Source organism: Dromaius novaehollandiae, chromosome Z, assembly GCF_036370855.1.
Source record: "Dromaius novaehollandiae isolate bDroNov1 chromosome Z, bDroNov1.hap1, whole genome shotgun sequence".
Classification (NCBI taxonomy): Eukaryota; Metazoa; Chordata; class Aves; order Casuariiformes; family Dromaiidae; genus Dromaius; species Dromaius novaehollandiae.
Genome location: NC_088132.1, coordinates 56,394,023 through 56,538,201, shown reverse-complemented (window position 1 = coordinate 56,538,201; position 144,179 = coordinate 56,394,023). Strand labels below are relative to the sequence as shown.

General features: G+C 37.2%; 2 protein-coding genes across 5 annotated transcripts in view; both read right to left on the bottom strand.

Annotated features, from left to right (window-relative positions):
* Nucleotides 1-44,514, bottom strand: part of LOC112988720 (F-BAR domain only protein 2) — an 86,551-nt gene extending 42,037 nt beyond the window's left edge. For 2 of the 3 annotated variants that reach the window (XM_064501920.1, XM_064501922.1), the window contains exons 1-9: nucleotides 44,291-44,514; nucleotides 33,165-33,256; nucleotides 31,274-31,348; nucleotides 29,768-29,909; nucleotides 29,533-29,685; nucleotides 25,919-26,023; nucleotides 19,591-19,689; nucleotides 18,030-18,126; nucleotides 268-312 (exon numbers count right to left, since the gene is read on the bottom strand). In XM_064501920.1, coding sequence (XP_064357990.1) covers nucleotides 268-312; nucleotides 18,030-18,126; nucleotides 19,591-19,689; nucleotides 25,919-26,023; nucleotides 29,533-29,685; nucleotides 29,768-29,909; nucleotides 31,274-31,348; nucleotides 33,165-33,256; nucleotides 44,291-44,323 — 841 coding nt within the window. In that variant the 5' untranslated portion in view covers nucleotides 44,324-44,514. Of the gene's footprint in view, nucleotides 1-267; nucleotides 313-18,029; nucleotides 18,127-19,590; nucleotides 19,690-25,918; nucleotides 26,024-29,532; nucleotides 29,686-29,767; nucleotides 29,910-31,273; nucleotides 31,349-33,164; nucleotides 33,257-33,848; nucleotides 33,923-44,290 lie in introns of those variants that run through there. The other variant, XM_064501923.1, reaches the window with a different exon arrangement.
* Nucleotides 44,515-54,601: 10,087 nt separating this feature from the next.
* Nucleotides 54,602-134,930, bottom strand: LOC135324885 (transportin-1). 2 transcript variants are annotated; one of them, XM_064501929.1, is made up of 26 exons: nucleotides 134,761-134,930; nucleotides 117,085-117,280; nucleotides 116,785-116,898; nucleotides 112,849-112,924; nucleotides 98,479-98,628; nucleotides 93,263-93,369; nucleotides 92,054-92,187; nucleotides 89,581-89,662; nucleotides 88,724-88,846; nucleotides 85,026-85,144; nucleotides 82,715-82,775; nucleotides 81,889-82,057; nucleotides 78,932-79,084; nucleotides 77,542-77,767; nucleotides 74,936-75,107; nucleotides 72,958-73,044; nucleotides 72,089-72,196; nucleotides 71,723-71,881; nucleotides 71,553-71,640; nucleotides 70,406-70,504; nucleotides 70,063-70,158; nucleotides 67,019-67,094; nucleotides 66,115-66,214; nucleotides 64,610-64,684; nucleotides 61,675-61,817; nucleotides 54,602-60,048 (listed from the first exon to the last, which is right to left on the bottom strand). In XM_064501929.1, the coding sequence occupies exons 3-25, from the start codon at nucleotides 116,887-116,889 to the stop codon at nucleotides 61,710-61,712; spliced, it is 2,673 nt and encodes an 890-aa protein (XP_064357999.1). In that variant the 5' UTR covers nucleotides 116,890-116,898; nucleotides 117,085-117,280; nucleotides 134,761-134,930; the 3' UTR covers nucleotides 54,602-60,048; nucleotides 61,675-61,709. The 2 variants fall into 2 exon arrangements, with proteins under 2 accessions (XP_064357999.1, XP_064357998.1); XM_064501928.1 differs by lacking the exon at nucleotides 117,085-117,280.
* Between the last annotated feature and the right edge of the window lie 9,249 nt (nucleotides 134,931-144,179).

The window sequence follows — 144,179 nt, the reverse complement described above, 5'->3', positions numbered from 1 at the left end:
CCAAACTCTGCAACAAGAGGGTCTTAGCCAAGGTATATTTACAAAAACATTAAAATTTGCTGACAACCATGCATTAGATTAATAAAGTATTGTAAATCTTATTTCAGTAGAAGTTTAAACAGCACTAACTTCAAAGGAACAGTTGCTTCTTAGCCTGTCAGAATATTTCAAATTCATACAATTTCATGTGCTGAATAACATTCATTCCTCAGCTTCAGATTCTATCCACAGCACTTTTACACAAATAACTATACTACAACAACTTACCTTCAACTGCAGTAGATGTGTTACATTCCTCAAATTCAATAGGACCTTAAAGAAATTATAATGAAGGTAAACATTAGGTTAAATCTCAAATGAAGGTCAATCACTAAGATGTTTTAAATATTATCAATATTTCCTGAAAAGACTAGATAATCTAATTAAAAATTCAGATAACTGTGAAAACCATAACTGCCCTGTAAGTGGTCAGCTGGCAAAAACATACATGTACAGCAAATTATTAAATGTTTCCACACTTTCATAACAAAAAATTAAAATACCAGTGCATACTGTCTAAACACAATTTAATTTCCTGTTATTTCAACTTCACGAAGCATACCTAATTTGTTTCCTCTTCTCATTCAAAATTGCATCTATAATACAGTATCAGTATGAAGTTTTAGATTTATCTTCTTTTAAGGAAAGAAGAACCATGTAAAGAAAAACCAAAAAGGAAAAGAGCATAGCTACAGGTCTTATTTTGAAGTTAGGAAAAGAGCATAGCTACAGGTCTTATTCTGAAGTTCACACTTTTGCTAACTCTGTATTGTTAGTTCCTCTGTTTCTCCTCAGAGCCAATTATTTGGACAATTAAAAGTGATGCGCAGAATCTTATACACAGCAATAACAAAGATAAAAACTTTTAAAAAAAGTTAAGACTATAAACATGACAAAATAGCAGAGGACACTGTGTTAAGTGCAGTATCTAAATAAATTCATCACTGTGGTTTCCCATTATAGCTAACACAAGGTAAGAGTCAGCTGTCATTGCAAAGTCTTAACCCCCATTCCTCAATCTGGCCAGGTCTCAAATTTGTTTAGCCCCACAATGAGTCATTTTAGGGAGCTAAAGCTGCAGGGGAAAAAAAATAAATAAAAAACCCAGTGATTTTCCATGAGACCTTCTTCAGGGAGCTAAAATGCCAGACTCACAGGAGCACTTGTGCCGGTGCAAAGCAAGCGGAGGGAACCCGCAGTGAGGAGCCTCTCCTTCCACCCCCCACTAACAACCGGCCACTTGGCCACTGTTTGAAACAGGAGCTTGCTACACTACCTGTGTACTACACTGTGACATGGGGGTTATTACTTATCCTTAAGCAACCATTCTGAGGACATAAACACAAATTTATACACATTACAGTTAAGAGAGAAGAAGAAAAAAAAAAGTTCTCAATTTTATACTCTAAGGCAGCCAAACTCTCTTTTCGTCAGGCTTAAGCAACTACTTTGAGTGAAAGATTCGAATCTGGAAAATTTCAATCAACTGGAAGCAAAGCGATTGTGTAAACCTCAAATACAGAAATTACTTTCTTTCCTGCCCCAAACACATTTGCACATAAGTAATCTCTTTCTTTTAATTTTGAAATTATGATTATCATAGAACATCCACTATAAACACAAGAGCTGTACAACTCGCAGGGTGTTCTCACATAAAACAAAACCAAGTGTACTTGAAAGCATTTTCCAGTGTCTTCACTTATATTCTTTTCAAAATGAGGATGCCATAGTCTCCGTCTTAAAATAATTAACCTATAGAAACAGATCTTAACTATGAGAAATGCGGAGACTACAAGTTTCAGTTTCTTTTTATTACAGCATAACAAATCATCATGCTGTAATTAGAGATGCCACAATGAGGCTAAAAAACAATTTAGCTGTGAATTAGCATTGTAAATTATACACCTGGAATTAATTCATATTTAACTCATAGTTAAGTACCTCAAATAGTTATATTTACAATGTAACCCCTAAAATGCATATTTAACTATTGCAGCCTAAAATTATGTTTGATCTAGTATAAATACTGCATTCTGGTGGATTTTTCAAAATTGCAAATGAAAAAATTATACTTACATTAAAAAGACAACTAAGAAACTGACAATATAACTCCATGCTCATTAATGTTAAACAAATTGAATTATTTTCATCACAGTGTTACATAAAATCTACATGTACTTTCTGTGAAATTTTGCAGACATGTAATGAATTAATGTGCTCAAGCAAAATTTGTATTTATTGCAATTAAGACATTGAGTCTGCAAAATTTTCCCTGCTATTAAAAAAACCTGGGTGCTTGTAAAACCACCAGCAGGATGAGGTCTCAGGACTAGAAAACACTGATATCCTTAGAATAATTTTTCTGTAATTCCCTACGGGAAGTTTAGTGTTGATTCTCATCAAAATTTATCATAAAGTAATTGTTTGGCCTCCAAATAAAGCTCTTGGGAGCAGAATATCACTATTACTTTAACATTCAAATATTAGATAATTTCAAAAGTCAGTGCAATTCTCCAAAATGGCAAGACCAAATAAAAATTCCAAACAGTTCTCTCAGTTGGCTATATATTATAAATTCATCAACATTTTAGGCAGCCCTTCCAATTTCTTCCCCTTTGCTCTCCATTAAATTCATAGTAAAACAAAGTCAGTGTGCTCTACAAGTCAGCAAATCTGGTCATCTCACAAAACAAAAACACAACGGAAAAAAAAACCCAAAACATTGGAGAACTGCAGACATCTACATTCCAGCATTGATTTCATCAACATGTTGTTTTAGGTATTTAAACTCTATTGTTCGAAATATATTGAGCAAGAAATTCAGAAGACTACCATAAAACAGGGGCTGAAGGACACACCCATCACTTCTTTGGCAGTACACTTCAGACAATACATTTTTCATCACTTTGCTAATGATTCAACTACTTCTGTTTCTTGCTTCTATAAATATTCCCATTTGGCCAGGAAGAAACACAAAAGTCAAATCAACCACAAACACTCACCCCAAAACAAAAGCAGAAGGAAAAAAATGTAAACAACATAGAGATTTAAACTTATTTCTAGAGAAATGCAATATGCACGCTTTCTCAGAATACCACCTTTTTCTTCACCTTTCGCAGCTACTTAGAGTGATCCCCAGACTGAAGTGTTTTACACTCCTCACTGAAATATATAAATATTCAAGGTTCAGGTAAAACTCACAGTAATCCTTATTTCAGATCACTATCTAACTTTCACTTCTAACACAAGTGGAAAAAGATATTTCTTTACTAAGACATCAAGGTTTCTACATTTTGTCCATTACACTTGCCTAACGCTCGTCTCTGAAGGTGTTTTTTTACAGCATTGTAAGTTGTTTAGTTCAAGAGACAAATATCTATGCTAAGTACTGAATCACATCAAAATGCACAATGCATAAATTCATATGAAGATCAGGTTAGCACTTCCATTTGGATTTAAGACGAGCCTGCTTACTCTTCCTCACCAAATTTATCTCACTCTTAAAACAATGTAATCTTTTCTCATATGGATGACTATCAAACAAGCTGAAAATCTTGTAGTTAGTTATGAACTGTGAGAGATAGTAATGTGATGGAAGTTGTGCCACAGATGTCAGTAAGAAATCCCACTATTCAAAGAGATCTGTGTCAAGTTAACTTGGAAATTTTGAACACGTTCTTCCTAATGATAACTATTAGTTTATTTTATGCTCCCCCAAGACAGGCAGAGTTAATACAGAAGTCACTTCCCTTCCCGTTCACCCACTAACTGTTTTACTCTAAAAAAGATAAATAACAATCACGAAAACAGCATTTCTTTTAAAAAATTAGGTGAATCAGTTAATTTTCCAAAGCATGTTTCTATCCTAGCCTATTTTTTTCTAGTTAATTCAAATTTTTATACAGACCTTCATACTTTGGAATCTCAGAAGTTTAAGACACTAACAGCTGTCACTAGCGAATCCATGAAAACAAACGAATTTTATCATTTTCTTCCATTCCCCAAAGATAACTTTACTGTTTTTCTAAATTTGTCTTCAACCCCCTTACCTCCACTCAATACCACGTGTTGCATTATTTGCTTGTACTACCAAAGCAAAGGCAAATTCCCACATCCTGCCCTTTTGAGCAGAATAGGGTGAAATCTGTAGCAGTTCTAAACTTTTCCAGAGTGCTTTATCCTGCAGCTTCAGAACAGATCTCCCAACAGCTCTGTTTCCCATGCGCTTGCCATGAAGAGTATCACATTTTGCCTGAGGAGCAGCATTTTAAAACCAAAATAACATTTCACAAATAGATGTTTTATGTGGCACTCTATGGTGAACCAATTTAGAAAACAGGATTGCTTTGATGAGTTTTTGGTAGCCCGCATAATAGCTGGAGTTTCCTGCGGGCAGATGGCTTTGTGCCCAAGGAGGTAATAACATTGTAGTCCAGCCAGAAGTGTGTTCTGAGACCACATCATCTCCCGCCAGAACCAAATGCGGTCCCCTAGCCAGCCCACAGGCCTGAAGCACAGCTAGTGCTACGGAAGCACAGCATCCATGAGCAATCCAGAAGCATTCTTGAAAAGTTCCCCTGCACTGTCCACTGTACTTGTGCATCTGGAAATAAAAGTGTCTGCACTATCACTGCAAAAACATCTCCAAGTGCTTTCTCCTCTGAAGAAGCACAATAGCCATCTGCTTTATTCCTGCTTCCTCAATCATCAGATGATCTACTCAAAAACATCTAGCAGGTTGGCAGCATTACTGGAGACTGCCAGATACAGGTAACATACAGATGCATGTCCAAGCATTAGAACCCATGGGCTGGTATCCCAATATCACAATAACTTTCATAGCAGCTGCATGGACATTTTAATGTGTATGTATTATCTATTCACTATGAGGCAAAGGGGTTTTCTTAACAAGTCACAGACTCACCCAGTGACTAAAGTATAGACAAAGGGTTAACCCCAATGAGGATTTCAGTTCAAAAATCTAGAAGATTATTATCTCAACTGCACTGATAATTTTGTTTATAGAACCTAATGCTGCACAGGCTGACCTCTGAAATTTCTGAAGCGAGTACTGACCAGCACAGATTTACTATCCATCACAACATCCGAAGAAGAATCGTTTCACGTTTAAGATGTACTGCTGATAACAGGGACTGAAGTCATTCCTTGAAGTAGACATTCTTGCAGAAGTTGCTAAAGCCCTTGTGACATGGTAGTCCCAAGCACTGAAAAGGACCATCTAGATATTGCCACATTGCAATAATAATAATAATAATAATAATAATAATAATAATAGTAGTAGTAGTAATCTGCAGTACAACAGTCAGAGCATTGAGATTTCCTTTGTTCTTCCTCCCATAAAAAGACAAGAAAATGTGAATTCAGAAGGAAACTAGCATTCATATGAACATAAAATAAATTTTAAAAATGTAATAAAACTAAAGCAGAATTGTGAAAATCAAAAAATATACATTTTAAAACCTTTACCTGAGTAAGTAAAAACTGTCCAATCCTTGAAAAAGTCTCTGAATTAATATTCTGTCAGACTAAACATGGACAGTTTCAGATTCAAGATAATGTTTTTATAGTCTGCTTGCCTGTTTTTATATTGAACTATAAAATGGCATCTCAAATACCTGTATGTAAACTTGAAAGCAGTATATAATACTCTACACACACAGAATAGCAAAAATATGATGCAGTGCGTAAGTGAAAGTTAGCCTTTACAAGAAAAGGCAATAAGATCTAGATTTCTGTCACTGAAGGATACATATCCTACCTACTAGGATGTTAATGAGAATTTGGTTAAGTATTCTACAAAGGGAGAGGGTCTCAAAATCAGCAAGCTCCTCTAATTGTATATAAACATTTCCACCAAGCAACATCCTAAAACATTTTCCAAGACAAGTTGCTGTAGCTTACAGCATTCCACCAGCAGGGACAGATACAGATTATGGCAGAAAAGGCAAAGGGACGATGCTACAGACGCATGGAAACAGACAGCTGCTATCTGACTACATACCAAAGCAAACAATTCAGGAGTGGGTCATTTCTGAAGATTTTGAAACTGAGGCAACTTTAAATTGCTAGAATAGAAAAGCGGAAAAGTATTTTGAATAGACAACTCTGACTTTAATTAATCTAACCATTTCCAATAAATGGCACTGGCATAAGTTAAACAAGAGGGAGTCTGCAGCTCATGCGCTATCTCCTAGAATGTTCAGAAGATACACATACTGTTTTGTTGTTATAGGAGGTATGTGAACATGCAGACTTTTATGACACTAAAAGGCAAAGTGGGTGACTAACAATAAGGAGATACTGATCTTATTCAAAGATTAGTGAAAAAAGAATGTAAATATACTGATACAATGGTGCTGTTAAATATAAAACAGTATCCAGTAGATTATTAGCCCCTGTCTATGGAAGGAGTATTTTTAGAGGACACACAAAGAATGAAAAAAAGAGGGTTTATAAATAATGACCTTACACATGCTACTTAATTTACCTACAAAGTGACAGTAATTGTCTTGAAAACAGTCAAGTGCTTTGTCGATAACCTTAAAAACAGTTACAAAACCAACTTCTACAGTTTACTGTGAGGTAGAAACTCTGAAAACAATTTGAGCTAAGACCAAAAGAATAAAATCATTCGCACTTCTCTTAATAGAGGGCGGAAAAAAAAGGTTTATTTTTTGGATTTTTAAACAAAGAAGGAAGGCAAATGCAAAAATCCAGTTACTACTGCTAGGAAGGAAAACATAATATTATGTCATACTCTGAAAAGCAGCCCCCAGTAAGTATATCAATGAACTGGAAAATCCTGCCTAGCTAAAAAGGTAAACAAATCAAGAATTCAACAAATTAACATCAGACTACAATCTCTTTTACATTTGTATCTGATTTTAGAAACTGTCTTCTTTCTACTTTAAGGGGTGTATGTATGATAGACAAAGAAATGTTATCCTTCCCAAGCATATATTTTTATTAACTGTGTTTCACTTTCAGTAACTGGAAATACTCAGGCACTCAAGAAAAAAAGGCTGCCCATTCCCCCCACATCACAAGGAATCAGTTTACACGCACACACACGCACACATATAAACATTAACATATCTGTTTCAACCAAAAGCTATTAAAAAAAAAAAGTAAATATGTACTTGCAGTTACAAATAAGATAACAAACAATATTCTTGTTTTTAATAAAACAGAAGTTTTTCTCTTTGATAGTAAAACATGCATGAAAGGAGGACAATTTTTTTAAACTGCATATGCTTCACATGCTCCTTCAAATGGCAAAGCTTTGCGTGCCTGGCTCAGAGCCAGTTGACAGCTCAGCTGGATATCAATGCACATGCTGACCCCCCTTGCAGCGTGTCACTTCTGAATTGTTTCCGCAGTAGAAAGTTTATTCAACCTCTCTCTCAAATGCAGTGGACCGACCATCATTCTGCTATTTAATCATAGCAGAACAGCTTATTCTTCTGACAGCACTAAAGCCAGAGAGCAATTCCTAATGAACAGCTCGATACAAGTGGAATTTCGACTGTTTTAGCCTCAATTAATTCTGCTGTCATAACAAATGACTGCTCTTAGTGTTTAGATGTTAAGCTGCATCACAAAGGTCAATTTTGTGTGTACACAAACATATAAGCAATCTTTTTCTTGCTATCATATGATCTTGTTTCGTGTTTATCAAAAAATTTCAAATTTTCAAATTTAGAAACTAGGAAACCAAAATGCATTTTTTCAACATTAGTTCTTATAACAGCAACTTCTAATCTTTATTGCTTCTCCAACAAAGAAGAATATTTTTTCAAAAGATACAGAAAAAAACTTCTTCCAGAAAAATTCTTATTCCAGAATAAATTAAAAAAAAAAAAGCAAACCTCAAATCCAAGCATAGCTTTTTTGTGGGAATGTAGTATGAAAATGAATGGCTATTATCACCTTACAGATAAAAAACATGTATTTGCCATCTATTTATCATGCTAGTACCAGACTGCCTCAAGCAAATGTTAATTTATGGATTCAGTCAGCTCTACTTCACCACAAAGAAGATAAGGGAGAGGAAATAATACAAAATTAACCTGATAATGGGCCAATCTGAGGGAAAATATTAATACTGATAAAATTACATCCTTAAATCTAATTCTATAAAAACAACTTTTACATGGTTCTACTATAACAATCAGTGAATTTGACCGCTCTTTGTTACATCCTCATGCTTATATATCCAGCCTACCAGATACTTAAGACTTAACTGAATCCTTTTTTCAGTTCATGTTGAAAAATAATAACTACAGTATTGCGATAGTACCCCTCTTCTTTCAAAAAGAAAAAACAGGTGATAATGGTAGCATAAATAATTACAATTATCAGGAGCAATGTGCAGCACTTCAGAGAGAAGTCTTTTTTGGATGAAGAAATTAACATATAAGGAGATTGTACTTTGCCTGCATCCACTAAAGAAGTCATAAAATCTAACTCTGTTTTTGTTACTAAGCTTCCAGTCCTGCACTTAGCTGACTAGATAACGGAAACATCATTCATCTCAAGCTTCTTCAGGTACTGCAGAGCCAAGTGCCATGAATGCAGTAAGCACACTACTCTCTAGGGGCAGCACTTCCCTACGCTTGCAGAGCAACAACAAAGCAGGAAAGAATCATAACCTGAGTAGTTTGAATCTGAAGATTTAATTAATTATGATCTATTAGGATGTTTATCAGCAGCAAGGGGACAGCAGATTCATCTCTCTAAACTAAAAAGAAAAGGTGACAAGCATCTTCAGTTACAATGAAAATCATTTTTATTGCTCAGATCAGAAAATTTTCAACAAGACCTTTAACACATACACAAGGCGAAGTTTAAAAGACAGAGATCAAACTATCCTGCAACACATGACTATACAGCAAACGATGGAAGTTTCAGCAGTACTTTATGAAAGCACAAGATCTGTGAACAGCAAAATCAATGTAAATCAGGGCAGTCTGCAGAACACTATGCTCCTCGAGTCCCTCTCTCCACAGCACTCCCAGTCTCTTTCAGTGTTCCTCCTCCCTTTCTCTTCTTCTCCTGCTTTACACTTAAACTTCATCCTATATTTCCTTTGTGGCGGGATACACAACAGGATGGGAGACATAGCTGGTTTTAAACTGTCCAAAGGCTGAGTGGCTGGCCAATACACACATACGCACACAGACTCAGCTGTCTGCTGACTCTGAAAACTGCAGCTGCCTTTCCCTCAAATGGCAGGACTAATTTGTGTCCCTCTTCTCTACCTATTTCATTTTTTATAAAATCTTTGCAACCTTTACTTCTCCATCAAACTGGGTGTGCAAGTGGACAATTCATGTGAAATCTATCTGGGAAGGTGGGGGAAGGGAAGCACTAAGAAATGGCAGGACAACATAAACCTAGCCCATAAATAAAAGTATCTGTAACAGTTCTGCCTGACTGCATGATGTGTGACTCACCTGCTGAAGGCAGAACATGCAAGAATGCAGTGATAGAAGAAATACAAAGAGACATTCAGGTACTTCTTAAAGAATACTCGGTTAAGTTTTTGGAAAACTACATTATAAATACATTAAATTATATCTCTGTTTGGAAACACATCTTTCCAACAATCACATATTGCCACTGTAAACCAAGAAGGATATGGTTTCTTACTGAAGTCTTGAATAAAAACCATGAAATCTTAGGAGATTAAAACCTTCAAGGGGATCCATTCCCAAAAGAGAAACAAACAGACAAACAAACAAGCTAATACATTTTATGGTATCCAAAACACTTTTTTTCAGATAGACACAAAGTCTATCTATTTTAAATTTTCCTGCTTGGCAGCACTTTAAAAGTGCTTTCCTGTTTACCTGTACAGAGGAGTTCGTATGTGGGGAAAGGAAGAGAAGGAAACATGGTTAACTACCTCTCGCTCAACTACAAAACAGCAAGTATTGGTTAGCATATGACAGTTTTCAAACACGCATCGCCAATAAGCAATAAAAAGTCAAAATGAAATTCTTCCTGGCGTACTACTACTGCAGCTTTTTGCTGTACTTTCTTTCTGCAGCACAGAGTACATGCGAAGCTTCCTGGACAAAAAAGCTGAAACCATAGGAATAACAGTGAGTAAAATGTATGTTCTGCAGTTCTACAAAATCTCCCTCTCCTCCTCCATTTATGACCAAAGAGCTACCTAGAATCCAAGGCAATATACATTTGATCTTGAAATAAGTCCTGCCATTTAAAGACTTATACAAAACACACATAATATTAGTTTTTTTGACCCTTGCATTGGACTTTGAAAATGTCTAAACAGGACCAGGCAAATGTGTCAGTGGCTGTAAAAAGGATAAGTATACGGGACAAGATCCAGTTTTTCCCTTTTGTCTCATCTTCCTGAACCAAGCAAAGGCTATCAAAAATGATACAGAATGTAACTACACAGTCCTCTGAAGGATTGTAGCAGCTAGGACATGAAAACAGAGAGGCACTCTGAAACTAAATTCCCAAGGTTTAATGCTAGTAACAACTGTTTCAACCACATGTAGAGCCACCATCACTGTGTTATCATACACAGGGCAGCTGAAGAATTCACTATGTTCAATGCACCTAAATTCAATAAATCTGCAGACTGAACTTGGAAAAATTTTGGTTTAAAATGTAACAAGTTTTCCCAAAGAATATTTACAGTTTAAAACCAAAGGAATTTCTGAAATGCAGAAGGATATAAAGTCTTTCAGTAGTCAAAAATTCCTTTTACTGTTATGCTAAAAACCTCCCCCCTCCCAAAAGCCAAACAACTAGAAAAAAATTCTTCAAAACAAATCCATTTCAACATTAAATAAAAAATTTAAATGACAAATGCTATTAATAAAAATAAGAATTTGAAATTTCATTTTTATGTTTGAACATGGGCTTAGGGACAAAAAATATAAGTCTAAAAATCATTTAAGCCATCTCCAGATGGGAGAGTACTTGTCTTAAAGACACAGACCTGTAAGAAAGCATCAAGAAATTTTCATTCCAGGCATTTTTGTAATATTTAACACTTAATTTCTCACATAAATTAGCCCCACAGCAAAAGAAGAGGGAAAACGTCTGTGTAGCTAGCTCATTATGCTACTACTTAGACATTTCCTTCTTTTCCTGCCCTCATACTACTCAGGTAATAGGTCAAGGGGTACCCCACTGCACCTTCACTTGCCAAAAGGCTGAAAAAATCAATATCCATCATTTAAAATGGAATTACTGATGTGGAAGGCCACTGTATGCAGAAGGCCATCTAGCTGATCTATGACAATTAAGAACACAACAAAAAGATACTGAAGACAACGCTGATGAGATTCTGCACTTTGAGAACCATCATGGATGCACAAGGTCAAATTAAGTCCAGTGAGAATTAATTTTCAAATGCCAGAGTAGATATTCTTGTTCAAGCGAAGGGGAGAAAACAAACAACAAAGAGAATGACATACAGATCTGGTTTTACCCAGTGTTCAATTCATTGCAGAAATTGTCCAATGGTAGTTTGTCCTGGTATAAAGTACTACCATATTGCAGCATTACAGTCAATGAAATGGAGTTAATTAGAAGTGTACCTCGGTGCAGTACAACTTATTGACAAGTATAAGAATACTATATGCGCAGTTTAGAATTTATTTCAATTTTATTAGAAAGGTAGAACATACTACAAGATAGATGGTCTGGAGTTTAAGTTCTCTAGTTTAAAACAACATTTTTCCTTAAAAAGCTTTCACGTTAAAAGACTCAAGCTGTTGCTCTACTCTGACTCCAACACTGCAAGTCTACTAAGAAAGAACTACAGTACACATGCTTAAAAAATAAGTTTCTACATCTTTCCAGATGGCCTGCTATAGAGAATATTTCTCTGAATCCCTTGGGCACTGCCAGTGTTGATGAACTAAACGGCATTCCTCAGCTGGCCTTGCACACAGAACATTCACTAAGGGTGGAAATGGGCCTCGAGAAACTGAGACACTTCTGGCTATTTAAGCACCTATTCATAAGTGATGGCAGCATTAAAATATTCAAAATATTTATAGAAAATATAAAGAAAATTATAAGAACATAAAATACTTGTTTTGTTATACTTCCTTGAGGAAAAGAAGCTCAAAGATATCATGCAGAGCTGTTCGAAAATTAGTACTAACTGTTTTGGGTGTTTATTTCTAACTACATTGTTGCTGTTAAGCTTCTTAGAAAAGCATTTTCATAAACCTTATAAACTATTATGTTATCTAACTAACCCAAGGAAAAAACAAATGCCACACCCAGCTCTGTTTCAAGTCTTTCTCTTAAAGCACAGTTTATTATTGAAGCACATAAAAAGCTAGCAGCTTTAATCAAAGCAAGTTTCAATATTCTATGGCCCTTATTTTGTTTCTCAAGCCCGGGGAAAAGGACAAACTTGCTTCTAAAATTCCTTATGACTAATGCAATAGTTCTTAACCCTTTTGGTTTCTTTTATCCTGTTCAAATCATCTTGTAAGTTTATTCATTAGACAGAAGATACACCGTTTAACACAATACACTAATTTAAATAAGGACATTAACACAGAGTAAGCACAACTGTGAATTTATTGCATGCCAGTTACTTTTGCTATAGCTTCCCAGCAGTGGTGCAGCTCACTTCAGTGCTCTTGCATTCACTCTGGAAAAACACATAAGCAGTCCTCCAGAGGCATTCAGGACAGACTAAAATACTCATGTAAACACCTTGAGAATGCCTGATAGCATGCCATAAATTCACACCTGAGCTTTGTACTAACACCCCTAGCATATAAAATATTATCCTAATGAAATAAACAATAATTCAGTTGAATTAAATGAATGAAGAAATCAGCTGCATTAAAGCCTAGATAGAATTTGTTTTTTAAATGCTTACTGAACTGAATCTTTGCTGCTTTACGACTTTTGCTACAGGCAATGCTGGAAGCATTAACAAACTTGCAAATGAATCTAGATTAGATAAGTTTTGATTGCCACCCAAATGGTAAACATAATGTTTTATCAACAGTTTTAAGGCCTGTGAAAACTGGACATTGCTTTCAGCATGAATGCCGTGACTAAATAAACCACTATTTTGTAAGACCTGAAAATATAAACTCTGCTAGGACCCCAGAAACAGAGCTCCGACAGGTGCTCCCTCAGAACAAACAAGGATCACTAGCGCAGTGACAAAGATGCCAGGATGTATTTTTCTGGTATGACCTCTCTTGTGAGGCATTGAAGATTTTGACATTAGCTGTCCTAAGTCATAGATTAATTTCTCAACCCTAGAATACAAAATAGTCTTCCCAAGAGAAGAATTTCAGAATGATTAAAAAAAATGTTCTTCCTGAGTCAGTATCTCCATTTGACACTCATGACCTTAAACTTCCCATGACTGGAGTTACAGGTGCCTTGAGCCAATTTTTCTGCATGGGCAAATAAAGCAAATAGGTTTCAGTAGTCCCAAAAAGCCACAGACAAAACATTTATTTACCAGCACTGACGGTCAATTACTGATCAAATTACCAGTTACTGGTTTTGGCAGAGGGTGGAAAAGGAGACAATAAATCTGTCCTATTCTGAATCCTGTGTGTTATCTGTGGAAGGATACAAGCATCTTGGCACCATTTGATTGAAAAGAACTTATACCCTTGTTCCTAGTATCTAAACAGACAAGGGGGGACAAAATGTTTTACTACACGCAAGAGCCAGTGATGGCTGATCAACGGCAATCATAAACACTGTCAACTACTTCTATTATCATTTAATCCAAGGAGCTGATGGGTTGCAGGCATTAATTTTACAATGCTCTAACGAACCCAAACAACTTCTTGCTCCTCCATAAAGTTCAAGTTTATTGGATGGAGAGTGAGAAGAGACAAGTAGTATTTTCATGGGCTTGCATCTTACTCTCTCATCTTGAATAATGTCTTTGTTTTCTCCTTCAGGACTCTCTCGACTCTATCCACAGTCCAAATTCTAGATGCTTCTACTGGAACAGCTAGAGGAGAACTTGCATGCAACTCATTCCTCTTTGTCAGATTTTCTCTGCCTACTTGCGTGATGAAGAAGGCAGAGTTGCAGTGCAAAACATGCTCTGGATGATTCTGATCGCAGAAGATGGATCCAGACAGCAGAAAACCAATGAAAAAGCCTCTTTTGTATATATAGTGAAAAGATGACCCACTGCCTCTCTTATGCTGAATATACACACAGTATATGTGTCATCTGCAGATAATTGTTTTATTGGAAACTTAAGGAGCCACCAAGGAATTTGGCTTTCCATTGTTGCCTGTATTACAATAAAGTTTTTGTTTTCCTGTTTTTATTTTTTTATTTTTCAAGAAAAGAAGCAAAAATAAGATCAACAATTTAATAAATTACTAACAACCACTAACAATGACATCAGAACAAATTCATTAAAACAAATCCTCTAGATCTGGCTTTTGTTCTTTTTTTAGAAAACAGAAATAATGCAGCACAGCTGAGGCTTATCATTTGGCCTTCATAGCTAGCTTCTGGGTAAACTGTAGTGGGCAAAAACTAATATAGGGACAAATGAGCACAGTTGATTCACACATGAGAGAAGAAAGCACAGTAACCCAGCAGCTAAAAATGGAACATCATTCATGACTAAACCACAGCTATATGGGTATTTGAGAATAGCATTAAATGCATGATATAATATCCTGCTGACTTCAGACAGAAGACCTTGGAAGAACGTGAGATTACAGTTCCTAGCAGTTTGTGCTTTATGCAGCATCAACTTTTCATACTGGAACAAAGGGGAAACCAAATTCTTCATGGATGATTAGAAGATTAAGTAAATAAAGCTAGAAGACATCAGTATGTCACTAATCTGGAATATTCATCATCTCTGCAATTGATTTTACATACATGCTGGGTGGAAGAAACAGACATTTTGCACTATACCATCAGTGAACATTCCAAGGAGCATGGAGCAGTAACTCAACACAAACAGAAAACTGATTCATCTGAAATATGTCAATATATATATGTGGCTAATTGGTTTGCCATCAACTCTGTAGCACCCTATCAGTGATAAAAACATCTTCCAGCTGATGGCATCAAACCTGTTAGCAGACCAAAAAGCAGGAAACATTTAATCTTTACAAACTGTTCTGAGAACATATTAAATTCTGACCTGATGCCTGACTTGAAGGTGTAACATACTAATAGATTAAAGGTAAAGGTATTATTCTTCCAATAATTATCTCAGGCCTTGCCATCTCTCTTTCCATTTTTCAAATCCATTTTTTACATTTGTGATTTTTTTAGTTAAAATTTAAAGATTTGCAATTGCATGTATGTTGCTATTCTTTATGCTGAATATAGCTGAGAAAATAACTGAATATAACTTCTTCACATACTGTATTAATATTAAAAAATTTAAAGACCGTATAAAGTAAATTTAGTAAGAATGAGCTGATAAAGCTAACTAGATAAGTAATTTAGGCAGCAGTTAGAAAAGAGCCATTGGAAAGAAGTCCATAAATGAATTTTTAAAACCTGCAAAGCATTAGTAGTTCAAAGTACTTTATTTGTACTAGAAAAACAGTGTGTTAAACTCTGAAAGCCCCTGTTTATTAGGGGTCTTCAGGTAACATATTAGCCACCAGAGGGAGACCATACAATCTTGTATAAAGGACAAAGAATACAAAGTATAAAGATACACAGAGAGAGGTTTTGAATATGCAGATGAGAGCTTAAGAGATGACAGCTGCCTATATCCAGAAAGCTTTGCTGTTAATTGTTCATAATCCACACAATAAAACAGCCCTCCTACAGTGCTTTCTCTCAAATTCATTCTCATTTTTACAGATGTAAATAAAAGTAAGTGAACTCTAGTTTAAAGTATTATAAATATAGCTAAAATGTACTCAAACTAAAATATACTTTGTTGTGCATTATTCTTCAGTTTATTAATTTGTTCTCCAAATTCAGTACTTCAGAATGCCACCCACCAACTTATTTAGTATTTTAGCCCACAAATAATATGGTAGGAAAAAAGGCTCTAGGAAGCTGAAGGAAGAATGTCTGTATAGTCCTGGGGATTTTTAAAGAATTATCTTCAAAAAGATTCAAGACTGGAATTTTAAGCAACGGTGATGGCCATGAGATATTTTTTCTACTTTCCCTATAGCAAATCAGCTATACTTTATCATTTTTACACACTGAATACTTTTAAGATTTAACTGAGAAGCCTCTTCCGTCTCCATCCTAATGAGTTAATTCACATCTCAGAAAGTCTTCTAGCGTGTTTGCTTCATGAGTTAGAATAACTTGCTATTAAGAACAGTTGTCAACTGCAGAATAGTATTTTTTTAATGAAAAAAAGGCACTCTCCCACACTGCATGTTTTTGCTTCATTCTTAGAGGACGAGTATCTCACTCTGCCTTCTAATTCTTTGTAATTGTCAAAGCTGTAGATCTGATTTTTAAGTTAATAAAGTGAATACAACAAAAGTGGCAACAAAAATTAACATCACAGTGTTTTTATCTCTTATTTTTGAATCTTCACAACTTCTTGTGAATTCATACTCTTTTGCTGCAGAATTTGTCCATATTTTCCCTCAGCACCATGACTACTTTACACTGTTTATATATATACAGTAATGTTACTCCAGAGAAAAATATTCAAAGAGCATACATTTCCACACTAAAAATGGAGTCTTTCCTTAAAATTCTTTGCAGTAGTTTTTAAAATCCTTTGCAACAGTTGTAGGACTGAAGAAATTAAATTTGGTATAAGAAAAGTTTTAATTTGACCCCAGAGAATACAAATGGGATTTGATAAACTCTGTGAAGTAGCAAACAAGCACACAGCCAAGACATCTTGGCATTAGCTAGTCAAAAAGGTGTGAATATTGAATTTTCATGTCTGCTCTATCTTTGGTCCAACTGAGCTTGAATCCCTGAAGCTCATGCTTTTTCCTTCTTACTCGTCATTGAAAAATTGCAAAATTTACAGGAAACATTTAAAAATAGCTTCATACACAATCTTACCTCAGCCCACTCGTGCATCGGCATTATCAGATCACAGAGAGAATAAAAACAATGCCAGATTAAAGAACCTAACAGAGGCATAATAAGATACCCACGAACCTTATTTAACAATTTAGTATTAAGGCTCAAGATCTACCTTGTTATGTTATCCTTGCTCTGAACAACCTATGAGCTTCTGTATTAGAAGGCAGAGATGCTAGGCAGGACTCCCAACTTTAAAAGAAAAGTGATACTGCCTAATTCTTGTAATCGCATACCTAAGTGACCATATACTCATGTCCAAATATTGAAGTGAATCATGTATTTTTCCTGTAATGATAGACACACATACTATTAGATTCTCTTTTTATGACAATCCAGGAAAGTCTTATACACCACACCAACAAGTAGTACTTTCAGAAAGTACTGTAAATTTACTTCTTAGTAAAGAGAAAACAAATAATCTACATATAATCTATTAAAATGCATGATTTTGTATATTAACCAAATAAACTCATATAACTGTTACAACAGTTCTGTAAGCAGCTTTATAGCCATCTGTTCTGAATATATCCATAAACTTCTTCAATAAAATTTGGAGATAAGTTTTATGTATAAGCACATAGCAGAGTAAGCCTGTGAAAGGAACTTAAGTGTGTTCACATATTTCACTGATGAACTAAGCAATACTACAGTTTAAGAGTTTCTTTGAAGGTCTATATACAGGGATTCAGCTCTATAAATTACTATACTTAATGAACACACAAACTACATATATAGAGTAAATTATGTGTTGTTAAATTTTTATGAATCATTTGATATCAAATCTAACAAATGGGAACTTCAGCTTGTAAATATATCGCAAATGTAACACACACAAACAAACAGGGTTTGACCTTGTATTAGGAGTGGAAATTGACACAGTTTTAAAATTAACATTTCCTGTTCTTTTATGTTTAATCTCTTACCAGGTCGTTCTTTGCCAGTTCCTTTTGACTCAGCAAATTTCTGTATTAAACTCTCAACTGTAGTATTTGTCATGTTATTAATAAACTCTTCATGCACCTTAAAAAAAAGAAAAAGGAAGGTAAAACCAGCAACTAAAAGAATGTGATTAGCTTTAGAAAGTGGTTTTCTCTAGGGTTGATCTTCAAAATACTGCCCTCTAAAACATATTAAAGGGCCTACAGAAATCAACAGGCATTTTATCAAGAAAATCCCTTCATCACTTTAACGTTAATAAGTGTGTACACCAGGACAGATACAAAGGAGGAATGAAATAATATATCTTGATGGTTGGTCTAGGATTTACTTCTATTTCTTCTGTCCAAACCACATTTGTATATACAGTTTTCTGAACTTCTAATAGCATGTCCCACTACAATGTTAGAAAGACAGGCAGTCTCTTAAGCCAGCATCAGTAAGGGCGTGAACATTTACCACTGCATTATCACAGTTCACACCTGCTTGAGTAAAAGCATTAGTGTTGTAATGTTTTTGATCTGGCAAAGAAGAAAACATATGCTATTACTAAAAAGTCTTTCCAATAGTGCAGTATAGATATGCTTTAGAAATAAACAGCATGACCCTTGTGATCATCACACACTAACAGAAAACCTCAAAATTAAGTGAGGAGCACAGCGACTCAAATTTTAAGTGTTCACAAATGAAACTACATTTCAATACATCAAAAAATTAAGGACTATTTATAAGGATTATTACTTAAAAAAAAAAAAAACTGCATCTGAAGAGACAATACTCTAAAAGCTTTTTTTAATACTGTTCCTGAAGATCTTTTCTTCACAAAAAACGAAGTGTATTAAAAATTCTGAAACTTTTCAGACTGACCTGATTTTAAGTTTGGTTAAAGAAAAACACAAGTATCCCAGTTGTGTGTGAAATGAGTGCTAAATTAATACCTAGAGAACAGACTTGCAAATAAACTAAAAATTCTTTAAACTGTCAAAACATTATTTTCTGTTTAACACAAAGTTTAACGATTACTCAACCATACTTACTCAGTAAAATTTGTGATATTAAACTTATAAATGTAACAGGGAGCAGTAAAAATTTCAGCTCATGTTGAATTTAGATATTGAAAAAAATTTCCATTACAATGAACAAAATCAGATGATAATCCACTTAATAAGAATTTTCAGAAATTGGTTTGAATAGCAAAAGAGAATTAATACACACAAATAGCATATTAATAATGATGCTTGTAAGTAAAAGATTAAAATGGAAGTTTAGCAGATATTGAAAGCTCCTTCAAATATCTTATAAACAAGTTCAGTACTCATATAATGTTTGATATTTGTAGTGAAAAGACGCAAAGCTGCTTGAAAATCTTGCTTGAATCCCTGGACCATTTCTATTTATCTCCTCCTACTCCCTCCCCCTTTAAAAAGTTACTATTATTTGAAAGATGTGATCTTGTAATTATCACCATACAGTAAGAAATGTTCCATTAAATAGCTCAGAAAAATACATATTATAGTCCAAATAAACAAATATTCATATAAAAATTACCTCTCCTATTTGTAAATGAATTTCTTTTATAGTATTTGACAACGATTCTATAATCTCTTTCATATGAAGAAGGTGTGTTTCTTCGATGTCTTGAAATTTCTGTAAACCAGATATAAGTAATTATTCATACTGAAAACAATCCTTGAAATATTAAATCTTAGATTTTAATTATTAAATATACTAAGCAAAAAATGCAATTACTTTTTCAGATCTTGGTCATGGTAAGAAGTGCTTAAGAAAGGAAGGTTTGGCATTCACAAAGTTACTAAATAAGGTACTTACAAACATAACATCCATTTCGAACTATTCAACTATTGCGGTTTTAAGGAATAATTCAAATTGTTGTGCTTAAAAATCATAAATATCAGCAAATAGTTAACTCAACACTTTAAAATAAGGATTTCTAATGCCTCACATACACAATGTTGTGCTACAGAACATTTTATTTCCAAGGAAAAGTGTTTCTGCTTGCTTGCAGCAGAGGATACTGTAAACAATGATAGCTGTATTTTTACCACTTGACTTACTCTTTAAACTTTTACCTATCTTGTTTTTTCTCCTTATACAAAATCTCACCTATTTGTTCCAAGAGAAAATAGGGATGAAGGGTGTTTAAAAATATCCTTTCCCCGTTACTGAAGATTTTCATCTCCTTTTCTCATCTAATCCCCTAAATCCTATTTGTAGATCTCCTTTGCACCTCCTCCTTAACACTTCCTCCTCCCACTCACAATGCACACATGCCTTCTCTTTTTCTAGTAACCTACATCATTTGCATCTTTAAACATGCTTCATCTGTTTGATCTTTAAACTTTCTGTAAATAGTCTTTGCAGTTACTGTCTGGAATTTGTCCTCCAGCTCCATCCTTCCCAGACTTCCATCTGACACCCATTTTAAAGTCAATTGCAAAGTCCCTGATGACTCCTTCCTAGACAAAGATCAGAACTAATACTCTCCTCACCCTCCTTAACAGTCAACCATAATTTTCCTGAAATCTTGCTCTATGTTTATTCCTGCTCTCTTCTAGTTTTCCTCCTACTTGAGCAAATGCCCTTCAAGTGTCCTTCAGAGCATCACTTAATCCTCTCTTCAATTTTTATAAGGTTCTCTGAGGATCTTCTCTCTACATTTCCCACCTCCTGGTACTCTGATCCACAAACACAAGAACAACTCCATACAAACAAGCCAAATGCCTCTATCTCATGCCTATCTCCTAAACTAAGTTGTTTCTTTTTTCTCGCCGTACTTATATGCCTCTCTAGCCATCAGTCAAGTAGATCAAAATTCTTCTCCAGCAGCCTTTTCTTGATTACAGAGCTTATGATCATCCTCATAATTTTGCAGCCTCTTCTCTGACCTTCCTGCTTTTACTAGTTGCCTGATTATATAAATTACATTATTTTGCTTTCGAAGCTATCTATGGTCCATCTCTATAAAATCTTTTCTCATTCACTATCAATGTGTCAACACCTGTATGCAAGTGACCTTCCAGATTGTTTGCATTACCTAATTTTTAAACTCAACGTGAACTTTTGAGATTATGCCAATGCTGCTTTATGTTTGATTCAAGCTCCATGTAAAAGTCTGCAAAACTGATGTACCATCCTCCTTCGAGCTCTGCTCTATAATGCATATCAAAATGGCTAAGCAACTGTCCATTCAGAGATTTTGTCTAATATGTCAGTTGATATTACCCCCCTACACCCCATTATTGCCTTATTTCTTGTTTTAAGCTTAATATTCAAAGTATTTGAAGCAGAAGCCATCTGGCCTCATCCAGTGCATAACACAAAAGAGTTCTGATCAAAGACTAAGGCTATCTAGGAACTATAATACAAACATTATTCATATCACAGATACAATCATTAAATGTATTGTTTATTTGCACATATGAACAGCATACTTAAGATTAAATTTTTGAAAGATCAGTCTACGTTGAAAAGATGTACTGAAATGAATCTTGATATTAATGACCCAACACAAATGCAAGTCACTTCCTAGCATTTTAAGCTACAATAAAAATGAAAAAATTGTCATCAACAGCATCCTTAGCTGTCCAACTCACTACACACAATTAAAGCAAGCATGCTAATTTTTTAAACACATCTTCCTGTAAGTTTTAAAATGTATACTGTGAAGAGTTCTTACTTTCTTCAACTTTTATTTAAGTGCAAACTGCTCAACAGCAAAGAATTCTAGTCAACTGTCCTCAATTCCAGTTAACACAGAAGACTTTCAAAGGATATTTTAAACACTTTCAGCTATTTGATCCTTTCCAGTGACTGACTGTACTATGCAATTGGAAAAAAAAGAGCTTCTAGCCAGGTGGGATAACTGACATAATGAGACATCATATTTTCCTAACAACTATATAACCACTGCGTAGAAGAACTATAGCTTTTCTCAGAAAATCTTTCAACATGAAGAATGTCATACCAATTTCTGAACAACAGAAAACGAACTATGCTTTTACACTTTATCAAACCAAAACATCCCATGTTTATTGCAGCGTAAGCTACGATTTTTGCAACCCAAGACTAGCCAGATCATGTTTAACAGTTCAACTTCTCAAGTTCATATATCACAAGTCACTTCCTTCTTGATAACTGCAAGCAAGATGGTCAATGACAAAAAAAGAAAAAAATAATGCAAAGAGGAGCTGAAGAGTTAAACTAAGAAAAGAGAACAGCTAAGTGAGGACAGTACTACATGCTTACTCAGAACATAGCCACAGCAGCTCAAGATGTCAGTGTCCTCAGAACAATTATATTTGAACAGCCTAAGATAGGTTTAAGTTCAGCCAACTGATTTTTCACTGAAACAGCTAAGAATGCTCATGTCCATTTATTCTGTTTTCAGAGCTACTAATTTCAAGTGAAATATACCCTAAATTAAGATCATCTACAGTATGTTTGATTTTAAAAGGGTGGGGGGAAGTGGGCTTTCACATTTTCATGAGTTTTGCTATTTTTCCTATGATATCATACATAAAGTAGCAATCCTTCCACCAAACTGTAAATGCAGCTACACCCTTATATTGCAAACAAGTCCCATAGATAGGACTTTCACTGGCATAATTCTAATTTTATTTTCCAATATGAGTAGCTGTGGAATATATTAAAGTCTCCAGCTGTCCATTAACTTGTTAAGTGAAAATACTAAATTTTAAAGTTAAAAGGTTGTTGCAGTTAAGGAACTAAGCACATAAGACAACTGTAGTCTGTAATGAGAGCGAGAGACAATTTTGTACCGTTTTTGTAAAAAACGCCTAAAAGTGTGGTCGGGTTTTCCCAGCTGTAACACATTTGGTATAGTAAAAAGATACTGTCTTTCTCTCTACATCTCAGTCAGGTTTATATACCTAATATCTAATACTTACCTAATAACACAAATAAGAAAACTGAGCAAAAAGCATCTTCATATTCTGTCTCTAAGTACAAAATAAGCTAAATCTCTTCTCATTCTTTTCTGGTAGTGGATTGTTCAGATGGATCTTTTTTTAGCACACAATGAAAAGCCCAGCTAGTTTGCTTGCTGAAAGTCCTTGTATTTTCCTTCAGTAATTCATTGACAATGAAAACCATTTCAAATACTCTTCATGTTTATCTTACATCAGTTCTACACAAGAACTCCTTTTCACATTATTCACAGATTTCTTGCTCACTGGAGACAAGTTTACAGTGCAGTTTAGCAAGGCCAGTTTATTAAAGTTGTATTAGTTAAACATTTTCTTATTGTTTCAGAGGGCAATAAATCAACTGCTACAAAGAGCCTCTTTCTTGCAGTGCAGGGAACAGACAGCAGACAGCTTTTGTGAGACTAAAAGATTAGAGCAACCTGACTGAACTTGTGCTGAAATGGATCAGGAGCATTTACAGGATCTATTTCAATAGGCATTTGGTAACTTCCAGAACAAGCAAAATAACAAACAGGGCAAGAACTTAAATTATTGTAGCTAAATCCGTAAGAGCACAGCTAGATATGATCTGAAAAAAACATCAAAACAGTTCAGTATTTTTCTGGTTCTACTTTATTTCTTAGTATTAAAAGTGGGGGCCTGCAGCAAAAGTCAGGCTGCACTGCAATTTATACATACTACACAGTGATGCAGTTTCCGGAATGTTTATTGAGCAATTACAACAGTTATGCTATCAGGAACACTATAAAACAGTTAACATACTGGATAACAGCAGTATGTGTTCACATCTCAGTGTGCTTCCACCTATTCTTACCAAGGAAGCTTTCCAGGAGGACTGTTACACTTCAGTGGTAGAGATTCTTTTGCTAACATAGTATTATGCTTGTTTCCATCAATTAAGATTTTAAACTAGTACATTCAAATATTTTTAGTTATTTAAAAATACAGTCTAGTCTCAAAATTCTCAGATGATCACAACCACACATACCAGCACCAACGCCTATCAAATTGGCTAGGATAACCAATCCGCAAATATTTCAGGTTACACACGATCCTAAGGAAACAGATATAAATGTATAATGTTGACACCTATTCAAGTGAGTACAGGACACAATGTCACATACTTTAAGCCAGCACTAATGCTTAAAGATGCAAGTCCCCACCCTTGGCTCCACATTGCTGCTTCCTTTGTGTCACCATAAATGCTTGCATGACCTCTTAATAAACCAGACCCAGGAACTGCTCTGGGTTAAATGCCAACTTTTCTTACTACATTGGGTTTATCTGGATTAGTTCTCCAGTGCAGCTCCTCATACTTGACAAAGACAGAGGCATGGCAGGAGGTCAACTGCTGGTTTTGACATTAATACTGACTTAAAATATATATTGAAAAAAACAGTCTCACACATCAGAGATGAGAGACAGAAGTACAACAAACCATATAACCTAGCCCACCATGGTACCTATGAACTTTTCTTGGTGAATTTTTCTCTACAAAGCCTTCCTATTCCAGGGAAGAACTGCAATCAGCATTGTCTTACCCAAAGAAGGCACAGTTACATACTCCACACACACACACAAGCATTTAAAATGACAAATATTTTTAAAACGAGAGAAAAATAATGTATTTAACCAAATTTAACTCAAACGGAAAATAGAAGCATAGGGGGTATAACTCTTCCAACCAGAACCTAGTCAGAATACTGGAAAAAAGATGCCTATTGACACCCTTTCATTAAAGGGTTTACAAGACTCCTAATATAAGTCATTTAAAGCAAGAATTCTGCAGTAGTATCCTTGAGCTCTTTTTTGGCACAAATGCCTGGGGTGGGGGTTTGGTATGTGATACATTTGGTATCCTTTCTGTAACAGCTGTGTTGAAGGTCTATTCAGAGATGAACTAGATCTAGTTCTAGTGAGATTCTGGAAGTAGGAAAGCAGTTTATAGTTTAGGACAGGGTGGCTTTTCACGTCAGCCTACACAATCCCCATGCTGTAAAATCTTCATTCTCACAGAGTTATGAAAAACTGTATTACTAAAGTAGAAGTGGAAAAGTGTTACAAATATGACTGAATACCCCTAAAAGTTTTTCCATAACTAAAAATAATCCTTTGAAACTAAGGAATAACATAAAGAATTTTCAACTAAAAAGAAAATTCTCATCTTGTAAAAGCTTTATTACAAAGAAATAGATACAAATAAATATGCCAAGCAGTCCTCAACTAAATCATTACCACTAAAAAGAAAAAAAGGATGTATTTTACTTTTTTAAAATCTTGAAAGTAAAAAAAAGCTTGCTATTAACGAATTTGGGGAAAAAAAGCTTTAAAATATACAGTGAAGCAGCATATAAAATCATACAGAGAACATGACATCCTCTGGAATACAGATTAAAACATCTTAAAAAAGGGGGGGGGGAATGCACAGAAATCTGAACAGATATAAGGACTTTTGACCACCTCAAATAAACCTTGGGAAGGTGCTTTAACAAGCTGTTACTGAAGCATTTGCTGGAATAATGATGAAAAACCAGAATGGATCCCAATACTAAAACTCCTACCTGAATTCTGCCCCACTTCCAATCCACATGATTTCCCACATTATCACAACACATCTACAATACTTCCAGAAGTTCATTTTGCTTTCTTCCTAAAAATTTCTTCAAAAAGACTTTCTAGAGTGCTAATACTTAAATGGATTATATAGTGACACCATCATTACAATGTATGTGGTCAGTGTTTGCCTTTCAAGCCCCTACTACTTTTGACACTGTAGTTCACATCAGTTTTCAAAGGACATTCTATCTTGAAGTCATTTTCCAAAAGCTTTGATTTCAGATCAAATCTGAATGAGACAATGAAATCTACTGATCTATTTTAAAAGCCAATTCATTTAATATAACACTTACCCGTGCAGTTTCTGTCATTTTCTGTTCAAAATCAGATTTAACCGCAGCGTATTTCTCCACATATAGTTTATAGGTATCTGTAGCTTTTTTCAATTTAACTGCTGCCTATAGAAATTTTAAAAAATGTCAAATATTACACATCCAGTCAGTTCCAATGCTTTTAAAGTCATTAGTCATTAAGCGTATGATGACTTATATAAAAAAAATTCAGGTACATATAAAAACAGTGAAAGGTCGTAACAAAATTTCACAAGCAAATAACTCAGATTCAAGCCTTTAGAGGCATCTATGCAAAGCTGTACATAAACCATATAACCATTTTAAAAGATAACAAAGTTATGCATAATAAGTAGTTATCCCATTTGAATCCCTACTGCTTTTCAGCAATGACTAATTTATAAAGTACTTCTTTTGATATCAACATTTTAAAATTTGCAGCACTGAAGTTAACCAATTAGCTCTTTTGTCAAAGATGCAGAAAAAACAGGAAGAAAGCAGGGCTGCAATACAGTGCAAACAGAACACTAGTACAATTTGAAAAGAGTCAACAGTAAAAAAAGGGGCACAGTTTTTTTTCTTTCGAAGGGAAAGAAGAAAAATAAGGAAAAAGACATTCAAGGAAAAAGCACAGGGCTTACATCAATGGAAACTAAGAGAAGATATTTAAACAAAAGGTTATGAAGAACACACTGATGGGCAGATTTTTGCAGCTCAGACTTGTTTACAATGGTCCTTCTTGGCTTTATAATTTATTAATCTGTTTCATTATTCGTTGCCATTAAACCAAAATTATCTTTTTGTGGGCTTAACATTCTTAAAAGACAAAAAGAAATACCAGGAGAATTCCAAAATTATATCAAAAGCAAAACTGAATTAAGTGATTATTTTTAGTAAAGAAAATTATTTTCAAAGTTTATAGCATGATACACAGGACATGAAGTTTTTGGAATCTTTGATAATATTGCTATCTCATCTTCAAGTTAAAAATCAATTAAAATATATCTTATTTCTCTTGAACATCAGCTTTTTATGGCTTCTTTGCTCAACATGCCTAGTTTATCTCCTTCAAATTTCCCATCAGTTAAAATTGAAAAATATTTCTGAATTGTTAAAGATATCACTAAAGATAGTTGTACAGTATATATTTTCTATTTGTTCTATTTCTAAATAGCTCTCCTCCCTTCTTTCAAATGAATACCATCAGTCCCATAGTAAAAATGGCAATTACTTCTCATTTGCAATGAGTAAATTATTACTTGGAAAGCTGAACACTATGACTTTCAAAGAAATGAAAATAAAGATGCCCTCTGGAAAGAGGTAGTTTTATTTTGGGTTTTAAAGAGAAAAATAACTGAAAATCATGAATAATAGTACAGTGTTAACACACATTCAGGTAGGAAAACAGCAACCAGGATTTCAAAGGAAGAAAAATCGAAGCTGCAGTTCCACAAGCATTTTTCCAGTTACAGAGACAGCTTAAGCAGACCTTGCTCACATAGTCCTCTAAATCCAGCACAACAGCAGCAACTTGGAAATACTACACTATATAAAGAATGTGTATATGGATCTTTCAGGCATTAAGGATGGCATGACAGGATGTATCAAACATCAATTACTTCCCCTCAACTTTACTTCATTATTCTCCCCCACACAGGGGAATTCCCAGGAAGAAAACAGCCCTATCTTGTTTCCCAAATACCACTTACTATACCAAAAGTACAAAATGCTTTATAAATGCTTAGTTTCAAAAAAAGTGAAGGCTGATTTGCAGTAGGATGATTCCAAATTTAATCATCGAAAAGAAAGGAAATGCAAAGTTACAAGACTTATTTTAAAATCAGATTTTTTGTGAAGCATTAAGTAACTGAAACCATGTATGCAGGGGATTTTGACACAAAACTGAAACAACCTCTGCCTCTTGTAACCATGTCTAACTACGAGCAGAATCATCAGTGTATGTGTTGAAGAGCATTTATGGAAAGCGACTATTCAGCAAGATAGACAAAATGGTCAAACATGAACGCTACATGATTAACCAATAATCTCTTCTGAAAACAGGATGTGTGTATTCTCACATGTAGCAATTGCTAGAACTCTATTTAGCAGACTTACATTAACTGAAAGCATGAGGATCAGTCAACACTTTTTTGGCAAGTCATTATAAATAGAGAAGTTGACATGCCAGGGAACAACAGGAAATTATTACACAAGTTAACATCAGCTTTCAGCTGCAGTTAGTTTAATGAAATGACATATCTCACTATAAGATTCCTCCTCAGATTCTTCAGTAAAGTACTCCAAATATTTGACCTTACAATAAGCTCTTAGCAGGCATTTGCAACTTTATCATGTTATTCCATGATTTGTGATAAAGTAGCTGTCCTGTGATTTTGATAAAAATGTTTTTCATGTTCTGCTAAAAGTAACAAACCTATTCTCTGCCAAAGAAAAATATTAATAAATACAATCTTTGCTACCAGCTTTCTGAAATGACAAGCGTGAATTTGAATAAAGACGTAACGGGAAAGAATGGGTTGGCCACAGCCAACACCCTCCATTAGAAACATTATTTTTGAAGCATTAGCTGAGCATTCAACTATGGCCTAATTGTTCTGACAAAAAAAGTGTTGAGGGAATATGCACAAAATAGTAGATAAAAGCCTTCACGTATGCCATCCTATGGTGCTTCCTCTTTCTTCCTTCAGTAGGTAGACAGTCTAGACTGAACATTTTTTGTTTTGTGCTGGACAAGGAATTACAATATTGTATCTTAAAAGCCTTCCGTAAATTCAACCTCTCCTACTGAAAAGTTTTAATCTTTTTACAAGAATTCTGAATAGTCTACCAGGAAATAACCTGTCATCCTACACATTTCTGATTCATTCCTAGAACCCAGCACTGACTGTCAGTTGAGACAGAAGGTAGGAAAAAAGCTAGGTTTAAATTAAAGACAAAACAATTAGAACAAGCTTTTGATATGAGTGAAAAGATGATAACTGACTCTCCTATCCACTTATCCAACATGGCAGTAAAAAAGGCACTGAACCGTTCTAACAAAGGCAGAATCCCAGATAGATCAGATAAATCGAACAGAAATAGGCAGAGGTATCAAGTGTTAAAAAGATAAGGCACAGTCAGAGACAGGGAAACATGACCACTTTTCTCTACTACTTGTGTTTCTTGAATGGATCAAACTTGCCCAATGAACCAAGGACAATACTAAATACAACAGCAGGATACTCATCCTTTGGGATTTTGGTGCATGTAATTGGAACCTCTTAAATTAGCACAGAAAGGAACATTAACTTGTTTTTCTTCTCAATGGAACACACTTCAAATACTCCTATAATTAGCTACTTTGTCTCAGCTGAAGGGACAAAACAAAACTTCCTACTCCTTAATTCAAATACAAGGGCATTGAGCGTTTGCATATTTACCTACAGAAAATTTATCCAGAAACGTAATAGATGCTGAAACACTTACACACTATATCTGTAAAAGTCAAACAGAATTATTGCATGATGCAGGTGATTAAAAAAAAACCCCACCTTAAACAAAACAAACCAAAAAAATCAAAAACTCCCTTGTAATCTAAACAAAACAAACAAAACTACCTTATCAACCTCTCTCTGTGTTGCACCTTCCTTTTTCAATCGTTCTTGTTCGACACACTTTGTGTTGTAGTTTTCCTTTGACTTCTGTAAGGCCTGAGTGATACTTTGAATACTTTGCACTGCTTCCAATGTTCCTGAAACTTCTTCTTTAGTCTGTTAAATATCACACATTTGTCAAAAATAAACCATTTTAATGTTAATAAGTGACTGAACATGCATATGAAGAATTAATAACCTTTTTATAAGCTTTGATTTGTTCATCTCCATACTTGTGAACTTCTTTTATTAGCTCTTGTAATCTTCGTACAAGATCCAAGTGACAGCTTGCTAGTTTTTCTGTTGAGGTTTTGAAAACATCCCAAACAGGTGCAAATGTCCTAGAGGAAAAAAATATATATTTAACGCTGATCTGGATTTTCTCCCTTTGATCAGCTACAATTTTTTAATAGTGCTATAGTATCAGCAATACACTTACGGAAGTTCAGCTCTGTTCCTAAAACTGAAACAAACAAAATAGCCCCAAACTGCTATAACTTACATTAAATACGCTCCAACTGTACTTGGAATAGCATCTACTAAGTTTTCAGTGCGTGCTGTTTTTCACTCATTAGTCATGTAGAGTCAATACAAGTGAAACACGGAAGTTCACTCAATCTTCTCTATTTTCAATACACATGAACGGCAAGTGCTATTCCTAAAGATGATGCAAGATCAGCTCAAAAAACAATCTAAAAAGCTTTTAACATGGAAAAATACTTCCATGTATATACTTGAATAGCACAAAAATTGTTTGACTAGTTGATTTTCCAGTGGTTTTAAATCATCACAGCAGTAAGATGCAGAAAAAATATTGGCAAAGATGGTCTCTTTCTAAAAATGATTTACTGATTAACAGAGATTAACCATATGGTAAAGGACAGTGGGGTCAGGTCATGCCTCAAATCCAATCTTCTATACTGAACAGACTACTTCAGCTATCCTACAGATACGCTCCTACCACAGTTTCTTGACCAATGCTGCTGAAAAATCAATACCATGAATAGCCTTTAAAGTACTGATGTTCAAGCTGACATGCAGATAATGAACTTTTGAAGAGAAGCAACAACTGGTATCAAACTATCTGCTGATGAAAGCTCTCCACATTTCCAGCTGGGATTATCACAAATAAAAAAAATAAAATCTTCAGCATCATCTAAGAAGTCTGAGCTGTTGGCATTATCTTTCTAATGAAAAAACATCCATTAATCATTCTATTTTTTAAATTCACACCCTATCTATAATATTTTAATTAAACTATGGAATAGGTCTGTTACTGAAAAGTCTCATTCTTAAGACTTCTGAGGACAGTATTAACACTTGAAAAAATAGAAATAACGGAAATAAATTTACTGCCACATTTGCAGACTGTATGTTCTCTCCTCGCAGGCTTGGGCACACAGAATAGAAAGTCATGTTCTTTATCATGTCTGAAATGAACTCCACTTTAACCACGGAGGAACATAAAGTTCCTCCATGTTTTTTTTAACCAGGAGTAAAGAGCTGTACTGTCCTTTCTTTTCTTTTTCCTTTTTTTTTTTTTTTTTGCTCATAGTTGCATGGTAACTTAAGAACCAATGCTTTTAAAGTGGCAAAGTTATGGTACCCACTGATCCCTCCACATCATCAATAAAACAGTCAGAATCAAACTTGATTCCTAACACTTATGTAATTCATTATTTCACTTTTATACACACTTACTTACCCAAGCTGTGTGTAATTGCTTGCTGATTTGGCTAGTTTTGTCATTGACCTTGAATATGCCTCCTCTATTGTAGCCCTGTCAATGAAAGCAATTAAAAGCATAATCAATGTAGTTTTGAAGACAGATGAATATGCATTCTAAAAGTGCAGAGCATAGGACTTTTACTTTAGTTGAAAACAGCTACATATTAACAACTCCTCAAAAGGTATATGCAAAAGCACATAAGGATGTTAAAAATCTGACTGAAAACACTATGGCAGAATATTGCTTGGAAATATAAATAAATAAAATCCAAGAACTCAAGATTTGCATAAGATGATTCCTCTCTTCCCTATTGTTTTCCCTCTATCTTTAACAGTCCTTAGCAACAATTAGTACAAAGTGACATAATGATCACCTGCCTAACACTGTCTAAATACTACAGATTTAGAGAGCAACAACATCAAATATATTTGTAACAAAAACATTGAAATAAAAAGCTGAACACTTACTGAGCAAGCACATTTGTTCACATCACATAAAATGGGATTTTGTCTTCCCTTTTTGTAGATCTAGGTTGCGGGGGCATTAGTATTGTATTTTTTAATGTATTCTGACGTTTGAGTTTGGAAAACACTATAGTCCAGCATTCTGTTGTTTGTATTTATTTTTAAAGAAGGTTCTCTCTGTACATACATTTCTCTTGGATGACCTTTTCCCTAAAGTTTAATTACACTTTCCTGAATTCAAAACCACATGTTTATTTGTCTTTTGGAGGGTCAAAATCGAAGGGTCACCATAGATTTCCTTATTAGAGCCTGTGTTGGGGCAACTGCCACAGATAACAGACACACACAATGTATCGGACCAGTGACTCCCTGCAAGTCCTTCCTCCACCACAAATGAGATGCATCTTCTTCCCCTCCTTTTACTAAGCTAACGATACATGCTATTTTAACTTTCCATCCTAAATCAATACTCAATATGTAGCGTCAGCTTAGATTTGGGATCATCCTGGGTTTCAGCAAACACTGTAATTGCCTATTCCTGAAATTGCAAAAGCTTGAAGTAATTTTCCTACCTGTAATACCTTTATTTGTGGGCATTAGGGGGAAAAAAAAGGGGGGGAGATTAAGAATTTACTTTTCTCTCAGTTTACCATGCCTACAATCACTTATTGTTCAGGCAGATGTCTTTATTTCTCCTTCACAGTAACACTTCTCAAGCACAAAGAATTTCCTTTCGAAAACAGGAAACAAAGTCGTAGTTGCCACCTGAAACTTTGACAGAGGAGCATGTATCTAAATCTACTAAACTTCCAACATAACAGAACAGTCAGTTTTCGGAGAAGGGGATTAAGCATGTTATTTTAAAATGTTTACCAAAGAAAGTTGTATAATACAATAACTCAATTACACTTCAAATCTCACTTACAAACAATTTATAAAGTTCTTCACCACGTGCAAATAACTTTCTCCCCTCTTAATCTAAAGGCATCATTTTTTAAGATTTTACTGGCAGCTGTTAATACTCTAATTCTATATCTCTGGTCAAAAACATTGAAAGACTGATATAATTTTTACTACTTCAGAAATTATTCTTTTTCTTCCAAACATGAAGAAAAACTGGGACCAATTTAAATAAACAGCGCAACACTTCATCTGACATTTCTAGCTTTCTACTTCTATTATTTAAATCAACCTTCAAATTAGAAGTTGGTCATTAATTGATCGTTACTAGTCACTATTAGCGAATGGAACAAGCCTAGATATTCTTGTAGGACATGAGATACTTTACACTGCTCTTTTTAATATATATATTTTGCATGTTACTGCAACACATAACAATAAACTTTTAAATAGACACCACAAACAGTATGTTAGAGCCAGGATTAACAAAGATAAATACTTACCTTTCTCTAATAAAGTCTGCTAATTCTTTTGTTGACAAATGTCCATGTTTCATGTTGTGATATAGGACGTCAAAGCCATTGTTCCTTTCCCCCTAAAGATTAATTAAACAAAAAGTAGAACCATCAAACACAACATGTTAAAGCAATTACAGAACAAAGTATAAAATGTATGCTTTTTAAAAAGTGATGAAGTTTCATGCTTCATGAACAGAATGGTTATTTCTAATTCCTCAACCTTTCTCCCACCCCCAATAGCTCTGTTAGTCCCTACAATCCTTTACGTAAAAACACTGAAACCAAAATTACCTCACTAGCCATTACTACCCTCTTTGTCAAACCTAACGGCAACTCTTCTGTTACATATTTCTAGACTATATTCAAAACCACTTCTTTTCTGGATTTCTTCAGCTCTTTTATTCTTTTACTCCCTTTCTTATTGAAAACATTTAACATTGCCATCCCCTTCCATTCTCTCATATCTTTCATTATTCCCAATAATGTGAAATTCAAATTTTGGGATCATCTGATATCCCACCTCCCCAATTCTTCACACTTCACAGATCTTCTATTTTTTGTAAAATTGGTAAAACCACTAATCTCTTCCTTTCCACAGGTAACTTTGTTTGTTCTTAAATTGGGTTTTAAAACTTAAAATACTTTCCCAATCAGTAAGGCAAATCTCACCATTAAAACTGCGACACTGTCCTGAACAACGGTTAATAAGCTCGGCCAGCTTATCACTTTGGCACCATGTTGCACTTCCCGCAGAAAGGAGAAAGCAGCAACGGGGATTAAAGGAAGGCAAGTCAAGGCATGGCATAACAGCACTGCTACTACAGGAGAGAGTTTTTCTGTTGATCTTTCCATTTCCCTCCTCCCTTACAAAATCTTCAGATCCATAATGCCACTGCTACAAACAACACAGTGGTACTGCTCTCAGGAAAACTGCGCATATGTTCAGAGTGGAACGGAAGGAAAGATGGGAAGTAGGATCCTGGACTTCTCACAATGGCAGCTCTACATTTCCAGTGAGAGGAGCCTGAGGATATGGTCATACATCCCGCCAATCATTTCTGTCCCTGTTGTTCTGAAACTACTTGTTTAGGCAGCCACAAGGTACACATGATCAGGGAACTTCTACAGCTGAAAAATAAAGCTGGCAAATAAAGTTCAGTGATCCAGATCACTATGAGGACACAAACAGCTGTCTTGCTACAACAGAAGAGGTGGGGGCAGAAAGCTTGGGGCAGGCAGCAATCTGCCAACCTAAGTAAGTGGAAGCAGCTACAGGTGAATGAAAGAACGTGGCAGCAGCCACAGTAGTAGCCCCACTTAGGTCAAACATGAAGAACATTAGGTAATACAGCAATCTTACCATTAAGAAGCTCCCTTAAAGGATACCACATAAACACACAAACAAATTAACAAATAACAGAGGAACGAAGGCAATTGGATTCAGATTGCTATCCAGAATTATTAGCTTTATTTGTTCCAAGCATTAAAAAAAAAACTATAAAATGAATGTTCCTAAGGTTGCAGTAAGTTGTAATCTGAGAAAGTTCATTAAAATGCAGATCAGTTTAGCATAACTGCAATTACAGAAAGGTCTGTGAAAAATACTAGCAGAGCTAAACTGAGTATACTAAAATACAGCAAAGAGATATCTACAGAATATGGATTTTACAAGTTTGACAAAAAAGGATAAGAACACAAACTTATTTTTGTTATGTAGTCTTACTATTTCAAGTACTAGTCTAACTGTAAAAGTTCAATAAGCTGTTTGGAGCAATTAATGATACCAAATACAGTGGTCTACAAACAAGTTTTTAAATACTCTGCACGTGGGGAATACAACAAAGAACTAATAACTAACAAATTATGTTTGAGAAAGCCATATCTATTTTTATTACAAGTAAGATCTCTGCAAAAAGAAAACAACACCCTTTCTGTGATATCTAACTACCTTTCTTCACAGTTTGAGACACATAATAATTTTCATTACTAGTGCAGTAATAGGTGCCTTATTAACTCTCTGTATTTACTCTATACAAACCCTGATGAATGTTACCACATTACTGAAATGCCAGAATGACTCTATAAGACCTCACTGATATTTTCAATTATGATATAAAACTAAATTCTTCTTTAACCACTCTGAAAGTTATTATTGCACCCAAATCTAGAGCTGAACATTTGCCAGTAAGTGTTAAGCATTTCTTCCAGAAAAATTAATAAAATGCTCCTTTATGAACTGTCCTCTCTTTCCCTGGCTTTAATGTGTTTCTTCTACCTAAGCCAATACATTGCACACAATGTGCTGAATGCAGACTGCTTACAAACTTTTAAAGTGACTTTTCATAATGGGGTAGCTTTTAATCTTTTCTATACTGGAGCTCCATAAATTTCCTGCCTGTTTAGAAATACAGGAAGGGTAGCATAGCCATGACCCAGTGTCTGGCTGCAGTCTTCCTGAGGACTGATAATCCATCACAAACCTAACTTTGTATAGCTTTACAAAATGGCACGATGCAGAACAACCAACTCCCATCATCATCTTGTTCCCTAACTGTAAGTGAAATTTACTGCAAAGATACTAATTTTTCCACTTAAGTGAAGTTTTCTAGTCAGCTCTACTCACTGTCGACCTCATGTCAACAGCAGAAAGCACAGCAGAGAAACAGAACAGATATTTTCCAAATTAAAAAAATCCCCTGAAAGCCACATCTTTTATACATTATCAATAGTTATTAATCCAAAAAATTGTGTGAAAGATACATTAAGGTTTAAACAAAGCAGCAAGACTCCCAGAACTGAGAGTCTATGTCGTTTAAATTTGGCACAGCTATAAAACCTGTTTTCACTTAGAATGCCAAGTGTCAGACTATCGTACCAATATCAGGCTCCACCTATAAATACACACATCTAGACTTCAAAACTGCACATTAACCGTTCAATTATTTACAGGTTACTTGATCAAGAGTTCTGATAATTAACCTGATGACAATTCTATAAATTATGCATTTTCCAGTTGTCTCTGGAGATATATACCTAACTACGTCAAATACGGTATGATATCTCACTGCAGAGAACAGACATTTTTTGCATAGGAAAAGTTATGCAGTCCATCCACAACCACTTTATTTAGTAGTTATTTTTATGAAGACTAACTCAAATATTCATATACTGATCAGAATTAAGGTTTTGTATTTAGGATAAAGACAGATATATGCTGTGGCTAAGCAGAAACAAGGTGGCTGAATTTAAGAAAAAAATACATATACTCTGTATGCATACATATGGAAAAAAGCCTGCTCTTTTTTTTGGCTGTTTTTCCTCAGCATCCCCCCAATATGTTGTGCAAAATTCTGTAGATGGAAGCTGTATGTCAAAATAATTTTTCTTCGTTAAGTGTTTTTATCCCCTAATTCCTGATGCCAACAGCAATAGCTGGGGTAACTGACAGTCCAGTACTAGCCTACTTAAAAATAAATAAATGCAGCAGACAGCTGAGGGAACTGAGACCTTCCACTCCCATTCAGAAGCAATTACCATTGACTGCTATGATAGAAAGCCAGAGAAGTCAGATGCAGATTTCTCTAGCAGTTGCCTAGATCTTGGAGAAATGAGAACCCCTTTCATCATGGATAATATCCTATGAGGTTATATGCAATGTATTTCCAGATCAGTTTGAAAGACCATTCTGCGAATATCATTTTGAGGGTAAAATGTCATGTTGAGGATGACACTATCATAACTTTGCAAAAAACAACTGTAAAACTGTGTATGAGAATGTACAATTTAAGCGGTTCCCTCTCCACGTAGTCTCCGTTTAATTACTCAGAATTCTATTAACAGTTTTCTCCTTTTTCCCTAGAACTAACAGAACTCCTTTCCAAAGATGGTGTTGTTGTTGAGGTCTACCATTCAGCAATTCATTTAAATAAGCCTACAATAAGACACTACTGACCACTCTGCGTACAAAATAAATTACAATCACAGAAAGTGAGGGCAGAGAGTCCTTCCATTTCCCTTCACCAAAAACTAACTGCTATGATTTTCTCATGGAAATGAAAGTAACCCGGTCAGCAACTGTCAAGGCAGGATTCAGTATTTCCATGACTTGTGCATAACAGGAAACAGATTACAGGAACTCCCTGTTTTGCTAAACTATTTTTATTAGACTTTAAAAATTTTTAAGAATAAGTTTTGTTTCTACATATAAAGGTAATTCTGAATGTAAAGCCTACATTTGGTATAGTAAACAGAAATTTGGGGGAATCTGTAGCACTATTTATTTCCTGTGTTTCTGATCAAGTTGTGTAAGGACAGGCTCTGTCTACTTTGGACTAAAACCTTTCAACATTAATGTGTATTAGCGCAAAAAGCTAATATTCTCTATATAACACCCTCTTTTTACCTAATGTAAACAAATGTTCCCTAATTACTATGGTTACTCTAAAGTCTCCATGACCGGTCAGATATTTACTGCTTATTTAGTCAGTGGGAGAAGAAAGGACGGCTGCAAACACTGTTTTGATAGCAAAACTTAGCAGGTGAGACATTAAAAGGCACATGTACTTAAAAGCCTTTTGATTTTGGTCAAGCTTTAGAAGACTGACCAGACAAGTTCAGATAAAGATAGTTTTTTCCTAACCAAGTTCAGCAAAGTAAGAAACATTCAACAATAGGCGAATTGCCATCATTTTAACCTATGCTTTACAACCCACGTTAGTAGTGGCTGAGTATGCATGATCATCCTTCACCACTATTCAGCCTTCCAAACATGATCACATCACCACATTACAGTGAAGGAATAGAACAGAATGAGAAAACTATACTTTTTATTATAAATCACTTAAGTCATAGCCTTTAATCCTTTTTTAAAATAGCCTCCCAAGCCCACAAATTATTCTCTAGGAAATGGGAAAGCAAGTACCAGAGCTGCAACATTCCGAAATACTGTTTCAACTTAATTACAAGGATTTTAACCATAAAAAGTTTAGGTCACTATCTAGCTCTCATTTTATGAGCATTTGAAGTAAACTAATCTCTAAAATTTAATTTTCAAATCCTAGGTTTGATGTACCATTATAGCCTTACTGAACAGGAGACTAATAAAAAAAATTGAAGTAGTAAGCAAAACAAAATTAATCTCCTAGGAGGTATGCATATTTTAATGAATTCTTGTTCTTATGGTTTCAGTCATTACTCCATTTATTAAAAACAACAATTCCATAAAGATCAGGAGAACCCCAGCCAGGCTGTCCTAAAATGGCTTTCTACATCTGTGTTGAAAGCACAACTATAAAGTAACCTTTTTATCCAAAATGGAGCCAGATTACCATTCAAATTACCCAAACTGCTCATTCATATTTCCCTATATTCCCCCAGAATGAATACACAGCATCTAATGGTTTGTCAAGCACAAACTAATTCTCAAACTTCTCGCTAGGTTTTAGGTCACACATAGCTATTGGTCGTACTAAAAACTCACTGGGTAATTTTGAAAATCTTTTCAAGGTGATAAAAATTGCTGAACCCAAAATATTAAATGTTGTCACTTGAGTTAAACAAATCAGATTTAGCCCCCGTTATTCATGTTTTCAACCTTACAACTGCATATGGCAAACATGACATATTAGTGAAATATGACCAAAAAAGAGCCCCTCGTGTTTGATGAATGCTAAACATTACATTTACACTAAAGGGAAAAGCCTAGAAGAGAATGAATACAGGCAATAAAGTTACTTGCTTCAAGAACAGAAAAATTCCTATCTTTTGCCTCTTGTTTAGCTCAGTTCCAGAGAAGCTGTCCTACAGCTAGTTTTATACTTAGAAGTACTGTCCACACTACAATGTCAGTTAGGGGTATGAAAAAAACCACACCTCTAATCAACATACTATGCATGCAAGAATCCTAATAAAGATAATCCTTCTAGCATAAAAGTCCTTTCAATAGCAAAACTTGGTCCGTTTCAAGAAAGTTCCAGAGCTGAACCAATGTCAACTAATAACTGCAGACAATCAATCCATTAATGGGGGGAGGGGAGGGCACAACTCCCCTTTCATTAGCAAGGCACAAGATTAAACACTCCACAACAAAATCAGGAGATTCTGAAAGTTAAAACAGCTAAGCAATACTTGGTTGTATTGCAAAACAATGTTTAACAGCAGTGTATTCTACAAAACATAAAATACAAGAGGCATACAGGGTATCTGTGACTAAATGACCTTTCTGTGAAAAAAATGACCAGAAGAATTGCATTCAAACCTAAAAAAGTTCAAATTAGGTATTTTCTGAAACTATATGCAGCTTTTCAACTGTAAGACTTGTTTAATACAGCTTACAAAATACCTTATTTAACTATTAACTTACAAATATTAATGTAACAGAACAATAGACTGCATGTTCCTATCTTGTTTAACCATTAATTTACAAGTGTTAGTGTAACAGAATGATAGATTGGGAGTTCATTCCTATACTTCTAAAATGAAAGTTACAAATATTAATAATAAAAATCCTCTTTACCTACATGCTTTGGAAGACATATACTATTCATTATGATTTACTCATTCGTACTGTTGACTTTTTTTCATTCACTCATAAAGGAGTAAAACTTTAATGAAATAAAGCAATAGAACGTCACCTAACCCCAAGTAAACTTAAAATAAAACTCATTTTAGATGCTCTGATAAATATTGCTGTCATGTTGTTTAAACTATTACTGCTTCCTACTGTTTAAAATGAGTTTATTTAATTTACCATGGACACTGTATATATGAAAATATTCTTCTGATAAATATTACGGTGTTATATTTTTCAAAGTTAGCTATCAGTAGTTAATTTTCAATTACATTGTCTCTGGAAGACCCATAGAAATTGAGAACATATAAAAATATAAAAAAGTAGTTGCCTGATGGCCCAGGCAACACAAATATCTTCTTCAGTTCGAAGTTTTAAGCAAGTCTAAAAAGGGACCCGACAATTTCAATTTCTTTCTTCCAGTTTCAATACGTTAAAGGTAGCTCCAGAGAAGCTCTATGCATATGGAGGAGGACATATATATTTTTTTCTGTAAATGTAGATAATTAAAAATATTTTCAGGACAAAGAGGGAAAGTTTCCAGCCATGTGAAATGCACAAGCACAGAGGGAGGAGACTCAACAAATATTGCACAACAGCTCTCCTGAAATTGAGCATCCAACTAAATGCCAAACAGACAAGTAGCCCTGCATAAACGTATGAATGAAAGTCCAGATGGAAGCATGACAAGTCTCTGTGTCAAGCATATTACATAAGCGCATAAGAGAATGTGGCTTATATTTATTAGAGTAAGTCTCTTCACAAAGTTGTTGGACTGTTAACTCTTGATACGGCCAGTTCTTACATGTTACAAAAGCTCCTGGAAAGAAAGCAATCTTCCTCACAACCATACTCTTAAAAGCTACAAGTGACATTAAGTAATTAAAAAATAAAGGGAACAGGTCAAAGCTAATTTAAACACAAATTTTTAGATCACAAAATTTCCAGAGTTAACACACACAGCATTAGGAAGAGACCAGTTTTCAGCTATACACAGAACTTCTAACAATTTTATCAAATTAATTTAAAAAAATAGGAAATATATATCAGCTTGGAAGTGACTTATTTTGGTTAACCTAATACAGTTTAATAAGTTTTCAATAACAACAGTATCACCTGCACTGTTCAACCAATCAGTTTAAAATCAAATTTACGTCAAAGCTTGTGCAATACTTCCTAAGCAGCGCTGAGAAAGCAGTAAGCCAATGATAATAAATGCTTTTTATTCTACTGTACCAGTATCAGTGTACTCAAAGTGACAAAACCTAATTACATATAATGGAAATAACTTATGAAAGTCTTCCCTTTAAATTACATCATTGCTTTGATATAGCACATACATAGCAGCAAGCACCCAATGTTTTATGACAACATCCTAATTAGGAGTTGGGAATGTTTGGCCATGTGACTTGAATGCCTGAAACTCAGTCATAAGAATCAAAGCCGAAGAATCAAAGCCATTTATAGTCTGTACTATTTGTTCATAATTTTTGATACCACAAAAACTGTATCCTACTGACTTTGAAAAGCGCTGCTCTAGAGCACTGAACTATATCATGTATTTGCAGACCCCTAAATTTTTCAAGTCACAGAAAGGCCTGTGTACTTCAACTTTACATGTCCTGAAAATAGCTTTGTTTATCTTTCAATGACCTCTTAGAAGCAGTTGACGGTTGACAGGTCCAAAACCATCTTAGAGAAAGCACATTTTTCTTACATTCCCTACAAAAATAACTGCAACTACTCAAATACTTTTGAAAGCAACACAGTGTGAAAATCTGCAATGATAAACTGCAAGGCTATTACTACAAAGAAACTAAGATTTGTTTGTTTACGTGAGAGTATTTTTTAGGAAGTTCTTAAAAGAGAACAGTGCGCAAGAAATAGATACACGTTTATGTCTGTATCACTCCGCTCTTCTTAAGAAATCAGACAAGCCCCTCCAGTTTCTGATCTCTTTTCCTACCAATTACAGAGTTATGGAATCAGTAAAGGATCTTCTAAAACAGAATGTCCGGAGCTCAATTTCCAATGCACAATTTCAGGGGAAAATTGATGAAAGCATATACACATATAACTAAATACTAATTATGCTGTGTAGATTCATTTTCACGTCAATACTTCATAGAGCCTAAGTACCCCATTTCATAGATGAGGAAACTGACATAAGAAAGCAGGAGGTTTTGCCCAGCGCTACCTAGAAGGCCAAGGCAAAAGTGAGAAACAGGACGCGATTCTTCTGAAGTTCTATGCAATACCACCTCTCCTTCTATTTATTGATTCCTTTTATTTTATTTTCTAGTCATTACACACATTCAGTGTATTTCCACAGCAAACTTCTAAGTTTTACCTTAATTCTGTCACCGTATTTCAAAGCATAAAAAGGGCTTTTATCCCATATCTTAAAAAGTACTACAATAACAACTCTGAACAATAACCCATTCTGAAAGGCTGACCAAAATGGACAAACCTAATGACTCAAAACGCACAAACCTGTATTTATGTCTGGTTCCCAGGACCTGTAGAAACTCATTGCTTTCAGACATAAAAACCATCATATTTAGACACTACAGTTATTCTTGGAAAATATTTGCCCACGTCAACAAGGAAGCAGCAATCCCCGTTCCTCTTTATTTTACTTCTAAACAAAAGAAAACCCTGTCCATGGTATTGCAGATGTTTCTTTGTTAAATTTTCAAGTTTCAGACCTTGTCTAGTGTCTTTGTCATAAATGCAACGCATGCAAGATGAGTATGCTTGTTTTCTTACTTTAAGGCATTTTTGGAGGTAGATGAACTGTGCTAACAGAAGAAAACCTCCTTCTCTCGGCACTCCTTGCTGAACCCACATTAGGAGTCTTGCCAACCTAGCTGTAAGGCAGAGACTTTGTAGAGCAATAAGGGAGAATGGGAGGGGGGTTTGAGTACATGTCTACTATCTCATATTTGCTGGTAGCATTTATGAAGACGCAGAGAGGGCAACAGAATGTATGGACATGGCCTTTACTGATGGACTACCTTTACTGATCTAACAGTATTACTGACTTACTACGAGCATAAAACATAGCTGACCACACAAACAGCTAAAAGAATATACCAAAGTTTTGTTAAACAACACATTTAAATTGAAAAATGTTTGATTTCACTTGAGATAACTGAATAAAAACTATTACTTTACTTTATTCCTAGTAGAAAATATTAACTTTTAGAATGAAAGTGTGAATTTTTATATTAAAATAATTTATTGTTTTACAACAGATAAAAAAGTCTTCACACTAGTTTAGTAACCCTCTCCAACAGAGAAGCTTCAAATTAAAGATTCGTATGAGATAGCAAATCTAATATTTTGTTTCACTGAATTTTAATATTCTGTCTAAAAGAAGAGTTAAAATAAAAAGTCAAAGCTAAATGTAAAGCTGTCAACAAAGGAAAAAAACAGGGTTGTGCTATGCTTTATTTTTAAGAATAATATATTGTATTTGTGAAATTACTTTCCTCTAAATACTGAGAATGTGCTGTTTATGTAGAAAAAGCAGACAGACCTAAAATATTTTCTCCTCTTCCTATTTCTGTCTTGTCAAATATTCACTTTTACATTTTCCTTGCTACTTGGTAGAGACGCATATTAAAAACTGAACAAACAGTAAAGCAGCAGAACTGTAAATTGCCTAATGATTACAAGAACACTTATTTTAATGTTTCATGCCAGATACATCTGCAATGAATTCAAGTTTTAATTCATGTGAGGCTGAATAAGAATTCAAATTCATATTTTAAGCTTTTCTCCATAGAAACGTATCTACTCATTTGAAAAATGTCTCTCTACCAAGACGGCTGACAAATTACGTTTCTAAGGCAGACTGGAAGGTCTGTTGTTTCTCTAGTCGGCTGTGCTCAGGCTGCACCTTCTGACACGCAGTCGGCAACGCGATTTCGGTACAGAGGGATCGAGTTCTGCGGCGCAGTTTTGCGCGTGCACGCTACAAACGCAGAACAGCACAGTCAGTGCTATTTCCCCCAAACAGCTGCATTGTTTGGGAAGCCTAAGGGAGAGAGGCCGGATTTCAGCCGAAGCCACGTTGAACGAGACCCCCCTAGCAAAGGGTCGCCGGTTCGCAGCCGGCACGTCCCTCGACACCGGCGCCCGGCCAGCCCTCCTACGCTGCCCGCCCGCGGACCCTCGCACAGCGGCGCCGGGCGAGGCGGCGGCACGGCGCGACGGTCCCCGCGCCCCGCCGCAGGCTGCGCCGCTGCCGGCCGAGCGGCCGCTCCGCTGGCGCCCCCGCTGCCCCCCCGAGAGCGGGCAGCTGCGGCGCGCGCAGGCACCGCGCGTCCCCCCGGCCCGCCGCCGCCAGCCGGGCCGCGCCCGGAGAAGGAGGTGGCCGTGGCCGCGGCCGCCGCCGCCGCGCGCCGTCCCCGCAGCAAGGCCCCAGCCCAGTCCCCGGGGGGCCTAAGGGTCGAGGCGGTTTCTGCGGAAAGACCCCGGCTGCCCCGCGCCCCGCTCCGCCCCGTCCCACCGCTGCCCCGTGCCACCCCGTCCCTACCCAGAAGCTCTCCGCGAAGTACGCCATCATCATCCCGCCGCCGCCCCAGCCCCCGGCGAGCGCGGCCCGGCCCCGACCGCCTCAGCCGCCGGAGGAAACAGGCGCCGCCGCGGCGCGCCGCCCTTCCCGTTACAGTGCCGCCGCCCCCTTCCACACGGCTTCGCCGCCCCCGGCCGCCGCGCCAGCGCGCATGCGCCGCGCCGCGGGCGGGCACCGCGGCCGCCGCTCCTGCGCAGGCGCCTAGCCTTCCCCCCGCCCGGGCGGAGGAGCGGCGCGCGCATGCCCGGAGCGCGGAGGGCCGGCGCCACACCTGGCGCGCGGCCGTTGGGCCCCTCACCTGGCCGGGGGCGGGGTCGGTTGCGGGCCCCGCGCCGCAGCCGTTGGTGTCGCGCCGCAGCCGCGCGTACCGGGCGGTGGGGTTCGGCGAACCCCGACGCGGGCACGGGCCCCTCCTCGGCAGCGCCGGGACCACGGCGGTGTGTTAGGGGCAACGGGGAGGGCAGGGAGTAAAGGCAGACATGAATTCAGCTCTGCCTTGCCGACAGCCCGAACTCGGGAATACACGCGGACAGAAGACTGCAGCGCAGCTTGGCTCTTTGCCCAAGGCCGCAGCTCCACAGCATGAGAACCCTTGTGGAACAACTGCATCCTATAATTTCTGTACACTCAATACATAAGGCCTTTGTGTAGTTTCTAGGTATTAAAAGAGTAACTACTGTAACTTCATCATACTGGGAGAAACCTCCTCTTCCGCATGTCTTCCCTGTTGCAAAAGCACTCTGAGTTGTGAAAGGAGCAGCCAGCGTAAGTTGGGGGGTAAAACGCTTCCCCAAAAGCACACACACACAAGCAGGTAATTGCAGTCCACAATGTCTTCACTTCTCAGAAGTGAAGGAACCCTAATAGAAATATACTTACAGAAGACAGCTTCAGGAGAAAACAATAAATATACTATTTCCTACTTTACTGGGTATTTCACTACCTCACACAGTTGTTGCAAAGGGGAAGGAAAAAGAAACCCCAACCACCTAACAGTTTAGGAATGCTAAAATTCAATATTGCACTACTTAAGTCCTCTAGATCCACATGAATCTAAAGGGCTTCAGGCAATTCACCTTGCCTACATATCTTGCCTCCTAGTCCAGAGACTCAAATGTGGCAGAAAGGCCTAAAGCAATGAGAATGTCCACGTTTACTACCTACCAACATTCATTAGGCATTTCTACTGAAACTATTCACAGCCCTGTAGCATAGCCTACATCCTTACACTCCTTTGTCACAGCTAACTATTAGCCAGACTACCTGCAGTCAAACAGTAAGCTTACTCAGGAGCCAACACAGCTGGAATAAGCTTCTCCCCGCAACATTGGACTATTGCACATTTGCAGAAAAATAAATAACTTCTGTATATTTAATAACAATGACTACCTTAAATACAGTTGGCATCAATAGTTCATCACTATTCCACAATTAGGACAGGAACAGGCAGACTCAAAAATCTTGAGTAAAATTCCTTCTAAAGAATTCAGTAAGCCACTGAAGATTGAATATACTGAATTCTAGAATACCTACATTTTTTGTCACATAGAACAGATTTATGCTCTTTTGAAGTAACTGCAACAATAACAAGCATCTTTCCAGCAAAGTAGCAGAAGATCTTTCAACACAGTTGATGCCTAGGTTCGTTGTAAGCTACTAGGCATTAAATTAAACTACTAGGCGTTAGGCACTAGGCTACTGTGTGTAGATTACCATCCCAAGTACTTACTTTCACAGGATTTGACAGTTTCAGTGACAGTCTCCTAATAAGTTTTGTTTCATCCATAATGCATTCTTACCAAGAGTCTACAGAGACTGTTTCAAGCCTTCTTTTTATTCAATAATAGGTGAGTTTCCAGCCCATTCTTTTCCTTCCTGGACATTATTAGCCAGTAGAGAGACTGTCGATTGTTGGACCAGAATACAGTAATGATTCACCAAATCTTCAGCTCTCGGTGTATGCCTGGAATGCTGCTTTTCAGTAAGAATATTTTAAGATTCTTCGGGGCAGACTCAGCACCACTGCTGTCTGAGACCCAGAAGAGTTCTGATTCTACCTTAATGAGAAGATTCATTGTCAACACAGCAGTTAGGTTTTCAGTATTGACTACAAACAGAAGACCAGATCTAAGCAATGATGTGGGGGCTACAGCTCTGGCAATCCTATGCAAACAAGCGGTAAATGCTTTATCCAAACTTCTATACCTATGATTTTGTCAGCATAAAGCTTTATCCAACCTACAAGGAGTAAGCAACTGATAACTGATGCTTGGTGGTCAAGGCACTCCCTTTGCTGTCAAAGAAACCCTACCAATTCTGGTGTGAAAACCTCCCCTCCCCATCCCCTGCCTGACAGCATGAAGGCCAAAGGACACCAGCATTAAGACGTTACATAGGGCATATAGCAAAACATTCAAGTCAGATCTTGTCATTTATCTCATCTTTAAAAGAGTACATATGAAAAAATCCCAACTGAGGACAGTCCCATTATACACACTTCTCCTTTGGAGACTGGACTAGGTAACAAAACCCTGGTTTACTTATTACCTTGCTTTATGTACTGCTGGATATTATGTAATGAGTATGACTGAAAAATTAGTCCACATGCTGTGGCAGTGCCATGTGAATATCCAGTCAGTTTAGTAAAGGTCCTCCTACAGTTTTTTAGATACTAGCAGGTATCAGGGCTCATTGATTGAGTGAAGTTAAAATTCAACATAAAGAAGCACATAGTGAGGAGGGATTCTATGTGCCATGTTGCCATATGCAGTGAGTTTATTAAGGTCCTTCTGTAAGATAAGAGACACTGCTCATACGAGCTGACACCCACATGAGATCTTGAGTTTGTAATAGCGACCAGCTAAATACAATAAAGGCAGTGATTGATGCTCAGTTATATTTCATACCCAAGTTTTTAGAAATATTAGGAAAAGAACAAAGAGCCTAATGAATCCAGTGCGTAAAACCTGTGTGCACCTCTACTGTGAATACTGTGCACATTATTGGTATCCCTTTATCCTCCTCTTCCAAAAAAAAAGAAAAAAGAAAAAAAAGAAAAATAAGATTCAGATAAAAAGGAAGAAAAATAATCCAAGATAAGGGACAGCTCCCATACAAAGAACCACCACATAGACTATAATTCTTCAGGCTATAAAAGAGATGACTGTAAAATACAATATAAAGAGATCTCATGAGCAGGAATAGAGAAGGTAAATTATACATAAATCTTAATAAAAGCGCAAGCAGGAAATTCATTCAAGCTGGAGGGGAAAACTAGACCCAGTTTCTAGGTTTCTATAGATATAGAAATCCATAATGTGTTATTAAATGCAAAGGCAACATCACTTACTCCAGAAGATCCTAATCTGCAAACTAGTGAAAAGTGAGAATATTCTGCAAACGTATAACCAATAGTACTTTCATCTGTTCCTGTCCCCTTCCCTTGGTGGTTGCCAAGGACAGGCTACTGGGTTAGGTAGACTCTTGGTTTGTCCCAGCACTGTTGTTCTTTTTTTCCTTATAGCGGGTCAACAGAGAGGAATATTATTTTGATAGCCACAACTACACAGTAAGTCCTGTATAATCAACAGACATTCCCACTGCATATTAATAGCACCTTTCATGCAAGAACCAAGTAATTTTCTGGACTACTAACTTTCTAGTAGAGAATGAAAAGACAATTCCTTTCCCATTTTTGCCATCTACATGAGTATAAGGTTAAAGAACCATAACAATACACCTTACAGTAAGTGTATGAAAACTGAAGAGACTTCTAATCAAGAATAGTTACGTTTCATGAATGCAATTCTCATTTTTGAAAAATGTCATCTGGCATTAATGTAGGTAATATGCATGTGAAAGGGAGTGTTTAGCTCAGAGTTCCTCTCTCTGAAAAGCATCCCCAATTCTGCAATTTGCTCTCCCCATCTCAGTTTACTCTCATCCACCCCCTACCATTTCCAGCTTCTAATTTTGTATAGGTTAATTAACACTAACTTATTTTTAACAATCAGTCCTTTTAAAGGGTGCAGATTATCTGAAATATGAAGTTATATACACTGAATTGTTAGTTAAGAGAACTTGTCGAACAGGAAACTAAAGATACAGTGTATATAGACTACAGACATTAATATGATGGAAAAAATAAAGGTCATAGATTGTTCTTTACCTATGGAAACTAAGTTAATTTGCCCTATGCCTAAAGCCATTCCATTTGAAAATGGATTATGGCCTTTAGGTAAAATGACTGCATACAATTGCAACACATTAATCTACAACTTGACACATGAATCTACAACTGAACGCACTAACATTTTAAGATAAAAAAGAATAAAGATAAAAAAGAATCCAAATAATCTGAATTATATTTGGTAATTACTATATTTATTCAATATCATAAAGAACTGTCAAATAGCCAGTAGACAGTTAAAAGTCCTTTATATATTAAGAATGGCTAAAAAACTGATTGAGATAAAATGCATAATCTAACACCGCAGTTTATTTTTTAAGGGAGCCTGAAGAAACAGATGGAGGTGGAGCTATTTTATCCTTCTCAAATATATACCAGGTTGAGGATATACCCTTTAATTGCATTTTCTTTACTGTCCTTGCTTAAAATATATAAATAAAATACTACACAAAAAATCTTGATAGGTTAACAGGAACTTATACTGCTAATTCAGGTAGAGATTCCATAAGATGATGAGCACCAGAGTGAGACATAAAAAGCCAGAGCTTGTGCTTACTGCTGTGATGGAGGACAAAATGTGGGAAAGTGGAAAAGGGGGAGTGGATTGCTAGGTACGTCTCTTTCAAGAGCTTTTTAACTTTGTTAAGTATTATCAGATTATGTTACAGAATGATTTCAAAAACACCAGGATGTTCTAGGCAAGCAGTTGTACCTGCAGACCCCAAAAGTTTAATAATTCACTTGCAGATGACCAACAGGCTTTCATGACTAAAGATTTACTGCAGACTCTTCTTTCTAGAAAAAATGTAATGAAATCCCATAGACAAAAGTTACAGCTAGAGAAAGGAGGCAGGAGGGAGAAGATCAGTCCAGGAGTAAGAGATTAAAAAGTTGGTGAATACAGCTAACTTGAAATAATATATTCAAACCATACTGGGAACCTTTTAAGGTCCTTTAAGGACAGGCTAGGCCTTTTGGAAAGACGCACTGAAGTTGGAATTATTGGCTGATGAGAAATCACTGGCAAGACTATGACCTATGTTACGCTTCTGGGTAGGATGGATATTTCTAACAGTCTGAATTTAAGATGAATGAAATGTGTTAAGGGAGAAAAAAAGAAAAAGAAAAAGCGACCAAACAGAAATATCTGTGTATGTGCACACACACAGTTATACCTAGCCACATTTATCACAGTAAGATAATAGCTGAATTTTTTTTAACCTTGTGTAATACCTTACCTAAGTTCTTTTGAAACTACTAATAATTCAGTACATTCTGTTGAAGCATTTACTTGTGAGTTTTAACTGCATTGTTTTCAATGTCCCTGGACTAATGTAGTCCATTAGGTTGCATCAGCACATTCCCTATATACCTAAATGCACACTTTTATTGAATAGATCTCGTCACCAAACTTAATCACAACCTGCTCATTACTTGAATTACTTAAATTATGAACCCAACAGCATTGTTTTGGAGTGAGTCACTTGGTGCTGATACTCCACCTTCATTAATCTTCTGCTCTGTTGCTGCCAGAAACACATTTCATCAAATCAACTTTAAAATCAAACCAAATGGAAGCACTAGAAAGTGTCAGATAACATTTAGTAACTACAAACTGCAATAGTTTAATGGGTGTAAATTTAATTTTGAATCTTTCCAGTCACACTTTAGCCCTGCATGAAGAACTCTGCATGATTAATATTATATTTAGGAAGTACATTACTACAGATGTCCTTAATTTCTCATCTATATGCTATGTAAGGTGGGGCAATAACATGATGAACTATTATGCTGAAATGCTGTCAAGTACAGATTCAATGGTTAGCTAAATTTACATTACTGACGTATTAAAATGTTTGATATTGAGTACATAACATTTTAGATATGTATCTGAAAATACATCCACGATCTTGAACCAGCTTGCTATTTGCACTCAATTGAAAAAATGTCAAATGAAAAAGTGATTTAAGTGTTTAAAGGATTTCAATTAAATTAAGAGCAAGAAACAAACGTCAAGTGTTTAGAAGATCAAGCTCTGATTGTATAACTTCACTTGAGTACTCAAGTACTCCATAGCACCTAGCACACAAGTTGTGATGACTAGATCCCATAGATCTTCTAATCCAGCCTGGACATAATACATAACAGAAATGGTAGCTTGTGGTAGAAAAGTCTAGAGTTACACTAGTATGATTGCATGGCATCTCAGAAAAGAATTCTTAATTCAGTTTAGCGGAATAAATAGTGCTCGAGTTTTTAATTAAACCAAATACAGCTTATTTTATTACTGCGCCAACAGAGAGCAAATATGAAGGCTCAGGAAAGAATTTTACAAAAGATGGTAATGAAGTAACCAAAATGAAAGAGATTAGTCTGGACAGGTTTTAGCTGTCTAGGTTAAAAAATAAAAATACCTAAATAAAAAAAAACACTTGAAATGCTTTAAGAGATGTAAGAGTGTTTGGACACAGGATGGCTGGACAGGTATTGAAGTAAGAGTACAGGTTAGAAATCTGAGCAATAGGATGGACAGGATAGGCAGTGAGTGAGCTGCATTTGGGAGGAAGTCATGCCATGTAAAAATAATTCTGACCTTTGATTCATCACGACATCCATAGATACACATACCCTGGTTTACTGTGTCAGCACTGAGAACAGCTGAAGACAAACTTCTAACCTGAAGAGTTAGAAGAAAGATGTGAACTTGATAGCATCCTTATCACTTTGATAAAAATCTTAAAGAGTTAAGTGCTGATGAAGATGAGCAGATACTTGTACTGGTAATGATTTAGAGGGCCTCCTCTACCTGTGCGTGTGTGCACGTGTGCACCCCCCCAAGTAATGTGCTGTTATTTCTGCTATCTTGAAGTTAGATGATCATTATTCCCATTTTTTTTTTTTTTTTTAGGAATAAAAGTAGACAAGAAATCTACAGTTCTTAATTAAGCAAACAAAGCCCTAAGCTGTTCCAGTAGGCAGTTATTTGCTTCTCTCTCCTGCAATTCTCCACGACCCCCTTCTAAACACCATCATTCTATGAACTGAGAAAGTCGCACAGCCGAGTGAGTGTTTGCCACAACCCAGACCTGTGGTCCAAGGTTCCAGCTACCCTCCATCTGGTTTTGGTCCAAGACAGAGAACAGCTTTGGTGTATAAAGCCTTCAATGAGGAGGAAGAGGATAAGCAAAACTAAATTAGCTACGTCTTCCTATGGAAGATTACTGGAGGAAGTGAGTGATCTCACTTATCTTGCTCATTCTTATGCTAAGGTATGTGAAGAATTAAGAGAAAACGGCCACTTGAATTCTTACTCTGTCATGAGATTTATCTGTTCTTCCAAAATTACTTTCAACACTAGAACAAAAAGATGCATATTTTTGCAGGCCTGGGATTATTTTGCACATGGCTCCAAAATGGTTATTTGAATGAGTTCATTTCAGAATCAAAAGATGAATAAGCAACAAAATGACCAGTGTGCTTTAGAGAAAAACAGGCAAGATGATTGAAATTTTGAGATATGATCCATTTAAAGAGAGGCAACAAAACACGGCTTGTGCCAAGATGCAGTTCTGAGAAGAAAGTACCACCTCCAAATTCAGTTGTAACAGTTTTTCTTTTTTTCTTTCTTTTCTTTTTTTTTTTTTAAGTTTCTCTTTTTCAGTTCTTTATTGTGTCATTTCACTATGTTTTGAGTTTTTAACTTACGGAACACTTCAGTTTTAAAGCAGTACTTTCCACACCACAGTCAAAAGAGCTCTCCTGAACCTGCAAGCTGTAGAATCCCCCAAACAAGTCAGCATGAATGTAAATCCAAGAGACAGTTCGAGAAAACTGCTGATTAAGTAGGTTATATACATAGGGCATTCCTTGACACTCATTTCAAGGTAAGACAACTGGCAGATTATATTGTTCCTCACTGGGTACAGTACCCTTATCAATCAGAGAAAGGAAGTTTTATCTGGCATTTGCATTAAATGCTGGGGGAGAGAAGGAAGAAGTAATGAAAAAAATAAATTGCTCCAGTGATAGTAATACTGCAATAGTTAAGCATCTAAATTAATCTGGATATCATAAACACAGGGGAAGACATTAAGTTCCCCTGTATGTGCAATTGTGAAAAATCTATGACTACCCATTTTGCCAAAGGGCAATAGAAGAAAAGAATGAGCAAGACAACTTTCAGCAAAACACTTTGCCCCTTTTTATTTCCATATTTTAAATAAAAATTAAGATTTGTCAAAAGTGATTTATACCTGAAGGTATGAAATAGAATGATACCTCAGTTTTCACTTTGTGATTCGAATGAAAGTCTGGCCAAAAATATTTGATACTGCAAAGAAAAAAGAAAATGAAAATCTGTATTATTCAAGACGGAATTCCTTATATGCTATCACTTATACATACATGCCTTAGTAAATGTGCAGCATAATTGCATCTTTGTATTTCTTAGAAGTAGACTGATGTGTGGAAAAACTTGATTTTAAGTCTGTTAGTACTCAACTAATATTCTGCTGTCTTTTGGGGTGTTTCCGTTGGTATATGTTGCTCATTTTATATAAAACAGTAGAAAATACCTCTGAAACAAATGCACTTTACATAAGCAGTACGTTTCATTATGAGTCATTCTGCAATAACAAAAGCTATCAACATCCATTCTGTGAGAATTTAACATACTAAATAACTGTTTTTCATGCACACAACATTCCTGTTGAAATCCTTTAATTCTCAGTTGAGTGCGTATCTTTAAATTGGATTTGAAAGAAACTTTTCTAAAGGAACAGCATGACATATGTTGAAAGTAAGGACAATCCTTTGCACTGCTGCAATCTGACCCCAAACCGAGCAATAAAATTCATTCCACTTATTCAAGATGCTAGTCCTTACTCTACCCATCCCTTGTCTGTACACACATGCAGTAATTAACCCCCAACTCAAAATTACAGGCCACAGCTGAACATCAGGCTTTGCGTCTATAGAGTCAGATATTCTCTACAAGTCTCCTACTGAGAGCAGAACGCTCCATCACCAGTCTTGTTCCCACAACAGGGGGGCGCAGGCAGGGCTATCTGAACAAAAACAAGAACACCCCCCCGCGCCCCCGCCCAGTCACGGAGACACTCAGGTCTTACAGCCAACAGGAACCAATCTCTATAATCAACCTGATCCCTGCAGATCCCCCCTACTGTTAACAGCTATTCCATGGCTTTCTCCTGTTTTTAGAGCCAGAAACCTAATTTATTTAAGCAGACTTTCAGCTGAACATGAAGCAATTAATTTCCACTATAAATTTTATTAAGTTTACTTAGCAATCATATAAAAGCACGATGATGCATGTTGCCAAATTCAATTGCTATACTATACAAGCAATCTTTACTAGACATATGTCATTGTCTAAATGTAATTGACCAACTGTTAAATACTGAAAGGGAACACAAAATGTTCAAACCAGCTACGTGGATTTTGTCCAGAGAGCTACCACTGTTAGTTTTATGCTTTCACATCACAGAACCCTATAGCAGCAAATTATCTAAGTGGAAAAATAAATCTTTAAATAGCTTGTATGAGCGCACTTCTATAAAAGCTATATAAATTAGATTAAGAACACCGCAATATTTCGTTCCAAGCCTTGATTAATTTTCCTTTATTTTTAATTTACTCATATTTTTATTCAGAGTATTGGTAATACAAGTACTGAGAATGATTCCCCCCGCCCCCCCAATTTGGTCACATTCAGCAAGCATCAGCTGTTTCAAACAAAATTACAGTCCATTACCATTTCTTGGTAATAAAGCAAAAAAGGTACCAGCATCACCCACAAACATTAATTTCAATTCAGGTAAACCTCTTATGCCTACATATATCTGTAAATGGCCCCAAGCAGCATGAAGCATCTAAACTGAATTAACATTAACTTATCCAAAGACCATTTTCTTTCAGGCAAAATGAAAATCCTCCTTGTTTAAAAATTCTAAGCAGGCTCCAGAACTTATGAACCAGAAGAGTGCACTACTGAGTCAGGCAAAACAAATAAACTGAACATGAAGCTTCCATCTTTCATTAAAAACTGCAGTGCAACATCTATATATATTTAAACAACTTTATTAACATAGTCAAGCAGTGATTAACATTCACATCTATTATGTCACATCATACAAATGTAAATACAAAATTACTACAGTACAATATATATTCTCTGCATGATCCAAAATATTTGGTGGCCCCAAAAACTCTTTAAAATTCAGCAGCTTATCAAAAATTAAAACCATATTCTATTTAAAATGAAGTTCTGTTAGCACATAGGCAGACTTCAAGAAATATCACTCAATTTAGTACAGTTTGAGAGGTTGCAGGAGGATATGTTTGAAGGAAACATTCCAACATTGTGGCAGATACAGAAACATCAGATTTAAAGCTTTCAAGCAAAACTCATACAACCTAAGTTGTCAGCAGAAAGATCCAGTCATTTCTCATTTTAAGCTATTTTATATACTGCATCCAATTTAAAATTTTAGAAGTGTTCAGTAAGTCAGACAATGCACAACGAATCTACCTATTTCTTCCCATGAAAAAAAGATAGTATTACATTGGAGAATTCAACAGCCAAAAAAAACCTGGTTACACCAATCTTTTTTCCCCAATCACTGTCCCCACATAAATCACCCAGGCCCTCTCAGTTTTGTTGCCCACCCAAAGCAAATAGATACCTAAGGTGAAAGTAGCGCAATAGAACCAGCTTATAGGAAAATGGTACTATACTGTAAGCGCTGAACTGAGATGTGGATTTGGCTTAAGTAGTATACTGTAACACCACACAGGGATTCATCTTTTATAGAGTCATTTTAATTTCCCTCACATAAATACATTCAAGTGAGAAAGTATCCTCATTATTTTAGCAGAACATACTCTGTAAGGCAAGCAAAAAGAGTACCCACCTCAGAGTTTCCCATTTAAAACTACCTAAAACTGGCTTGCTCCAACAATTAAGTGCAAAGAGCAAGCATCAGTGGCAGACAAAAAAAAAGTTTCTATTGGAGAATACCTAGTAGACTGATGGATGCAAGTCATCCTGGAGAATGCATAGGTGAGTGAAATATACAGCTACTGATCAAGCTTTATTTACTCAAAATGAGGTTACTGGAAATACACAATATATAACAAGTACGTATGCAAACTATATCAGTGTCTATCTGAGATAACTGCAAGATGTTTTGTAATTTACAGCAGTCATTTCACTGTAGAGCCTAACCTTTATCTAAGATAAAAGGTTACTCTTTAGACCCTACACAGAAGCTTTATGCATCTATCACCCTCATGAAAGAAACAGTATTGAAGCAATTAGTGTTAAGTTGCAACTTCTTTCCTTGATAAAATCTGAAACAAAAGATTTTCAAAACAACATTGCATTTAAAGCATTTCTTTTTAAAGTATTTCAGTTGTTTTTTGAATATGGATGCATTCTCCTCAAGGGAAGAACGATTTTGCACCTGTATCTATTAATACATTCAATATGAATAAAATAGGTGAAGCAAAAGTCATTATTGTCCCACAGTAGAAGGTTAATTTAGAGTAAGTTTTAAGACAGAGGAGCTGCCTAATATGAAATACATAAACTGATATAATTAAGACACATTTTTATAAGCATGTATTCTGAACAAAAAGGGTACAAGAGTATTCACCTGAGATAAAGCTAGTATTTGAATATTTTTTTTAAAATCTAAGTAGCAATGAGTTTCGCTTGAGGAAAGCCACTTAAAGTTCTAAAATATACATTTTACTATTATACAATATATGCAGTTTAAGTAGTTAAGATTGATGCTAACATAAAAGTCCTAACCAAAAAGAAAGAAAAAAAAAAATCACAGTGAGTATCAATATTGTTAGTTACAAAATTTATGCTACTTGGTAACTTCTAAAAATCATAATGGTTATAAATTTTAAACCCATTCTTCTAAAAGTGATCTCTTGAGTACAACCTTTAAGTAGCAATAAACTAAAGCGTAAGAATTAGCTTATTACAATTTTAATATATACACATTCACTGATTTAGAAAATAATCAAGCTTTGGAAAAAGCTTACAAAATTTATTATTTTTGCTTGCACTGGTTAAAATAATGAACTATTCTAACTTTTTTTCCCCTAAATGAAAAGAGCTGTTTCCTGAATGTGTAATGAAAGAAACTGTAGTATTGAATGTCACTTAAGACTAATTTAACTGCAATTTAGAACTGCCAAAAAGATGCATTTATAAGGATTTTACATACACTTTCTGTTACCAACTTAGGTTGATCAGCAGCTTTTGTTCACTCTCAGAATCCTTCAAAAAGGGAAACTCAAAACAGGAAAAAAGGCATATATAAAAAACAGTAAACACTGACCTCCTGAGGTTCCTACAACAAAAATATTCAAGTAGAAAATCTACACCATTACTTAGCAGCGGCTATTTCTGTAGTTTAGCACACTAACAGCACTTTATTCAGTGTGTAAGGAGCAAATGAAGTAAGCCGTGCTTTTAGCATGCCAAGAGGCAGAAACACTGGAATGTAACAAAGACAAACTCACAATTCTACCAGTATAAACATTCAGTCAACATTCAAGAACTGTCAAGACTACACCACAAGAATTAAGATGCTTTTTATATATCCCATGATGCAATAATTTGAATCACAACTGTTAATGCTGATTCAGAACTTTTCTTACCTCATGTTATATCCTAAATGGCTTCTGCAAATCTCTGCACTATTTTATGCATTAAGAATATGGTTTATTAGCTTTAAAATATACCATGAAAGAACTTATTGATATAAAAGACTGTTCTGTCAGTTCTGTTTATTTCTGCCTTAATCACTTTCCTTACTGTTATACCAGATCAGTTCACAAATACCTATTAAAAATATGTATGTACAAAAGTGGCATCGTAAGCTAATCTAAGATGAGGTGGAGTAGTTTTTATTCTTTTTGGCTAAAGGGACTTTCTGAAACTTTAAAGAGCTTAACTAAACTCAGATTCTAGCTGTAATGCTACAGTATTGTTTAGGTAGGTTTTCCGTTTTATGAATGTTTAATGTCACTTCCTTCTGCAACTCTTCCCTAATGCTTAAAGAAACTCAAAATTAAAATAAGTTCAGGTTTACGATAATATCCTACCTTGCTAAATTTTAAAGTTTTTTTTTCTTTCAGAATTTGGGTTTAAAGTGGTTTTAGTGACTAAAATGATTACTTACTTCAGAATCATTAGTTAAGATGGAATTTTATATTTGCTACCAAAGCAATATAATTTGAGAGTAAGTTATCTCATGCAATTTTGACCAAATTGAATAAATACTAGGTACTACCATTACTGAATGTACTTCATACAGTACATGTCCAAACTATTTTTAGGCATAGTCATTCAAATATGCAAAGCTAAAAAAAAAAAAAGGTGGTGGTGGTGGGAGAAACAGGTAAAACATGTGCATGCTATCATGCATAAAAAAACCCCAAAACTCTTTAAACAGCATTTATAAATTCACACTCACGCAGTTCAAACTTCAGTGCAATGGCTAAATCATTCAACACTCAAAGAAGAGAACCATGCAAAGAAGAGTAAGTTCTTAAAACAAAACAAAAAAATAAAATAAAAACAAACAAAAAACTGTTATCCAGTATCCATTCTGCAATGCAAAGGTGAGAAACTAAAACTATAAAAAGGCGGTTATGGCTTAATTTTGTTTTGCAGATTAATTATGCAGCACTTGAAAAATGGAAAGGTGTGGCTTCACCTCTGACCAGCAGAGTTAAAAATCTCTCCATTTTCCTTTATCATCATGGGATACTCTTTAGGCAATCTAAATTAATAAAGACTTGCCACTTTTAGATGGACACAAGATCAAGTGTACCAGTTAGGATTTCACATTCACAGTACATAAGAAAATACACATGGAAGGAAAAGTAAAGGGTTAACTTAACAAGGATTTATTCACAGGAATACATGTAAGTAGAGAAAAAAAACACAACAGAAAGCTAAACAAATGAAATGAAGAGGATCCAAACCAACTTTCACTCCGTAGCTTTAAACTTGCACCCTTGTGCATTTAACTACATCACAAAGGGCCACCAACATGCGCCGATACAGTGTAGATACCCTGCATTACATCCATTAACTTAAACATCTCTTTGAGATCATGCTTTGAACAAAAAGAAAGCATAGAAGGTAATATGTTGAGTGGGAATAAACACAAATATAGCAATCATGTCATCAACTTCTACAATTGTCTTACGTGCCAACTCACATTTATGCAGCCTTTAACGGGTCTTACCATGTAACTCATTTTTAGAGGTTCTGATAAAATCACTAGTATATAACCATGCAGAAAGCACATCACACTGACAGCACAGAGGCAAGTATTTTGCACAGCTATATCAGCTTTCCACATTGTGCAGGTTACACACAATACAATATCAATCTTATTCTTAACAGATCCTAAAAAGGTATTTCAAGGCCTAATTGTAAACTACAGTACTTTATATCTATATCCTTAATAAAAATAAAATCCACAGAATCTTAGAAAAGGAAATTTAAATGCAGGGCTATATTGAATTGGTAAACTGCAACACAAAACTGGCGCAACATAGGTAAATGTATACCAATTTCACTCTATGTGATGCAAGCATGCTACTTCCCCACTAATTTAATTTACTTCTGATCACTATGAGCCAGAATGCATGCCTGAACCTTAAACTGCACGTTAAGAATAATGCCTTACTCTAGAAATTAAATCTAATGAAGTACAATAATCAAATCATATCCACTACTTCAAATTTTTTAAATGTAAAAATTAAGATGTCAATCTTTCCTTTGAAGTGTCCCTCCCCTTACCCCAAAAATGAAAGGAGTGACTCATTTGGCAGCTTGCAGGTTTCTTCATTTTGTCAAAGGTAACCTTTATTAATTTACGATGGGGTTTCTGTATTGTACACTGCAAGTGCCTGCTCCTAATACAGACACAAGCTGCATTTTAACTGTACTAACTTCATTTGTGTAGTTCTTCATTAACATGCAAATACCTAGGAATCCCATCAAGCAGGATGAAATAATGTAGAAAACCCTTACTTAAAAAAAATAAAAGAAAAAAAGAAAGCCTTTTACTGTTTGTGACCCCCATTCTTAGGTTTCCTTTATTGTGCGCAAAGTAGTTTTCCTCTTTACGTATCCCTATGGTTCAATTATATGGTTCTTATTTTGGTACAATTCCCCACAATATTCCAGAATGTGCTGTTTTGTGAACAGATTTTTTTTTTTTTTTTTTTTTTTTTGCTTCTTCACATCCAGTGCAGAGTTGTAATAGGAGACAGATTTCCACCCACAAAGGCTCCAGATGTTAAAACATTTCCCAACATCGACTTAATACAGTGACGGCAACACCTCCCTCCCGCCCCTCCCAGTAGGGTTGGGATTGTACTGTATTCCCTACTGGTTTACCCTTCCCCCCAGTAAAGGGTAACATTTTCCCTGGGTGCAGAGGCTCCCTCATAGTCTCCCAGACTGAAGGACCTGTAAAATGAAGAGATAAAGGTATAGTTAAATCTTACTTCGAAACTCAGCCAACAGAACTGTGCATAGAAACCACCACCACCGAGCTCTTTGCTTAAGTAACAGAGGTCAATCTTCAAGTTAAAAATAAATTTGTGCCCAGATTTGTCCTTTTAAAGTTGTTTAGAAAAGATCACATTTATACAAAGTAAAATTATTATTCATGAGAAAACAATGCATGCTTTAAAGCTACACTAACAGTTCCACTGTTGTGGCTAGGCTTAGATTTACGACAAAAGCAGTTCTGTATATTTTAGTAAGTCCTCTATACTCTAACCCTGTTTGTCCAAAATTGTGAGATGGTTAAGACATCAAGAACAGATTATTATATGTATGCTTTCCTGACCCAATAATTTCACTTCCAGGCTGATTAAACAAGATAGTGATAGTGACTCCTCAGTACGAACTGGACAGGGATGAGGTTCCTCCTCATTAGGAGTAAAAAGAAACATCCCCCAAAACCCCTTATGTCAGAACTAAAACACCCTCATTCATAAATACATAAATGTTTGAAGTAAGTTTATTTTGATATTCGTTGTTCAGATCAAACATATAATTCAGACAGGGTATTTTATGTCACTGACTCTGTATATAATCTTAGGCTGACTTGTAAATAATTGTCCATTCAACAATAAACCAGAATTGCATGATTCAATCCCATAATTTCAATACAAAAAGTCTAGAGCAAATATCAAATTAATAAAGACAAATGAATAAACTTAATCCACCCTTATTTTTAGTATTATCACTATAAAAGATTATTTAGTATAATAATCTTTCTTAGCATCACACTACTTTATATGTGGGAACTTCTTTGTGCAGTGTGTAGGGACAGCATAAAAAAGCAAGAAGGTATGATGTATTATTCCAGAATGCACATCTACCATTCTTCGCTGAAGCTGTCATTCTCCATGACAACTGTAGAAGTTCCAAACTGGTGTATAAAGTGGGCCATTGCAATAATAAACTCATCAACCTCCCCAAAGCATCAGGCTCTACAGTCAGTAAAACTGAGGATTAGCAAAAAATCCTTTATTCAGCGCAGACATCACCTCATATGTGCCGAGGACTTCTCATAGCCAGAGTCTTAACAAACTTGCTTTCCCTATCCCAGGGAAGCATTCTGACATAGACCACCATCTACCATTTGTAAGACACAGAGTGAGCATGTCTTTCAAAGCCCCGTGTCTTCAACATGATGGTTTGAGGATCATATTCATCACTTTGCTCATTAAGCTCAAATAGGCACTTTGTTACAGCTATACTTCCAACTGTATCTTGATACACTACTGTGCATATAGTTCTCTCCCCCACGCTCTCAAAATTAAAAAAAACAAACAAAACAAACCAAAACAACCCTCCCCACACACACAGCCGGACAACTGCTATTGCTACAGCTACCACCATTCCAGTATGCTATCATCCCCCCCTTTTTTTTTTTCTTATAGGAAGGAAAGATATCTGATCCAGTGTATCCGAAAAAAATTTAACCTAGTCAATAATTTGATTAATCATGTTTCATATAATGCAAATAGAGAGGGAGCCTGTTTTACAACTCTGTTTAGTAAAGGTGTTTTGTGTGCTTACCTCTAATTATGGGACTGCAGCTACAGTGCATGAGGTTAAACTCCATAATAAGCTGCAAGGCGCTCTTTTAAGGGAAGAGGAAACTGGTCAGAGAAACGCCTCCAGTTTTCATCCCCAACTTGATTTTTAAATCCATGAAGAATCTATAAATGAGGTAGTGGGGAAGGAAGTCAAGACAATCATTAATTGCTGGATTGTACATCTGTCCATTTAAGTTCTCAAATTTAATATTTAAACAGCACTAAGAAACAAAGGGAATTTAGTAAAGTCTTACTTAAAAGCATGATAGCCTCTAGAATATAGCTACCCAAACAAATTAACAGAAAAACAATTATTTGTATTGGATATGGTCACTTACAGTCTAGAGTTAGGCTATTTAGGAATGCTAAACATTTTGTCAACTGGCACAGTTTATATGTTAAGATTATTCAGGAAGGAATTCAGGTCAGGATGGAAAGTAAGGCAGAACTATAGCCAGTATTTGCTAGAAATTGGCAGGCATTCCTACTGTCACAAATACAAAAGCATCCTATGGATAGCTATGTTTTTTCCCATGGAGCATGTACTCAAAAGGGAAGTCAAAAGTCTTCTATACACTGACAGAACAGGGACCCACAGCAGTCAAAAGCCAGTGTTAAAAACAACAAAAAAACCCCTACAAGTTTCAGTCTGAACCCTCCAATGTAACAAATTACCTAAAGTACCAAAGTTAAAGGATACTATCAAAAACGTATTTTTTGCTCTGAAAAAGCTGTTTAGAAGGCAAATATAAGAAAGAACAAGAGCAGATTACATGGCTGCTCTTCATAGAAAATAACACACAGAGGCCTAAGTTATGTTTTTTCTTTTTTAAATGCAAGGATACTGAATTGAGGAAGAGCCTGTCACAAAAACATCCTCAAAGAGGATGAGGTAATGTCAAAGTTAAAGCTTATGGTATCCAGTTCACCCTCAACACAATGTTCTTGAGCACAACTGCTTTTAAAGAGGAAATAATGACATGACAGGGTCACCTGTTGTTAACCACAGGCAGACCCACCTCTCCCCCAAGCAAAAGAGTCAGATTAGCCAGCTACTTAGAAACTAACAAAACCCAAGAACGCTCAGGTACCACAAAAAGCAACATACTATTTTAATAGTCTTTCAGGACAGTTTTAATAGGTGAGCTTCAGTTTGCTCATATAAGATACTTTGCTTTTATAAAAGGTTATAATAAAATTAAAATGCGTGTCAGATCTTAACACTGGCAGCAGAAGGCTTTTCTCTCTCTCAGCTTTAATGCTCCCAAATAAAAGAAACATTGGACCATCCACTAGCAAGAGAAAGATTTCAAGGTCTCCAAAAAAGTTTTTTTTTTTTTCCATTGTACCTAAAACACATATTACTGTTGGAAGGGCTTGAAAAAATACGTAACTGGAATAAAGTAATCATGTATTCAGATGGCATCAACACCCACTCAAGTGACTAAGTCACATGCCATCACTTGAAGAAAGGTCCAGCTCCTTTCTTGCATAGCAAACCAAAAACTAAGCAAAAAGGAATATACTGTCAAAAGCAAATACATCCTTTTATGCCAGGTGACCAAAGCCCATGGTGCTTAGTTTGAATGTATTAGATCCTACATGACCATCTTGGAAAGAATGTCAATGACTACTTGCTTCAGTAAGTTAAGCTCCTTTTCTCCTATGTTGAAGGATCAATACAGAAACATGTACTGAAACTGCTTGGTGCAACCAACATAGAGAATGCCCTGGAGTTTAAGACTGCAAGTATTTGTTGTTTTCTTCTACTGATACTTGAACGCTCAGAGTTGTGCATTTCCCAAATGAATGATTTTTCTTAGAAGCATCTCAGGTAACTGTCTAAAACGGTGAGATTTTTGTTTTTGCTCCTCAGCATGGCATTCAAAATTCCTAGCTTCTATTCTGATCTTCACATTCAGTATCGTTTGAATCATTTGAAAATGCAATACTGACCCATGATCCCAGGAAGTAATTAGAAACATACTCTGTTTTAGCTAAGAGGACTATCATTAAATTTTGACATACATACCTCAAAAACATTCCACTTTACACACAAGGGGAGTCACACTACTGAACAGTAGTAGCATCTGTCTATGAAACTGAGAAAATTGGCCTTTTTTTTTTTTTTTTTTTTTTTTTTTTTAAAAAAAAACACCTCAAGACTAACACAAAGACACAATATATCAGTTTCTGGATGGGTTGCTTCTGCTTCTTTGCTTTTTACACAAGGCAAATTCATCTTTTGCCTAAATTCTATTGACAGTTTGTCTAGAAACTTATTCTTGGCCTTGGTGTCCTTTTTTTTAAGCCTTGCTCTATTCAGTACTCATCTGAGAAGGATTCTGCAGAGGATTAAGCAATCCCAAAAGCTTATTTTTCAGCAGAAGCAAAATAACTAGATGAGGACAGTACTAAATATTTTTCAGTTGCAACTCTAGTTATTTTCCCCAAATAGTTATTTTTGTGGCAAAACAAACAAACAAACAAACAAAACCCAAACATGAACACGCACACCTAAAACACACCTACAACCAGACAGACCTCATTTTCTAAAAAAAAATTCATTTAAAAGTGTCTTATATGTAGTATAAAAAAATGCAGTTCTTTCAAATGCAGTCAAAAAGTAGTAGGCTGGACATTATGAAAAGTTTCTTGAGAGGGCAATTACCCTTTCAAATAAGATCCCATGCTTTCCAGTATTGTTAAAAAGAAAAGTTTGGAATAACCTCAGTGCATATAACAAAATAAAAAAACACTTTAGATTTTTATGTTGTTTTATCTGAAAGTTCAAGACTCTGCAAAGAAGCCACTATAAACACAAATACAGTAAATGGTAACAGTGGAAAGCAAGAAAGAAACAGAAGATCCAGAAGAGCCACAGTTACAATACACTCTTATACTAGAAACATTACCTTACAGAACATGTCCCGAAGATCATCTTTTGGGCTAATCCACGATGCAACAGCATCACAAAAAAAAATAAAGTCCTATAAGATTAAACAATCATATGGGTTAGAAACCTCAATTTATAGTTCTGAATGCAATGCTTGATGTTCTTTGTATGAACTACACAGGGTCTTTGACTGCAATTCACAACTACTTTTGTTTTATTTACTTTCTAGCCAGCTCAGGTAACAATGATAAATTATTGTATGCATAGGTGTAAGAAACAGTGTTTTAAGTTTTTGATTAAATAAAACAACAAGTTACAAAAAATTTCTCCTCTCCCAGGACACACTTGTCTAATTCTTAGTACACTGACCAAGTTCAAGAACCAATCATCTTATAACAAGCAACAAACTCAAAACTACATTAGCAACTCTTTCTCACATATTTCCAGTTAGAAAAAAAACTACTGCATTTCTTCAATGAGAGCCAGAAGTTTCTGGGACATGCAATGTTTAACATTCAGGTTCACAAGGCACCCCCAAATCCTTCACTCAGTTCATTGGCTGTCATGCATTACCTCCTACTACACTGTTAAAACAAGTCTTTAATTATTAAGTTGACAATATATATTTCTGGATAGGAACTGAGGATAACTACAGGGAAGGAGAGATGGGATAATGAAAAAGCCCTTAAGTTCCTCCTCCCCCTTAAGTTGTGAGAAAGAACAAGTGGACAGCAGAAGAGGGCAATGTTAAGTACAGAATTAGGCATTAGTAAAATGAACTGAAAAATTTCAAAACAAGATAAGGGCTCAACTCATGCATTTCAAGGAGAAAGATTCCAAGCAGGGGAAGGAAGGAAGACCTGTGTGTTTAAGACAATCAGCAACTTGCATCATATTCTCTGTAGGAAATCCTCATGATTTCCAAGAGGAAATCCACCTTCTTTTTTCTCTTAAAACATACTACATTGGTATAGCTTTACTTTGGAGTTGTGGAGACTAAGGAGCAAGTCATATTCTATTCCAGACATGCAATATTTATTTCAGAGAGATGCATCTTCCAAGGTCCAGTCTTCCCTATTCAAACTTTAAGAATTAAATTATTTTGTTCTGTTTCTTTTTTTAAAAAGCCCAGATTGTATCTGAAAAGTAGCATTTCATACATGAAATTTTGCCTAATATTTTCCTTACAGTTCAACACAAAAAATAAAAAAGGAACTAACAGAAATCTTAAAAAAAGTTATTTTAATCAAAGCTCATTACTTACACAATTTGAATGTAAGACTACTTCTCTTCTACTCTTTTCCCTTCCATAGATGATAATTACTGAAATAGAAATCCTGAGGTATCGCTATATGTATCACTAGCAATATAAACACTCCGGTCTCCTCGACCTCAAAAATAAAACTACATCACGTATTGCAGGGCATCAAGAGCAAGGTGGATTTTTTAATACTCCATTTACAGCTTTCACTAAATTTCACATGAGCAAAGAAAAAAAAATTAAGATCTATTCAAGTATCTTACTTGGACTACTCCGCTGGGGTTGACCGTTATCATGGTACATATCCCCCGGAAGGCTGAATCCTTTTCCTCATTGTCCCTTATGTTTCGCAGAGAAGTGCACCTAGTAAGTTGGAGAGCAGAGCTATTAACTGAGTGATAAAGTAATAGAATCAGCTAAGTCAGAACTAGATAACAGTATTTGATGGAATAAGTCACACCGATAAGATGATATGAAATGCTATTCTGAATGCTTAGAAGATAGAAGAATACTGTCGTGTACTGTGTTTACTATTATTATTTACATTAGGCATGATCTGCAGAATCTTGTTCTCCTGTTGTACTACATAGTTACAAAGTGTGACCTGCATTCCATTAAATACAAAAGAAACATGTATCTGAAATATTTATAGAAATTATCATTATTAGAAGCAGAACATATACTACTACCACAATATGAATTATGTCAGATACCACTTACAGAACAGTTATTTAACTTTTACAGCAGCAAGCAAACTATTTTATACATAACAAGTCTATAAACATATATACCTTACAGCAATTCAAGCCTCAGACTGAATTTTAAGTAAAGTAATGCACGGTTTAACTTTTACAGTATTTGCATGCATTGTATTATCATTCTGGTGGATTTTAAAATGCTCTTTCATAGTCAAGCTTTTTAACACAGCAAGCATGTGACAATCTTATCCCATGCATAAATTAGTCGTTAGCCACAACATAAAGAATACATGACGGTGCTACTAAAAACTCACAAACCTGATAGGACAAGATTAGTCACATGGTTGGCAATGATTAAGGATTGAGATTTTGTAACCAACTGAAAATATATCTAAAAGTGAGATAGAGAGAAGAAAGAAAGAGAGTGAAGAAAAATGAATTAAAAAAAAAAAGATTGAATAATACACACCAGGGTCTTATAAACTGCTGTAGCATGGGGGCCACCTCTTGAGGACAAACGTAACCAAGACGACCAATTGTTATTGCTAAGGTAACGCAATCACGGTTATACACCACCAAACGCCAACCAAGACATGAGCAAATGAGGGGGAAGGAGAAAAAATAAAGAAAAAACAACAAATAACTCAGAAACAGAAACCAACAGAATCTGTGTATGATAATAAACATAAGATTTCACCAGTGCTGTTTATTACCACCCCCTAAATAAGAGGCAGCAACATATATGGTATACTCTCCAGGGTAAAAAGAAAAATTAAAGAAGTAAATGAGAGAACACCAAAAACACAATTTCAAATCCAAAGGCTTTTTGATACAAGTAGTCATTCTGCCCTCTTTACAGTTAGCTCTTACATTAAATTTATCTACCATACACTTCTAAGTTTTTATTGAAACATACTGTTCTGGATACTCCTGATAAAAAGGAATTAAACATTTTCAGTCATAATATTATAGATCATAATTTTTTTTAAAAAAATTTGGATTTCAAGATTTCAGTTGGTTTACTATTATCAATACAACTATATTTAGAAACATGTTTACACTGAATACACTGTGGTCTACCTAAAAATACCAAATAAATGATGCCCTTCTCAGTAAGCACTAAATACTTATTTTCTTCATAATCTTGCAGTTTTTATTTTAAAGTGGTTGCTAACTCACAACAACTAATTGCGTAAAATAAATTTGTTATTCCCAATATTTCTATTGTTCACAAAAGGCTCCTTCATAGAAGTCACAGAAGAATCAGACTTCTGATACAAAGGCATTTAGACACATGAATAGCAAAACTGCTTCTCCGTATGATTATAGTTTGGGCCTTTGTTCCGAGGGACAGACAGAAGGAAATACCATCATACAAATGTGTTTTAATGGTGTTTGCTCAACTCACAAAAGATTAATCTTTAGAAAAAGGAGAGGGTGGGGAATAATGTATCAGGATTACTTGAAGCAAAATACACGAATACTACTAAAATCCAGCAGATTTATATGAAGCAGAGAAAGGAAACCTATGTTCAAGGGACATACTATGCAACACTCTAATTAAACAGGCATTTGTGAACAGTTTCATGAAACATGCAATAAAGCAGATGATGCTTTTTCCGAAAAAAGTTTGGTGTAGGATATACTAGCAGCTTGAAGCATACTCATTCCATGAAAGCTACAGCACACTGGTATTGTACTATTTTTTCTCTGATACTACTCATTTCAGTATTCAGCATCTAAAGTTTTCAGCAGATCTAACTTGTGAAACTGTCTTTTCTGTGAGATTGCTCTTAAGTATGTAATTCAAGCATTATGTTAATAATAAACAAGTTATTTGCAATTGAAGTACTATTTCTAAAAGAAGATACACTTGTAGGATTCATCCCTAAGTCCTCACGGCTACAGTCTGTAAAAGGAGGCATAATTGCTGTCAAAGCTGAAATTTTTGGCATGTACTCATTTTCTATGCAATTTTAGCTAACGTCATCTCATGTTTCCATAAAGAGAAGTGGCTTAATAGCTCATTACATAGCAGGCTAAAGTAGAAAACAGTAATATTCTAGCACATACCAGTGGCATGCAGCACAATATCCCACAACAAACTTATTATAAGTACACAACACAACATTTATTTGCAGTTATGCATCCACATTTAAAGTAACTATTAAGAGAATAAACAAAAAGTCAGTATTTGGATGCTTCCAAAAATTCTCTAATAGTGATGGAAGCAAGCATTTAAGTACTGGATGCCTATCAGTTATAGGTACTACACATCCATCAGTGGGGGGGAAAAACAAGGAGGGGGTGTAAATAAAAAAAAAAATATATATATATTTTATATTCCTATACTAGTCCATAGTCTAGTTCATAATGAGTAGGTATTTACTCCAAAATTATCTTTTTAAAAAGCAATACCTATAATATGCCAAACAACTAGCTAATTTTTCTTAAAGTTCACCTTCCATACTAGACTGGAGAAGTAGGGGAAAGAAGAGAAGGGGATAGGGAAACTGGAGCTTTTAAGTTCACAAAATACTGGAGGAAAATATGCACTGAAAATCTCTCTCCAATTTACCTCATGCTTAGCTCATAAAAATGCATCTGTAGCACTGAACTTGTATCATTTTTAATCATGTCAGGTTATAATGACTAAACTATTGTTTTCTCACATGATAATTAGTTATCAAATAGAAAAAAATTGGAAAGATTCTCTATTAATAAAATAGTAAAACAAAAACATATCAAATCATTAATAGAGTTTTCCTGTAGTATGGAAGGTGCTCTTCATACCAGAACATGCCCTCTAAAAATGCAAAAGAAACAAGCCTCAGAAATTTGGATTTAATAAGGCACTTATGAACTGCTCCCAATTTGAAAGTCAAAGTTGTTGGCCAGAACACAAACACACGTGCCATTGTTAGCCTTGTTTTTAGAAATTTGTAATCAAATGATCAGGTAATAGATATTGCACATAATTTTAGTTACATTGTGGTAATATTGCCATCACAGATCTAGATTTTATGCATGATATTATGAAATAATCTTTTAAACTAGTCTTTTTTGTAAATTAAAAGTTCATTTTTTGTTTTTATATGCTGATTACATTTGCTTCAAACTTTAGACATATATATACAGTACACATTATATGTAAGTACATGCATATATTAAAATCAGTGAAAAGGCCACTAAGTCTTAAAAGTGTTACTGCATACATTTGTCATATCAAATAAACAAAGTTGTAAGAAAATATTTAAACTTTAGATAATGATAAATATAATAAATGTTACAAGATGAGAAAGCAACAATTTTAAGAATCTAGATATATGATAGATGCTTTGCTGCAAAACTGAGACTTGTAAGACCTTCTGCAAAACAGATTACTTTTGTTTAGAAAAGCCGGATACATAGCAGTGAAACCAGTTCTGGTGCATTTTGTCTATGTATTTTTTTAAGCCAAAACAAACAAAAAACCTAATTCCCTTCACCATGAATGGTTCAGTTTTTGGGTACCTGTGTTCTCTAACAACGTCTTTGGCGTGTTGGGTCTGTTAATTATTTCTACAAGCTGGTGCAACACCATTGGAATATAAGGCTGCATCTCTATACCTAAAATAGCCAAAAATAAAGATTCAGAAGAAAATGACCTTTAGTATACATAATCTCAATAGATCCAGTACACTGAACTTTATATCAGGACAAGAATCTCAAATTTTAATTAAGTTTTAACATGAAATATCACTCTGGAAAAAACAAAACAAAAAAACAAAACAAAAAACAAAAAACCCCCAAACAAAACATGCCAAAAGTGAAAACATTCAAGAAAGTCTCTCAAAAGAAAAAAAAATAATCTTACCCATCTGGATGGAGATTTCTCCAATTGCCCACGTGGCATTGTTGCACACAGAAATGAATTCAGGGTTTAAGTTGGTTCCCAAAATGGGCATGAAATCAGCTAGAAAGAACAACATTTTAAAATCTCATCACACAATACAACCATCTTGCCCTAATATTGTAAGTTCACAATAAAACTTTTTTTTTTTAAAAAACATGTAAGCCTATTTAAATGGTTGGAAAGTGTTATGCACGAATTAACAAGAGCTATATTTCTGCTACGTAGTGGATTAACCTGGATTTTAGAATCTAAACAGATCAATACAAGTCTTTTCAAACTATGATTTGAAAGGTTCCTAGTAAGATTTTACCTTTATGTACATCTATAAATTTTTCTCCCTGTCTTTTGGGGATGGGAAGTGAGGGGGAGAGGGGTAGGGAAAGAAAAAAAAAATCAAATATAAGTACTTCTAGTTTTTGTAAGATAGTTGAACAGCCCTCAAAGCACGTAGAGAGCTACACATTCAGCTATGCTTGAAAATAAAGCCTAGAAGGCAATCGCCTCCTTGATTAAATGTACTCTAAGAAAATATTATTAATCACAAAGATAAGATTATGGTATTTGCCAAAATAAATTTTCAGTTTCCAGCCTATCCAAACACTCATTTGACAAGCTGAAGGCATCTCCAGGGCATTTGAGGGAAGAGACAACAAATATTTTAGAAGTTTGTAACTGATGCTACTTCCCTACCAAAAAGGAAAATTTCCCTCTAAGTTTTCTAATTTTAATATATATGTAATTATATAACACTAAATTAAAGTAGAACAATAGAATTTACAAACTGAAGAATTTAATCAAAGAAAGCAACTGTTCTAATTAAAGTCCAAGTCTATCTGTATTGCTTTATTCCAGCAAAACAGGCAGCTCATTGCATTATAAAAATCAAGCGACAAAACGAACCTCTTCACTGTCTATAAAAGGAAAAATACAGATCTTTAAACGCACAGTTTGAAGTAGAGAAGACTATACACTCCTGCTGATAAACGGTAATGAAAACTAACACCACTGTAACAAGGCCAGCTACAGAAGCTGGCTTAACAATGTCTAAGCCAACTTCTTACCAATTTGTAAAACAAGTCAATTGTTTTATATATAAAAAGAAACATACCGATGCAAGGCTTAACATGCTGAAAACACGCCTTTGTCAGATCACCTAACAATGCAAAAGAACTCTGTCGTACCTCAGGCATTTTATCCTACAGAAGAAAAAAAAAGATAATTCTAGTAGTGGTTTTCTCTTCAGAAAGAAAATTCTGGGATTAAACAGGTTCATCTCACCTGCATGCATTGATACATTAGTGTCAGGATATTGCTGCGAGCCACTAGCTGTTCAATGTTGCCTCCAAGTCCTTCAGCTAAACCACTAAGTAAATCAAGAGCCACAATCATGAAGTCTTTATCTGGAGCCTCATATTGGTCTGGCTGAGCATTGTGCAACTGCAACAAACAAGTACACATTTTCAAAACAAGTATTACATTATCTCAGAAGTACGCATGAAAGAAAAAAAGGTTTTCTGACTGCAGCTTCATTTAGACGTTCAACAGTTATACTATAAATCCCTTTACATAGCCGTAATATTACATACTTAATACATTGATTGAAGGAGATATTCTGAAATCCTAGGAATAGCAATAGAAAAATACCATGGCTTGTGCAAGGGTCTTCTGCACCAGATTTACACAACGCTGGTACACAGGTTCACAGTATGGAAGGAAGCCAGATTGCAAGGCAGTAGCAACTGAGGACAGGCACTGGAATAAATAAATAACAAAAAAGTTACAAGTTTGCCTCATGCCCCCAGTGCCTTTTACTGCAGGGATGAGGGGAGGAGGTGGGCAGTGTCAGCATTGTAAGTACCGTCATATCTAGCTGATTAAATAAAGACAATCTAGAAAATCAGTACTTATTAGCTGAGCCAGGTCAATCATCAGCTAACTGTGACTCTCTCCTAAATATGCCAGTTGATAAAATTTCTCCAGTAGTAGTATCTTCGTAGATGTGGCTGACAAAGTGCATATGAATACAGCTACTACAATATTCAGCCAACACTTACATTAAGCTGTAGCATCTTGTTCACATACAAGCCTTAAAGTTAGGTTATGAAACTACTTTTTCTAAAAGAGTTTTCTTCCTTCAGATTTGGAAAGTATAGCAATTTACATGGTCCAGTTCACACCTTTGGTTTGTTTGACAGAAGCTTTAATAGAGGAATGAGGGGGTGTGTGTGGGGGGGAAAGAGGTAAAAAAGAGAAGAAGGAACACTTTTCTTTGGGATTCTTTTTAAAGAAAAAAATACTCAAAAACAGCAGAAAAGAAATCTAAACTTTCCACTAAACCTAATGATACTTCTTTAGGCACAAGATCTTCTCACTACAATAAGATTTTCTCTGTTACGAAAAATGTCTAACACTGTCAACTTTTATAGTCACACTTCCTAGTAGGAGTTTCTTCAGTAATGCAAGTGTAACTCCTAAAAGAAATTGATAAAGGATATTCAATTTTTAACATTTACCTCTAATAAAGGGAAGAGATCTTTATCTTCATCCTTCAACATATTCCATTTCTGGATTAATGGAGGCATTAGCATCTGAATATATTCCTGTTTAGGATGAAAATGCATCAGCTGCTTAAACAATTTCAATATATTGGTTTTCTAGCCTTGAAATATACTAAATGTGGAATGAAGAACCACTTACACTTTTCTTTTGACAAAAAACAAAGCTGATGTAACATAATTCAATCATTGTTGTAATCTGTTTAAAAATCGATGGCTCTTCTGTCTACTGATAGAAGTTTAATCCTAGTATTTACAACCTAGGTCTTAAGATTTTCAACAAAACAGCAATATCAATCAAATTTGTTTCTAGTATTATAGTTGAGGTAGTAAGAAGTAGTGACTGATGGAACTCAGCTAAACGCTTTTACATAAAGGTAACCTTGTAAGTCTTAATTTCCTCATGCTATTGGTGAGCTCTACCATATAAAAAAAATTTGAAGATTGGTTCTGCCATCACAAGTGTTTATTTAATTATATGCAGAAATACATCAAATGCCTGTATGTGGGAATTATTTTTGTGAAGCAATACTCATGTAATAATTTCTAAATACAACAAAGTGGGAAAGACAATACTCCATTCTGTTCAACAACAGGTTTTTTGTTTTGTTTTTTTTTTTTTGGTAGAGGCACATAACCCTTTGCAGAGTGGATCTTTTCCTCCAGGTTTGATTTCAGTCTAGCAACTTTCAATGGCTCCCTGGTTTGTAAATCCACATGATCACCTCAGGGCATATGGAAAAATCTCTTCACTAGCAATACAATCTGGCTGTGCATTTGCCACCTGCTTTCCTCAGCCATGTCCTATTGCCCTCAAGCTACAATCCCATCCATGTTTGTCAAAATTCTTCCTTGAGCAACTAACCATCCATGGAGGCAGTCATTTCCCATCCTTCCAGAAGGACCCATTTCCACCAGTATGCAACAGCTTGATACAGAATGGGTATCTTCTCTGCCACCGCTCAGTCACAAGGACATTAAGCAGGGCATCCCTATAGTGCCTGTTGCTCCCAAGAAGGTATCCAAAGATCCAGCAGATGCTGCCAGCTAATGCTGTGCCCAAAGATAATGTTCTAAAGGTCTGAAGAAAGTCCCACTGCCAGCAGGAGCTCCCATTTATCTTCCTCGTGGTACTGTCAACTGTCAAGTTGGCCAAAGCCAGAGGGAGATTGAAGAAGAGGTCTTCTGATTGCATGAGGCCTTGGATAGGAAGTGAAATGCCATGGCAACAAACCAAATAGTTTTATTTTAGTGTGTCTGTCATGTGAAACATTACAGAGAGACAAAACAAATTCTAATAGCATAAGAAGATGCACGTAACATGTATGTATATTCTATTAATAAGCACACATGCTACAAAAAAACACATGCTACAAAAAACACATTATGTGCCTGTGTGTTACCTGTGCTGTGTCCAAAAGATTTTGTGTTTTTATATATTAAATGTATGTCTATTCCACCCTCTGATAAAGCAGTTTCAGGCAACAATGTGCTCCAATACATTAGAAAGAGACACACAGAGAGCAGCTTAGTTGTACTGAAAGCTGCTCCCCAAAAGAGACCGGTCATTAGAAATTCACATACACATTCCACCTACTTCTAAAAAGTTCTTTTTAGTATCTATACTGACATAGGTATCTCCTTTGACCTGAAAAGTGTTGAGACTGGAAAAAATCAAATTCAAAGCGCAATTCAAAAGCCACTACAAACACAGTGGTTTATTCAAAACAGGGATTGTTTGTGTAGTGGGCAAATTACAAGCAGTCTACATAAGCATTTTACATGTAAATATTTAGTATGATCAAAAATTATACAGAAAGATAAAGATTTCCATTTTGTAAAAAAGCAAAAAACCAAAAACAACAAACAAACAAAAAAGCTGAACCCATTTCTCAGCATACAATGAGCACTTCTACAGAACGTAAGGGATACTCACTGGTTTGTTTAGATGATGTCCTACAGAATCTGCCAGAGTTCCTATAGCATCATAAAGAATGAGCAGGTTTTTATGCTGGTATTTACTAAATGCGAAGACCAAAGTGTCAAGTATATAAGCAAGATAAGGAACAAGCTCTGTACAAGCCTCCTCTTCTAGAGTAGCAAAGGCACTGAGGGACAAAAAACAGGTCAGTCAGTACCTTGAAAACAAAACAAAAACAAACCAAGAAAACTCAACAACATCCCAACACAACACATTTCTGTTCAATACAAGTTGTATTTAGTCCTCAGACTCATCTGAGGTATGTTTTCAAACTGGTATTACTGAGATAACCCAGATCTATTTTGATGGAACACATAAGGACTCACTCGCGCTGCAATGAATAAAATTCAAAAATATTTTCGTAAAGCCATGCATACACAGGAAAAATCCCTAGAAGAGTTACTGTACAGGAAGTTACAATACATTAACTGAAACATTAGGAACCATAACACAAGCTGTTACATTTAATGTGCGCTGTAGCTGCACCTAAAAGCTCCAGTACCATTGTGCCAGATACCATGCCAACATCGGATAGCCTGTACCCTTTGGAGTTCACTACACAGAAAAACAGATAAAGACAGAGAAAACAGAAAGCAAAGGCAGTACATGAACAACTTTGTCCTGCCTTGATCAAAGCACACATCACAGAACCTTATCAGATTGTCTGTTAAATTTTTATGAACGATGGCACCAATAAATAAATAAAAAATCATATATACCATCTCAGAGAAATATTAAAATGAAAAAATCATGAGCTATTAAAGATTTACTCACCTGGCTTGTGTCAAAAAAACTATTATGAGCCTATCCTAGCACTAAAAATTTACGCATCACCCTATGAGGTGAACAACCCCTTGCTAGTGTGCTACCAAATACAGAAATGCCTTTTTCTTAGCATGATACAACTGTGAACGCTTTAAATGGCTAACAGCAGTGTCATCTATTATTTTGCTTTTTCAGAAAGACATAGAATGTGAGCAGGAGAACATACGTAAGTCAAAGAGCTTTTTGGGTATCCCCAATTAAAGGAGCAGTTTCTCAATAGCAAAGGAAATGACAGTTAGATATCTGAGATGATATAGAAGTTGGTGATGAAAATATGTAATACTCTATACTCAATTTTCAATATAGCAGGCATTAAAGATCTGTGTAGCTTTTCACTGTAGGGATGCATGTTTTTTTGCTCCTCTCCGAGAATGATCACCACATGTCCTTACAATTTATAAAGCTAGCAAGTATGTCTTGACTTATAACAGCTCCACATTTTCCTCAAAACAGAATTCCCCAGACTGTTTATTTTCTTCCTGCAGCAGTAATTTTAATGAAACTCTACTCTGAAGAAAGTATTTTAATGTATGCTATAAATCTAGCACTGGCTGAACTTAAAAACAAACAAAAAAAAATCAGTTGATTATTTTTGTATTTCCCTTGTTTCCTTCCTATTACTTCAGCAATTTCCACTGTCTATTGCGTATCCTTTGTAAGCACTCCATGAGGGTATTCAACAATTGCAACACAGCTGTTTTTAACTACATGTACATTTTAACCATGTTCTGTATGAGAGAAGTGTGGACAAAAGTTATTTTTAAAAAAAAGTTGTACTGAACTCTGATTCCTTGGATTAAAATCTGTAAAGCAAATATTCTTGTATCATCATGTTCTTGTTCATTCTGGAAGGAACAGGAGCTTATCACTTTGAGGAGACAGGTAGGAAGCGGCTGGAGTTAAAGCAGAACAAATTTGATAGCCAAATGTTTGACAAAGTTTAGAGACAAAAAGGGAAAAACCATATAATACACAAATCCTGCTTAATAAATTTAATTAAACTCGTTGTACCCATTCTCAGGCAAGGATACATCTACCAGTTTGTGCTTAGTACAAGAACTCTGATCTCAGCTTTGCCCTTATGCACCACTAAAACTAAAAAAGCACATTTTAAGCACACAATCAGATGCAGATCTAATACTGCTTTATGAAGAAACCTTATTGGCAAAACTGCTTCTTTTTTGAAGTATCAGTAGACAAGAGAGAAAGGGAATATTATCTCCCAGGATCTCCCTTTCAAGAGAAGAGGAGTCTCCCTTGCAAAGAATTTTAATGCAATTGTTTTGGTGATCCTGAGCCAGATATAAGCAACGTCAGTAACTGAATGATAGGATAGTTTTCCATTGTCACTGGTATTAACTCTGTACATACACATATAAAAGCCAGATGAATGGTGTCAGTGATGATGTCAATGAAACAAGTAATTTCAAATACTGAAAAAACAGGTGTCACATATAGATAACTTTCTTTTACTGCAATATATTCTTTTAGTTCAGTGATTAACATACTATGAAAACAAACTGGACAAGAGAAATGCAAATTAACTTTTTCATTTTATCAGAACTCAGAAGAATTTGTGAGTGCTCCACAAGAAGCTGAACTTACCCCTATTTAAAAGAAAAAAAAATATCAATTGCTAAAAATGGAGTGATGCTTTCATCAAAAAAGGCATTAAAACAGTGTCCCATGAAAATGCAGTGCCAAAAGTAGTGCTTTTTGTTCAAGCTTTGACTCACCTGCAGGCAGCTTCTTGTACTCTCTTGTTGCTATCCAGGATACGCTTTAGCAACTCAGTCATTAATGGCTTCAAGTATGTGTCTGGGGGTTGACTAACTACCCAGTGTGCATAGCGACTAAGAGTCCAGCATGTAATGGAGCGCACAAGAGCCTTTTTGTCAGAGAGGCACTGAATAAGGTGAGGGATCAGCTCAGGAAGATATGGAATCATACCCTGCATGCAGCCTGTAAGGAAAAGCACCATAGCTATTGCAGAACCACAATTAACAGAAGAAGTCCTCTATTAAGTTCTCTGCTTTCTAGAAAGGACATACTCTCATTCTCTATCATGCAGTAATACATTTCACAACATATTACATACGATCTACCTAAGTTATGTTAGCTCCTTACCATAAGCAATACTTAAAATCCCTAATCAAATTTATATACATCTCAATTATATTTCTACTTCAGTGCTTCTCCAAACTCCGAAAGTTCTTCTTTATTATCTGGAGCACAGCAAGTACATCCAAATAAATACATTTGTACAGCCTGGAAATCCTACCAAAAACATCAGTCCACTCAGAGTGACCAAAAAAGCCATATGAAAAGATTCAGCCTTGAAAGTAAACAGTCACTTCATTAAAAAAGATTCTTTAAGAAATTTAATTCTCTTCTTGTTTTCTCCTAGTTTCACACAAATATTGACCAGCAAAAAACCCTACATCTTTAAGATCAGCAAGGGCAGTAACAATAAATCCAGATTTGTCAAAAGTGCTAACTTTTACTTTGCTTGACTGGAAATCAAAAATCAACAAAAAAGTCTCTAGCAACAAAGAAAAAGTATGTTCAGTAGGCACTGTGGAAAAACAAAGATAATCCTGGCATAGCCTCCAGCATACTCCTTCAGTTTCCAAAATGCAGAGGTATGCTGGAAATACTGGCAACTCTTCCCCCTCCCCTTGAGCCTTTGAGTAAGTACAAAGAAATGGAAGAGATCCATCCACAAAAAATACTTCAGTACACTCAAGTCATAGGACTACCATCTTTTGCGTTCCTGACAGGCACTAAACGAAATTAAGACTTAAATTTATTCAGTGTCCCTTTTATGTCAAGCCAAGATAGTACTTTGTGACTGACCCATAAATATGTACTGCAGAGTTACAAAAGGGAAGGAATAAAGGAAACGAGCCAAGATATTCAGCCTCCCAAACATACGTAGCTTTGAAAATGAAAAATTAAAGCAATAACTGCAGTCACCAAGTAGCAGACATAGAGATTAATCAACACACTGAAACCATATCAGCTACGCACACATACCTGTTTGCATGAGTAAATTCACCTAGAATTCTAAAGCTGCTTTAGAACCAACCAAAAAATTCAGCAGCCTGATAGGCAATGTTACCTTACCTTCAGCAATTGCTCCAAGAACAAGGATACCAGATTCTTTGACTACCCATTCTGGATGGAAAAGCAATTCCTTCAAAAGGGGCAAGATGTGTGGCAGAAGTTCATCACGAAATACGTTGGCCAGGACATCTAGAGCAGCAGCAGAACATTTCCCTGAGGAGAATTAATGGAGTGTTAATCTCTGCATAGCATACAACCAGTTGTAGTCAGACAGTATAACCCTCATTTTAACTTCCAGCTGCCGGTGGAGTCTCCAGGTATGAGGAGGAAGAATACTTCTAAGTTATTACAAGACATGGTGATCCACTGTACTCTGATACATAGTTATGGCTCTTAAAGTCAGCTTTGCAGCACATACATAGCCACTAAAGATTTATACACTAGGGATATTAACACACAAAGATAGGAGACCCAACATTACATTGCAACATTACATACATTACATAATTTCAGGATGGAGTAACACTACTGAAAGTCTGTGACTTCAACGTAACATACTAACTAAAGAAACTAAGGGGAGAGGGATATGGCGTAAAAACATTAGCATTCGATTAAAAAAAAAGTTCTAGAGTGATCCACATCTCAAAGCAAAAGAAGCAAAATCATAAAGCTCTAGAGACTGCAAGGAATTTACTGGCCTCTGCACTAAGTTCTTATACCTTACTCCTATTTCCTGATATACCAATATAAGGAGGAAGAGATCACACATGAAAGTTTTTTTTAGAAGCTTTTAATCCTATACTTTTAGCAAATAAAAGCTCATTTAGAAAAAAAGATCAGCAACAACTTCAAAACATGATTGCTCTTGGAGCGTGATTTCAAAACATGAAATCCTTAACTCTGGTTCTCTGCTGTGGCATTGTCATGTTTAGAAAAGTAACGCTAAGCTTGTTTTACAAAGATTGCCTATATATGAGAATTTAAACTGCACTTCTGTGCTTATTGGGCTTTCACTTCCTTCTTAATCTGTCAGAAAGGATCCAACTGGAACAAAAGTATATACAAGATAGGTATCAGAGGTAATACACAAAAGTCCTAAACTCAACTCAAACCACTACTAAGCCCAAATAAAGGCATAGAAAAGTTTCACCTGGAAGGTAGCAACTACCGGAACAAATAATAAACACAAGACTTATTTACTCTGCTCCCAGAAACAGGGCACATTCAGTTCCCAGTTTCAGATAACCTAGATTCTCTCAAGCCTAGATGATATACGTCAATACAGATTTTCCCCTACCTTCCTCCTGCTCTTTCCCCTTCGGGCCATCATTCCTGGTCAACTTTAGCTTCCTCATCAAAACTCTGGACCATAAGTTGCCCTCTCCCAATTTCAAATATCTTTTTCAAAAAAATTATATTTAGTTCTGCCCTGTCTACAAACAACAGTGACAAGAACAGCTTTGCGAATCTATAACTATACTCTTTTCTAAATAAGAGATTTTACAAAAAGGAGTATATTTATGCTCATATTTTCTTCTAAAATAACAATAATAAAAAATTCAGATATGACTCAATGTTGTTTGATGCATAAGCTTCAAGCTATGTTCATCTGTCACAGAAATCTCAGGACTATGGAAAAGACAATTTTATGTGGACATTTGAATTCCTGAACTGAAAAGGCAGCTTCTTTCAGGAACAAACTTTTCTGTAAGACCCTTCCACCATACAGTGAAAAGGACAAAACAGTACAAGAACAAAATAAAGTGAATGGATTGAGAAGCTTGTGAATGAAAGCTGACACAGCCACCAAGATCAGGTGTTTCATTTCCACACCTTAAGAGTTCAATGAAGTAGCTCAAAATAATGTATGAAGCTGTTGACACAAAACCTATAAATTTTGATTTCCTACTTATATGAGAAAATCTAATTGTAGACTCTCTCGATTCAAAAAGAATGCATGTTTTATCAAATTAATCCACATCAACACACAACTTTCCAATACTCCCAAGATGTCAGACTTTCTCACTTTGTTAGCAAAGTCTTATGAATCACAACTGAGAAGCCAGCTCTTGGATTGACAATAACCTAGTTGAGAACTTGCTCTACCTTTTCAGTTGGTTAGCAGCAGACTCAACAAAAAGACAAAGTGGTAGTCACAGATCTATCTCACACAGAAACAGTCAAAACACAAATCCTTGACTGCTCTAGAATGAGGCTGCTTGATTGCAAAGTATATTTATGTCAGATTCATCAGAATCCCATCCATGATCTTTTATCACTGAGCTTAAAAATCAATCAGTGGCATTTTCTTTCCTTGTCACATGACCCATTGACCCTAAAGATCCCAGGATATATACAGATCATCAAAACTGCTTTTTGCTCAGTTCTCCTCTTTTCATAACTGAAGTTCTACGTTCTGCTCAGAAGCAAATTTCTCACATATAAAAAGAACTACTGGTAATTGCTGGTTGTGGTAGTAGTAGTATATTTGGGGGGGCGGGATATGAGGAGGGGGGAAAAAAAAGAAAAAAAGAAAGAAAAGGAAAAAAAAAGCCACACACTCACATAACACTTTTACAGGGAAGAGTAAAGTACAAGAAAGAATTACCAAGCTTCCTCAAGCTAAGAACAATGTGAAAGGGTTTTTTTTTCTTTCTTTCCTTTTTTTTTTTTTTGGAAGTAAGCATGGTTTATATTAGCTTATAGAATTAAAATTCTAAGCCAAAAGCCTCTGTTAAATTGCATCCAGTGGGTATTTGCAGCTCCATCTGCCATAGTCAACATAAGAAATAAGCTTACAGCTGGCTAGTTTTTGTCAGTGCAGTTACATAGGCAAAATGTGTTATGCATCTGAAAGACTTCCTGAAACACACCAATTATATCAGGAGATAGTTCTGTTTCTGTTCTAAACCAAAGCCTCAGTATTACTATACAAAAAAAATTCTCTTTTTACTGTAGTTACCATATTACACAAGTACCAAGTATTTTTAAACATTTTATACATTACTTTGACATACTTAAATTCCAGTCAGAAATAGTATCATCATCATCAAGTTCATCATCATCATCGTCATCATCTTCAATACCATCTTCTTCATGCTGCTGTGCCACCGTTCGTGAACGATGAAAACGAGGTCTTATGTCCTGTTCACTATCTGGAATTGCTTCATCTTCTTCAACATCCCCCTGTCATCAACATGTTTTAATCAGATAAACTAGTGCAACTATATTGCTCAAAGAAATTAAGAATATAGTGTAAAATTTAGTTCAAGATTTCATAAGCGTATTAAAGATTCACATGCCACTTGTACTGCCCAGCTAACTAAAAATGTCATTTTTCCTGCATTCTGCTATAGTATCTCCCAGGAAAATGAAGGGCAAATAGAAGGAAGAGAACTAAGTTCACACAAAAGTAGAAAGTATCTTTCTTGTTAAGAAATAATTCTTGATGAGAATGAATTGGGAGAAAGTTAGGGGAAAGAAGTTTTAGAGAAATTCTGGTAGGCGTCTATACTCCAAAATGTTGTTATAAAAAAGCCATGTCATTCAGTCCAGAAGGGCATCAGGACTAATTCTGAACATTCTTTTTAGGCTGCATTGTTGCAGCAGTTCATGGGTAAGTTTGAGGTGGGTAGGGATGACAACCAAGAAAGTCTGCAGATCCAGCTATTTTACAACAGACATAACAGTAGCATTTAGATTTGGAACAAAATACGGTGCCCTCAAAAGCTAACTCTCCGTGGAACAGGTGGTAGACCAGTTCTGTACTACCAGCTGAACCATTCCGAGTTACAGGTCACAAGCTGACCAGATTCTTACAGAGCAATAGAAATTGGTGCTCACCTTCAACAGAATAATATCTATCTCTGAGTATTTCATACCATTTACCAGCACAGGTATCAGCCTATAAGGAAATAATGATACATGTCAAAATAACACATAAATAAAACAAGCCCATTTTCAGTTACCGGGGCCATAATTTATTGTTGCCAAACAAAAACCCCAAATCAAGAAAACTTTAGCTTGCTCACAAAAGCTAGTACCTAAACCAAACTCCATTTATGAGGTGTATCGATATTTTGTAATCCAAAAAAATGCCAATTTCAAATTACAAACTTTCTAACTAGAGCTAGCCAGATAGCAGAACCAAGTTTTTACACTTTAAAAAATGGAATATTCTTCAATATGATAAATTTTGTCCAGAAGCACCTTTTGAAAATTAAGTCTAAAGCTTTTGAATAAGAATTTAAACTCTCACAATACACTTGGTAAATAAGTACCAAGGAGTAAACCTGTCCCAGCCATCCTTAGTTAGCTCTCAGCGGTAGCACTTATCACTTAACTTGTGGCCGAGGACCCTACCTCACTACTCTTACAGATGAAAGTCTACATTAAACCCCCTCCATCTTTTGTGGTTACTACTTAAGTTCTCAACATGGAAAAGATCTTGACTAATCCATCCTAGAACTTCATCTAGTTATTAAACTGGTTATGCCTATGGACTCCAACTACACAGAAATATAGGTGTCGATCCCTGTATGTTCTGCAACTGAAGAAAACACTTTCTGAAAGTACTCAAGTCAGCAACAATATTCACACATCCCAATGGCATGTTACCTGCAGAACTTTTAACAAAGGAAAAAGTAATATTCAAATTAACACCAATTAATTAGCATTTCTCCAGCATAAAGTATGCAGGAGCTATTCATTTTACAAGAGACTTTCTTGTAAAATAAACAAGAACATGATGTTATACACCCTACACATAATTTTTATTTTAAATTAAAGATGGGACAAGATTTGCTAAAAATCTAAGAGCATCATCGAGTATTGATGGACTTACATATAACTCCTCTGTCAAACAGGACTCAGCAACAAACAAGACATTGAAAGATCACATAAAAGGATGTGTAGTATTACTATGCTCCTACTATGTTTTTATAGCAATTTAAAAATTTCTTAAAAATTGAGTATGAAACTGATGTAATGTCAATGTCCATACCGTCCAGAAGAGGTTTAGTACTAGTCACCTCCCTTACAGCGAGAAGAGGGGTGGAATGAAGAACTGTGCTATCACTCTTTTGTCTTTCAAGCTACAAGTGGAGGAATTAAATGAAACTGTTCTAAAATTTAAAAATAATTTTTCATAACATTAGCTCTCCCGCTTTCAATTCCTGTTCCTTGACCGTTACAGTAGATGTTTTAATCTCAATTCTCTACTTTCTAATGGCTTTTGAAAACTGAAATTTTACTATCTTTTTTTATTGCTTCACATTTATAATGCTCATCTCTGCGGAAAAGCACGTTTCTATTCTCTCGAAATCTTGACTGAGAGAACAGAATCAGAGACATAACTGTCCCAATATATTTATAAAACTTTTCCTGCATATATCAAAAAAGAAAAGTCTACATTTTCTGGGAACACTGAAGAATTCATTTCTTATTGCAAGAAAAAAGTTACAGGCACCACTGCAGACATGTGGATATTTAGATCTCAAATGTGGGCTTTCATTCCTATTCAAATCAAGGATTTACATGATGACCTAAGACTTTATGTTTTCAGGTTTATTAGTCTTTTAAATTTCAGAAAGTTATCCTATCTGAAGTAGTAGAAATGAGTAAATGCTTTCTTGAAATTGCAGTGACGGCCGATATAAACATTGATTCTTAAACCTAAGTCATCGCACATCATTTTGTCTTGTTCTTTATAAAGATGGATATCCCTTGGCATGACTACACACACAGAAGTATTGCACAGAGATACCTCAAACAACATTTGTCAACACTGTACGTATACCACAGTACACCAGATATTAAACATAATGTCACATGGAGAAGTTAGTTTGAGCTTAAGAGCACATTAGTGTATCTTTTCCTCCCTTTGAGCTAGAGGCTGTTAGGCTTGAGATAAAGCACCACAGTGACACAGTTAGGTTGCTTCTGGGTTTAACTAGGTCTGAAATCCTCAGAAGTCTTTTCAATGAACTCTATTCCACAGCCATTTTTATTATGCAGGAGAGCTAACTATAGGAAAATTCTTCTAAGCATGCTGCAAACTAGATATTATTTTTATAAAAATATATAGGAAGAACTCAATTGCAGTTTAAAGACAATTATTTCAAAATGACTACAAGTTGTAATCATTAATACTTACTTAGTAAGATGCCGACATAATACATCTTTACAAATTGGCTGTTCAGCTAAAGTCAGCCAAAACTCACAAGCTTCCAAAGCCACGTTTTCATCTTGGTCCTGGGTTCTCTGAAGCATGTACTACACAATATAGAAAGAAATTTTTGTATAAGACAGGAGTTTTAAGTGCCCAGAAGAACATGCCAACATTGCAAAGTGTGTTTGCAAAAACTGAGCATGCCACCAATGTCATGCCACCAGTCATTTCATTTCTTGAGCAGGGCTGGGAGAGGAAGGACATAAGAGATACTTAAGGCTACAGTGGGAGTAGGCTTTTTGTTTCTTAATAATAGATGACTCGGATTCTAAAATGTCTTTATTACTTAAGTCAGAACCTTATTAGCAAGAAACTATAGACAGAGACCTGTGATTATAAACAGCAGTTTCCCATAGAAAAGCTCCCCTCACACACCCCTTCACCTTTGACTAAGGTACAACTACATACTTAATATGGATGGAAACATTTTGTTACTTCTAATATGTAAAACCAGCTTCTTTTCCCAATCTTGATGACCTGACAGGATGTAATTAAGTAGAACCCATAATAAAAAGACAGTCTCACATTTTACTAGCATGAAAAGTAATTCAGAGATCCTGCATCAAATCTTTAAGCTTGCTATTAAAATCCAATCCCCAATACGGACTACTTTAAACAAACAAACAAAAATCAAATACCTGCATAAACAAAGTCATTTATACTACTGCTACATCAATTTCTTACACACAGCTGTCAAAATAATCTAGGGAAGAAGCCTGCAGCTTCCAAAACAGTAACTTCTGCATTTGTCCATGCCACAACTCTTACTTCTGAAACAGCTGACTTTTCCATGAGCTTTCTAAAATGAGTGAAAGTCCATGAATCTATCTTTCCTCATATACAGATTTAATTAAAACTAAAGAAATCCTTTTTCAGTTGCTTCAGAATACCAGTTTATTCCCAAAATTGAATAGAATGGGATAACCATTGCATCCCTATGCATTTCAGGGACATAAAATTTGCCTTTCCTAAAGGCTAGCTATTGTGATCGAGAACCCAAAGTAAGAGAAATACTGTTTGGAGGTGTCAACAAACTGACTACAGCTCTGAAAAGCTGACAACCAGCACGCCCATTTCAAGTAAGGCTTCATTAATACAACTGAAATTAAGAGATTTGACATTTTCCCTCAAAGGGCTTGAAAATCCACCATTTTGTTATATTCACATATTGGTCAGGAAGACAAAAAACAGAACAACAAATTGTAATCTAATCAAAGGCATTCCTTACACTATAGTTTCCTCTGTAAATGTGCACTATTTGTATTACAGTCTATGCTTCATGAAGTTAGACAGTAACAGGTTAAGAAGGCTACTTACACTCAGTGGTACAAGATAGCCATATATACAGCCTAGAAACTATAGTAAGAACAGTGATCCTAATAACAAAATGAAATGTGGGAAGAGTATCTGAGAGCTTTTTTTAAAACTATCATACCAAATTTTAATAATGTTTAATGATAAGCTATAAAAGTTGTATTGACTTTAGCCAATGAAAATATATTGCTTCATAACAATAAATTACAAAATATAGGAAGATTATTTAGTACACAGTTTTGTGTGCTCCGTAACTAAAGTGTTGTGTTAGTCTTGTTAAATCAAACCATCAAGAATAGCAGGATACACAAAGCCTCAGGAACATATCTTTCTAAGCAGTAACAGACATCTTTATCTGAAGAAAGGAACAGAATGCACACAATCTTATGACTGCAGCAACAAGTGTGGTTGTGTTATAACTTCATGTCATCGACACACTGTTAATTCATTACAAGTCATCTCATTATGCATTGTATAATAAAAAGGTAGGACTTCTACTAAGAAAGATCTTAAGAGCCATGTATTTAGATAAATATGCTCTGTGAACATACAAGCGCAATCTAGTAATTGAAATCTGTTAGGCCTACTCTTGACATACCAAGTTTTCAGGCAAAAAGCAAAACAGAACGAAAACACCCCACACCACCTGAAACCAAAACAAGTCGAAACAAAAAAACACACCTATTTCTGGTCACCTGGAAGTGCATGGTCAAAACAAAACAACAACAAAAAAAAGAACAGCCAAAACACAAACTTAACCATTCCCTTATGCTCTGGAAACTTGGCATGAACATTAATACTAAATCTGTCTTCTTCAAAATTATGTTGTTCAAGATCTTCAGTCTTAGAATCACTACTGGATCATTAATATTCTTAACTACTTAAAAAAAAAGTCATTCTCCATATCTATAAAGAACATCACATGGATATAAGTTTCTCTTTGTAAGACTTCCTGCACTTTTTAAGAGCAGTCATCATCAGCAGTGTTGAACTTAAGAGGCACTCAAGCTTCAAAGGGGCAAAATAATGACTGGTGAATGCTGAGCAATAGCCACAGTTCTGGGATATCACATCTGCACATACCAAGGCATATATTGAACTGGGAAAAACAGCAACAGTACCTGGTAGTCCGAAAACCAAAAGAAGTCTGGACTTTCTGTTCTAGAACAGAAATTCACTATTACTATCTTATTCTAATTACAGAATATCAGATGTAATGAGCATACAGTCTTCAACCTTGTTCTGGTTGGTGAGATTTCTACCTGGAAAGTCTGGAAGTTCCTTACTGACCCTGGGAGAGTGAGAAGTTATCACTTGTTGACAGTATCATTCCCAAAACTTTATTCTCTAAAAGAAGACTCCTCAATCAAACAAAAAAGCCCAAGCACCAGCAATCACAGGGTCTCCTTGCTTGTCCTATGCTATATAAGGACCTGCCTTGGCAGGACTGATGCACTGAAACTCGAAAAACTAGGAAGATTATAGAGTGGGACAAGACGTTCAAGGGTCATCTAATTATATCTCTGACAGAAGTTTGTGTCCAAGAACAAAAAAATTAATGCTTTCTTCACAATGCCTGGACCTAGTCATCACGGGATTTGACACTGGTTCATACGAAATCTGCATGAGAAACATACTGATCTTAGCTATTCTTCCAGTCTGGTAAGTCACATAGGTACAGGCTACCTAGAAACTGGCATGTCAGCCAGTAAAGGTGGAAATTATTCATAGATCATATGCAGCTGAAGACGATGACCAGGAGCTGACTGGTCCTCTGGTAGGCAAGCCCAAACTAACCTAGAACGATAAATCAGCTATCTAATTACATTAACCTCTATAACTGAATGTAAAGGGAGGCAAATTCATTAGTAGCTCAAGACAGCATCACAGCTATATAACATAACATGCCTCTTCCTTGATGTGGCCAACACCTCTGGAAAAAAAAAATGTGTTGACAGCTTCAATGTGAAAGCTGTAGCTGTATCTTATCTGCTTATCTTATCTGTTTTTTAACATGGTCTTCTCACTTGTGGTCAGAAAATGCCTGGCTGCTCCACAGTATAACTGATCCTGGTGATTTCAGGATCAATCACCTTAATGAAGGCAAATGACTGTAGTATGCATTGCTGAACAAATGCCAAGTCAGCAAGTAGCTAAAAAGTCAGTTTCACAGCCTCAACCCCGAAGGCAAATGAAAAGTAGGCAAGTGTTAAGAGCAATATACATGTTCCAATGAAATGCTTTTTATTTGTTATTGTTTCTACAACTCCAGAAAGACTTTTGCATGCAATTTGAGAAACAAGACTCACTTCAACTATACTAATCATATGAGGAAGAAGGCGATCCATTCGAACTTCCAGCAACATTACCAGAGCACGGCAAACATTTTTGCGTACTTCAGGCTCCTCATCACCAGCCAATGCAAAAAGATTCTGTTGAAAAGTAATACTGGTTGAAAAGTCTCGATTTATCCAGTGCATCTTTTATTTAAATTTACATTATTAGAAAACTAAAGTATGCAAGTATGTACTTCTGTTCCCTTCCCACCCCTACACCTCATCAGAATACCATATTATTTCCTAAAGACACATAGCTGAGCAAATAACCTCCCAGAATCTCAACAACATTCATCGTACACATGATCAAAACATTAGACACTACTACAACAATATTATTTCCTGGATTTTTTGGGGTAACCTAAATGAAGGTCTAGAGCCAGAAAATTGCTTCAGTAATTAACAGCTGCAAGTCAGGTACAAAATACCACTTTTGTAATCCATATTCAATAGCAGTATTCAGAGAGACCCGTTATCTTAGATGGGCTCAGTGAGACAATCCCGGTACAGAATTCTGCATCACGGGTAAGTGACAGACCTCTGTCGCTGCTTTTACATCTTTATGGAACAAGAGGTTCCACTTATGAAAAGGAAGCATCTTTAGAACTACTACTTCCTGAGCTGGGAGAGCACTCAGACTGCTCAGCTCAGGGCACAAGCACACAGAAGAAACTTCAGTGCCATGGGGTTGATATGAAGATAGGGATGGGAAACCAGATGCGTGAGGAGGTTAGGTGTTGTAGAGCAGTATTCAAAGCTCTTGGCAAATCAGATCTGCAATTTAAAGGAAACAAACAAAACCCCCACATTAAACAAGAATGCACACCCACCTCAATAAAAGAATCTATGTGCAACATAAGAGCTTGAGTTCTGCTGATGATAAATTGATTGACACATGCAACAGCATGGGACCTAGAAATGAAACAGTTGATATATGTTATTTTTCATGTCTTAAACCCTTTTTCTTAGCTTTTCATAGGCACAAAAAACATTACAAAATAAAACATCACATTGATCAAATATTTTCTAAAAGAAAGAGTGAACAATCTGCACATCAACAGTACTTCCAAGCTCCACTACTAAACCACGCTTTAGGTTAAGTCATAAAAGAAAAGAAGAATCTAAACAGTTCAACAGTCCACTCAAAGTTAAAAAGGTAGAATTGCAAATGATTACGCCATTTTCCCCTCTCCACAGAGGCCACAGCCACATCAACCTCCTGAACTATGAGATCACATATATACATGATCAGGTGCTCACCAACATAAAATTTGAGGTGAGCAGATATACCACAGAATTTATACTAAGCATTTTGTCAGAAAGCTAGTGCTCTGCACTGAGCCTTGAGGGGTTATGGTTTGGGAGAGAATGAAAAATAGTTTGGAATTTCTTCCTCCATTTTGCATTATCCCCTCCCCCCCCCAACTGCCGCCATTTTGCAAGGGAAATTTCCCCAAATCTTGCATTTTCTGAGAGAAGGCAGATTTTAAGAAGTACCTGATACTCTAATATAGCCAATAAATATTTTAAAATAGATTATTAAATAAACCAAAAACGGAGCAGAATAACTATACCTGGAACATTTCATCAAAACTTTTCTAATGCCGTTCTTTTTGCGTGTATTACAATTATTGATAATCTCTGACATTAACAATTCCATACCAGGCAACATAGTGAAATTTTACCATGCCCTTTGTTGCCAAATAGCCAACTGTTTTTGCAATATTTTTAGTATTCAATAAGACCAGTATGCGGCAACAATACACAGTTACAGCTCAGAACACACACTTGCAGTAGGGTATGATTTTAAGTTGCAGAAATGTACTAAAAGGAAGCATCTTTTGTACTGTTCCACCTCATGCAAACTGACTTGGAGAGTAATTTTATTTCTTAATTCATGGCACTACAAGAAATGAAAATACTAAAAGACTAAAGTTATCCATTCTTGTCATGCAACTAACAGGTCTCTTCATTCTCAGAGATGAAATAGCCAAATTCTGGAAGTAAAAGCACAAGGCAAAGCTACCTTTCAAAGCCTTTGAAGATCCATTCACGTATTTTTATTAACTCTGAACTTCTGTTCTGTTCAGACATTTCTTGGAAGACAAAGCCTCAAAAAACATCTTTCAGAAGTTTTTTTGACAGATTTAAATATAAAACACTTTATAGACACTGCTAATATTCTTCATACTTCAGCCCCGACTACTGAAACCAGGCTGCAGGTCAGCATATGTCCTGCATAAAATTTGGAAACTGGCTTAAATTCTTAAACAAACAACAAAAAAAACCAGACAACCTCCCCTTCCCACACACACACCTTCCCCCTCGCAAAAAACTTGCATGTAGAACATGGTGAGGAAAACAAAAACGATAAACAAAATTTTTTCCTCTACCTCTCTCTCCACCAAGGAAGTATCAGTGTATCTTTCCCCAAGTGCCTTTCTTGCCTCATCTTTCCCAAGTGCCTTGTTGTACATTTTTCTCATTGTACAGATGCACATTTATTTTAAGTCAGTGAGTTTTCAATTCTTATTTTAATCCTAACATGAAACATTTCCAGCTATACTCCTCCTTTTAGTCCTCACTATCTACTACAGTTTGTAATGAGAATTCCATTCTTCAAGTTATAGATCATCTCTCAAGATATTTCCAAGCAGGGTTTCAAAAACACATTTTAGGATAAGAGCTACTGTTCTTGTTAATAAATATTAGCAAGAACAGGTTAATTCTGAAATCTTTTTTTCTATATCATATTTCTGTTACTTTGGACAGATCAATGTAGTATTAAAGTGAAAAGATGATGAATCCATTTAATATGATCCAGTTGAAAGATAAAGAGTTTCCTGAAGTTTTGGTGCAGTCAAAAAAAGCAGAAACTTTTCTCCGTGAGAACTCAGGAACTCATTATTAGCAAATTATTTTGGTCTCTTTCATTGCTGCAGTAATTACAAAATGAATGAGGTACACCAACAATTCTTTCTAATCAGAATATTAAGTTCTAACCACAACACTGAATTTTCTATGTTAACATGTAAAACGATAGAATAAACAGTTTCACTTGCAAAATCATAGACTGATTGTAGATCTGGAAGGAGGATAGACAGGTGAGAGTGATATCTATTAACTAAGCAGATAAGCACAGAAATTACTGGTGCATGGAACCTCAGAGCCTTCTCACATTTGCACATGCAAGATCACTCAAAAAAAAGATTAAGTGTAAATTACACAGTTCTAAAATATCAACCTTGCTGCTCATGTAAATAAAGTTTTAACATAGAACTGTAGTACAACATCTAAACCTACCTTATTTTTGGACTGCTATGCTTGAAGAACTGTAAGAATTTAGGAATCATGATATTGAGTGGTCGATCCAATACATCACTATCTAAAATTTCAGCAGAATCTTCACATATTTTCTGAAGAGCTCCAAATGCACCCTGTTTAAAAAACAAAAAAACCAAAAACCTGTTTATTCAGTTTCTGAAGAAAGCAAGGTATCAGGTTTCATATAGAATATGTAATTTTAGCACAACACCACAGTAAATGCAGCTAGTTAAACTAAAACATCTTTAGAGTCTTTTTATTTAAGTACTTTATACCTTCATCTGTAAGATCTCAAGCTGCGTGAGTGGGTAATCTATCAGTAAGTGGTAATTTTAATTTCAGCATTCAATGCTTATCTAGTCAGCTATACTTAAAAAGTGCCTAAAAGCTAGTTCGCATTTCAAAAATAAAGAAACACTCAGATGCAGAAATATCCAGTTTAATTTCATATATGATTGTGTATTCTTTAGTGACTTCTTACAGGACAAAACAGAACTCCAGACATAATGGTCAATTTGAGTTTTATTTTCAGGAGATTTTTTTTTTTAAAATAAGAAAACAGCACTAATACACTACGTAACAGCATTGTTCCTCGAACCATTCTCATATCTCTGTGGATTACTTTATACAAAATGCCTCACACAGCTTTTATGGAGATAGCACCAAGTAACCAAAGTGATGTGATTACAGGTAACGTTTGGTCAGACAAGACCTTTTTCTCCTCACAGTTTATGACAGATAAGTCGGAGTTTATTTTTCTTCATACACACTGAACAAAAAGGAGTTCATTCCATACTAGTCTAACATAGCAACTATGACAGATCATGCTTCCAAAGTAAGTTATCAGAGGAAAGAACAACTAACACTACTCAAAGAAAGAGAAAATTCAAGGTCAGGACTAGACATCAACTTGATGATGCTTAAAAGATTAGGAAACAGTGATAACTTCAGGTCACATTTCAACTGAGATGGTATGACTATCCATGTGCAGTCTTACTCTGCTTTTATGCAGAGTATACAAGTTAGTTTGAATGAACACTAAGAACATGGAATGAGGTAGAATAAGAAGTATCAAACTAGAGCCACTTGTTCTCTGAGGACATTACATATATATATTATTATCTGTAGAGAGAGACAAAATAGAAAATCATCATCTGAATTTGATTATTTCAAAATAAGTCTCCTTACCTCACAGGTATTGTAATCTTCAGAATCCAACAGGCTGCAAAGCTTTGGTAAGAGTTCAGGCCAATTCTGTAATTCCCCTTTTGAGGCAATAGTTGTTATCAGAATGCCTAAGTGATTTAGACATATGAAAGAAATGAGATCCTCATAATGTCGCAGGTTTTATACCAAGTTTTCTTATCTTTTCTCCTCTCAAAGAACTAAGTAGTTAAGAAGTGTGTTTTTCTGCTAAGAACTGGCAAGTATAAAAAGGAGGAAGTACATTTAATTATAAATACTACTGAAGGGCTCGGGAATCCAAAAGCTGGTTGTTCCTTCCTGCTACTACAAAGGGTTCAGACATGTCAGAAATTAAGCACAAAGTAATTCCAGTTAAATATATAATCATGTCCAAACACTACAAGACAGGTTAGGCTCTAAGTTGATTAAGTACTGTGCAAAGCTTGACCTCTAGTGAACACTGAGTATATACCTTATCTCTTGTTTATTATGATACAAAAAGGCACAGACACTGGAAGTGTTTCGTATCTGCAGTCATTCAGTAAACTTGTAACCCAGTAGCAATTTCTGTGTTCACAACCTCATCGTGTTTACACAAAACATTAAGGACATATTCTAAGACCAAGATACCTACTAAGAGCTTACATGCTATGGCAGGTCATCCAGTGATCAGCTGTACAGTTTGGCTGATCCAGATCCAGCTAATAGATTGGACTGTTCAATGAGTCACTAATTCCATTTCTGCACATATAGAAATCCCAGGGAACAGGGAAGGCAGATTATGAGCTAGTATTAGATTGGGTGAGCCCATTTTGCCTCAAGACAAAATGACACAGAAAGCATAATCCATAAACCACTACTGAATTACCTCTAATAGGTTTGAGGGTAGAAGAAATACTACAGCTAGCAACATCCCAAAAAAGTGAAAAGAAAAAGCTTTCCTGGTATCATAGAGCTAATCATCAGATATTCTTTCTATGGTATAAAAAACTTAAAATCCTTATTAAATACACAAGAACATTGAACAACATTATAGAGGAGAGGACATTCTAGGCAACACAAATGGTAACTCAAGAGACACTGGATCATGTTTCCTTTAATACTTTCTCCTTTGGAGAACTCCAGTCAGGAGAATCTCTCTGACCACATGAATTTGCCCTGAAGTTGCAGTTCAGACCATCTTGAGAAACGACTTTCCCCTGCTCCTTCATATTAAGGCAAAACATACATAGCTGTAAAGCTGGAGAGCCCCAAAAGTCAAAGGGCAAAGATGAAGACAGAGGTAAAAGTCGTTTTTACAGCACTGGAAGTTGTTTAGAGCCAGTTCTCTCCATAATCAAAACTGAACGTAGAGATTCCTAAATACCTATGGAGATCTGTAGAGTCTTAAAGACTGCCTTTCTTCTGAATAATATGGTTTCGTGAAGAGCATCAGATGCATTAGTAGAGAATATATATTTTACTGTTACTGGATCTTAGTGATCTGCATTTTCTTTAAACTAAACTTCACAAAAAGAACAAAATACATTAATGCTCTTGCCTCCTAGACCAACTACTTTAACTGCAGAATTGTCTCCCCAACTTAGGTCTGGCACAGGTTTGTAGAATTAACACAGATTCAGAAACAAACAGAAGACTGAAAATCCTGGTACTCCTCTGGACCAATACAGGAAAGAAGTCGTATTATAGGTCTTAAAGGGGTTGGCAGTTTTGGAAAGAAGCTGGTTGAAGGTATTTTCAAGGTTTTAGAAGTGTTTTCAGAAGGTAAAAAATGACAGGCTTTAAAGGTCAGTCTATATCTGTAATATGGGCAAGTTTTCACAGCTGAAGGAAAGGCTATCTGAAAACATAGCGTCTGTGTTACTTTATCTGAGTGTTCTTCAAAAAGGTTTATCCCAGACAGCAACAGGATAACCTTAGAGGAAATACTTCCAGGTGCCTAGGCAAGAAGCTACTTGAGGCCACAATCCTTTTGCAACAGAAACATTTGCTTCTACTGGACAAAGGCAGTTCAGGCTATGCAAGTCATCACAATCTTTTTGTAGAGGTCTGCAGAGAAGCCATTTAATGTTGTGCAAGGTTTTTTTTGTTTTTTGTTTTTGTTTTGTTTTGTTTTTTTTTTTTAAGCAGGAATGAAGAGAAACTTTTGTGGAAAAAAATCAGACTATTAAGAAGTTAGAGGCAATAGCTACAACATTTGAAGCTTTGTAAAAAGTTTAAGAGCAACGAGGGAATAAAACTAAGTTCTAGGCACTTATGTCCATATTAAAATCCACATGAATGCCTAATGAACGTCATCTCCTTTCAAAAGTCAAACATTTCCCACCAACCCTCTTTACTTGGCAAACAGGAAATAAGACAGATATTCACCTTTGTATCTCTATGATATTGAGAAACAGGAAAAAACAGAACAAGGACATTGAAAGAATAATCAAGGTAAAGGATTAATCAATTTAGTAGCTTCTCTCTGACTTTTTGACAGGTTTGGGCTACAGTTGACAGTTAAAACTTAAGTTTTTCTCTTTGAGCAAAGTACTAAGCTGCAAGGTTAGAAAGCTAAAACTGAAAGTCTATTTAAAAGAGTATTTAACTGCAAGGAACTTCAAATGAGCACCACAGAATTTCAATTTCACTTGACAATATGAAATCTAGCCTAAATACAGCAGTTGGGTTATTTGAGCAGTAAACATGTGAGAAAACAAACTCCAGAGGGATGTCAGAAACTGTTAAAACCAGAAGTGGAAATGTCAAGACAGGATCTTTTATGTCAATGTATTCCAATTACACGCCACCCCAGTTTACTACATCAACTCCACAATAAAGAATTGAGCATAAAGCAGTTATGCTTCAGTATTTTCCTAACAACAACAAACAGGACAGGGGGAGGTCTGGGGTTTTTGGGTGGTACTTTGCCTGTATAGGTCCTAAAACTGATTTCTAAACTCCTTAATTTTAAAAAGTGGAGCTTCCTGATAAAATTTCTCGTCATAGGACAACCATGAACTTTCGTTTTCCTTCTAACAGTGAAGCTCCTCAGTTTTACCACTCTTAAACACTCAAGCTATTTCCTCTGCTAGCCTGTAAGCAGAAGCTACACTACAGGTCTTGCCCAACTTAGGAACACTGGAAAACTTTAATGATAGTCACAGACATCTGCCAGATGGATGCAAGTATTTCCTTCTTAAGTCTGCATGCAAAGAGTATGGAAAATTTCTCAGTCTTTTGTTAATTTGAATCCCTATCTCAACAGTGGGACAAAGATCTTCAAAACATGTACCACACACCAGAGAAGTTCCACAGTTATCCATTGGGAGGTTAAAACTGGAAAAAGCTAAGTAAGGATATTAGAACATGTAGTTAAATTAATATTTGATCTTGAGTCACATTTCTAAAATTGACTCTATTTCCATGTTTTAGGTTTGTTCTCCTTAGTGAGGTCACTTCTGACAATGGGATTAATTAGCTTGCCTCCATCTTGGTCAAAAGGTATTAGTTTTTGTCTGGTTACCACCAGATGTCAGAGACCACGAAGGAGAACGGAGGTTGCGTTAAGTCTTCTCTGATGCTATTTTGATGCTGCAGTATTTTGCTCATTTTCCTCTAAGAACTCCAGAAATCTTATCTGCAGTTGGCCCTCTAAGTTTATGGTGCTCCAACAGCAGAAACCTGTATGCATCTCAAACAGCAGCTCTGACTAGCACATGCCAGCTCAGCCTTGGCAGGTAGTGACATATTTACACCTAGCTAGTATCAACAGACCAGTGGGTATTGGCCCAACCTCACTATTAAGACAGAATTTTAGAGAGATACAACATTTGATTACTTCACATAGGAGGGTACAAAGTAAAGGCACTAAATAGCAATGCTTAGGTAAGCATACAGTCCATCAGTTGATATGCATTTTCAGAGTTCCTACGTGCCCGAATATCCTCTGCAAAAATCACTTAAAGCTCAACAGTAATTGAACTACTAATCCACAAATATTTCCTGCTAGGAAAAAGCAAAGAGTAACTGCTCACCAAAGAAAAGTGCCTAAAACAGCAATCTAAATGGAGCTGAAAGGTATTCTTTAATCAGCTCCATCATACTCCACTGATAGCTCCTATGAGCAAACAAGTAAATATGACTCTTCTACACCTTGAAAGCATAGAAGTACCTTCACTTCAGACTTGTTTCTACTGTCATCAAGGAAATGGGATATCGATAAAATTCACAGTAAAGTGCTTTGAAATAAGTGACTGAGGAGAAAAAAAACTAAGATGGGCATTCTTCTGTAGCCCAGAGTCCATAACCTGAATTCTACAGGAGGAATCCTATAGAAAGAACAAAGGCTTCTAACGAAGCAGTAACTGGTAGCTTATTTTATATACTTGCTGAGCCAATGAGTCAGCTGATACGAGCTAAATTTCTTTCTGAACTGGTGCCCTTTTTTGTGTACTCAAAAGTAGGATTTATGTTTATTTTACTTTTTTCTTGTTTTTGGAGTGGATGAGGACAATTGTTACTATGAACGTATTTATAAAGAGAAACCACATTCTTGAAGTACAGGCATAAAAAAGCATCTCTACTTAGAAATAAACATAAAGCATACATACATATTTTGTTGAAGAGGTGCGCTAAAACAGTATTTAGGAAGTAAGAAATCCATCTAACAAAAGAAACTTCTAGCTGATGTTGTTCTCACCACACCTCATCTACTGTCTTCTGATAGAAGGCATTTAAAAACAGAAACTGTCATTATCTGAATTTGCGTGATGCATAATACAATAGTTTCCTGAAGGGGCGGGGGGGAGAGTGTGTGGCGGGGGGGGGCATACAAGGGGGAATCAGCTAACAGAAGTGTTTCATTGATGCAATTGGAGTGCTGAAATAGTTCTGCAGTCAGCTGCTTTAGTCCTGTTTTTAGATACAAAAATTGGCAGCAAGCTGAATTTTAGGAGATCCAAGTACACTAATTTTCAGCTAGATTCCAAGAGATATGAACTGAACTGTAAAAATCTTTATGCTTTAAGGGAAGAGGAAGCAAAAACAAGTGCAACTTTCGTATGTTCGCATTTAAAATCAGTATCTGCATCAAAACATGGAGAAGTTGTGGCAATTATTGGAAGCAAACAGTTTTAAGAGTTTCATAACTCTTTACCTTGCTAATATAGCTCTCACCTATAACTTATCAGTAACATTTTTCAGTATGTAGAAAACAGCAATAAGAGCAAACTCACCTACAGTAGCTCTAATTAAGGGGGAGGAATCACCAATGTTGTTCAGACATTCACTTTTAATGAAGTCAGTTACCCCATTTGGAAAGTTGTGAAAATGTGCTTTTACATTATTCTTCAAGATGAGACCACTCAAGGAACGCGTTGGTTCATCTGCAACAGAAAATAAGTTACATTCAGACTTCAATCAACTCACAGGATAAGGCATATATCCAGAACAGCACAAGAGCAAGGCTTATAGTGAGAGATATTAATCTTTATTTCCTTGTTTCTCCTTCCAACTACACTCAATAATTCACTGAACAAGCTTTATAGGCTCAGAATTCAATATTTCTACATATTCATAATTAGCATGTTAATACTTCCAATTCTACATTTTAAGATAAAGTTTTCTACAGATACAGGCCAGGACCAGCTTTACAGTCATAGGATATAGGAGACTCATGAAAGCAATTGGTAGGCAGAAGCCATTCTGATTATACTGACACTCTTGCTGTAGCACTGTTACTGTAAGAAATTGATGGCAACCCAGCTTTCCCCTCTTCAAGACCTAGAAATGAAGTAGGGACTATGCAGTTACTCCCCCTTCCCCTACTCCCACCAGAAATTCAGTGTTCAACTTTTCACAAAATACAAACAGGTATTGTACTCCCTTCGGATAGCAACTGTTTTACTAATCTATTAAATTAATAATTAAAGAAAAAAGGCTTTAAACAGTGTTAATAGGTGTTATGTGTGAACAATTGAGAAGAAAACCCCACCTACCAGAACTGACATAAACAGAGTAAGAATTTAAGTTTAGGCACTGTTTGAGTTCTCACTGAGCTCTGTTTGAGTTCTCACTGAGCTCTTTTTGCCTGTGTATCTTCCTCTAAATTACTGAGACAAGAGGAGGAAGGGAAAAAGCAAAGCAAAGATTGTTTTCCAGTTATACTAGAGCAGACTCATGTCCGGTTCTTCAAACTGAAAGAATGACTTAGTATTACCTCTAAAATATGCTGAAAGTCAGTTCTGGATGTTCTATATGCAAAGGACTAGTTTATAATACAGTAACATTTAAAATTACAATTTACAACAATATTAATTAGCTAACTAGCATTTGCTTCATATGCTAATTAGTACATTAGTTAATGTTTTTAATTTTTTTCATATGCAGCCCTGATTTGGGGGAAGAATAAGGTTGTTCAGTGAAGTTCCTTTGCCCCAGAACTTAAGAGTATATAAGCAGATCTATTCCAGACCTTTAAAACTGTTACTAACACCCCAGCAGCAATAAATAAGCAAAAGAGGAGCTACAACTTTCAAATATAGAATATTTTAAAACAAGTTACTGCATCACAGCAGTAGGACTCTCAGTACATCTGTAATTCCAGACTGACAGCTGTTAAGATACTTTATCATGTGACCTGTGCTAGTTTGAGTAGAAGCAGCTCTCTCCAGAAAAAGAGGGTGTTCTGTTTGGCTAATTGGAACTTAAAATTCATTTTAATCAACTGATTTTATTTAAGCTTCAAAACCAGAAAGCCTTCATGTATATTTTAATCTTGTCTTTAAGTTCATATTTTAGCTTTCCTAAAGAAGCGTTATTTTTTAAGCTCTATAACTATAAATGTATTGATTTACAAATGAACATAGTTTTTGCATAGAATTCAGTAACTTTAATCAGCAAGCCATGTAATGAAATAGCAAACCAGGAAGCCATGCTATGCATAAACATTTGAAACAATTCTGTAACTTCACCTACACTACAGGTTTTAAGTATACATCAATTTCTAAAAATGTAAGAGCTGTTTGACTTATACAGTACTGCCAATGATTTTCTAGGAGCATGGACAGGGAAGGAAAAATGGGCTTATTATTTTAAACCAAAGCAAAACAAAACAAAACAAAAAAATCAAACAGTGGATGAACGGACAAACTTTTCTCAACCACAAAACTTGGCTATGACATGTGACAAGTATTATTATTATTCCTTGGCAAGTCAAACCAAGTATTTTGGCCACTTTGTTTAAAGTTTTGAAAATATCATTAATAAAGGTCAGCAGGGAGAACACGACCTGAAGAAAGAGGTTCTCACTTGAACTCTTGATCAGTCTCAGATTTGACTGATACGCTCTTTGAACTGAAAGTCAAATCTCTGCATCTATCATTACACTATTTTAGTAAGTTGAACTCCGACTGCTTTAGGTAAGTGCAATCCAGTGGCAGGTGTGCACATCTTCAAGAAATCCAGTCCTCTATAAGTGAACACTAAGATTCAAAGTTGTGCCTATCTCTTGGCCAGAAAGGAAAGCAAAGGAGTCTTCCTTCAATTTCCACATGATTCGAAGCCCTTGCAAGCCACAATGAATGTGTCATCTTCAGCAATCATAGTTATACAAATAATATAACAGCTACTTGTCCTTTATAAGCCAGTAGTATCCTCTTAAGAGGGAATAAAGTCAGAGTTCCAACCAAAGGCAGATTAGAGAAGGCTACATTAGCCATGAACTATGGAGAGAAAATATTAAACAAACAACGCATTAAGAAAAAAAAGACTCATTCTTTAGAATGCCTAGCTATGATTACAGAAGAGAAGACAACAGCTTCAATGTAACCAAGCAGAGATACAGATACCAGGAAGTTTCCTGTGGCAGAAACCGGCAGATTAGCCAGCTGATTTGGGGGGGGGGGGGGGGGGGGGGACACAAAACAAGGCCACATTAAGGTGAAACTTCAAAACTACTTTTTTTTATGGACTGTCCTATGCAATGCAGCAGTAAGAAGCATCTTTAATTCATTCCTTTAGCCAAGATAAGAACAGGACTATTCTTCATAGGAAATGTTTATCCCGCAGATTGTAACAAGGATTCCAAGGGATTCATATTGAAGTCAGATCTTTGCCAAATGAAAAAATTCAAGAAATGAGGAAGAGATTAAAAACAAAAAGCAAAACCAGTTATCACAACACCAAGAGACAACAAGCGGATATCACTGAGAAACAGACTCAGTGCTAAACAAACATCAGCCATTTGAGCTATGGTTGCAGCCTAGGATCTGATGCTCAGGTATTTTTAAAACTACACCACAGTCTAAATTTTAGTTTGAGAAAAGTTCTTCTGATATATGACTGCACAAAGATATTTATGGAATCCAGGCTATTCAGCAACTTAACAGCTACGCTGCCAGGAGACAGTAATATAGGTCTGGATGGAGTTCTTCCTGTAACACTGAGATTACAGGCAGATGGCCTAAGAGCTGAATAAGACATTTCAGTGTTCATAGATTCTGTGACAAGTTCTGTCAGCCATATGCTTCAGACATCAAAAAAGATCACAGTCTTGCCTCCTTCCATCTCAGTCAACCTGGAAGTATAGAAAGTTGACGAGAACATACAGTACAAGGAAAAGAAGGAAAGTGAAGCAGACCTCTGGCATTTGATATCATCTCTGGTGCCAATTAAGCCCATCGACACAAGATTCCCCTCTCATGCCGCATCATTTCTATAATAAAACCATATCATACAAAGATCATTTGGTCCTCAGTAAGTTTTCAATTCTGCAACTGCCTAATAGCAGTTTCAGATTGTGATGGTTTATGGACAGAGCACACAGATGCATACCTACCATCTGTTTGGATGAAACACAGTTAACACATTACATAGATACCATTACTCATTTTAAGGCTACTGAAGTGCTTTTAAGCACTAGCATGTGTCCTCAAACAGCTATGCTCCTTCTGATCAGAGCTCACATGACTTAGGTTGCAAATGTGAAAGCAATGAGGTTTTTGCAGCTCACCTGGAGGTCTACCTAAGAACAAGTCTAGCACACAGAAAGTCTGATGTATAGTCTCTCACTGATGAGTCAAATGTCCACAGAAGCAGACACGAGTGCGGTGTTATAGTAGTGTCCTACCTGAGAGGACAAGATGTTACACAGGTAGGTATTACAGAGTGTTCATTACCCTCAACAGCAGAAGAATGGTGTTTCCTATTCATGAGACAAGATGCTATTGTCTGATGTGGCTGTGATAGCTCCTAGGAAGCAAGATCACCACCTCATTCCAGATTTTCAGAAAGCAGACTTGCTGTGAGACATTAGGATGATGCCAGAACAGTTTCAATGTGTTATCTTGTAGTACTGGGGGGAAACTGAATAGCCCACCACTTTCATTAAGTCAAATCTAGCCTTAAAAAGGGATGTCTGTTACCACTTCTCGCACCGGTCACATACAAGCAAGAATGCCTTTCATGTCAAATGGATTAGTACCCAGAAAAGACGACACACTTTTCAATACCACCTACACAACATTACACACAGTATTTTGGCCAGCTCTGGGCCTGAATATCTTTCCTGAAGGCAATCTGAACAACCATATAAAAGTGTATCTTGATCCCACAGTTGAGATATCTGATGCTAATAATAGACTTTAGCATCTGGCTAAGCACTACTCCTGTTTTTGCTAAGTATTTTAAAGTCCTTTCTCCTCCTTCTATAATGACATAATTCTCACTCTTCAGAACCATGTGAAGATTTCACTGAGCTCTGCCTTCTGCTCTCAAAAGATATTCAGGTGCAAAAACATCATGACAGAGTCGTAAGTACCAATAATGGCTGCAGTCTGCATTCAGCTCAGTTCAGGCAACCCTCCCTCTCTCTTCACAGCTTAGCCCTGCAGCTGTCTGGGCTGGTCTGCGCTATTCTTTCCTCATGAGGTTTCATCAGAAGTGGCACACATCGATTGTTCAAGCATGTACAGATTCAATAATGTACATTTCTACTTCAGTATCTCCAAGAAAATGTATTTACCTGACCAAAGGTAATTCTGTCTGGCAAGCCATAAGCTTCAAGACTTTTAAGTGTTCCAAGATGTTAAATGCTAAGTTTCCCCTCACTTCCCTCCCTTCACAAGGAAAGGAGACTGATGGAAGTCTTGCATAGAAATTGAATAGAGAATGAAGATGGATTTCAAATGACTTGAAAAAGGATAAAGTTCAGCAGGAGTCACACATCAAAGGTTCATGGATAGTCTCACTTTCACCAGTATCCTGAGTAGCAAAGGATCACTCATTTAGCTCCTCATAAGAACACTTGTATAGTCAAGTACTAGAAGAAAGATAAACTTCTAAGTAGTATAAAGGAGTATTAGAGTAAGAGCAGGTAGGTGCACTCTATTTTCTTATTGCAGATTGAGGCACAGTTATTTAGGAAGAGCTATTCCACTAGAGCCCAAATTCTACTCTGTTATTTGCCAGACCGCAACCGAAAATCTAGCATTACTAATTGAAAAATCTGGTAATAGAGTATAGAAAGACAAAATTTGTATTTTTGGTCAGCCAGTAAAAAGGAAATATACTGAGTATAGGCTTAGTAAATTATAGTGAGAAAGGGTCTTGTCTTGATGAACTAATTATGCAATAAAAGCACATACATGTGTCATTGCTTATGGCAGGTGAACTCTGAGTTGGACTGTTTATTGTTTTATAAGGACAAACGAAGGCCTCAGCATATAGGAGAAGCAGCCTTACTGGCAAGGAAGGTATCAGTTAGAGAACCAAAAGTAGCCTAGGTTTACAGCAAGACCTATACATGCAGGACAACACAAGTTTCTGTTAAGCTATACTATACGACATAGACATATGCCAAAACTTTCAATCCACGGCACCCTACACAGTTTTGGTGGGCATCCTGTATTTTGGGCTTCTCGATACTCACCAATCTGATGCAGCATTCTGAACTATTCAATCTGATAACAAGGCCTCACTCACCCAATTAATCCTTGTGTTCCAACAGCCATTTCAAAAGACATATTGTCATATAACATTCACCTTTGGCCTATTCAGATACTGACCAAACTTCTATATATCCAAAGTCACTTCTTCAGAGAGATTATTTGCCCTCACTTGCAATTCATTCATTGCCAAATACTGTCTAAGCAGCTTCCATTGGAAAGTTTGTCATTTAATTTCCCTATGCACCTAATTTAGGGCAAAGGTACTTGGGAAAAAGAAACAAAAAAAAAAAAACAAAACCAAAAACCACACAGACACAAGTACAGATCAAAGAGAGATGACACTACCTTTCAGATGTTCCCACACTGCAACAATATCCAGGGTTAATTATATAGTCTGGGATATTGCATCGAATCATACCATCATTACAGTGCATTGTGATTTCTTATTAAGGATTCTTCTGCTCTTGATAGTGGAATTCCAGCACTGATTTAATTGCAGGATCAGGAGGTGATACATAAAATGGCATTAGATAGGAAAAGAGCTGAGACAACCAGTTTGTGGGCATATGATAGAGAAGCTGAAAGCAGGAGTGAAACCAGAGGATTAGTTCTTTAAACCCTTTGTGTTCATGCAAGCTTGTAGAGATGTACAAATTTTTGCACATGGATTGATCAGTAGTCATGATTAATTATGCAAGATTGTGCATTCTATCCAAGCAATAATCTAATTATTGGTCAGCAGTTCACAGCCTTCCCACACTCTGCACAGATCAGTTTTATTTACAATATTTTTTATTTACAATACTTTCTTCAGAAGCTTGCTACTTATTATCCAATAAATATGCAACACTCAGCATCAACAGAACATTTCCAGCTTTATTTTAGTTTCTTACAGACATTTGCATACTTAGGAGGCAGTTGTGTCAGACTTTTTTCCATGACTCTCACAAGTCAATTGAGCACTGGTTAATTTCACACCAGCCACTACCTTTTGAGGTCCTTCATGTATTCAAGCACACACAATGTTTTGAAACATCTTCAGTTTTGCTTCTGACATGACAGTAGACTGTACAAGTTAAGTACTTTGTGCTTAAACTGAAGGTTAAAGTCCAGCATCAAACACAAACAAACAAAAAAGTAGGGACTCTTTCTGCTAGAAAAATTCATGAGGGTGTCTCTATTGTATTTCTATCTGCATCCTTATGCATTAGAACAGAAGAAAATAATAATCTTTTGCTTCTCAGATGACACTGCTCAGGCAGGATCATTAATCTTTGGTTTTACTTCTTTTAGGAGACAGTGAATTTCTCATTAAAGGATCAGAAATCTTCAAGAACAAGAGACACTAGTCAAGATTTTAATCACATTTTGTATTTGTATGCATTAAATCCACATCACTAGTTAAAATACATGCAGAATCACAGCTTCTTTCTAAAAAAGATCTAACAGCCAGGAACTGAAGTCAGCAGACAGAGCAGTTTTCCTTTAAAAAAAAGTTATGCCTTAACATTTTAAGTTGCCAACATCACAAGAGTAATGCAAAAACGAGCTATGCTCATAATCATTATATCACCTTCTGCCAGTGCATAAATACTACTTCCATCCAGTTCTTTTGGCTATCTAGAACGTTACATTCTAAGGAAAAGAGGATTAAAACACATGATGAAACAATGCCTGGCTCAAACACCTTGTAACTGTATTGAATCAAGGAGCCCTTGGTCGATAAAACTATTTAGAAATCACACTAGCAATGCCTTCCCTTTCACTAGCGGAACACCACACAGGGGTGTTTGATACTGGTCTTCTAGATACACTTACATTTACAAGAAAGGCAACAAAGTAAACATCACTGAATAGGACAGTTTGACTAAGCAAACATGCAAAGAAATTCTCCTTGCAGCAAGCTATATTCACATTCTGAGACATACTAAGGCAGGGCTTCAAAGCACCACCTAGACACCCTCCAACTTATTAAAAAGATAAAAAAACAGATATATTTATTGTGGGGCCAAAACAGGCCTTACACAAGACTACCTGAACCTCAGAAGGTGGCACAGCTAACAAGAATCAGAGTCTTGACAACAATAAGGATCGGGAAAAACCTGAGAACTTCTCTCCTTTAGGTCCACAAGCCATTTGAGGGAAAACAGATATTCCAAGATCCCCCTAAAATTACTTTGCATACAGTAAACAGCACCTTTGAAGAACCTAAGCCAATGTGAACAAACACCTGAGAGCACTAGGCTAGTAAGAAGGTACTACAGTCAATCTGTGTATCTGTTCTTTTCCAGTGCTTCCCTGTGGGGGCTTCAGGGATGTGGAAGAGACAATAGTGGAGACACCATACTCTCCGATTCTGGATGCTCAGAGAATAAGGAGTTCCAAGAAAGCATTCCTGAAGCACTGAATCACATTACACGATCCACTAGGTAACTTCAAAGTTTCTTTCAAGACTCTTAAAAAGAGTCAGCAGAGTTTCAAGACTATTACAAAAATAAAAAATTTTTAGAAAGTCGCTTCTTGCATATGGCATGTATGCTACAGAACTACATAGGAGAAGCATTTTCCTTAAATCCACATTACAATATCCCTACAAGGAAAGAAAAACAAAGAGATTAAGCATCATACAGACAAAACCAAGGAATCTTTATATGGCCTCAGATAAAATTAATATCTCATAATTTGGTTTCACGCTAAATATTTAAGGATCTCAATTACTTTATGCATTGATTACTGAAACTTAGTTGTGCTTAGCTTCTTTTTGTAAATCTTAATGCATCTGAATTTAACGGAAAAAGTATTTTGCTGTTGTTTAACTAGGACACTACATGTGCTATGCAGCATTTCAAAATGTAAGGACAGATTAGTCTGACTGGATTACGATTCAGAACTAAGATCAATCTAATTCACTCCTTGGCAGTTATTTTAGTCTATTTAATAATGGTATGGTTCCGGACAACAGTATGTTTGGGGAGGCAGGAGCCGCTGAACCACTTCTCTGGACTAAACCTGCTCATTGAAAACACCTCTGAGAAACTGGAAGCCAGGAAATCAGCACCTGACCTCACACAATGGTCTTTTTCTTGCTCAGCTTCAAGGATCTTTTAACACCAACATACTGAGAAAGGCCACAATAGAACACGCTTATGAAAAGTGTTGTCCAGATAACAGTTCAAATTTGAATCCCAATCCTCATTAGAAAACAATCTCCTCAAATCCACAGCATCACTTTCAGTCCTAGTAGTAGTTTATAAAAAGCCATTTCAAATTTTGCTTGCAGAGCTAGATGAATTGTTAATGGCATTATCACTCAGAAAATAAATCACCACCTGTGGTAGCTTTTACTGGGGTGGGGGAGGAGCTCAGGAAAAAAGCCATTCTTTATAGTAAAATTCCATGTCAAAGTAAGGCACTCTGAATGATTAAGTCATCTCATGAACAAGGTCAAGAGTTGCAGAAAGGCTTCAACTGATTCATAAAAATCCAAAGCATTTTGAAAATAAACTTGAAAGACCATCCTTAAAGGCTGTAATAAAGACTGTACTCAAGCAGCCTTCTCAGTCCCACCTCATTCACTTTCAGGCCAGAAGTTCGTCTCAAAGATTATTTTAAACACTAGGATATGATCTATCTACTAAGGTAGCACTCTACTCAGACCTATGACTAGAGTTCCCACATTAGGAAGGGGTAAAGAGTCTATTACTGACACATGATCCAACATCAGAATCACAAAGACTTTATGTAGCTGAAACAGTGTAGATGACTACGTGGGCTAGCAGACAGCTATAGTTATCAGGATCATCATGCATTTGTCTCAAATGTATGTTCCCATTCACCTAGGTCCCAGCAACAGCCCAGAAGCACTTCTAAAGGACAGGGGAGAAGGAACCAAATTCAGAGCTTTACAGAAACCACAAGCAAACTAATAATGTACTCTATCTCTTGTCTAAGCAAGATAAAACATAGATCTCAGAGAGGAAATAGACATTTTGGGAAGGAGGATGGACAGTCTGCATCTTAACTAGAACAGATCTCATTATCAGTAGTTGTGTTCTTTCCTCGCTATATAAAAGGGTGCTAAGCATTTCATACCCTATCTAACAAGTGGTAAGCTTCAATATCACTTCTGTTCTTGCAATTTTTATATAAAACCATCCACCAACATGAAGGCTGCATTAGGTCAAATGAATGCCGAACAGAATGCCACATTAATTCTGAAACCATATACAGACAGCTTCTTTTTCTGCTCTCTCACAGGTGTTAAGGCCTCATTCAGGAATGGATACAGGCATAAACATAACGTGAGTAGTGTACAGACATTATAAATTCACAATTTAGTTTCTCCTTAAAGTCGGTTAGAGAAATGCTACCAGGAGGCAACACAGTAATCTTTGCTGATGTAAATATGCAGTGTTATCTCAGATTACGCTGATGCTACCTCACAAAACAAAACATTATGGCACGATTATGACAGTCACCACACCCAATACTCCCTAACTGTCAAGCTGAAATACTAAAAATCAGCGTGCATTCTTAGTGAATGAGAGCAGCTAGCAGCTTTTGATAATTTAGCATAAGTCTGATCTACCTCTCATCCACAAAGCTCAGAATGCTGTGCAAGATAAAGCAAGGTATAATTTCAGGCTAAAACACAAAACAAAACACTCATAGGGCATTGACAGAATTGTCCTGCAAAAGGACACGAAGATAAGATTAAGAAGGAAACAATTTTTTATTTTTTAGAGGAAAATAAAATCCCTGAAACCTTAAGAAAATTCATTTACAGAAGGTATAAACCAAGCCAGGCTTAGAGTGTGAACTATCTGTTTTCTGAGACCTGGAAGTCCTACCTCTGACCTGCCTCATGCATCAGATGTCTGGAATGACTGTCACAACGTCCCTTAGCTAGAGGCTAAAACTGGCCCACATAAAACAGAAAGATGGCTGAAATTAAAACAACGTTTTCTCATCTTTTCCTTCAAGGGAACAGACTTAAGTATGGAAAATAGAACAAGGAAAGGAGGATTTAGATGCATGACTTGGAATAAAGAAGGTTGCTTCAGGCATATGAAGAAGCAATAGAAACAAAGATAATACTCCCCTACAACACTGGACTGCTTCTGTTTCAGTCAACCACATGTAAAAGAAAACAGTACGAAGAACAGCAGTTATATGCACACACTCCAGAAAATAACCAGTTAATGGCAGGGAGGCCTACAGGAGCCTGAGCTCAGCTCAGAGGATATTAGAGGGAACACAAACAACAAAAAAAAACCCCAACATTGCAATGCAATGCAATTACATTATCTGCCTGGTTTTATACCTGCCAATCCAAGATGGGACAGCTACAGTAATAGAGCATCTGAATAATATTTTCATTTACAGATAAATTAGTAAAACCAAACTTCTTTCACTCAGACATTTTCCAGTTAATCTGGACTCCACTTCTCCCAATGAAGGAAGGTTGCTGAGCACCATGCATCCTGGAATGCACCTTGTAGAGACCTACACCTCAACCTCTAATGAGCCAGGATCATATTTAAGTCCATCAGTTCACCTGTCTGACTTCCAGGACTGCATGCCATTTCATCGATATTTTTTATATTCTGAGATATTTATAATGTCCAGGTTTGCCCAGATTTGCAATGCTAACTTCACAGATGCACAGCAGTAAAAAATATAGAAGTACTTAGGGCTACGGCATGCATATGCTGTCACTGCAAACTTGGCCATATATTTCCACTAATGAAAAGGTAGCAAGGCAACATATGCTTCCAGGAAGATCCAAGCCTTTGACAGCTTAACAAGGCCCACAGAAAGTTAAACACACACACACACGGCAGCCCCACAATAGACTTAAAAACAGCAAGCAATAAGCATCTACATACAGGAGCCTGAAGAAGCTAGTATGGCGCAGGGAGCGGGGAGCTACGTTTTTTCCCAACTGAAAAAGGAATTCTTCTGACGCTAGAACTAAACAAATCCCCAAACTATGCACAAGATCTAGCTACATATCTTACAGGCGGGCCTCAGTGCAACAGCTAACTTCGCAGGAGAAGTTATTTGCTTGCAGAGGTAGAAGAGGCCCAAGATTCAGGTCAAAGATAATTTGGTACAACCTTTGCCACAGTAAAGTGAGGATATTTAAAACATTTTTTATTAAAGATTATAGAATGCCCACATTCGGGAGCTGTCACCCTCAGTGTATCTTTAAGCACAGGTATCTCAGCAGCAGCTGCAACAGTTGCAAAAGCTGAATCTAAGTTAGTCCCACCTGGTATCAAACTGAGCTCTCTTGCTCATGCACTAGCTATCAAAATACCTTCATTTCTTTTGAATAAGCTGCCTTCTCATTTCTCTTCATTCATGTCTTCTGAATAAGAGGTTGGAAGCTTAGTTCTGCAGCTCCTTCTGCTGGGATGGTATGACCGTAACACAAACATGAACTTCCAACAGCATGAACGTTAAGTCTCAGCTTGGCTCTGAAGTGTAGGTGCTTCAAGGTGCACGTTAGTTCTTTCCTCTAGCCAACAACCTTGGCAAGGCTGTGGGACAGGCTGCTAACACAGCCTTCTTCAGGAAGGGGAAGGAAAGAATATTTTCCCAGTTGCATTGAAGAGTTATCTATCTGACGAGTCCATCATGTTTTTTCCTGCTGGTCCAAAAGGGGATGCACAAAGGTCTCCTTGCCTTGCCCGGGCAGGACTAATGAGGGATGATTGACCAACTAACAGCCCTCAGGCATCCCTCATTAGTCCTGCCCAGGCAAGATAACAGGATACTCAGATCTTGGCAAGTACTATGAAAAAGACCAACACTGGACTCAACTCTGGCACCTTCAATATTCTGAAAGTTTCCTAAACTGGAAAGGTAAGAACAGCTGCTTTGGACAAAAGGTTATGACTGTGCAAACATTTCACTGATGCAGGACAAGAGCTTCTCTGAAGCAACAACTGCTTCTCAGCAGTCACACAAGTGACCTACCTGATGTACCAGTAAGGGATATCAGTACAGACTGATTCCAAATACCTACTTTTACAAATTAACTTCCTAGATCCCTAGCCCCCCAGAATTTAAAGTTTTTTTTTCCCAGATGTAGCAGCTCTAAAGCAACTATTTTGTAACCATTAATCTCTTTCACCCTTAATTCCATCCCAAACTGGTGTACATAATCATTAAGAAGGAAAAAAAGGCTATGGGATAACCTGAGACGATCTGTTGGAAAGCAATTCTTACACATACCCAGAACAACAAGTGGAGAACGGAATAAGAAGGTGAAATCAGCAAGCAAGCCAGTATTAAAAAAAATATGCTGAGGAAAAAAGCTGTGGAGCAACCTTCTCACCATATCCTTTGTACAAACTCCAGATCCCACTACCAGACTCAGGAGGTTTATTTTTGCTGTCAACAGTATAAAGCATGCGAACAATTAAAGAGTGACAGCACACTTAGGAAGCAGGTATTGGATAATTTAGATCTATGCTGGCATTTTGCTCAAAAATCCTGGCTGATTCAGTTTTTGAAGGCTCTCTCTCAAACTTCAGGTATGTCCCCAACGCCTTAAAGATTATCAAGGGACTTCCTATGTAGAATACCCCAAAACAGTGGGATATACTCCAGCCTTCAAAAATGAAAATACACTTCCCTCCTCCTCTCTCTTCCCTTCCTCCCAAAATAAGCTAACAGCAAAACCCAAAACACTAGTTCAAACAGAAGAGAAATGTTATTAGTGATGCTTTGAATGTTACAAGGCCACATGTAAGTCAAATCTAATTCAAAGTGAAAAAAGAAAGTATTTGAGAACTCAGAGAAGCACTAGGAGGCAGAAAACACAGTGGTAGCATGGCACCAAGGGGAAAAAAAAACAACAAAAAACAATCCAACATATTGACAAGCAAACATTAAAAAGCCAGAAGAGGTGCTAAAATAGATCCTAAAACAAATTTCTATAATTAGCAAAGACCTCACAAATCAGTAGCTGTATTACACTGCAGGGGAAGGGGGAAACCACGCTTTTACAAACCCTAATCACTACTAAGGAACTGTCCAAATTTACCAACTGGTACAAAGCACACGGTGTGCCACACAGTCTGTGCTAATGCCCATAAGAATAAGCCAACAGGAGGAGACAGTGGAGCTCCAACTGTATTTTACTAGAATTAAGACTTCAGAATGAAGATTTTGACAGACAGCATCTTCAGACCACTCCTATATGTGATCTGCAAAACATTCAACAGGCTGATAAAACAACATTTCAAGAACACTATCAAGATCATGATCATAACTGGATTGAGCAGCAAGTTTTACAATGTTTACATACATAATTAGAAGCTTATTTTTTACCTTACACCATCATTCACCTGAAGCGCAAAGTTACTCCACAATTTAACTATAGTCCAATGCAAGTGCGATGCTCCCACATTTCTGGGATGTTTAGAACAGAACCTACTGCAAGACCTTAAAACAACTTATTGATAACAGTAAGTTATTAGATCTTTTACCAGAAGGACACCTGAGAGAGTAAATAGGGTTCTATGGAGACTGTAGGATGACGGCAGCAATCAGCTCCCTATTTCTTTCAAACCAAGAAAACTCAATTCAAAGTCAAAAGAAAAATATCTAGAATTAAAAAAAAAAGTCAATACCTCAAGAACTTACCTTCAGACTTTAACTTTGTAAGAACAAAAATCAGGTAGTTGTTAAAATCAGGATACTGATTGAGTTGTTCTAGTTTCTGGAGAGGAAAAACCGTTAAGGAAAATTGAATCTTCACACACAGCACATAGAACCTTCTGGATATAACAACTATTAAATGGAGTTATATACTTTAACAATGTTATTTCAGATAGCTATGATTATAAGCCCACGATATACAGAATAAGAACTATTTGAAAATACTTCATGTAGTTTTAATACACAGGCAAAAAAACCCATTTCAGTTATGCTGAAATCTGAAAAAGAAAAAAAAAACCCAAACAAAAAACCCCAGGAATATAGACATTAACAGATGGTTAACAATATTTTAAGAGTAACAAAAAAAGAAAAAAGAAGGGGCGAGTTCTCTGTACTGTTTTGGATTTCAGTCCAAACCTAAGCAATCCAATGAGACAATCCTACAGAACAACCCCCCCCCCCAGGCATTTCAACTCCAAAACACAAGTACTTAAGATTTTGATAAGCTACTCACTTTCTTAGTATTACACATATACTTATTTATGATGCTAACTAGCTGCAGCCTCAGCTTTAAGAATTAATTTAATTGTAAATGGCCAGATACTTTGTATCACAAAATTTATGCTTGTCCACTGTCTCTTAAAAGAAAATTTAAAACAAAACTGTTTCTGTATACATGCCCATTTTCTAGAGTATCAGCTCTCTGAATGAGCATCTTACTAGCAATAACAACTTCTTTGCTATGTCCTTGGGGAGACTGCAGGAAGACTTATGTTTCTGAACAGCTATAAAGGTATACAGTTGTTTTTCTAAATAAAATTGGTCATTTCTTCTGGCTCAAATTTGCAAGTGCTCTGCTGCTGCTTGGCTAGAACAGTGATTTGCCATTCTCCTTAAATCCTGCTTTCACACTCTGGTATTAATTGGTATTCTTCTGTTCACCAATAATATTTTAAGTCATAAGCATGCAGTGTCATCCTTGAGTTACCACCACACCGATGAAATCCAGTAGGTTTAAACAATCAAGATTTATTTAGGCAAAATCAATTTTCAGAAGAAGTAAGACTTTTTTGCTTCACAGGCAGTTACTTCACTGACTGCTTAGCTGAATCACTAAGCATTCAAAGTATTTAAACCTTAGCCAACCACATCTATTCAGCACTTGATGGCCCAGTAAGTCCCTTCCTGTTCCAAAGGATCTCCTTCCTTCCAATGACCAACAACCTAGCCATTCATCTAGCCTCAGTTTCAAACTTACAAAACTCCATTTTTAGATATGCAGGTTGCTTGAGTCAAATTGCAACCTTACCAGAGAAGCCTGCTATCTTCCCCACCTAATAAAAGAGGAAAACATACTTATCACAGCCCCAAGCTCCTTTGCTGTGAAACACAGGAGATCAAATGTAAACAGAAGGATGGCTGTAGCAAGTGAAATTAATACAGAGTACTCCATATAACCCCTAGAAACGAAACAACATACATCTGAATACAGCTGTCAAACATGCCACGTCAAATAGCTAGCTGTTTTAGGAACAGTCAAGTGGGGAAGCAATTTTCAAAATTTTTTTCCAAACTTTAGAAATACAATCACCAAAACAGTTAGATGAACATTACTAACAACTATGAACCTGCTATGCCTCAAATATGAGGCATAGGTGGAAGCAAGCAGAAGGAAGAGCAGTTTTAAATAGAAACTTAATTACAATACACCTAATCAGTCTAGGAACCAAAGGACATGTTACAGGCTGTACTTTCTTTCTTTACTGCTTCTTCATCCATTTTACCTTCCCTGCCTCCACCAAGATACGTTCAATATCTTCACCTTTAAAAAAAAGTTTCAATATTTAATATTTGAAAGGCTCACTGAGTCAGAATTTTGTTAATAGAGTTTTGGCTAAGCTGTTCTTCCCACCTTATTATATTTGAGTTACAAGCACTTGAATGTGCCAAAAATGTGTCAAAGAAAAAGCATGAGAGCGTCAACACACTGATACTCTTATAAAATTATGGATTAAAAGTCCTTTAAATTTGAAGCCATCAATCCCCATCCTGCTTGGGCATTCTACTTAGTAGCATCCTGCAATACAACAGCCATCACAAAGTTTTGTAGAGACAGTCTCAAAATATAATTTAAATATATATATATATATATATACATATACACATAAGACATTTCCTGTCAAGCTGTATCACAACATTTTCCCAAACTGACTTATAATAAAATGGTAAAAATGTGCCACTTATCTAACCTTTACAGACCAACATAAGATGACTTTTCAAGAGGACTTACTTGAAAACACAGGTACCGCTGCACAGCAGGGGGTTACCAGTGCCATTTAAGAAGCATTTCAGATACTGGTTAATAGCATTTTGTTTAGTCAGTTCCTACTCATCTTCAAAACACCCTTCACAATGCCTATCCTGCACGGACATTGCTATTTTTAAATAAACAAACCCAATACTATTAAGTTATCCGAAATGGAGGTTTAAATATAATTTCCCATTAAAGCTACTGTGCTAAACACTTTTTTGTTTGAAATACTAAACAGGAGCACGTATTTGAGTGTGGGGTTCACTCTGCATTGTCAGAATACTTTGCTTAGTCAGCTACTTCTATACAGGATTTTTCAAAGTAAGTAACATCATCTTAAAAATCAAAAACATAGCTGCAAAAACAGAACAACTGACATGAGAACTAACTGCACCTTTTAAATAAGAGTAGAAGTCTTTCTGAGCTTGACTGAATCTGTTAGGAAAGCCCAGAAGTCAGGCAAATTTGGCTTCAAGCTAAACTCTTAACTTGAAAAAAATATTTGCGCTCACCTACATGAATAAATTCTGTTGCTTTTTCTGAAGAACTCCAAGCAAATGCCTCGGAAAAAAAAAAGTATCTAGGCAATGAACTGACATATTTCATGTAATTTCAGAAGGATGCCTAGATATTTCAAAGTGGCAATATGGTAAGCTGAAGGAGCAAGAGATGGCAGATGAGAGATTTATTTTTTTAAGATTTTATGCTTCTGATAGTCTTATTTAAAAATGTCCTCCCTCGATCTTTGTTCCATAGTACCCTGCCATTTCACCACTCCCACAACTAGAAGAGACTCGGGGGTGAAACAACCCGCAATGCTAACATCGAGTGGACGGCAAGCAGCACAAGCAGCCAGGGACAGATGACTTTCCCCCTTTCACCGGTTTTCAAGCGCTTCGGGAGCAGTACTGGGGCCCGGGCCCCCCGGGCAAGCAGCACCGTCCCCAGGGCGCAGGAAGCCGGGCCCCGTCAGGCCAACGAGAGGGCGCAGGCAGCGGCTCCGCCACCGGGCGCTCCCCGCACCAGCTCCGGCTCTCGGAGCTTTGAACCCACGCGCCGGATTAGCGCCACCGGGCCCGGCCCGCCCCCGCCCTGCCGCAGGCTGCCGGCACCCCGCGACGGCAGCAGGGCCCTCACGGCTCGGCTCGGCTCGGCGCAGCGCGGCCTCTTGGCGGGATGGCGCGGCGGCGAGGGCCGCGCTCCCGCCCCGCCGCGGCTGGGGGCTGGGCGCTGGCGGCGGCCCAGCGCGGGGTAACCCGGTAAAGTGGCAGACACCGAAGCAGCCGCGCCGCGGCCAGCGCTCTAAAAAGCAGGGCCTCCCCTGGCGCCGCGCTGCGACAGGTGCCCGCGCCCGCCGGGGGAGGCGGCCCCGCGGCCCGCAGGCCGCCGTTCAAACCCGGCGCCGCGGCCGCCCCGCTCCGGCGGCGCCTCGGCCCCGCGCCGCGCAGCGCCGCGCCGGCTCCGGGGCGGGCCCGGCCGCGCCGCCCCGGCCTGCGGAGGCCGCGCCGCCCCGGCTGCACCCCCCCCGGGCCCGGCCGCAGCGGCCCCGCTCTGCTCCGCCCTGCCCGCGCGGCGCGGCGCGGCGCAGCGCAGGCCTCGGCCAAGGATACTTGTTGCACGGCTCTCTGCGTGGTGGTGTCCGGGGACTGGGACTCCTTGAGCAGCTGCAGGATCTGCTGGAGCCCCTGCTCGTCAGGCTTCCACTCATACTCCATCTTGGCTCGCTGAAAAACACCAGACAACAGGCGGCCGCCGTTAGCGGCGCAGCAGGCCCAGCCCGGGGAAGGCGGGAGGCGCGGGGGGAAGGGGCGGCGCGCCGCCCGGCCCGGCCCGCTCTCGCTCTCGCCCCCGCTGCGCGCGCCCCGCAACCGCCCCGGGCCCGGCCCCGCCGCCGGGCGAACGGCACCGACCTGCTCCCCGCCGCCGCCCGCTGTGCGTCGCGCCGAGCAGACTGAGTCACGGCCAATTCGCAATCTGGCCCTAAGAGCCGCGTCGCGTCCTCCTGGGTCCTAGCGCCGGGCGCGCCTCCGCCCACCCGGGCCGGCTCGGCCCCGCCGCCGCCGCCGCCGTCGGCCTCTGCCTCGTGCGTCCCTCAGCGTCAGGAGCCTGGAGGCGACACAAGACGGACGCCCCCCCCCCGTCCAGCGGCAGCCACACAAGACGCCTCCCCCCGGCCCCGGCCCCGCCGCCCACACCCAGAGCGCCGCGCCGCGCCGGCCCCGCGCACAGCCCGCGGCGCTGCGCTGCGCGGCGTTCCCCGCCCGTCCCCGCGCACGGCCCGCCCCGCCGCGCCCGCTGCGCCTCCGCGCCCCGAGCCTGGCGGCAGCGGGCCGAGGGCGGCCGCCGCGGGAGAAGCAGGCCCAGGAGCTAGGAACGTGGTACCGCTGCCAGCTGCCTCACTTGTACGTCAGCTGCCTTAATGCTGCGGGGAGTTCAGAATCTCCCAGTTTCACATAAAATGCAGGAATAGTACCAGCTACACAAGAAAGGGAGGAAAAAGCTCAAAAAATCTACTTTAAATACCTGTTACATATACTCAGTATCAAAAATATATCTGAGGAGATCTCAGGTCAAAAACAGCTCTCTCTATATATAGCCGTATATATTTAAGTATATAGCTATTTTATATATAATTATGTATGTTAATGGACAAAATAACACACACTGCTTGAAACTAAAATATGAAAATGAGAAACAGTGATTCCTTAGCTTTTACATTCTTATTTTTAGTCACTGTTTGTAAGCATCCCACTTGTCTAACAGGAAACTAGTCCCGCTTTCTGCTGCCTCTCCCACAGCCCAGTGCTGGGCGTGAATGCCACATATGCTGCACATCACAGTCCTACCTCTTCAGGGGTGTCTTGGACAAGGAACATCAGTGACTCCCAAACTGGGCCCCAGGTTATCTGCTGCGGGGCTCTTGATCTCACCTCCCCACCACTTTCAATTAGACAGGCATTTAAGTTACAGCCCATTGTCCAGTCTCAGCTGCTAAGAAGTGTCCTGAGCCAGCCTTCCCTCCATTACTGTGGGCCACCACTATTGTAGAAGGGGCCAAAACTAGTATGCATAGCATAGTCTCCAGCAAACAGCATGGCAAGTGTCACAGGGCAGTAGGCAACTAGGAAGACAAACAGTATATTTATAATATCTACACATCTGGATAGTGAGGACAGTGAAAAAGAGTACCTGATGAATCAGTAAAGCATGTACACTGGAATAAGAAGCAGGAAACAGCTAAATAGCAGTGAAGTATGCAGCAGAGCAGGGAAGAGAATAGAATCAGCGGAAAGAACAAAAACAGGTTAAAAACAAAGTGGGACACTTTTCTTAACCTTTTCTGTTCAAGCAATTGCCATAGTTATCACAGGGTGTTTGGAAGAGAGACTGCAAAAGTATCTTACCTCTTGAGAGCATACAGTAGCAAAACGCCTACTAGTTGGACTCAGTAAGATGGGAGGGTGAAGGCTTGCTACCAGTTACTATAAAAGGACTGGCACTAAGGCTATGAGAGATTTTCATGAAGAGTGGGAATTTCCATTAGTTTCTCTTCTAGTACAGAATGGTGTCAAGCAAAAGATCTGGGTTAGCCAGACCCAGGCCATTAAAATCTACCACGTTCATGGCTCTCAACATATGGGCAGGAGAGCTCTCCATAGTGACACCTACACAGCTGGAGCACAGGAGACCTGAGACCAGGCAGATCTAAGAAGTGCTAATTTGCATCTCATTCCTCTAACTGCTGCCTTACCTGAAGCTTTTATAAACTCTAGGATCTTTGAGACTTCAAATCCACTGTCAAATCTGGTTGAAAATGATTAAGAGCATCAAAAGTTACTATTCAAAAGTTATGACACAAGGATTACATCTGTTTAATTTTATTAGGAAACCAAGTTAGAAAGTGCACTGGACAAAAGTTATATTTAGATATGGGAAACAAGGGAGGAGATCAGAAAGGAAGGCTAAGGGACAGAACAGGAAAAGGCAGGAAGAGAAGCAGGCCATGGATCAGTAAATAAGGAAAACTGATACACATTTCCTTTCCATAGACCAGAACTAAATCCCCATAAGATCTTACTGCACTGCAAAAGAGAGACAGAGGCCTACAAAGCAGAGTAGGAATGGGGGCCTGTGCAATTAGTGGGGATATCTAAAAGCTTTTTTCAATCCTCTTCCAGGGCTGGTTCCTCCTTATATTCCATACAGTATCCTCTGCCACTAGGACCTGCTCAAATTACACAGAAATCGAAGTAGGTACCTTGCTGAATACCAAAGAAGGTATCTTGCTGGATACCTTCTCTTCTTGACCACCACCTTGAAGTTATTCTTACCCATCTCTAATCCTTTAAATTCTGTTGAGGAAATAAGAGAGGAGAAAATAATTTAACTGAATGAGTCAAGAAAATATTTCAGACTGAAAGAAAAGAACATATAGTAGAAAAAAATGAGAAAAGCTGCTTCTTTCCATTTTCTTTGCCTCTTTTCTTCCTAGTACATGTTTCCCTCAAGCAAGAAGCCTCTTGTGTAGAAAGGAACTGGGAATCATGTTAAACTAAGTACCAGTCAAAAGCACAAAAGCTACCCACTCAAACATATGATGGCCTAATTCATCCCACTCCATCAGTAGGATGCACCAGAAATAAATGTGGAACATTGCATCTATAAATGTTAGGAGGACAAAAGTCCATTAAAGACAAGAGGCTTACACAAATGATCAGGTTAACCTTTGATTTCTCTATCACCAAGCTTCAGATGTCACAGTCTAGCCAGAATCTATCGGTATCACACAGGGCGTAATTTTCAAAAAGATTACCAAACAAACAAACAAACTAGACAATTTATCTTTATTTCATTTTACTCTCCACAAACCCTGCCTTGTTTAACTTGAGTTTCCATCTGAGCCCAGAGCAAGGGGAATTTTATATTTTTGGTTTTGTTGCCAACAGTCTCTTCCCTTTCTGCCTCAGAATGTCCCACTAGAACAACCTGAAATGATGCACTTCATGCATTTGTCATACAAGGAGATGACAGGAATGGCTAAAATTTGTAAAACTGCTAACTCATCCAAAATCCACTAGAGTACTAGCTCTCAATGTATAAGACAGGGTTCATATCTTGCTTCTTCCGGAGCATGATGAAACTAAATCATTCAGGAAAGTGTCCTTATCATATTACACTAGATTTTTTAATCTCTCCTGTCAACTTGTCTTTCACTGCATTATAAACAGGTATTTATGAGAACTGGAATCAGAGAATCACAAAATAGTTGAGGTTGGCAGGGACCTCTGCAGATCACCTAGTCCTACCCCCCTGCTCAAGCAGCATCAGCTAAAGCAGGTTGCTCAGGGATGTGTCCAGTTAGGTTTGGAATAACTCCAAGGATGGAGATTCCACAACCTCTCTGGGCAAGCTGTTCCAGCGTTCAGCCACCCTAGAAACTATGTTTCCAAATCAGCACCCCATATAATAATTATCAGTTAATATTTAAATATTTTATACAAATGTAGATGCACCAATAGTTAGGAGACTTATGAAAGAATCTATTTTCCACACTTCTCCAGCAGTTTCAGTGCACTGATAATAGACATGGAAGCCTCTGGTGCAAATTCCTACTAACACCCAGCAAGAAGAGAGATTTGAACTACTAGGAAGATGCCCTATCTCTCAAATGCCATAGCCTCAAAGTTGTACCTTTGGGAAGTAAAACTTCTTACTGAAGCTTTTCTAGCAGTTTTGAAATTAGTTTCAAATAATTATTCTCCAATCAAAATTAATCCTCAAATTTGTCCTAATTTTGGAATAATTTTTAGACAAGCAGTTTTAGCCACTTTAGGATTTATAAAAATTTTCCCTGTCTTTAGTTTTACTACATAGATTTCTTTTTCTTTTTGAGAGAGAATTCTAATGAGATACCTTCATACTGATCATAAAGTACAGGCACTACTATCTGTAAAATTGGTATTTAATAATGGGCATAAATCATCCAGTCCACTGTAAGGATATCCCAGGATTGCATGTATTGCAGACTGCTTACAGTGTCTCTGTATATCTCTACATATAGAAGTTTTCTATACACAGAGAAAATAATTGATATTCCATAATAACTCTCTGTGTAAATCTCTTATTTCAGGCTGAGAGTGATGTGGATTAAGCTAAGCAGAAAAAAAAGCTCTCATAACACAGAATAAATCTGCCTATACAAAGGAGCTCATGCAGAATAGCTATTACTAATTATTTTGCAATGCCTTCTGCCTGAAGACATGCCCTTTCACTTAAAAAATACTGGTAGTCCTCACATCCAAAATTTCAAAGGAGAATCCATTCTAAAAAATCTACTGTAGTCTTCCAGAGTTCAGCCATATGACATGAGACTAATATTTAACATGAAGTCTCAAAGTTGCTTTATGTTTGTGGAGAGTTATATAAAAATATTGGCCATAAAAGGCTATTCACTGTTGAAAGTGAAATTATGTAAATATTCCCAAAAAGTTGAACACAGGACTTCATCATAAGGTTTGCACAGATGGTATGAAGTTCCCATAGGCAGGAGTGGGATCTCTTTCTGGTAACTAAGCATGCAACAAACCTTTTAAGAGCTCTTCAGTATCAGAAGATGACAAAAGGCTGAGTAAGACAGTATCTACAGGAAATCCACATGGTGGAATGTAAGACTAGTCCAGCATGATCCAATGTACAACAGCACATTGGCCCTGGGGTCAACTAAAAGTTGTGTGGAAGATACTGAACTGAGAATCTGCTTCATTTGTAGGCTTAAGTTATTCTTACAAAGAACTTTGATTTATAGGAGAATTTCTTCTATCTGGGATGAGCAATCAATCTGTCAGCAACATTCAAAGCAGCAAACACATACATGGGCTTTCAGATAATGTAATTTCAGTTTTGGATACAACTGTCTGACCTTCATCTCCTACTATAATGGCTGATGGAACAAGAGCAGAGGAGTAGAACAAGAAGCTGAAGAAACATTAGAGGAAAGCTGGTTATCTTCCTAACCTCTTGAGCCAATTCTCCCTATAACTGTTTTTGTCTTATGTTGCATATCATACCAGAAATTGTGCACATGTGCAATTGATCCCATAGCATGACATCTTGTAATGAAGCCAAACTCAAATTTCCTGGAACACTGGACATTTCAATATTGGAGGCAAATAAATCTGTAACGTGATTCGCTCTCTGTGGAATGATGATAATGGACTTTTTCTGAGAGTACCTGCAGTTATGACGAGTTATCTGCTCAGGAAATCTGCTAGACTTGCTTGTGAGAAACAGAACTACTTTGGCTCATGTTGTAACATCACCATCTGTAATTTCATAGCTTCTTGTATCAAAAGTGAAGAGCAGTTTATTTTTTACAGATAAAGTCTGCACTGTAGAATCCTACCAGGCAAATTAAATATTATGCCTGATAATCTGACAGCTTGTAATTGCACTCTTTACACACACAGTGGTAGACAGAAGTAACTGTTCCTTTTTTATCTAATGGATACCTCTGAATACTCCTCATGTATCCAGAAGCATAGAGGAAAGAATGTACGGAAGCTATATTGCTCTGCTCTATCGGGTAAAACCATCACGCAATTGCAGATAAGATGGATGGGCCACAGAGTGCCTGAGCGTTAGATGTGTCGTGGAGTATTTAATGCAAATTAAGTCTTACAAACAACACCACATAGCACAGGCTTACATGCAAGTCAGAACTGAAAACCAAGTCTGTAGCAGCTGTTCGATTCAATTAGATACTTGGCATTAACAACTGCAGACACAGAAAAGTGTTAAGCTTCCACCAGTTTGGAAATGAGCAGGAATGCTTTGAATTATATCTTGGTAGGATGAAACATTATTCTTGTAATTCATTAAGAAGTCCAGCCTATTGAACAAGTGGCCAGCATAGTGCAAAACTGCAAAGATCTGATTTAAAACACCTTGGATCAACTAATCTTCTCAAAGATATATATGGATGCATTGTCTTTTCAAATGTGCTTGTTACTTCATTTCTGCATCTTTTTAAGATTCACATTACTGTAAAGATATCAAACTGAAAGACCTTGTATTGTTAGTGATTTGCCCCACTGTAATTACATACACCTTTGGTTGTCTGAATATATTAATATATATTAATTTAGTAGCTTATGTGCTTAATACTAACAGTAATAAACCAATTTGCAACTGAATGAAGGGCTGCTGGAGAAAATCATTATCTGCTGAATCTGTGACAGAAGGTATCAGATCTATCACCTGAAGTCTAAAATAGCATAATCTCTTCCCTGCCCCTGCTGGACAAAACCTTCTTTCTCCAAATTCTGGAGTACTCTACATAGGTCTCCTAAATGAAGCACATGAGCCTCTTTAATTGCCTAGCAGGAGACAGGTTTTTGAAGACATGGAAAATAAAGGCTAACTAAGGACTAGAAGGTCAAACTGGAAAGCTCTGCCCTGAGTAACAAACCTCATTTGTTATTGTAATAGTCCAAACTTTTTGTAAAGGAGTAAGTGGGCATTCAAAAAGAGTAATTCTTGAGGGTTCAGAGTCTTATTTGAGTCTCTACTGTCAAATTTCACATGTGTAATTCAGGTTGTGCTTTCTGTCAGCTTAAATCTTTCAGGTGTACCAAGACGAATAGGTTCATATGCACCTGACAAACTCCCTGTTTAAGAAATAGTAATGTTTCCTTCTCTTAGCTGTAAGAGGCACAGTGGCTGGTGTCCACTGCAAGATTTTAGTTGGATTTTGGATTGTGTAATTGACAGTTCAGGATGTCCTAAGAAGGAGATGATAGCAAAACTTTACATACCTTTTCAGCCTGTCCTTCATTAATAGCTCACTACTGAGACTCTTGGAAATACCCCAGAGAAATGGCAGAAATAATTTAAAAAGAAATTACAGCTGAAAAAGAGGCACATCCAGGGATGAGAATGATAGAACACTGAGGGAAGAGATGCTGTTCCTGAAATTCTAACATTTTCTTCTGTTCAGTTACTTTTTCATTCTTGTCAACTAAATGGGATTAGTAAAAAATGAGATGAGATTCATATCTCCTCTTGCTACATGTTTGAAAAAGCAGTCCTAACCCTGACAGCCCAGGAAGGAAAGTCAGGGAAGGAGAGACTTCATGGTGCATTGTACATAAGGCTGTTTCAACTAGGACAGAAAGCAGTTCAGCTGTAATAGGCAGGGCCTTTGCCATGCATGTGGCATGTCTCTTCTTTTTCAGACTTTCAGAGAGGAAAAAAGTCTCCTGCTCAGACAATAAATAAGAAATACACCCCAACAAATGTGAAGGACAATAGACATCACTGCGGGGTAGTGAGAACTTTCAGGAAGTTCTTGGCTCTAAAAAGAGTATATTACTTCCTTAATATTACGAACAATTATTTTAAAAAGCCTTTAACATCTAAGAAGCTATCTCTGTTTTCAAACCCTAACTTTGAAATTTGGTTCCATGATGAACCAAAGTAAATCAGTTCTCCAACTACAGTTTATATGTACTTTAATAAACAAACCAATTTTAATTGCAAAATATGCATTGATAAATTATTTATGTATCCACCATAATTAAGATACTTTAAACCAAAAAGTTTAAGTGTTCTTTGTACAACTACACTTTCACACAATCAAAAATAAAAATTATCCATCAGAAGTGTCACTGATATTTTTTACATGATGAAAATGTAAAAATTAGGAATCTAATTAAATACTAAATGGAAACATAAAGGTACAGTGGACCTTTTGCTAACAGAAAGGAGTAACAAATATAAGCAATTAGAATATTTATTTTCAGGTATGTTTTGATGCATAAATGAGATGAACATGTTTTATTGAGGAAAATAAAAGCTACAAATGTAAAGCAAGATTAAAACGAAACACACAAAATTAAGCTTTTTAAAGTTCTCTCATTTAAATCATTATTAAAATTAGTTATTCTACATTATTTAAATCAGACCACTGTCTTTCACAGTAGGCACCAGCATAGCTGTGAAGGCATGATTACAAGGGATATTCCCACAGGGTAAGGAGTCTCCTCTAGTTAAAGACAGGAGGCATTATTAGGGATTGAGTACAGGGGAAACAGTAAGGTTACTGGGAACACTAAGTTCTGGTTGGTTAGGATTTCATTTTGTCTTTTCTTCTCTACAAAATATATTGCATCCAGGATGCACAGAATTCAGAATCACATGCTCACCTGCTTCCCTCCCCCTTCTTTTTCAGAATATTGCAATTTTTATTAAAGGTGGCTCACGCACAAAACATACATCAAGACATGCAACTGTTACCACCACTATCAGATCCGTCATTGATGCCAGCATAGGAAATTTGGTGATATCTGCAGACAGCAATACTGTAAGCTAACCAGCATCACTGGCCATTCTAATGGGAGAAGGCTAGCATATTGTTCCCTTACTGCAGTAAGCGACTTATCTAGGAGTTAAGTTCTTTAAGATGCTAATGCCTCAAAGAAGTGACACTATTTGGACTGATATGTAGTCCCTGCGTGACTCCAGTGAGCTGGTATATGTCCTGCATAGGGACTAACGGGAGTTGCATACCAATTGGTAGGAACATTAATTTAAAAAGACTTAAAAAGCATCAGACAGGAACTGGAATTCAATCTTTTGCTCTGTGAGCCTGAGAACAGTTGTTTGGCCTTCTCTAATCTATAACATCAGATAAATATTCTGAAATTCCATCCTCCTGGAAAAGGATGAGCAAATAAATACTGATCTAGGATGGAGTCTCACAGAGACAGACAAGACCACATACGTGATCCTCAACGAGAGGAATTAACAAATCTCATCAGACACAAATGAAAAGAATGATGCCTGAACCAGCTTAATCAAAGAAGCAGACTTGTAAAGCTAAGTTAGGAAATAGGACTAATTTGATCTTACTGAGAGAACTGAGAAATGACTGCAGACATTCCCTGTCTTTTAAGGCTCAGATGAAGGAGAAAAGGGAAAAAAAGAAGGCAGGCTAAGCTCCCCAAAATTTGTTCCCACATATACACGTGTAAGTGGGATTTGCAGACACATTAAAAATATTGCTTCCTCCTCCTTCTCTGAATATCAGTGTTTTAACTTGGCAAATAATATGAGTTTAATTATTATTGTTTAATATAAAAAACCAGTATTGTCCAAGTGCTGCAACATTAGCTCAGCAGGAGTTATGTGAGACAAATATAAAAGAATAAAGAAATAATCTTTAGCAATTAAAACTATATTAAAAACTCCTTTAGAGAATTTCCAGTCTTCATCTGACCAGAACAACAAAACACAACAGATAATCACGTATGGAAAACAGCATAATCTTAGTAGTGAAAACTATTTCAATTAATAGATGCACACCAAGTATCAAATACAAACAAACATTTCAACAGAAGAATGCTTCATCAACTTTTTCCATTCAATCATATTCATTCATACTCTAAACATAACATCACTCTTGGATGTGACATCTGAAGAAGAGATTTAAGAGAAGACTTGGATTTTCAATTAAAAAATGTAATCAAGCTGTTACAGCTTAAAAAGCCAACAGATATCACAGAGGAAAGCCTATGTAATTCTGCTACACAGATATTCATGACCCTTTCCAGCAATGAGTATAAAGAGATCACTTAGTAACTCCAGGTAAACAGATGTACTTACAGTGTCTGTTTAAAAAAAAAGTATGGGAAGTAATAAAAAAGTGTGCAAGTATGTAACAGTACAATTCTTACTGTGAAGTATGTTTTTCATTTCTACCTTTGTTTTTTTTTGAAAAAGCATTCTCACAATCGTATCTGCAAGACTGCAAAGCAGTACTGAACCAGCATGAAAGAAGTTACATGCGAGTCTGAATGCAAGCAATGCACCTAAGCCAATGCTTGTGCACCAAGGTGGCTATGTTATTTTTTCTATGCTGATAGAGATCATTGTTATGTAGAATTATCACGTAAAATTCCTTGGGGAGTTACTGAAGCTTCATCCAAAAAAGACAGACCTCAAAAGTGCTACTAGTTGCCTTAGCAATTATTTTACTTCATTTCTGTTCAAATGCAGCATCTCATACCAAAAGAAGAAATTTTAGAATGCAAAAATTAAATCAGAAGTAGAGTATTCACTGAAGAAAGAAAAGCCATATAAACAAACCTAAGGAACCTGAACATGCGAAAATTTGAGTAAGGAATTTCACTGCCATTTTTACTTGAGTTATGAATTTTCAAGATTTTCAGTCTTTAAACACTTTAATATTGGTTTGTGAGAGATATCAGAAAGGTATTTGAATCAGAGGGCATCCCAGTTGTGATTAGCTGTTAGTCTAAATAGCTAAATATGTAAAAGAATTTCCTTAAAATGTGACTAATACCGCAACAGATACAAACCAAGTATTTGGAGGTTTTCAAAGGTTATTTTTTTCCTTACCCAAGGAAAAGGGAGATTCCTTTAGTGGAGATATTCTAATTTAAAATAATTCGACTTACCTTAGATGCATAGGCCATTTAATAACTTTAAGGCTCATTTTAATACATTTTTAATAAAAACTGTTACAAATAGCTTCATCATTACTCCACAAAATATATTCACTGGCATCTCAGGTATCATCTTTGTCTTACAATAATTTAACCACTACAGGAAACATAAAGCTATTAAGAGTTGAAACCACAATCACAGACTGAATTGTCTGCAGACAGAGCCAGTTAACGTCTCAACCCCATTAAAACAGCGCTTATGTATTATCATGATATAGAATCTCAGGTTTTATTCTGCTAAGGATACTAATGGTCTTTACCTTGAGGTTCAGTTTTCCAACTGTCAGCCCAGTTTCTCCTACGCTGCCCTTAAAAATGCAAAAGGTATTACAAGATACCTTCTGCCCTTTCTCACATTTTATGTAGAAATTCTCCTTTGCTGTAATGTTCACAAATGCCTAGAGTCTTTGTCATAGTTCTTATTCTCCTTGTACCTGTCTACTGCAGAATGCTTGTCTCTTGTTTTGCACTTCAGTTTTAAGTCATATGCAAAAATGACTGTTGTTACCTTTGCCTAACATGTTAGAGCCTTAATTTGCATGCTGGGCTCCTGGGCGCTACTGCAATTTTAACTATAAAATGTTATATCCAATTACAAAAACATTTGTGCTATTTTCTCCATGACATGGGTACCAATCTTTTTTCTTTCTTTTTTTTTTTTAAATATGTATTTAAATTTCAATAACAAAACTCAGTATTTGATAGTGTACTTGCATTAAAATGAACTCCCACCTACAATTTAAAAAATTACTTTTTAGAATTTGGTTCTACAATCATCGCATACCAACAGTATGAAAGTTGCTCAGCACAGACAGGATCAACACCGAGTTGAAATATTGCCTCACAGTGTCAAACTTGAGCTTAAAAGTATAACTAAGGAGAGTTCAGTCCCACATATATTAATGTAGAGATTACCATAATATCAAAAGGTGTTTGTATAATAACCAGATTTCCCTAACATACACTTAGCTAAAGTGTACACACAGACAGCTAAACTTTACTCAAGTAAAAAGGTGCATTTAGTTGCCTTCATTCTGGTCTTCCTAGATGCAAGGCTGAAGTAATTGAATGTATACAATACTGTCAAAACTGTGTTATGAATTTTATTATCTTAAATTAAAATCATATTCTGGATGACCGAACAATTTAATTGCAATGGACACATTACATAACGTATGACCACTGAGTTGTGTTTCCTCTGAACTTGATATATCTCTTGTAATCTCCAAAGATGCTATAAGAGATATTTCAGAGCTCAAAAGCACATAATATAGCATTTTTTCTAACTTCTGATAGATACAATGTTTTATTGTAGATGTCAAATTCTTCTGCATTGGGTAATTTTGGAAACCAACAACTCCTTATTTATCACTTTCTCACCACATCTCTCAATTCTAACATTTCCTTACAGTTTCTGCTATTACGTTTGGTATAGCAAACACATCAAGAATACTGATTGAAAAATATAAGTTAATTCTTACTGCTGCCAAATTGATAAATGTTATTTTCTACTATTATTTGATTTCCTACATATGGAGTCTTACTTAAAACCAAATATTTGTCAGTATCATCTGTTGTTTCTGACAGTAGCAACTCAGCTTACCAAAAACCTCACAGAACAACTTTTAAAACCTCTACCATTGTGTAAGTGCAACATGCATGACCTTAGATCATTTTGGATAGTTATTTGTTTTTACGGATATACTCCTCTCTTTGAAGGCTCAAGAGAGAGGCATAGTAAACAAGTTTTAAATCACCTTTATGTCCAGTCAAATCTGCCTTACCCCAGAATATGGAAACATCCTGAAACACATTTATCCAAAACAAGACCTGCAAGAGGGTCCTCAAAAAGCAGTCTTAGGTAACATTTCTTTTAAACAAGGAAAGTCCTACCCCAGTGGAATGCAGGTTGTCAAAGCCTCACTATGCTCCTTAAGCCCTATTATCTAGCATAGAAGAAACTAAGCAAGGGTCATAGTCTCAGTGTCTGCTGAATCTCAATCTCATCTGCTGATAAAAAAAATATATATAATATAAATATATAAAATAAAAAGAGAAAAACATGCAGCTTCATATATTCTGCTCAGCTTCTTCTTACATAAAAGAAATCTATCTCATCTTTCAAAGACATTGTAGAACTACTCATGAAAAAGAAAAGGCTGAATTAAATGGTGGTTATATGCAAGATTCACCATTGTCTCATAAAATTTCCTTATCAGTATCATCTTTTCCAACCCAGTTTGAAAAGTTTCCAGTTTAGAAGACCACAAACAAAACAAAGGATATCTTAAAATCTACACTGCAAATGAGTGAAGCTGTGAAAATAATGGCAATTGTGGTATATTCAATTTTTGATATTTTGATTCAGTGTTTTATTCACACTGAAATTAAGAGAATCACTGGAATGGACAGCATCTAACCTAAAATACACTTCCTTGCTGAACTAAAAGATGTACTACAGTCATAAATCATAAAATGTATTACAAATACTGATTGGCCCAGAGAACATCTGTAATAGGGTACCGTCTAGAAGCGAAACGTTGCCTGAAATTACAACATATTACCTACAAATATCAACATCAAGAAATCGAGACGAAAGTCTTCGACAGACAGGAGGAGGATTTTGGAAGGGAAGCTGTCTGGAGTTCTTGTTTGGCAATGTGACCAAACGAGCAACTGCATTTTTGTATATCAAAGATTAACAGATTTTTAAGCTAAGCAGATATCTGAAGATGTGATACACAAACACACACATACTTGCACCAGTATATACGCTTGCTTGTTAGAGAAAAATATGAAACAACCATAGATTTTTTTTTAAGCCAACTACTTCCTCTCATCAACTTGCCTACTTTAACTCCTTTCCATTGGCCTCTAAAAGCATCACTGCTTCTGACTCGAGTTTTTTGAACCTACTGCTGACTTGTTTCTCACACACAAGTAAGAATGTAATTAGATCAACTCCAGTGTTCCTGTTAATTCAGCTGGGTTCCCATTTGTTCAAAAGCTCCATTCAAACCTTCTCTTGTTTGTTCTCAACTACTTCTCATGGACCTTTTTCAGTAACTGAAGCCTTTGCTTCTTACACCAACTGCACTTACTTACTCTGTATCTAACGGAGTACAGTAGAGTTGGTCTCAGTTTCCAACCATGTAGGTCAGGGTTTGTCTATACAAGAAAGTTTCACTGATTTAGCTTAAACCTGCCTATACATCAGTTTGCAAGATCCCATCCAAAATAATTTATTTTAACTTAATGCTGGCTCACGCTTTTTTAAGAAATTGACTCGAGCTCAGCTGACAAGACACACAAACTGAAATACAGGTATCTATTTGGACGTTTGCGCAGATTTAGATGATCTGGTTTAAAAAACAGACCTGTGCTTTTTATCCTCAGAGCTGGATCAGACCCTTGCCTCTCCACACCTGTGTACTATTGACTTCATTTCTCTGCAGAAGAGGTGACCAAAGAGCAGTATGCACACCACTCACCTTGCACGTACTTCAGTGTGGTGGTATGTTTCATGCTGAACTGAGCAGCAGCTCCTGGCTTTTCCTGCTCTTACAGGAAGCAGGCAGCAGAGGAACTGCCTCCTAAGTCCTCTGAGAGCCTGCATTAACACAGCTAGGAACTGTTCCTGCCACCACCTGCATCCATCACTAACATACACCTCTGCTGCCCGCAAGCAGATCTGCACTTACAGCTCAGGACACAGGAAGAGGGGCAAGGCATGGTGAAGTAGGAAGAACAGGATTAGTGAGCTGGCATGCACACAGGTGAAGCTGAGGTTCCAGTTTGTGTTTGGTGGAAATGTGAAGATTCACAATCTGGGTGCGTGCAGGAGAAAGGATGAGGAGAGGTGGCTGAAGTTCAAAAATCGGAGCAAATCTCTGTGGGTATGAGAAAGGATGGGGAAGGAAGTGCTAGCACTGGACTGGAATCCTAGTTCAGAGAATGAGAATATACAGTTGAAAGGTGGGATGAAGCTCTTGTTTAGGAGGGGTGAGAAAGCATGTGATCCTGGATACCAGGAGTCACCAATGATGATACTAGCTAGTTAGGTTTGGAAACCTCTGCTCTGTGCTACCTCACCATGATTTCTGCAAGCATTTCCTTTTCAGATCCGATGCAAAGATGCAAGAAAATTGTTACTGTACCTATTCACCACTTATCCATTTTCTATTATCTGCCAAAAACATTGTCTTGCCTTTCCCTCAGCTTTTATATTTAGCACTGATTAATTATTTAAATTATAATACACTTCATGGCAGGTACTTCATATGCAGCATATTTTGAATGTTTAAGGTTATTTCACAATGGCTTGTATGAAAGTGCTATACAAAAATTGTTAAATTATTCCTCTATTAAACAGTAGCCTTCTATACTAAAGGTTTGAAAGCTAAAAGGCTTCTTTAAACATGAATTTTGTTTGAATCTTATGCCTTATCTCAGATTTGACTCACAGAAGTATTTAGATCCAAACTAAAAATTTCAGTCCATTTAATATACAGGAAATGGACAGTGAATTTTATAACTGTTTAAAGTACAGTCTGGAGTCTAGTACGGAAGGGAAAACCTTCCAGAGATCAAAAGTGAAGTTTGGAAGTTTATTTCAATATCATTACAAGATACTAAATTCCACAGCATCCATGGATAATAAACAGATCAATGTATATAATCTATCATATATATGATAAATAGTCATATATACATACTTGTGTAGACCCAGTGTGTTGGGTGTATATCTCTACCAATGAGAGATCTTAAAAATATAATCTCAAATTAGATTGCAGCCCTACAGCTTTTGCAAATCATACATCTGTGTGTATTCACCTATCATGTAACATATACATATATATGAAATCTATCTATATATTTTATATAGAAAACCTAGAATGATTGACATCAATAGTATAAAACAATGGAAAGAAAAAGTAGAATAGATGATCAAAACATTAAACTACTGTTTCATATATTTAAATGTTCATAGAGTTTGGAACTGAATTAACTAGTAAAATTCATTTCTGCAGTCCAAAACTAATAAAATAGAGTTGTAACAGAATTAAGACATGAAAAATAAGGAAAAGGAGTCCTAGCTCTTTCAAAAAGAAAGCAAAGAAAAATCGTCCCCCTGTTGTACATCACTGGCACAACTCCATCGACAGTGCTGCACTGGTTAGTGCACACCAATTTCACAAACCTGTGGTACAAATTTTTATATAGCAGAGTGACAACAACAGTAGGTCTACAAAAGTAGATCTCTAACAAACAGAGTATTTAAAAATAAAGTCTCAGTATTGATTGCAGCCCTGATCTGCAAAACCTATAGCTTTTGCATATCAGCTTCGATTAAGGAAGATTATATTTGGCCTTCTGCCGCCCTTCTTCGTAGCCATGGCACCTTGGCATGCCAGAAGCAGGAATAGGAAGGAAACCTGATTGAATTATACTCTAGCTCTGCTGGACAGCTCTGTATGCATCTATCACCTGATCATAAGGTAGCCCTGTCCCCGGCATTGCTTCAATTTGCACCACAAACCTAAAACTAACCACATGCATCTGTGCTGTCTTGAATATCCACATACGGAGACTCCTAAACTGCAGTCTAAATAAATATACTGGAAAAATGTAAGCCAGATAATCTAATAAAAAACCCTACATTCGTAAGCCCATCAATAATGTTATTTCTACCTTCCTGTCACAGGGCACGCTGAGCTCAATTTAGCAGCTGTGCTTACATTTGTATCAATTTCTGGAGTCACTGAAATGTGTCACTGCCTGTATCCAATGGTAAACATCACCTTTAGTCAATGTTAATTCTAACCAGAGACTTCGTACGTTAAGACAGACAGTAAATTGCATTTTAATCCTATTTTTGCAGAATCATAGCTCTCCCTTTGCACTCTACTGCTTTAAGTATGAGCTTGCTAGAGATTTTTTAAAAAACACACTCTGAAGTAATTTCAATAATGTAGAAACTATTCTTCCCAGTTTTGGGCACCTTTCTTCCATCCTCCCACATTATAACTCAAAAATAACTGCAGTTCACACATCAGATGCGAAATGAGGACTTTTAGAAACACACCATATACTGTCATTTTTAAATGTAGCTGCGATGTAGGATCTGGGCTCAATTTCCAATTCTAACTGCATGCCCACGATGATACAAGAAGCCTTTGTTATTTTTTCCTGTTCAGTTACTCATGTACCGAACAGAGACAAATCAACTTTGTGTTGAATGAGTGTTGTAAGGATTAAAGAATATCTGCGCAGTATTCAAATACCACATTAAGGACCACTGAAAAAGGCAGGCAGGCAAGCAAACAACAAGTTATGAGCCTGTGGTGGCCACAATGCGCAGCAGAACAATCCTCACAGTAGGAGGATCTCTCGGGTCCTGAGAACAAATCCAAGTGAGAGGAATTATCTTCTGAACAAGGACATAAAGGGCTCACAAGCTGAGGAACCCATTTACTACCAAACCAAAAAGCATTCAGCCCCTTTGTACAGTCGCCCCACAAAGGATTTAAGGGTTTCTCTGGCTAATCCTACCGAGCCCCTAAATCAATAACATCCCTCCCTCAAAATCAAAACGAGAAAAAGACATGGAGCTTTCCCTCCTCTGTAGCATTTCTTTTTAAAAAAAAAAAAAAAACGCATCAAAGCGGATCTAGACGGGGTCGACACCACACACCCCAGAGAGCAAGGCAGGAAAAATGGCCACGTTCCTATTTCCGAGGCGACCTTCCCCTCCCGGCCCGCTGCAGTGCCGGGGCGGGCGGGCGGCCCGGCTGCGGCGCCGGGCGGCACCGGGGGGAGGGCTGCCCGCCCCGCAGGCCCCGGCCGCGGCCCCAGCGCCCCCGCCCGCCGCCCATCCCCCGGCGCAAGGCGGCGGCAGCGGCGGCAGCGCCCGCCCGCGGCGCCGGCAAGGGGCGGCCGCGCCGCTCCGCTCCCCGGCGGCGCCCCTCGCCCGGCTCGGGCCCGCGACGCTCCGGGGGCAGGCCGCGGGCGCCGGGGACGGGACGCCCGGCCCGGCCCGCCCCCCGCCGCTCGGACACCTACCCACACCATCCCAGAGCCCGGCGGCAGGGGAGTGGCGAGGGAGCGGCCCGTCCTCTCCCGCCACGGCTCCGCGCCCGACACCGCTCCGGCCCCTGAAATGGCTGAACAAAGGGAACCTCGCTCCGCCGCCACCGCCCCTCCGATTGGCCGGGGGGGCGGGCGGCGGGCGGGGCTCGGCGCGCGGGGGCGGGCGGGGGCGCCGCCGGCCGGTAACCCTGGCAACGGTGGCCTCGCCTGGGACCCGCGGCTCGGGCGCGATGGAGCCGGCGGTGAAATGGCTGCCCAGCCCCACCCAGGCCTCGCTGCCCCCGCCGTGGCCCCCGCCCCCAGGCCGCGCCGCAGGGCCTCCGCTCCCCTCCCCTCCCCGCTCGCCACCGTCCCGCCCGCACCCCGCCGCAGAGGGCCCGCGCGGGCCGCGCGCCAGCCACGGCCTCCTCCCGGGGGGAGGGGGCCCGCCCCGCGCGTGCCCCGCTCGGAGGCGCCCACGCGCCGTTCTCCCGAGCCGCCGCCCCCGCCGACGGGGCACGAACGCCAACGGCCGCCCGCGCCCGGCGCCCCGCACGTACCGGCCCCCGCAGCGGCGCCCGGCCCTCCTTGCCCCGCCGCGCTGCCGCAGCCGGGCCGCGCTGCCCGCGCCCCGGGCTGCGGCAGCGGCAGCCGCGGGAGCTGGCCCCAGGGGCGCCGCGGCAGCTGGCTGAGGCACTTGTCGAAATAATAACACTGCAAAGCGAAGCTGAGGGCTGGGCAGCGAAGGAGCAGTACCCTGGGTTTCATCTTGGATCAGCAGCACAAGTACATAGCCAGGGCCACTGCGGCCCTGTGTGGCCGGCTGTCCTGAGCGGAGAACCGCAGCCACGTTCATTCACAGCTCTTGGCGTCCAAACTAGTTACAGCGGCAATCTCTGCTTGACTATAAGCACTAGGTACCTTTTTATTAGACAACGAATGATGAACATTCTCACCTGATTTCTAAAGCTTTCAGAGCTTTTTGAAAAGCACGTAATACTGTGCTCCTTGAGATAAACTCAGAGTCGGTAGCACTGCTTATTGTCCACAGTCTCTGCCCCTGCCCATTTCCTACTCGGACAGTCCCAGGGACACACTGTCCTCTCTCAGACTCTGCTCACCCAAAATATCCCCCCGTAAGCCTCATATGCATGCACATACCCTCCGCCCCAGCATACCATCGTTATATCACAACTACCAAAATCGCTTGACAATGTCTTCCATAACAGAAGCCACTTCTGCAGCCGCTTTTCTGAGACACTGCCATAATGTTGCCGTGTTACACCAGCTCTAGCGTTTTGCCAGACTACTTCCAATATTTTAAAACTCCATTTTAATTTCTTTCAAAGGTCATTTTCTAAACCTCTTTGTTGCAGAGGAAAGCTTGAAAGCATGATGGGACTGAGCACTAAAAGCTTATAAGACACGTAACAAGTGCACTATCTATTATTCCAACACTTAAGACAGTTCCATGATTTTCATGGGAACTGTCTGGTGATCTTGCAAGTATTAACACTTCAGCACTACCTCTACATCTCCTTGTACTGAAAGATCTGTATGTATGCATTCAAAAGGTGGCTTCCATAATAAAAGACCCTACCTACACAGTCCCATTAAATACCTATTATTTTTCTCAAGTATTATTTTACTGTATAACCTTCAGAGCAGATTATATTGTAGTTATAGACTGTACTTAGTTGTACTACACTGAGTTCTAGCCTAATATTTATGCATTCAGCAATTTCACAGTATATCAACAATCTGAGAATAAAACCAGACCTTTCAGCTAACATTACATTAGGTATGTGGGGCTATGGCTTCCAGTTCAGCCTTTCCACATGCAGGGGTATATAATTTATATAACTTACCTCCAGCACTGGGATTCTACATGCCAGCCACAGCTACAACAGGCAAGAATCCATAACACTGGGATGCAAATGTGTTAGTTGCAGTTGTCATGGCTGGAAGAAAGGAGATAAGGGCCAAATTCATGAGTTTCATATTGAAAATATGAGACTTGACAGGTCAAAGTAAAAGCTGCTGATAGAAATGATTTTGTATGGTGATACGTGGTGTACATTTACATAGTGTGCATTTATGTAAATGAAATGGTCCCATTTAACTTTTTTACTTACTACATTTAACAAAAAAAAAAAAAAGATAGAAATTCTAAAAAGACACTGAAAATGCTCTAGCTACTCAGAATCCAGAGAACGCCCGTTTTCAAACTTCTCTAATTCATTCACGAAATATATCTATCTGCATTTCATATAGCAATCGTCAGTCAAATCCTGGCCTGCTTTCCTCATGGCATGAAGCTATGCAATTCTAGTCTCTGTTTGGATGTCTAGATATCAATTATTCTTTTCCTGGCAGTTTTGAACCAAACTGCAGTCAAATTTGACTGACAGGTGGAGGTCTCAGAAAGATAATTAAGTCCAAGTCTTGTGACCGCGGGGAGCTGGGTGGAAGAGAGAGGCTGTACTAACAAGGAGAGTTTTGAAATGGTGGGAGGAAGGGCTATTACCTGTTTGGTATACGACCAGTCCATCAGCGCCAACGTACTGGCTAGCCCATCCTGCACATGTAGTTTGCAACCAATCTTGTCATGCTGTTTGTGACCCTGCTATCAGCCTAAAGATGTGGAAGGAGCCTGTGACAACACAGAGGGTTTAGTGGATATACAGGGGGGAACTAGACATGCTCAAGCTATGGTGCTATCTCCCGCTTCCTACTACAGGTATTTTAACCCATTCATAATACAGGAAAGCTACAGAACTGGCATAACCACCTCAGGTATTCCTGCTAAACATGACCGGGAAGCCCATGTGGCCACACTGACCTTGTACTTCACAGTCTCCAGTCACCAGAGTAGTCTTTTGCTGGCTATCGCAATTCAAACAATCTAGGCCCTGTGTGGCCTCTCATGGAGTAGAGACCAAAGCAGGGAAGACTGAAAGATGAGAGTTCATCTGTCTGGCTCTAACCAGAGTTCAGATAAGTCCAGGGTAGTCACTTTCTGCCAACTTTGTTAGGATTTCTCTATTTTAATAAAGTGAAATATTTATAAGCAAGCAATACATTTGCAGGTGCAGCTAGCTAGGCTCCATTGAAATACACCTTCAGACTTGGTATTGTAAGCTACTACTAAGTACGTACAGAAGACCAATAATACTATATTTTATATTCCCTTTTTGCTCTAATGATAAGCAGCAGCAATATGTGTTTGATTAGTTTCTGTTTTCCATGCACACTCAGCATCATCTGCAGGGGTCCATCCAAGATAGTCTTCTGTCCAAAGGAAAAGTCCTCCCTGATGGTCCATTTCAGATGATGCTGACTTCTGATGTACTATCAAGAATGAATAATGGAAAAGGGTTATTGAAAAAAGTATGTTGTCTCCATGTTGATTTGGAATATATAGGCATTGTACTCTGTCGTGACTGCAGGTTACCTGGGTACCAAAACGAGCCTAGCCATGAGAGCACATAACAAAGCATGAGCTAATTGACTTGTCTTCTCTGCAGAGTAAATTACCCTGAGAAAACGAGTCACAGAGTTCCATGCTAGACAAGCCCAAACTTACTTAGAACCAGCTTAACTATCTCTACATTGCACTAGGCTGTGCATTATACAGGCATACATTTAATTTTTCTTCTAATTGTAGGCTGCACTGTACTCATTTCTTTCTATGTGATTGCAGATCTTTTTTCTAGAAGCAGCTTTAGATATTTTCACCACAGTTTGTTATCCTAATCAATTGCCTTTTAAACATCTCATTTTCCTTGGCAGGAGTATGCAATTGAGATGAAGTCATCTGGATACAAGAGCAGTTTTCTTAGTCATAAGGGAAACTATGCAGTTCCCATGCAAATTTGTTCTCTAGTTTACCAAGAACCACTTAACTGATTTTTTTGGTTTGTTCAGCGCAGAAATAGGCATCAAACTGAGGTGTTCTATAGATGGTGGAAAGGTGATCCATAATTCCTCCAAGTTTTTGGCTTGTATTCCAATATCTAAGCATTGTATTTGCAAGTAAGTGTGAAGTTATGATTGAAGAAAACCCTGAAATCCTTAATTAAATGTAAAAGAGTTGTGATATTTGCCTAAGTCTGCAGATTCTAAAACATCAGATGGAAGAGGCATCCAACTCATATCAGTGAGATGTTAACTCAAATGTTCATGGACAATATTTAAATGTTAATATTACTGTTTCATTGACCATCAAAGTAAGGGGAAAAATGAAGTTGTATTGTGTGGATCTCCATCATCTAGTTTCTGGGATGTTCATTCTTGCCTAGTGTTAGTGGATCTGGCAGAGTGCTATGAGTTACCATGTTGCCTAGATAAGAAATAACTGAAATCAACAAACTTAGCAAAAAATGAGCAACCCGATAGAGCACTACTGTCTTACAAAGGGAGAAGAAAGTCCAGATGTGAGTATATGCATTAATACACTGTTTTAAAGCTACTAAGAAGAATAAGACAGACAAACAGAAAGAACAAAGGATGAAAAAAAGAAAGAGAAAGAAAGAAAGAGGAAAGGAAAGAGAAAGGAAGAAAAAGAGAAAGAGAAAGAAAAAGAAAGAAAAAGGAAGAAAGAAAATATTTAAGTAGCTTATGAAATATATGTTTTCATATAGTTAAGTATTCTAATAAAATATGGCAGGATTTGTTCAACACTACTCAGTTCACTTTTTTTGGAAGCATCATACATGAGAACAAAGTAAGATGAATAAAGCACAACTTAAACTTGCAAAGACCTGGTCGCTGACACATATGATTAACTGGGGATGCTGCTCAAACGGAGGAACTATCACAGATTAGTTAATTTCATAGACCAGATTTTCCACTGACCTTCAGTACACGCAACATGACTAACTTAACTAGTGCCTGGTCTACAAAACCACAACAATATCACTGATATTTTGCCTACCTAAGAGTATTTCTTTTTAGCCAAACTCATGAACTCTCTCTGTCAGGCTGGTGCCCTACAGAACTCACTGTTATCAGAAATGACAGATTAACTTTTTACGTTTGGGTCATTGCTTGCAAGAATTTGATCCACTTTTTTCTAAATTAAAAATATTTATTCAACTACATACAGTCAAGATGGTGTTTAGTGTTAGGTTTTGAGAATCTATCTCAAGTTACTTTCTATTTTGCACTACTACAAAGAAATAAGTGGCCCTTCTACAGGTTTTGATTCACAGCTGAAGCTAAATTTAACAGTAGCAACTAAAGTTGCTGTTGCCTCAAGCAATCTGCACCACCCATCTCTCTGAGATTACTCATGGATGTTAAGTACATTGTGAGTGGAATTTAAAATGTAAATGTTCTGTAGTACAGGTGAAAAATGTATTGACATTAATATGTTTAAATTAAACTAAAAACACACAATTAAGTATAAAGTTTCGTTGGACAGGTTAAAAGTTCGAGCTGGTATGTTAAATAAATGGATAGGGAGAAGGTGTGAAGCAGGTCATCAACATGTAAACCAAGATTAGTGGCAGCTGCAGCCATAATAAACATTACTCATCTATCTAGGTATCATTTTTAACAGAAAATTCTTCACGAACATTTCCACCATCTTCATATCGTTCTTTATAGACATATAAATATATCTATATAGAGACATATAAATATATATATATATAGAGAGAGATATAGTTTTTTTCAGTAGAACACTGGATCCTGTTTCATAAAGTCACCAGTCTTCCATCTGGAAACAGTAGCAATTCATAGACAGCAGAAATCTCTGGAGAATACCTGAAAAAGCCAGACAAGTTACACTGAGAATGTCCTCTACTGCCACTAGCACTGATCTTTTTAAAAGTTTTAAACATCTGTTTTGTGGGTGAAAAAGTAGCAATAAAGTAACAGTAGTAGAACCACAGGAAAAGATGGAAGTGACCACCTGGCAAAGATTTTTCATTTAAATCTTTTTATTATATGGGGATAACAAAATCAACAAAGAGGGGTGTAGAGAAACAGGTTAAGACCCCTTACTTCTGTCTTCGCAGTGAGTGAACAGAGCAGCAAAGGAATTCATAAGTCCCTCTTCTTGTAGCCAGGAGCAGCGGCTACTGGCGGCCTACACGAACCTGGGAAGCAGCTGTGAACTTCTGTATGTGGGTTATCTCCTAGGTAGCAGTTCTGGAGGAGAGAGAAAGGAAAGAAATACCCTGAGAGGTTAGAGATTGGCTTAGAGGATTGCGACTTGAGAAAGATAAAAACATCTTGGTGAAAAAGAACCAGAGAAAGGAAAGACACTAGAAAAAAGAGAAGGGCTATGAAAGAAAGAAAGAGATAGTGGGGATAGCTGGTAGAGCCAAGATAGAGGAGCAGTGGAACTGGGAATAGAAATGACTCAGAGAAAGAGAAGGAGGATTGCCAATTTTCTCCTCCTCCTTTTAATTTACCTAATTCTTTCTCGGAATAAAGTGTTGCATCACTTTCTTTATTGGTCCTCGATTTCCATTATTGCAGATTGCTGTACCCTAACGCAGCAGCTTCCAACTGACGAGGTGTAAAGCCAGGAGCAGTGCAGTGCCTAGCTGGCAGAGGTCTCATGGCCCTACAGAGGCAGCGCCAGTGTCCCCACACTGCGCGGCTGGGAGCCAACATGCCGGGGCCAGCATGGGGCTATCTGCAGTCCCCAACGCAGGATCTGGCCCCCAGTAAGCCTTGTCCAAGCAAGGGTCCTGCCAGAGCTGGCAGCGTAGCCCACAGGGGCTGAGGGCAGGTCGTGACAGGTCTAGGAAGCTGAACACAGTGATGTATGGAGTACTGCTCATTTTTTGAAGAATGTCTTTGGCTAGAAATAGTTTGGGAAAGGCTGGCCTAGTATTTCAGGTTGCAAATCAAATTGCAGAGGTTATTATTGATTTCTGTGGTAGTTAGAGGTCTCACCCACAAAGAACGCACTGTTCATTGGGTCTGAAGTGATTACCCACATCCCTCAGAAAGGGAGATATAAGGATACACCTGTATGTGCCCCAGAATATTCTGGTAAAAATACCTATTGCAGTATTTTCCCCATATTATAGAATCATTTCTCTTTCTCACAACTCTGCTCAAAGAGATGGCAACAAATCCTCATCTATGGAATGAAAAAACACCAAATTCCATCCGTAGTCAGGTTAGTTAGATTTGTACTAGTTTTGACATAGCTGAGATTTCTATGTGCCGTCTTACATTCTATGCTTAAGGAGAAATACAATTACTGTTCCATCAGGATACGCAGTCCCAAAGTGCTCAGCCATTATGATATAAAAATAGAGAAATTGATTTCTTGCATTGCAGTGAGTCATATTTGTAAATAACTTAATACTTAAAGCCAAAATGTTGATATGAAAAATGTAAATTGCACGAAGTGTAAGAACTATATAATGAAATATTTCAGTGGCACAAACAAGCAGCTGGGTTGCTTTACTTCTCTGTTCTTAATCTTTTTGTTGTATGTACAAATTTAAAGGACAAGTAGTATATGTTTTACAGTTACAGCTTGAAATATATTAGAATATCCAAGCCATACCGTGGGCTGGATAGCCAGAAAAGATGTATGGTAAATATAAAATGATGACATAGTCCCTAACTAACTCTGGCCTCATTGAAAGCCTTGGCAACATTCCCACATTTTATATGGTGCTAGGATTTCACTCATTGTCCAGTGGAGACAAAATGGCCAAAGAGACAAATTTCTCAAAGGCACCAAGTTATTTAAAACCAGAATTTCTATTTAGATAAAATCATGAGGTCAAATATTTAGTAAAATGCCTATATTTAACTTAGAAAAAATATTCAAAAGGAAATCTGGATGATTGCAATACTGCTATGACAGCCACCTTTGAAAAATCTGAAAGCTTCTCTTTCTCAAGGCATCATCAATATAATTTAAAAAACATCACTTTTTTCTCACCAGTAAAAATGGCTGCTGAACACAGTGAATTCAAAGCTGATGTCGAAACAGAGAGAGAGAGAGAGAGAGAATGATGAACATTTTAGGCATGAGAGAAAAAATGACTGGCTCTCAAAAAAAGAAGAAAGAATGAGTAATTGGGCTTGTGTTTACTTAGATATTGGAGATTTATCAAAGGACAGACATCCCTGGAAAGTATTCCAGTGCAAGCTGTAAACATTTTTGCTAAGGAAACATGTTGAGAAAGACACTTACTGACCTTTCTTGGACAAAATATCCCTCCAAACCCCTTTAAGAGGTGTAAATAGAGATGAGCCTGAAAAAACAGTCATTAACTGAGCTAAATTAATTTACAGTATTTGAGGGACTGAACGTGGCTGAATGGCAGCGAGGCTCTTGCTTTGGCATGTATTTCTTCCTGATCCCCAGGGGCAGTCTGACTGCTAGCCAGAATCATCCTGGAGATTACTAAAAGCATTTATTGCACAACCCTCCTAACGCTCTCTGCTGCAGTTTGAAAGCAACAGTAACTACACTGTTTAGGACCAAATTGTGCTTGATCTCTTGCAAGCGTAAACGGACAGGGAGAGACTACATGATGCCCTCTTAATTCTTCTTGCACATCTGTGTGCACTGGAAGGCTGTTAGCTCCCACCTCCAGCTCAGCGACGGAAGAAGGGAGGACATGGTAGCTGTGTCCTCTCCTCGCGCTCTGCGCAGGCCTGGGCGTCCCAAAGGGTCCTTCTGGGGAGGCGGGGGGCTCTCAAAGAGGTGCTTTGTACTGCACCATGCACGCTTCCCTTGAAGACGTGGGGGCTGAGGAAAGGCATGTGCCCCCCTAGGGATGAAACTCAGCTGTTTGGATCTTTCAGTCCTAGCAGCACTCTCTTATTAGATAATGTTTTCATTTACAAAGAGAAAGTCTATACTCTTAAGCTATTTTTATACAGAGCCTGTGGCTCTCTTTCGTTGGCCTACAATAAAAGGCTCCCACGATCTTCACCCAATGGTATTTTGCAGTGTTGATTGTTGAAAGGAAAAACGAACAGCCACAGCTGGCAAAGTTTTAGAGTTCTGGAATCTCTCTTTTTTTTTAAAAAAAGAAAAAATTAATATAAGCAAGAAAAACTTAAGACACCAACAGTTCTGGTCTGAGAATCTTCATGGCAGTAAAACTCTGTTTCTCTTCCCCAATTTCTTACTGGTTAGTCAGCAATCCCAAGAGATTCTGTAAGGAGACATTCCAGAAGTGCCCCAGTGCTCGGTCATATTTAGACTGTATATTTGGTTTATATTTATCTCCTTTTGTCATAAAGGGATATCAAATTATTTTGGGGCTTATTATTAATTTTGCAGATCTAAGACTCTGTATCAATTTCCTGGCATTACTGCAGACTGGATTTCCCATAGCCTTTTGAATTGACAGACTTTGACCAACCTTCATATCTTCTTGCAGCCTATTATGCACAGTTTGACATTAAATTTTTAAATG

Excerpts from the sequence above, each read along its gene's own strand:
- LOC135324885 (XM_064501928.1), bottom strand. Across the intron at positions 77,768-78,931 it reads TCTTGGAGCAATTGCTGAAG|GCTGCATGCAGGGTATGATT; the intron begins GTAAGGTAACAT and ends TTTTCCTTACAG. Across the intron at positions 72,197-72,957 it reads ATCTCTTCCCTTTATTAGAG|TGCCTGTCCTCAGTTGCTAC; the intron begins GTAAATGTTAAA and ends TATTTATTCCAG.